Source organism: Tetrao urogallus, assembly GCF_951394365.1.
Source record: "Tetrao urogallus genome assembly, chromosome: 1".
Lineage (NCBI taxonomy): Eukaryota > Metazoa > Chordata > Aves > Galliformes > Phasianidae > Tetrao > Tetrao urogallus.
The window spans coordinates 192,697,664-192,799,883 of record NC_136813.1 but is presented as its reverse complement, the minus strand read 5'-3'; the positions used below and the strand labels follow the sequence as shown (position 1 = coordinate 192,799,883).

General features: G+C 48.5%; 5 protein-coding genes across 6 annotated transcripts; 1 reads left to right on the top strand and 4 right to left on the bottom strand.

Moving 5' to 3' along the window:
- Positions 1 to 7,006: 7,006 nt before the first annotated feature.
- Positions 7,007 to 47,396, bottom strand: UBE2H (ubiquitin conjugating enzyme E2 H; the record flags this gene model as incomplete). 2 transcript variants are annotated; one of them, XM_079549362.1, is made up of 7 exons in its annotated part: positions 7,007 to 7,131; positions 12,825 to 12,953; positions 15,534 to 15,586; positions 15,881 to 15,920; positions 23,433 to 23,507; positions 24,426 to 24,502; positions 47,344 to 47,396. In XM_079549362.1, 7 exons carry the CDS (start codon positions 47,394 to 47,396, stop codon positions 7,007 to 7,009), a joined length of 552 nt encoding a protein of 183 aa, XP_079405488.1. The 2 variants fall into 2 exon arrangements, with proteins under 2 accessions (XP_079405488.1, XP_079405489.1); XM_079549363.1 differs by lacking the exons at positions 15,534 to 15,586; positions 15,881 to 15,920.
- Positions 47,397 to 49,389: 1,993 nt separating this feature from the next.
- ZC3HC1 (zinc finger C3HC-type containing 1) lies at positions 49,390 to 58,385 on the bottom strand (the record flags this gene model as incomplete). Its single annotated transcript, XM_079549213.1, has 10 exons — positions 49,390 to 49,458; positions 50,223 to 50,420; positions 50,756 to 50,965; positions 51,824 to 52,046; positions 52,746 to 52,903; positions 54,014 to 54,141; positions 54,737 to 54,820; positions 56,091 to 56,241; positions 56,422 to 56,533; positions 58,264 to 58,385. The coding sequence occupies 10 exons, from the start codon at positions 58,383 to 58,385 to the stop codon at positions 49,390 to 49,392; spliced, it is 1,455 nt and encodes a 484-aa protein (XP_079405339.1).
- A 396-nt stretch (positions 58,386 to 58,781) lies between these two features.
- KLHDC10 (kelch domain containing 10) lies at positions 58,782 to 71,215 on the top strand (the record flags this gene model as incomplete). The annotated part of the gene is made up of 10 exons (XM_079544771.1): positions 58,782 to 58,887; positions 64,728 to 64,775; positions 65,930 to 66,151; positions 66,678 to 66,832; positions 66,962 to 67,110; positions 67,686 to 67,770; positions 68,394 to 68,460; positions 69,273 to 69,320; positions 69,896 to 70,035; positions 71,006 to 71,215. 10 exons carry the CDS (start codon positions 58,782 to 58,784, stop codon positions 71,213 to 71,215), a joined length of 1,230 nt encoding a protein of 409 aa, XP_079400897.1.
- A 2,171-nt stretch (positions 71,216 to 73,386) lies between these two features.
- On the bottom strand, positions 73,387 to 79,324 carry LOC306950397 (uncharacterized protein; the record flags this gene model as incomplete). The annotated part of the gene is made up of 20 exons (XM_079540652.1): positions 73,387 to 73,454; positions 73,727 to 73,841; positions 74,109 to 74,187; positions 74,448 to 74,542; positions 75,106 to 75,254; positions 75,337 to 75,449; positions 75,660 to 75,697; positions 75,797 to 75,915; positions 75,999 to 76,098; positions 76,202 to 76,385; positions 76,465 to 76,606; positions 76,705 to 76,807; positions 76,886 to 77,071; positions 77,198 to 77,317; positions 77,403 to 77,470; positions 77,656 to 77,772; positions 77,867 to 77,975; positions 78,067 to 78,188; positions 78,271 to 78,408; positions 79,267 to 79,324. The coding sequence occupies 20 exons, from the start codon at positions 79,322 to 79,324 to the stop codon at positions 73,387 to 73,389; spliced, it is 2,223 nt and encodes a 740-aa protein (XP_079396778.1).
- A 5,538-nt stretch (positions 79,325 to 84,862) lies between these two features.
- Positions 84,863 to 94,827, bottom strand: TMEM209 (transmembrane protein 209; the record flags this gene model as incomplete). Its single annotated transcript, XM_079544359.1, has 14 exons — positions 84,863 to 84,917; positions 85,470 to 85,543; positions 85,994 to 86,091; positions 86,185 to 86,299; positions 87,605 to 87,702; positions 88,133 to 88,258; positions 88,901 to 88,997; positions 90,623 to 90,694; positions 91,388 to 91,563; positions 92,216 to 92,420; positions 93,130 to 93,368; positions 94,158 to 94,289; positions 94,526 to 94,584; positions 94,691 to 94,827. 14 exons carry the CDS (start codon positions 94,825 to 94,827, stop codon positions 84,863 to 84,865), a joined length of 1,683 nt encoding a protein of 560 aa, XP_079400485.1.
- Positions 94,828 to 102,220: the final 7,393 nt, after the last annotated feature.

Below are 102,220 nucleotides of genomic sequence, written 5' to 3'. Positions count from 1 at the left end.
TGGCTGTGGTGAGGTTGGCTCTGGTAAAGCCGTAAGATTCCCTATGAAAAAATGGGGTGGGACTTTGGAGAGGGGTAGAAGGAGGTGGTGGGCGTCACAGTGAGATGGGTTACGTAGGGTCAGCCATTCAGAAGACCTCTAAAGCCCTATGGGGATGGCACCCAAAGCTCCATAGAGGACAGCCAAAACCCAATGGTCATGGCACCATAGGGAAGAAACCCCAGACTCCAGACGCTGGCACCCAAAGCTCCATGGAGAAAGCACCCAAAACCTCATGGAGGTGGAATCCAAAGTACCCAAAACACCATTGGGTATGGCACTCAAAGCTCCATGGGGAGGACAACCAGAATCCTATGGGTGTAGCTCCCAGAACTCTGTGGAGAATGCATCCCAAACACCACAGGGGAGGCAATAGGGTTGGGTTCCACACAGCTTTGGAAATTTGGGGTGGGTGAGGGGATTGGGGCAAAGCTGCTGAGCTCAGCTTCACCTGATGGTGAGCCCGGAGAAAATGAGGAAGAAAAATGCTCCCCAAAATGGGAAAAAGATCTGAAAACCAAGGAGCAAAGGAGAGAAAAATGGGTCAGAATCCCCAGTGATGGGGTCAGGCACAGCCGTTCCCCGCCAGAGCATCATGCATTAGTAATGGCCACCGATCCGCCGGCGCTGACGGCATTTCTTCCAGAGGGAGGAACAATTGGGGCCGTAACCAGAGCCAGCATGGGGCAGGTGGAGGGGCTCAAGTGTCCCCCGCAGCCCTTGGGGTCACCTGTCTCGATGCTCACGTGGAGATGCACATCCCTGGGTCGGCGGTGTGGGTATTGCTGCTGGGGAGTGGCATCTGGATGGGTGTGAGGTCCTTTGGGTGCTTTTGGGATGGGGAGAGTTTCTGGGTGCTCATGGAGGTGTGAGAGTCCAGAATCTGCTGTGACGTGGGGGACAAAGTGGGGAGGAGTGGTACCCAGAGCCCATGGCACACGTGTCAGATGGGGATGGTACCTAGAGACCCATTGGGATGGAACCAACATCGTATGGGGAAAGATCCCAAAGTCCTGTGAGATGGCACCCAGAGCCTCCATAAGAAAAGACACCTGAAACCCCATGGAGATGGCACCCAGAGTTCCGTAGAGAAGAAACCCCAGACTCCATGGTGCTGCCACCCAAAGCTCCATGGAGAATTGACCCCAAACCCCATGGGGATGGCATCCAGAGCCAAAAAGAAGACCCCAGTGGTCATGGCATACAAAGTTCTGTTGGTCATGGCACACAAAGCTCTATGGAGAAGACAACCAAAACCCCATGGAGATGACATCAAACAGAAGATAACCCAAACCCCACTGGTCACGGCACACAAAGCTCTATGGAGAAGACAACCAAAACCCCACAGGTGTAACACCTACAACTTCATGAAGACCTCTAAAGCCCCATGGGGATGGCAGCCAGAAACTCCATGGAAGAGGCACCCGAAACCCCATGGGGATGTCATTCAGAGCCCTATGGAAAAGACTCTTCAAAGCACCATGGGGATGGCACCCAGATCCCCGTGGAGGAAGCAGCGACACCCCATGGTGTTGGTACCCAAAACTCCAAAGGGACAGCACCCAAAGCCACGTGTGGATGACACACACAGCCCTATGGGAATCCACGCTCAATAGGTTTCGCCTTTTGATGCCCTTCAGCATGAACACGATTGGGACAGGATGCTCCTGACTCCCCGTAATACCCCAAATCCCATCTGCCCCGTACAGGACAGAGCGGGAAGCGACTGGTGTGGTTCGGGGGCCACCTGCTGGGCAGAGGGGACAGTGTCACCCCCAGCTGTCCCTAAAAGACCCACGATGGGAGGAGGACAGGCAGAGGAAATAAAAGTGCTCCCTGCCCTGCTCCCTCTCTAGGGCAAAAGGAACAAAAGCCTGCAGGGTTGGTGGCTCCAATTGGTGGCGGTGGGGGTTGGATGTCCTATTGCCACCTGTGGGGCCGAAGGTGGCAGAGGGGTGTCAGGCTGGGTGCTGGCAGCAGGTGGCACTGGTACGACACGGATTTGCCACCCTGACCTCAAAGACGAAAAAACACAAAGATTTTTGGGGAGTTCCAGCAGATTTGGGGCAGCAGCTGCACATCAAGCCAGGATGGGGGCAAGGGAAACAAGCCACACATGAGACCACGGCCCAATAATGGGCTTGCATCCCCTTCCCCTTGTCCTGCCCCACAAAACACCAATGGCTGGGGAACTCACATCCCTACACGCATCATCCTACATCCCAATTTCCATCCAACATCAAGCCAAACATCACACATGGGATTTAGGGACGTGGATTTGGGGTTGGTGATGGGTTGAAGATTGGGCCAGACGATTGATCCCAGAGGTTCTTGGTGGTGGGTTGGTGGTTGGACTCCATGATCTCAGCCATCTTTTCCTGCCTCAATGATGATGGGTGGTGATGGGTTGATGGCTGCACTGGGTGGCCACCACAGACGTCTGATGATTCCACAGAAATGCTCAGCATCCAACCCCTTGCAGCCCCATTTTCCGTCCTCAGCCACCGTGATTTATTTTCCATCGGCCAAGAGCTCATCCCCGACACAAAAAATGCCCCAAGGGTGCCATAAATCCCACGGAGCCAATGATGTGGGGTAGAGGACCCCTTCCTGCACGAAGCTCAAGCACCAGGCAGCCTCTGAGGTATATACATATTTTTTATTTTAAAAAAAGTTTACAGTTCTGTCATTATACACAACTACCGGCGAGGTTATACTCTTAGAGAAGAGGCATTTCGTCAGCGGGGGCAGATTTGCCCACTACATCACAACGCAAGAGAGAAAAAAAAAGAAAGGGGGGGGGGGGGGAATAAAAAGGAAACAAAGAGAGTTTAGACTCTGTTGGAGGGCGAAACGCCCCGATCTCTTCAAGTATCACACGATAGGTACCAAATACAGTCAGTAAAATAATGGCCATTTCTCACGCTGCGGACACCCCTGCGAAAGTGCTAGTAGAACTTGGGGTGAGCAAAAAGGAAGGAGAAAAGGGGTGAAACACCTCTGACTCTACGTAGGATGGGAAGAAGAGCCTTGGATGTGGGGCATATGCCCGTCCCAGTCGAGGTTGAGTGGTACTGAGGTGATGGCAAAGCTCTGCTCCATGCTGCCTGCAAAGCAAAGCCATGAGATAGAGGAACGAAGCCGTTGGGGAACATCCTGTTGACACTGAGGAGCTTCCAAGGATCTAAACTATAGGATGGAGGAACAAAGCCATTGGGGAAACACGTCCCACTGACTCCAAGGGAAGGTGTTGATGCCACCAAGGAGCTTCCAATGACCAATAGGATGGATGAAGAAAGCCATTGGGGAATGTGTCCCATTGACACTGAGGAGTTTCCAGGCATCGAATCTGTGGGATGGAGGAACAAAGCCTTTGGGGAAACACGTCCCACTGATTCCAAGGGAAGGTGTTGATGCCACCAAGGAGCTTCCAATGACCAATAGGATGGATGAAGAAAGCCATTGGGGAATGCGTGCTGTACACACCAAGGAGTTTCCAAAGACCACACCTATGGGATGGAGGAGCAAAGCCATCGGGGAACACGTCCCACTGATCCCATGGCACAGCGTTGATGACACCAAGGAGCTTCCAACGACCAGCAGGATGCAAGAAAAAAGACACTGGGGAACGCATCCCACTGATCCCATGGCAGTGCCAATGACACCAAAGAGCTTCCAATGACCAAAGCGATGGGATTGGAGAACAAAGCCATTGGGGAACGCATCTGTTGACATAGAGGAACCTCCAGTGACCAAAGCTATGGGATGGAGTAACAAAGCCATTGGGGAACGCATCTTGTTGACACTGAGGAACTTCCAGTGACCAAAGCGATGGGATTGGAGAACAAAGCCATTGGGCAGCACATCTGTTGACATGGAGGAACCTCCAATGACCAAAGCTATGGGATGGAGGAACAAAGCCATTGGGGTACAAGTTCCATTGATCCCATAGTGTAGCATCAATAGTATTAAAGAGCTCCTCATGACCAGAGCTACAAGAAAGCCATGGAGGAACATGTCCTACTGACCCCAAGGGACGGTGATGATGACACCAAGGAATTTCCAGTGATCAACGGGATGGAGGAAAAAAGCCCTTGGGGAACACATTCCATGGCGCAGCGTCAAGGACACCAAGAAGCTTCCAATGACCCTGCTGGCACCACAGAGAAGCAAAATCCTCGACAGCCAAAAGGGGAATCGATGGGAGCAGAAGGTAAAGCCTGTTTCCAATTCAGCACCAAGGTTTGGGATGGGGGAGCTCATCTGAGAGCAGGGAGATGGGGGTCGGGCCGGCTGATGCTCCCATCAGTGCAAGAGAGCACGAGGCGATGACAACGCTGTTTTATGAATGCTGATAATGAAAAAAAGAAAAAAAAAAAACCACCCTCAAGATGAAAAAAGAGCTACCGTGCTGCAATAAGGCTCCACCTTTTCCAGTCTACACACGTGGTTTTATTTACAAGCTATTGGGTGGGGTGGAGGGAGGTTTCTTTCAGGAGGAAGACTTGGAAAAAGAGGTGAAAAGCGACACAGGAGAAGATGGGGAGAAAAGAAGAGCGGTGCAGGGGGCCCAGGCAGGGTCAGGGCTGCACCAAGCACGGATCTTTTGGGGAACCTCTGTGAAACCAGTGCTCTGCAAAGCAAACTGAGGGGAGAGCGTGCGAGCGGGATGCATCGAAACAAAGGTGGGAGGGACGGAGCGATGGGGCTAACCTGCAAAAAGAAAGGGGGTGAGGTAATTAGAACACTAGTTTTTATACAATATTGAAAAAATACAAATTTTTATTGTGTTTTTCTTTTTTTTTTCTTTTTTTTTCTTTTTTTTCTTTTTTTTTTTTTTTTTGTTTTCTTCTTTTAAATCTGATATCACCACCCAGCACTGACTCTACTCCTAAGTAGCACCTACAGTAAAGGTTATAGCACAAGCAAACTGCTAGGTCAGCAGGTAAGCAAGGTAAACAGTGCCAGCAAATGTGGCCCCTCCCACCCCAAATAATGAGAAAACAGCGTGCTAGATAAGAGTTAAGTACACCATTACATGTTAAATAGTTAATATTACCCTTCCAACAAGCCACAAATGCTAGATAGAGAACTTCAGCACAGTCACTAGCCACAGCCCTACGTTACTGATTAAAAGAAAAGAAGAGGGTGGGGGGCAAGGGGAAAAAAAGGAAAAAAAACCAAACCCTTTGCTTCATGCCCGTAATCAGCATAAATGAAATTCTTTGTATATTTTTATTAAGGAAAATCATGCTAAAGCAAAATGATACTTTATGAGTTCTTTTTCTTCTTCTTCGAAACGAATCGATTGTGCTTTATATGAATTAGAAATAGGATTGTAACCCTTCCAACCCCGCTGACTCGGAACTCGGTGGCGTTCCTAAAGGAAAACACGGCTGGGAAAAGCCAAACGCGCCGACCCGACGTTCAGAACTCTGCTCAGAGCAGCATGGGCTGCATCAGTTCCCATGCACCGTCCCATAGGCTGCGCCACACATCAAAATATCTCACCCAAACCCCTCAGAAATCCCCCCCCAAAATACAGCAGGTCACGTTCAGGTTTAATATCCATCTCCACTCCGATCTCCAACACACAATTATCCAAATTCAAGTATACCAGCATCCCAGGTAGACATTTGCTCCGTTCCTTAGCATCAAAACAAACAAACGCAAATCTCAGCTTGCTGAAAAACACCCGAAGAAATCAAATATTTCATTTGTCAAAGAAAAAAAAAAGTATATATATATATCAGGAAAAAAAAAAAAGAGCAGATTCACTTGCTTCCTCAATTGGTGCTTTTAGGCTTTTTTTTTTATTATTATTCATCTCTTTTTTTTTTTTTTTTTTTTCCTAGATCACATTCTTTGTTAACTTTAAGAAATTTTAATCCTGTTGCACACACACAAGCAGATGGCTACCAAGCTGGTGCAGAAGGGGAGAAAAAGGAAAATAAAATGGGTGCCGATGGATTCGTGGACCGCAGCCAACGGGGCCGATCTCCGCGGATCCGAAGCTCTCAGCACGGCTCATCCATCTGCTCAGAGCCCTCCCAGGAGATGGAGGTGCTGGCGAGGTGTTCAAGCATCCTTCAAGCAAGAGAAAAAAGCGAAACTTGGAGCCACGAAGGGCAGCAGTTTCAAAAAGGATGACGAAGTAAGAGTTGGGCTACGCACGTGCTCCAGCTAAACCAAAGAGCATTGTTTGTGTTTCATTCCTCCCGGCGAGGGAACAGCTCGTAATCCAGACCGAAAGAATAACATCCAGATGAAGGCTCCCAAAAGTCCCAAAAGCGGATGGATGGACCAGTGGTTGTCAGTCCCTACGGTTCAGAAGGGCAGGCAGGAGTCCACATTATTAAAAACGGACTGAAAATCCCAGTCTAAACTCTTCAGCTTCAAGGCTCTGAGGAGCTCCATGCATTGGTGCTGGTTCTGTCGAACGTTTTAAATGTGACTCCGCATCCAAAACCATCGGCGAGGTTGACCTGAAGGAGCACCTTTCATCCCACTGTCTGATCTGTGCAGTTCATAGCACATCCCCTCAGATTGATCTGAAGAGAAAACGCTGTTCCATGTGAGCATCCAAGGTGGTGTTCTTTGGAAACATCGATCGGAAAGCAAACCTCTTTGCTAACTCCCTACCTACCAGGGCAGCTGTTTGAGCTGACAGTTCAGTAGCACACAAGTTTGACTTGGCCAAATGGAATCTGAATGCATGCATTTGGGCTGCATATTGCTACCAAAATGGAATGTGGGAATATGCTATGCACCTCGGGTTGAGAAATGACCAAGAAAAAAAAAAAATCAAGATCTAAAGGGTGATATATATATATATATATCGATGCTATTATTCATAAAAACCTTGTTTAGTAATAAAAAAAATTGCTTTGTTTAAATATGAATATTATAGTCTGCTTCTCATGGTTAGGAAATTAGAGTCTCTCTGAAAAGCAGGTTGCCTCTTCTACTACAACTCCATATCCTGAGCCTCGTCTTCCGAGAAGTCAGACATGGAGCTCTCAGACGAGCTGTCCCCGGTGCCTTCTTCCTGCTCTTTTAGTGCTTCTTCTGTTGCATATTTCTGAATGTATTCTGTGTGTGACAGAAAAGAGAAAACGGGTAAGCAGCACGTATTCAGCAGTTAGAGGACGGCTTCAGACTGATCGGGCAACACTGTGCTTGGTCAATCTCCAAGTATAGCAGTAATGGTAGGATAATCAACAGCAGTGCAGATAGAGCACTGATCCCAGGGTTACCACCTTCCTCTGGTTCACAGCAGCACTGCCCAGCAGTGAAGTGTCAAAATGCTCAGCAGTGAGTGTGCAAACACACGCCATCTCTGTGCTACTACATCACACTCATAGCTAGAAACAACCTAAATCCTCCCTCACGTTCCACTTCCTGCTAAAACGGGAGATTCTGTGTTGATCTGGAGAACAAGTTTGAATGCCATCCAGCCACCACCACTATTCTGTAAGTTGTGGATGCCTTTCCAATTGAACCATTCTATGACTGTGAGACTTAAGGTTCCCCCCAACCCAACCCATTCCGTGACCTTTAAGGACCCTTCCAATATAGTCCACCCTATGGCCTTTTGATCTTTAAGGACCCTTCCAACCCAACCTATCCTATGGCCTTACGATCTTTAAGGACCCTTCCAATGTAGTCCACCCTATGACCTTATGATCTTTAAGGACCCTTCCAACCCAACCTATCCTATGGCCTTTTGATCTTTAAGGACCATTCCAATATAGTCCATCTTATGGCCTTATGATCTTTAAGGACCCTTCCAATATAGTCCACCCTATGGCCTTATGATCTTTAAGGACCCTTCCAATATAGTCCACCCTATGGCCTTATGATCTTTAAGGACCCTTCCAATGTAGTCCACCCTATGACCTTATGATCTTTAAGGACCCATCCAACCCAACCTATCCTATGGCCTTTTGATCTTTAAGGACCATTCCAATATAGTCCACCCTATGGCCTTATGATCTTTAAGGACCCTTCCAATGTAGTCCACCCTATGGACTTTTGATCTTTAAGGACCCTTCCAATATAGTCCACCCTATGGCCTTTTGATCTTTAAGGATCCTTCCAACCCAACCTATCCTATGGCCTTTTGATCTTTAAGGACCCTTCCAACCCAACCTATCCTATGGCCTTATGATCTTTAAGGACCCTTCCAATATAGTCCACCCTATGGCCTTATGATCTTTAAGGACCCTTCCAATGTAGTCCACCCTATGACCTTATGATCTTTAAGGACCCTTCCAACCCAACCTATCCTATGGCCTTTTGATCTTTAAGGACCCTTCCAATGTAGTCCACCCTATGGACTTTTGATCTTTAAGGACCCTTCCAATATAGTCCACCCTATGGCCTTATGATCTTTAAGGATCCTTCCAACCCAACCTATCCTATAGCCTTTTGATCTTTAAGGACCCTTCCAACCTAACCTATCCTATAGCCTTTTGATCTTTAAGGACCCTTCCAATATAGTCCACCCTATGGACTTTTGATCTTTAAGGACCCTTCCAACCCAACCTATCCTACGGCCTTTTGATCTTTAAGGACCCTTCCAACCTAACCTACCCTATAGCCTTTTGATCTTTAAGGACCCTTCCAATATAGTCCACCCTATGGACTTTTGATCTTTAAGGACCCTTCCAACCTAACCTATCCTATGGCCTTTTGATCTTTAAGGACCCTTCCAACCTAACCTATCCTATGGCCTTTTGATCTTTAAGGACCCTTCCAACCAAACCCATTCAAACATTCTATGATCCTTCTGGTTCTTTTCAACCCAAGCCATTCTAGAATTCTGTGACCTCTACAGTTCCTTCCAACCCAAGCCATTCTGTGATTCTGTGATCTTACACAGCCTGAGCCTAAAAAAGTATTATTGAGAGTTTCAATTCAGTTTTTCTCCTGGCAGGAAAATAGTGGGCTCTCCATGGGACCGTTTGTATACGGGGCACATTGGAGCTATGGCCACACCAATGCTGCTGGAGCCCCTTCCAAGCCAAGTTTGGAGGAGACTGTGCCTAAGCAGAGCTGTCTCTGATCTCCAAGCTCATCTCCTGCAGCCAGTTTCACATCAGCTATAGGATTAGCCAAGGAGGAGCTGCAGGGAGCCCAGAACACTGCAGGTCAACAAAAGAAATCGTGTCTCACAGCAGGCTTCAAACCACACCAGCTCCAGGCACCCAGATCCATGAACTGCAGCCAGGAGCCAGCAGGAAAGCCTTGCAGAAAGCAGAGAAACTGGTTTAACAGGCAGGTAGAATCACCACTGCCAACTGTGGCTCGTGCTGCTTTTCCACAGAGAGAGATGGAGCAGAAAGGTAATAAATGGACTGGGACCAGGCAGATTGTGTCTGGGAACTGCTTCTGCAACATCTCCTCTGGGATTCAAGAAGAATCTGGAAACCTGTGTGCTGAGGACATCTCCAGCAGAGAAAATCTATTTGTTACGTGCATGCATGCTGAAAAAGCAGCTTCAGAGCATGGACAAGTGCTGAAACAGCAGTATCCCAACAGCACATCCTCCACACTGCTCTGCACGTAGGAGAGGAGCCGTTCTCATGCTGTTCTTGGGGAATTTCAGCTGTGAAGTTGCTTTCTTTAAGCTACTAATATGCAACAAGCCCTCCTTCAAATAGCAACGCTAGAAATGAAGGGGAATAACATCATCCCCTTGCACTCAGAGATGAGTGCCTGCAAGGAAAAAGTGCACGGCACACACCAAACCCTGCAGCCTTCCAAATTGGGCAATCATTCTTCCCAAGGAACAGAACTTGAAGACAAACACTTGGTGGAGCAGCTGTGACCCTGGCAGAGCTGCTCTGCCATGGGAAACCTGTGCAGGAGAGCAGGCTGAAAGGTGCTTCCGAGCATCTCCATCCAATGATGCACATGGTTTCAGTCTAAGTGTTAAATATATATGATGAACCTGCTTGCTCCAACAGCAGGAGGAGCTATCCCAATCTGCTTTACAAAAAGCTTGTAAGAACTGATAAAATATTAAAGGCAGCTATGCAAACAAGGAGCACTTGAGGGCTCTCCACGCAACGCAGAGAGAGACAGACCACCAGAAAGCTCTCAGTGCACACAGTGTGGATAGGAAAGCAGTCTTGTGCTCTGTCCTCAGGTCCTGAGCACTAAAATTCCCCTTCTGAAAAGGTGCTTGCGTGTGTTATCATGGTGCCTGATGTCTCGAACCTGCAGAGAGCAGAGAGCACAGGCTGGGGCAGAGATCCCTGCCAAAAGAGATGGATGCTGCAAAGTGGAAGCAAACAACGTGGCAGACCTCAAAGATCAGAAGAACCAGCTGAAGGGGGGGGGGGGGGTCAGAAAATCAGACACCTACATGGGAAGGTGGGTGGGCAACAGGCAATCACCAGAAATAAGGAGATGGGATGCTGCCAACAGGCCATATCCCCCTGCTGGCTACTCCCTGTGGCTTTCTAGAAACTGATTTTCCCTAGAGAAGAGTTATTTACCCAGATGAGATGCTATTTCTTGCACAAACCAGTAAAGGGAACCCAAGTTCCTTTGCTATTTGTATTAGTTCCTTCACTGTGACAAGGGTGACACCCTTACTGGGAATTGCAGGTGACCCCAAATCCAGTGGGGATGGGTATCCCCAGGCACAGCATTTGGCAAGCCATCCTGCTTAGGATCACCAAGAAAAGAGATCTTAAAGGAGAGCTTGGTTCTGTGTTGTTCCATCCCTTGATGGAGAAAGACCTAATGCTAAGCACCACATTTTCTGTCTCTGCATCAGTAATATTAACAGATATTTACAAATTCCATGATAAATTCTTACTTGTATGGGTCTCACAGCAGCTACAAACCTTGTGCAACGTTAACTCTAAGCCTGTCTCTTCACTGCTACATCAAGAAACTGCTCTATGTGCCTATAACTAAAAAATGAAGGAAAAAAAGCAATAAATTATGTATTTGCAGATCCTGAGCTTCCCAGAGCAGAGAAGCTGTTACAATCCACTGCCTCAGTTTTAACATGTCCAAGGCTATTTTTAAAAACACTGCAATATCAGGAATGACAATATTTAGCTCTATCCTATACTTGTCACGCAAGCCTGGAACAAGACAGGACACTTGGGTACAGGGAACATGAGACATTTTAAGCACTTAAACCTCCTCCCAGATCATCTTCACAGCATCTGACTGCCAAGATGGAAACAAGGGAGCAGACTCTCCCACTTAGCCTCCCTCAGGGATGCCCTGAGCTCTTCCCTGAAGCACCTGCTGTTGGTTAGCATCAGTCTCTTTGTCTCTTCCAGGGTGCATCTGTCATTTTTTCCCCCTGGTTCATTAAAGCACAGAGGACACCCAAAGTGTCCCTTCATGCTGGCCTTGGAGATTTCATCTGACAAACCATTCTGCCTGGAAGCTTGTTTCCTAAGAAGCAGCAGCAATGGGCTCCAGGATAGCAAACAGGGCAGATCTGCAGAATAGTTCTTACCATCCTGTCATGCAGCTGTCAGAGGAATCAAACAGTGTGCCAAATAACTCAGTATTTAAATCAAGCTTGGCTTGACCTCATTTGTAGTTCCACCCTTGGAGTCATGCGGCATCACAACACGACGAGCTGAGGTTCAACTGCTCTGCAGTGACGTGGCACAAGTGATGAAAGGACTCCAGCACCAAACCCCACCTCTTCCTGGGTTACCTGCACTCCCTGAACAGCAGGGATTTCACAATGCTGCTGCCCCATCTCACGTGGGAGGATGGTTACGAGGAGCTGCTCACGAGGAGCTGCTCATGGAGGCTCTCCTTGCTGAGCAGGACCTGCGAACCATCCCAGCAGGGCTCCCTGGATGAACAAGTCTGATGGTTATTCAGTAACCACAAACCACACAGGTGGTCACAGCCTCTATTCAAAAAAACCTGAAGATGCAATCTGGGCCAAAGAATGGATTAAATGCTGACTGTGTCCACTGGATCAAGTATATACGTGCGTGGCTTTTGCCATGGCTCTGTTGCCTCTGCTCCTGTCTGCATGCAGCTGATCCCAGCTTGCTGCTGGCTAATTATTTCTGACTTGTCTCATTTGTCCTTCCCACCCCTCTGTGAGCACCAGCACCCTCACAGGCTGTGCCAGGGCTTACCCACCCCCATCAGTTAATGTCCAGCCTAGGCTCCCCTAGCTGAGCTACAAGCCTGTGAGCACCTCCTGCTCACGGTGATTACAGGATAAGTCACTCCTTTGTTCTCTGAAGGCATCCCTGACACATCAGAGCTTACAGCCCCACTCAGTACTCTAAATCAAACTCTCCAATTCTCTTGTCTTCAGAGAGACCTTCAAGACCATCTCTACCCCATTACATCCTTCCAGACATCACTAATTGGTCTGCAGCTCTCTTTAATGGCACTCACTGAACAGCACAGAGCACTAAGCCTCAGCTGGAGTAGGAGGTGACAAGGAATTTGCTCGGCATTTACTGAAAATTCCTGCTCTGTCACGGTACAGAACTGCTTTCTGCAATGGTATTACTGATTCCTGCCCTCAGATAACTTCCCAAAGAACTGCTAACAAGCTATTTTCTGCCCAGTAATCATGAAATGGATATTTCCACTTAACCTGAGCACTTTTCCTTGCTCCTTTCTCAGTCACATATCTTTCCTTCCCAATTGTTCTCCCATCTCTAAAACAAATGAGGCTGCTGTAAGGGGAATGAATGGGGACTGACAAAAATCTGCAGCAAGGACAGTCCTCGTTCCCCTAGGCTGAGTCGCAATCATACTGATGCCCTTACCTTTAATTTTCTGTTTGTACTCTTCTGGTCGGTGGAGGTACATGGCTGCAGCATCACCATTTAGAGGATCTATAGGGTTAGGATAGGCCAGCAGCTGGGGCAGGAACGATTCAAATATATTGGTGAGATCTGCAAGGGAAAGACAAAGCTGCTCACATCCACTCACCCAGAGCTGGCCTGAATCTCTGCAAGCACCAGCACTGAGACAGCACCACAAAGTGAGGGTAAACGCACTGAAAATCTGAAGTTAAAAGGGACTGCATGGGGGAAAGCAAACAGCACCATGCTTCCCCACCTCACTGAGTTCTTCTCCTGCTTCTGCCTTCTTCTAAAATCACTGTTTCATGTTCCACGACCACAGCACCGTACCTTGAACCCAAAACACTGCCAGTGCTCCAGATGATGGTGCTCATAGCAAGAGGCGGACGGTTGGACTGGATGATCTTGGAGGTCTTTTCCAACCTTGGTGATTCTATGACATTCTATGGCCATTTGACAACTAAACCTGTGTGTGCTCAGCAAGCAGAGCCCTGGAAGGATTCTTCCACTGCAGGGATTTTTTAATTTGTCATTATTTTTGAAGTAAACCTCAGGGATGTCCCTCCTTAACAGCCAAAAGCAGCACTGGTTTAACAAGGACTGGTTGAATGCATGCAGGAAGCCTAACAATAGCACTAAGAACCTGATACTTCATTAGGGAACAGCAGGGAATCTGACCACGAGGCGCCATGACTTTGTTGGTAGCTATTCTGGGTCTCTTCCACCTTAGTTCCTCCTTGAATAATCTGGCCCATTTCCTCTGCCAGCGTAGGAGGGCTCTGGTTTCACTGCAAACAGCACAACTATGCTGAGAGGCACTGGGGAGTACAATTCCCCCCCCTTGGATGGTAAATTCAGGAATGTAAGGAGGCAAGGAGGCAAATCCTGGGACTGAAGAGATGGATGGGCTCTGGGGGTGTCCTGACTGAAGGAGCAGAGTGAATGCAGTCATCCCAGCATCCTCTCTGCAGCTTCAAGGCATCAAAGCAAGAGAAGTCTGCAAGAAGAGAACTGTCAGAAGATGAACTTTCCAAAGCCAAGCTTCACCACCTGCTGTGGAAGGTGTTTTGTACAAAATACAAACCTGACACTTTCAAGTTGCCTTGCTCTGGTATCACAAAGAGAAATGCAGAAGATTTTTTTTGATATTAATAATCAGAAGCAAAGGAAACTCCAAGTTATTTCTCTTTATGAGCCATAGCAACGATAAAAACGCAGCAGCACTTATTAGGAAGCCTCTTACAGAAAGCTTTCCTGTGAAATTGTTTGGAAATAGCACAGAAACCCCACTGTGACTGCATGAGCATGCTGCAGAAGAGGGCTGCTATCCAGATATGCTGTCCAAAGCAGAACTCAGGCTGTCAGAACACCAAACCTGAATTCAACCAGTGTGATTTCCTTCTGTCCAGCCATCCCCATGATCTGCAGGTGGCCTTAAGGTGGGAGAACAGCAGCACACGCTGCACTAAGGTGGGTTCTGCTGCTAAATGAACCATATAGGTTTGTTTCCCAGCAGAGGGCTTGATTTGTTCACATCTTTCCTTCCTCCATCACCCATCAAGCAGCATCTCTTCCTTCATTAACACCCCCACTGGGTCACGGAGCTGATCTCTTGTAACAGAAGTATGCAAACTGGATGCCATGCAACTACAACGCAAGGACTTCAGGTGTTCTGTTTAGGAGGAACAGAACTGTTTAGTTCAACAAGTTACTATAGCAATTTTGCATCCAGGATTGACCAGGCTCAGTATTTCCTTACAAACTATGCTTGTGAGGTAGGTGAAAAGGCTCTTCCCTCCAGCAATTGCTTGCAAGCTCCAAACTTACATAGGTAAAGTCGGGCTTTCAGAGGAGAAAAGATTTGAAGTACACATTTCCCTGAGTACAGTTCCACACAACAGAGTAATTGGAACATCTGAAGAAGTCCACACAGTCCTAAAGAGAAGTCAGGCACTGGAAGAGGCTGCCCAGGGAGATGGAAGAGTCACTGTCAGTGGGGATGGTGGGGATGGGTTGGACTCAGGGATTTTAGTGGTCTTTTCCAACCTTAATGATCCTACGATTGGCCATGGTGGTGATGGGGTAATGTCTGGACTAGAATCTTAGAACTCTTTTTCAACCATAACAATTCTGTGACATATTCTTTTCAACTATTTTAGCTTGCCCTAGATCCTGTTTAAGTGGATCTTCAACTAGCAGCTAAACTTTCTACAGCTCTAAAAACGAGGATCACAAGCAAACACAACCCACGTGGGATCACTGTCAGCAGAGGGGGGATCACAGGCTTGTGCCCAGAGCCCGAGTGACATACAAAACATGGCTGGAACTGGGCTTCACTTTAGATACAGCCACTCCCCTCTTTCCATGCTGAGTCATCCCTGGACGATATTGTGCAGCTGCCAGACACCACCAAGCAATAGACTGAGTGATCCTTTTTGCAGTTTATGAAACTGTATGAAATATTTTTGCCTCTCTGGCACAAAAACAGGTTCCAGGAGTGTTTTCACGGGGATATCTTACTTTTCATGGGGTCTTGGCTCAGTGAGGAGCCTAAGATTTAACTAAAAAAAGAGCTGGCCTAAAAGCATCTGTATCCAGCAAGCTGTGTTATGTTAAGACACCACAGAAGGGCACTCATGTGATCAGCTCCAGGGAAATGCCAAAACTCACCATAGAGAGCCGTCCAAGTTTGATTGATTACATCTAGACATACAGTTCCTGACCTGAAACACATGGAAAAGATGGAATTAAACACAAGCATGCTCAGAAACACACTGCAGATTTAACATAATCTATTTCCCTTCCCTTGCCCTGCCTTCACCCCACTCTTTCAGATAAGGAGTGATTTACTCTTACCCTGTGGCTAATGGTAAGGAAGTTAACTTGAGATGCACTGTGGGCTGTTAGATTAGATGAAAGCATGGCTGAACTCACTCTCAAACTACTGCCAAGCTACGGACACAGCTACAATTAGACAAAATTCTGAGCAAAACCACATGCATGAGGGATTTACTTACGCTTCATCGATGTTAGGATGGAAAATTTTATTCATGAATCCTGCAAGAGACACAGTGGTAAATAGCAGAAAACAGCCAAAGCTTCTTTTCTTTTAAAAGCCATGAGAAGTCTGGAATGTACTGAACAAGGACTCAGCCCAGCAGTTTCACAGAGAACCCCTACTTTGCTATATATAATTGTGTAACTCTCCACAATAAGCAGGCAGCATCCTGACCCCAGGGTCCTCAGCCATTCCCCTGAGCTTCACCCAAACCCCAAATTACAGCAGAACCACAGCACAGATCTTAAGCTCAACATTTTCTTTAAGATTATTATTTGATAGTGCTTTCTTCGTTCTGACTCACAAATTAAGTTGTCCAAAATAATTCCTCTGGCTTCCAGAAGTATGAAACCACGGCAGGAGATGCCTGACTCTTTAAGACACCCCTGGTTGCTGCTATCAGATGTGAACCCACGCCTTTCAGTCCTGTAATTCAACCTTGAACTAAAGACAGGACCCCAAAACGCACCTCCTTTTCCTAAAAACAGAGCTTAGAAAACAAACAAGGAGATCACAGGGATCGTAACACGCTTCACTTGGCAATAGAGCCTACATACAAGCAGAGTCCATCTATAAAAACAAACCCCATCTACCCCAAAAGCAAAGTTAAGAATTTCAGCCAATGACTGGGCTGGATGCAGAACTTTGCTCTTCCCTTCTGATAGGAAGAAGCCAAAAAACCCCAGTGAGGAACACATCCCCATGCAGAAGGGACAAGGAGCCCAGGACACAGAATTGGGTTCTCGAGTTGGTTCATTGGAAAACAGACAGTGTGTCCCTACATACTTCTGCTTTGCAAGCTCTTTTTGGGATACTGACTCAACCCAACCCCAAAGCTCCTCAAAACACATCAAAGTTCTCTCTCCACAGCAGCAATACCTTCTCCCAGGCTCTGTCTAGCCCTGATGCATCACTGATGTAGCGACTGCAGTGAGTGACAGCACGGCTCCCATCTGGCTAAGAGCTGACATATGGATTTAACTGCCTTCCCTTCCATGTATTATGACACAAATATAATTCCATGTTTACTCCTACTACTTGGATTTCACATAAATACAAGGCTGCCTGAAAGCAGAACCATCTCTACAAGAAGAACTGCATACACAGCCCCAGCTAACAAGTGGCTTTTAGGACCATTCTGTGATTTAGCTTGAAAAACTGAAGCAGAATTCAAAAGGGAAATTGCAGTTCCATGAAATATTTACACCCAGGTGGCTCCTGCAGATTTAAACTGGGTCTTGGATGCACTGTGCCATACAGAGGAGAGATGTAACCAGCAACAGATCCCAGTGCTAAATTCTGTCTGTTTTAGAGAGAAAAATAATAGCTTTGGAAAAAGCAAGAGAGAATGCAGCAAAAGGCACAAAGCAGGAAGGATAGGATGATAACACGTAGACCTGCTGAAATAAGTGCTGTCTGGTCTGGTTTCTGGGATGGGGACCAGACAGAGATGGGCAGGCATCCCTCTGCCTTTCCTCTTTGGGGATTTTCTGATCTCAGCTGTTTCCTTGCATCTTCCTCCACAGTCAGCTGCACAAAAACCTGCATGGGTTTGGTTGACTGCACCCATGCTCCAGTATTTAAGCCAGACTCGATATCCAGAGATGAGATGAAGCAGCTCCTGCACTAGAGATTCATAAATCTTTTCTGCCACCTTTGCATTTATCCAGGCAAAGAACAACCCCTTCCTTCAAGCTGTCCTTGGTCTCAAGCTGCTCACATTAAATAGCTGCTTATCAAGAAAGAGCACAAACATCCTCTCCCTGCTCTCCTCATTTCCTTGGCTGCTGCAACATCTCACAGCTCTTCAGTGTCCCATCCAGCCCTAAAATCCAATGTTTGGGTGGAATTCCAGCAGCAGAGTGGCTGCAGACCACGTTTTCTATATGGACACACGGAGCCAGGTTTGCATCTGAAGGTAAAGCAAGACTGGATGAAATCTGTATTGACAAAAAGCCTTTGGGTGATAACAGGAGAAAAGAAAAAAAAAAAAAGACTGAAAAAACATTTACAAAGGGGTCATACAACAGAAAGAGACGCATCTGTTCTACTACTGGGAGATGCTGGGACTAATATGCAGATGCTGACCTTCAGGAACAGCAGTATTTCAGCAACAGCCCTGGAGTAATCAGCCCTTGGGCTGACAAAATCATTGAAGAGAAGGGTATTTGTGCACACAAAGTCAGCTAGCTGGCAGGCTGTCCACCTTCCCCTGGTGCTGCCAAAGTATAACTTCCATACAGCCCTACAGCTGGATCTATTCCAGCAGAAACTGAAGTTCTTCCACTGAACTCCTGCACTGACCTTGGATGACCATTGCTCACCCCACGCGTTGGCTCTCCTTGCTCATGCAGTAGGGCAAGTTGGGCATTTCCCTGCTTGAACTGACTGCATGTTTATCTCTATGCAACATTTCTTCTCTGAGGATGGTCAGGCGTTAGAACAGACTGTCCAGAGAAGAGTCACCATCCCTAGAGGGGTTCAAGAAATGAGGAGTTGTGGCACTCGGGGACATAGAGGTGATGGAGTTGATGGTTAGACTTGACAACCACAGAGGTCTTCTCCAACTCATCACCAGAAGAGCTTGCGTAGGGAACAGAGAGCTCAGGAGCTGGGCTTTTCTTCTGCTTTTGGTTGAGGAACTGTGGTAGGAGATGGAGGAGGGGTCAGGAGAGTACTAGTGCCCCACTGCTCCCTGCATTCCACCTGAAGATTGGGATTGATGGTTTAGGAATCCCAGACCTGCCCACCATGGTCCAGCACTCTCAGGTTGATGATTTCTCACCAGCAAATGAAAGAATATATGTATTTTTTTTTTAAATGAAATGTGAAGGCTAAGGAGCTCATGCAGAGCACTGAGTCAAATATAATCTGCACCAACTGTGGAGGCATTCATCACGTGGTGGCAGGAGGGGCTGCGGAACATCAGCTCGCTAACAGAAGGACAGTTTATATTACAGCACTCAACTTTTAGGAGCTTCTCAAAACAATACTATAAATAATTCGGCAGCAGCTTCACGTTGGGAATATCAGGACAGAAAAATATGGCTAGAGGTGTTGGAAATGGTATCAGAGCTGTAAACTCCAGGCCCTCTGCTCAGTGCAAATCACTTTTTGGAAGGAGAAAAGCAGAAGCACCAGTTGCTAAGCTAAACAAGCACAAAACAATTGCCCCAAATCAATTCATCTCATTGCTTAGGTGCACAGTCACCCGATGCCCAGACTGGCACAGAAGGTGGTGAATCTGTGCCAAGTCTGGCTTGAAAACACCTACCCCCATTTTGTCAGCCTGTTCCCATTCTCTGACTGTAGCAGGAAACCTGCAGAGGGTGCACAGCGTGCGTCAGAGAGGAGTGGAGACGGGGATACAGATTCCCTTCAGGTGTCTCATCTTTCCCTGCACACAAAGATAAGTACATCTGGGAGAACAAACATCTTCCCATCGCTTGCAGGTCAGAATTGGGATCAACGTGCATTGCTCGGAGCAGTCACGGGTAAGAAGTGACTCATGAGATTCCGAGCAGCAAACTGCAAGGCAATCCAGAGAGGAGCTGGAAGGAAAAAAAATATAGCAGTTGCAGTTAAAAAGAAGAATTAAGCACAGGCCAGGAGAGATGCGACAGATCCTGGCTGGAGCTGAGCGCTGCCTCGTTGCTGTATGGGTGCCACCATCTCTTGGTGGAGATGCACGCATATAAAAAAGGAGTGGAAGAGTGTGTGAGTGCATTTTGTTTTGGAAAGTGCTTAGGAGAAAAGGAAAACACAAAGGAAAGACACCTGCACAGAGCAGAGATGGAAGGAAAATGAGAGCTGTGCACAAAGTTCTTGGAGAAACTGAGCTCTCTGAGCATACTGTGCACAAACTCTGATATTTGATTACCAAGAAATCAGATCTAATTTTTCTGTAGGCTTTAGCAACAAAGTAAACACTTAGGAAAGAACTCAGGTTCCCACATGCACACTATCACTGCTCTGAGCATCTAACAGGGCAGGACATACACCCTGCACTTCTTCCTTACGTGCCTGTGGTATCAAAGAGCTCTTGGCAGGGATACAGACAGATTAAAAACATGCAAAATGGACACAAAGTGCTCTTGTGAAGTACTGGAAGCACAGCTCTGAGCTTCCATGTCACAATTCCCCTTCGGAAAAGCTGAAAGAGAGTGGGCACAGAGTTCCCCTGAAGATAACAAATCCCAAAGGGAAGAAGAAAGCAGTGAAGCAGCGCCAGCTGAAATGAGAAACAACTCAAGATATACTGTCTAGCAGAATGCAAAAATGGAAGCAAACATTGAGCAAGGGAGCACTCTGTGCCCTTAGAAGCACGCAGGGATATTTACATCAATTGACAAAAGCATTACGAGCAATGTTCAGCAGTTCCAAAAACCAACTGGGCATTTTCCAGGGGGTTGGCTTTGCTTTAATAAACACATTGCTCAAGTTCAGGAGGTCTGCTGGAATTCTGAAGGTGGGGATTTGGTGACTGTAAGCAGAGCTGATCTCAACAGGAGCACTCAAGCCCAGAGTCAGTATGAGAGCACTGCTCTATGTAGGTGTGCACTCTTAATTCTCCTCTTTTCTTGCTAGGAAAAGACTCCAGCACCCAGGTAATACGGAATGGCACAGCAAAGCCTGAGCAAGAAACAGGTGATACCAGAAACACCAGAAAGCTGCTGCACCCTGGTAACCCTCACAGGAACTGCTCTTTTCACATAGGTCCCAAGGTGGTTTAGCTCTATAAATGCGTTGTCAGGAGAGCACTGTCCCTGAGGTGGCATCATTTAATTGGCAACAGTGATAATTACCAACCTGAGAAGGACAGGAAATAAATGCTATGAGAGGTGGGAGCTGTGGATGGGATGAGGGAGCAGAGATTTAACAGGTGGGCAAAGGCTCCTTCAAGAGACCGCAGCATCCTCAAAGGCAAAGAGGACCACTGCTCTTTTAGGTTTTAAGAAAAGCTCTGGGCCATCACAAGCCCTAAATCCAGAGCCTCTTCTTGTTCAGCTGTGCTAAGCACACGTTGGAAGAAAACACAAAGTTGAGCTGGGCTAAGGTTTCACCTACATCATACCCAGAGCCATGCTGGGATAAAAGCAATTGGAAGAGATTGGAGGGCAACGATTAGCAGTCATTTTTCCACAAGTGGCTTTCCAGAATGCGTGGATATGCTTCCAGCCATTGTGTTATTTGCTGCAAAAAGCCAATGCTATGCTGAAGATTGCATTTAGAATTTCTGAGGCTGAAAGAAAATGTTAGCCTACAGCTCTACAGAACAAGGAAAGCTGCTGCAAGAACAGTATTCCTACTTTAAGCTTCAGCATAAAAGAGTAACATATTAAAGGAATAGAAGCTGATTTCTTTCTTTATACATCCCAGTGACTTACACAGACTGTTTGAACTCTGTGTCATCGCTGCAGTGGGATCTCTGCAGTGCTGAGAACAGAAAAGCTGCAGACAAGCTATGCGTGTGCTTTAGGTGACCTTTCTGTCCACTCTGGGGCTCCAACATCTCTGAAATCCTTCAGATTTCTCCCCACTAACTCCTACCCTGCGTTACCCAGAGCTCAAAGCGCTCGAGGACATCTGGGTTGGGATTCTCATTCTCCCTGGAACTGCTCTCAGCTGATGGGGAGAGAAGAGGACCTTGTCTCACTCCTGAGCTTGTTTCCAATGATTCAGCAGGCTGGAGGCTTGTTTGGAGTTACTGGAGTTATCAGCACAGCCCAACTGCATGTCTGCCTACAGGAACAGTGCTGCAGAGATCGGAGTGGCCCAAAGGAAGGGGCTGAGACATTGCTTGGCTCTGGCTGCCCCGATAAGCTGGGCTGGAGCAGCTGAAACAGGAGTCAGACAATGAAAAACAAACCTTTTCCTGCAGCTGGTGGGGAGCTTCCCTGGGTCCCAGCGCCCCCGTTCCCCCAGTTTCTCTGCCCTGTAGCTGAGCTCTATGCCAGCCCTTGATCTAGCATCGACTGTTTATTCAACCTGAAACCTAAGCTACACACTGCTCTACCCAGGAGGGAGCCAGCAATGTTCTCCTGGGTGCCAGCAATGCAGCCCTGCAGCAGCATTCAGCCTTTTGGGCAGCTCAGCAAGAGGAGCAGTGCTTTCAGCTGTATAAACAGGGACTTGGAAGGCAATGCTGGAGGGGTCTGCTGAGCCCAGAATGGGGTAGGAAATGGATGGAAAGATGTTGTGCTAAAAAAAGAAGATGTTAGAAGGGACAAAGCAACTCAAAAGCAGGGATACAATGAACTTGAGCCAGCTCTCAGCCCAGACTGCCTTTAACTCCTCTGTACTCCAAAACCCTAAAGCTAAATCACCAGAAGTTCAACCCTACCTCCTCCTTCAGAACAATAACTGAAGTCTAAATCAAAAGCAATACAAACGCACGAGAGCCTCGTTTAGCTGTGTTGGCTTCCCAGGGTACTGGGAAGAGAGTTTGTTTTTGTGTTATGTCAACAAGCTTGATTCAAAATACACACAGGAAGAAAGAAAAATGATCCTCAGTAGACTTGTAGCAAAGCATTTAACAACAAAGAAACTGGAGTTTAGGGTTTTGTCTGCAGCCTGCTCACGTTTAGGACTGTCAGTGTGGGCACCTGTTTGTGAGAAGGAGAAATGGAGAGGGGACAGTGAGCAGCACTGAGTAACACAGTGTGCACCTCAAACAGTCTCCAATTTAGGAGGTTTATAGGAGATTTCAGAGCTGACTCAGGAAGGAGCAGAAAATGGTCAGTGTAGCTGCAGCAGCACCATTCATTGCTCAGCTGTGTGCATGCTGCTGTGCTTCAGTCCAGCTTGCAACAGAAAAAGAAAGGTAAAGGGTTGGGTAAAAAACAACACTGCTCTTTCCCAAAAGGCACAGTTTACTGTGGGAAGCAGACATTACTTCTCACACTCACATAGGATTTTAAATAGATGGCAGCCTTAAGCTGATGTCTATTTTAAGAAAACAGCCAATACTCATCAGCTCCAAGTCAGGATGTTGATATTGGATGGGACCCATCTGGTCCACCCCGTACAGTCATGTTCCCACATCACTTCTCTCAATTCTTCAGTCCCCTCTGATGCCTTCAGCCACAAGCACACCCTTCCAGGAAAGAAATGCCACAGCACTGAGTTACCAGCACTTATTCTGCAAGCTAGAATATTAAAATTGACCATTTGTCCATCTGCTCCAGTTTTTCAAGCAATAGTGGCTATTTACAGCCTAAATGATTGACGAAGTTTGCTACTACTAGAAGACATCTGAGTTAGATCACTGTTACTCAAGGGCAGAGATAGATGGATACAGTCTAAAGAACATTTCCTTATCAAACTTCCCATTTGCTCTCCAAAGTGAAACAGGTCCAACCAGTCTGGCCAGCTGCAATTCCTCTGCTGATAAGTCCCTGCTTCTATATTCTTCCACACAGGCATCACCCCGTCCAAGAGGACAACAGCTTCAGCCCCTGCCTTCATTCCCATGCACTTCAAGGTTGTGACAGAAAGTGATTATTGGTTACCTATAGATGGGGATTTGAAGGGGTATTTATCAGGAAGGTCGACTCTAACTTTCCATACTCCACCTTCATATGGTGCTGCAAGGAAAGAAACACAGGTATTAGACATGCATTAGACATGCTTCATAACTCAGGAGAGAATAAATAGAACAACAGCAATAAACAAAACACATATTTGGAGGAACACTCAAGTAAGATTTCACACTGAACCTTCTATGGTAAAAGCCTTCTGCCTGTACTGTCTCAGAAGAAATACTTGATTTTAACTTATACTGCATAAGATCTCTGCACAAAGGCCCAAGAGCCTTATTTTAAGCACAGAGTTTGAATAAGCTACTTAACTTTAGAGATGTTGCTAAATTAAGGCATGCTGGAGACCTGACTTGTAATCTAGTCAATGGAAAAGCAACCATCATTACCAACTCCACAAACATTCAGATGATGGCGATGCAAAACTTAAATCACTCTGGAAGAGTCAATGATTAATGAGTGCTGAAAGTCACAGCAGGGGGCTTGGTGGTCGATGCCCAAAGCTGTTCAGCACCAAGCAGTTGATCTACACTGCATTTCCCCCACCCTTGAGAGCACCACCTTCGAGAGCCACCACCCTTCACGTCTCACTCCCATTTGGATTTGTTCAACCATTCCTTTGCTCCAGACATCACAGCACTGAGAAATATGGGGATGGCCGTGATGAGCAGTTGGTTGGGACTCGGTGACCACAGTGGTCTTCTCCAACCTGAATGATTCTATTTAGGGATATGGTTTAGTGAGCATGGTGGGGATGGGCTGATGATTGGACTCGGTGACCTCAGAATCATTAAGGTTGGAGAAGATCTCTAGGATTCTATTTAGGGATGTGGTTCAGCGGTGGGGATGAGCTGATGGTTGGGACTTGGTGATCACAGAGGTCTTTTCCAAACTTAATGATTCTATATCCCCCCCCACCATGAACAGTTAGCTTCTTTTCACAGAAGAGATGTGCCATGTACTTACTTCCTTGTGGTCCATAAAACTTCACGACAAATTCATTGAGTCCTCCTAAGATCGTGACCTCGTGTTTGCTCTCAATCCTGATATATCAAGTAAAGGAAAACATTGAAGCAGAGAAACAAAACCATCAGCTCAGAGAGGAGCAACCTGCTGAAAGCCTGTGAAACCAAACAGTTTAAGCCCAAACATCCCAAGTACCTGACAGCATGCAATTTGAGCATCCTGACTGCTCACGCTGGATGTTTACCCCCCTGCCTGGATTGGAGAAGCTGAGTTCTCCTCGATTCCTACTCTGACAAATGCTGATGAATTCCATTCTACTTGGCTGCCTTCGGTGCTGTCAGATGGCCTCCCACAGCTACGATGCAAATGACAGCAATCTCATGTTAATTTGACTTGCAAGACCAAAAAACTCGGCGTCTTTGGAGAGATGGCAGAAGGGTGAGATTCTAAGGCTCCAGCTAAAAGAACAACAGTATTTTCCAACACCTAAAGGAAAGAATCGAAGCGCAGTGCTTTGGGTAGAAAGGAATACAAACTAAAAGGTGAGAGATTTCCATTCCACATAAGGCTCAGTTAAGACAATTAGCAGTGATGTTTTGGCACCCAAGCTTGCTGAAGAATTCTGCTACCACTCAGGGTTAATGGATTGTGAATAATATCCTACAGTGATTACCTTTCATCAAGAACCTTAATACAAATTATGAGGGAAGCACTGGAAACGAAGGGGGAAGAAGAAATCAAAGGTTTACCAAACTTCAGATTGCCTCAGCACCCCTGAGGCAACCCAGCTTTGAGATAAGGGGATGGCCATGAACCTTACATGCCCCTGACACACCAGGAACTGCTTGGGACCCAACAGAAGGAGCCAATAATTCCCATCACCAGCCACGATCCCACATTATGGTCTATGGGAAGAGGCTCATGGATCCCCAAGTGGCCCAGGAGCACGCACACATAGTCGTATATACAAGAAATCCAAGCTTCATCTGCAGCACCCATCAGGATTTACAGCAGTTCCTGACTCACGATGACTCTCAGACTGGAGAAGAGTTTTTCCCACACTTCTGACTCCAAAAGACTTTGGCTGCAACCACCTTCTTCCTCATTCTCATGGGGAGGGGAGAAAAGTTTACAGCAATTTGGGATAGGGAGATTTCTGCTAGCTGCTCTGCCCTGCAGCTCAGCAGCAAGGATCTCACTGCACCTGGCTGACACCTAGAGCAGCTCACAGTGGGCAGATCAATCCCTTTCTGCCTCAAGTTCCAAGTGATTTCTCTGCTACAAGTTGGATTTCTTTGCACATCCCTAAAGGATATCCTTCCACATCACCTTGTGGAAAGCACTGCGTTTTAAACACAGTCTGAATTCCTTTGAAAACACAAGCACTTGTCTAATGGATAACTATTCCACCTTCAGAAAGGGGCTCTCCCACAAACCCTTTGTGTGTGACGATGCCCAAGAGTGAAACGTTTACTACTGAAGTATGTTAACACTTACAGCAGCTTTGCAGATCAAGTTAAATACAAATGGTTTTAGTTAGGACTAAATCAAGTGCCACTTAATAAAAAACAGCTCTCCAAGCCTGATCTTCAGAACAAACTCTTGAGCAGCTGCAGCACGCATGCTATTCAGCTGCACAAGTTAATGCTGATCATAAATAAAAGAGTTTTCTGTGCTGAGACTCAAGTCCAAGTTAGAAAACCTACGAGCAAGTGATGCAGTGCCATATTTGATTGTTCTCCCTGTTGTGACAAGGCCCTTAAATCTCAATTAGTAAGAAGAAAACATGGAGATATGGCACTTGGGTACCTGGCTTAGTGGGTATGGTGGGGATGGGTCTCGATGCTTGGATTAGATGGTCTCAGAGGTCTGTTCCAACCTTACAACAGCTCTAATGCATTTTTCCCAGGATGGTTATTCTCTCAGCAGGACAGATGCAAGAAGTAGATGGGATGCAAACCTGTGCAAAGTCATCCTAGGATTTCAAAGACCATCAGCGTTTGTGGCAAAAACCACATAATCCTCACCTTATCTAATTCTACTCTGTTCAAACGAACTCCTCTGCGCCCAACATTGCTTATTGCTGCACTCACTATGTAGATTAGCAGAAAAAGAACAATCAGTTAATGGAAAAAAGCTTCACTATTCTTGATTCCAGTGGCAAATCCTGCTGGTGTGAACAGTCTGTCTTGTTTCCAGGACAGGACACACAATGTACGTACACTGGAGCAAGATTAGAGCTGTGTAGCCACCCTACAACTCATCCCATGTGCTCAAACATTGAATAAAAATACAGAAATCTCTTTCAAAATTCTCAGCTTGCTCCCACAAATCCAGGCAACTAATGGCCACCTTATCACCTACGTATACTGCTTTGACTTTGTGACAAATACAGTGCAGAAGTTGGGAGAGAAGAGCACAACCTGGACACAAGTGCCTGTTTCTGGTGGATAAGGGTTTCAACAGCACTACCTTAAGAGCAACTTAAACAGCAACCAGGAGGGAGTCCCGAGGACCTAAAGACAAATTATCTCAGCCCCACGTCTGTTAAGGGAGTCTTCAGTATGTGCTGCAAATATTTTATGTCATGACACGGAAAGCAAAGCCTATTTTCAAATATCAGTTCAGAAGAGGTTGCTAGGAGAGAGATAAAAGGGAATTTTTTTCTGCAGCTGATTGCAGGCTCCCTATATAATGCCTGAAACGTGCCAGAAACGCAAAGGCCAACTGTGCTACCTATTAGCATTATAGTAACATCCAGAGCCCCCTATCAAGATCAAGGCTCTATTGTTCAGGGGTTGAGCTAGTAGAAAATCATTGCTTCGGTCAGAATCAGAAGAGATTTAAAGCATTTTGTCCCAAAGCAGAATAGGCAAAAATACAACAAAACAACCCAACCACACAAATCTGGAGGGTTAGAAACTGACCGAGCACGCCAGAAATAGACCCACTGCTGTGGGTTTGCCTCTCACAGGGTCAAGTTCCCATTCCCTCATCCTCCCACGTGGCTTCGCGCAAGGCCACCCACTGCCATTGATCTGAAGCAATCCTGCAGGAATGAAAAGCTTTGTCAGGATACGGCCTTACCCCCAGTTCTCCCCAAAAAATCCCAGATGCACTTTGTGGCCAACAGATGGCCAGTCTGTTTGCAGGGCTGAGTGGTTTTTTTTCCTGGCAAACGTTGAGCCTAAATCAAAATAAAAAGCATCCCACTCTTAAGTTGCCTTGAAATTCACCTCGGTTTGAAGCCTGGGCAAATCAGTTTTCCAGCTACAAGTATTACACTGAAAATACTTGTGAGCAATCTGAGCATCCTGATTGTGCTGTAGATGTCTCTGTTCGTTGCTGGGGAGTTGGGCTAGATGGCCTTTAAAGGTCTCTTTAAACTCAAACAATCTGAAAACCCCAGGCTAACCACAATGAGATCATTAAAATCCATTGGTTTCCCCCCCCAAGTTAGTGATCCTCACTGCCACAGCTTTCAGTGCTTCTGGTGCAAGTACACTGCAAAGCCAGGTTGGATGGGGCCCTGGGCAGCCTGGTCTGGTATTAAACGTGGAGACTGGTGGCTCCACATGTGGTGGGGGAGTTGGAGCTTCATGATCCTTGGTGTCCCTTTCAACCCAAGCCATCCTATGATTCTATGACACAGCATATGAATCATGGTGGAGATATCCACAACGCTGTCAGGGAAACACTGGGGCAATTTGCAGTTTGTCCTCACGCACCTCAGGCAAATCCAGATTTTCCTTTGCTTGTATAGGGTTTGTCTGAGAATCCCTCTGCTCTGGAAGGCAAAACTCACCTAAATCCTACAGCAGAGAAAAGGGGAAGTGCACCACAGAGGCCCCACTTGCAGCAAAACGGCGACTGTTACTGCAACTGAAAGTGCTCTATAAGCTGAAAACCAAATGAATAATTGAAGAGGAACCTATGCTGGGTTGCTGTTATAGTTTGGATATGCACACTGCTGATATGTAATACGCTGAAGGTGGGACTGCGGATTTTGGGAGCAGAAGCTGCCACTTCTCCAGACTGGTTTGCACCCTTTGGAGCTCCTGATGAATTCTGTCTGGCTGTTCTGCACTAAACTTCACGCCAAGAAACTGAAGTAATGAGCATAAGGTAGAAAAGACAAGCCAGCCTTGTTTCCCAGAAGACATTTTGCAGGAGTAGTTTGCTATCAACTGATTCAGGATCAACTTTTTCCCTACAAAGAGGATACTCTGGGTTTCAAAGTGGTCTTCTTCCAGCAGAAGTGAAGGGAACGACCAACAGGCAATGCAAAGTGCATCCCACATCTTGCTGGGTGGAGCAATACCATCCTTATGCCCCAGGAGATGAAAGAACTCATTGTCCCCCACACACTGTTCCCTTGAAAAGTTTCAGTTTAAGAAACTTTTCTTTTAAGAAAAAGAGATAGGAGACAGATACGAATTCTTGCTGTCGAGAAAAAAAGGCTGGACTCAATTCATCCTTCACAATCAGATTAGATGAGAACACAATTAGTGTCGTTTTGACAGCAGACAACAGCACTGCAGCTCAACTCCAGCTATGCACTGCTGATTAGCGTGCAGCTCATTTGCATTTGGAGATGAGGAAGAACATGACACACACAAGCATCAGGCCCTCATTCTACCAGGTATCGTGAAGAAAAATGAGAAGATGCACAGAGCCAAAGAAACACCTTCTGATTTGCATCACAGCAGAGCTTTTCTGAGTTATATGGTCTGGTCAGTCCCAGGAGAACTATGATGAAATTATTTGAAACTGTCCTGTGCGAGCACTGCTGAAGAAAGGTTGCTATCAGTCAAGAAGAAGCTGATGGACAAGATTATTGAATGTGAAAGGAAAGAATCAGACCTGGTGGAAGGGATTAAGAATGAAGTGGAGCTGTTGGAGTAGGTCTGGAGGAGAGCCATGAAGATGCTCAGAAGGCTGGAGGACCTCTGCTAAGAAGGCAGGCTGAGGAACATGAGGGTTTTCAGACTGGAGAAGATTCTCTGATCTTTAAGGTCCCTTCCAACCCAATTTTATGATCTCTATGGTCCCCTCCAACCCAAACCATTCCAGCATTCTATAGTCCTTAAGGTCCCTTCCAACTCAAACCATTCTATCATTCTATGATCTTTAAGGTCCCTTCCAACTCAACCCATGACAGCAACACAACTGCAACATTCCCTCCACAAGCACCAGGAAATGAAATGTACTCAAATCTTAGTAAGAGAGGACACTGAACAAAGAGAATTTAAGTGCAGTTAGTTTATAACAAGTATCTGAGATAAGCAAATTTTTGAAATGGATCCTGGTTGGAGATAACACAGAGGGTGGTGATACACTGGAATAGGTAGCCCATGGAGGTTGTAGATGCCCCCCATCCCTGGGGGCATTCAAAACCAGGCTGGATGTGGCTCTGGGCAGCCTGATCTGGTGGTTGGTGGCCCTGCACATAGCAGGGGAGTTGAAACTGGATGATCATTGTTGGTCTTTTCAACCGAGGCCATTCTATGATTTTATAATGGTCAGTTTGAAGATGACATCCTATAGGATAGGAGTAGCAAGGCAGACATAATGCAGAGCAATGATACAGGAAAATAAGGCCTCCCAAAAGAGTTCCATAAGCTGCTCACCCGGTAGGAACAAAGGGAAATAAATGGGTATCTTGCACCCTCAGCCACCAAACCAGAGCCACTGCACGGCACAGAATTCAACGCGCTGACATTCACAGTCGCAGGAGAAACCAAAGTCACATCCAGAAGCCTTGAAGGCAGCAGTGTTCATTTACATGGGCACACACCTGCCTCTGAGCTGAGCCATGAGATACGTTTGCACTGCCACGGCTTCCATCAGGAGAAGTTTGTTACCATGGAGATTGTACATACTGGTGGAACGGAGTATTTAACGCACGAATAATAATCAAACTTCTCAAACAAGCGAGAAATTTCAAGTGCATTTGGAGTGAAACAGCAGAAGGAGAAAACACAATCGTTTCTTTTTCCAGTTGGGCTCAGTGCAGTTGATCACCTCTCTTTGAGAGAATTTAAGAAGCTGTAAAACCACAGAATGGAGAGCCTGGCTCCCAACACGTGCTGCACCTGACACCACGTCTAAGATTTAACCACAGGTCAGATGGGCATTTAACAAGAATATATCAGCTCTCCTGAGAGCAGGATGCTCCTCACACGTCCCTACCGTTGCAATACTTCACTTTTGGCTTCCCAAAGACATAATTGCTCTAAGAATATTCCTTCCCCACAAGTGAAGCTTTCTGTAGGCTTTACCAACATATTTTTTTCCACTCCAAGAAACCTACACAGTCATTTAGAAACTGCCACCTCGGTAACAGCAGCACAAAACCCAAAATATACAACATCTCCCCGAGCTGAAAAGCCCCTGGGATACGACATGTTTGTAGTCAACACAGACAGATGCAGAGGAGGTCAGCAGCTGAGCTCCTGCAAGAGCTTTCATTTGTGAGAAATCCAGAAATAGCTCAAGCTTTTGATTCTGAATAAGATGAAGAGCTTCGTAGGGGGAGGGAGAAAGTGTCAAAGCAAATCTTTTTTGTTCTGGTAAACTCAGAGCTATGCTGGGTTGAATTTGAAGATGCTTTGGCACTGGACTGTTACCAGTTCTGGAAATGGAATCTTCTTTTTTCCCCTCTACCAGAAATGAGAGTGATCACAGCATCACAGAACTGTAGGGGTTGGAAGGGACCTCCAGAGCTCATGGAGTCCAACCCCCCTGCCCAAGCAGGTTCCCTACAGCAGGTCGCACAGGTCGGCATCCAGGCAGGTCTTGAACATCTCCAGAGGAGACTCCACCACCTCCCTGGGCAGCCTGTGATGAGAATTGCTTTAACAGACACTTCACACTGGGATGTCTTGCACAAAAATCCCAAAGTCCTCTTCCAACACTACAGTAGCAGACGCCAAGAGCACATGGATATACCCCACAGTGTGCTTCTTGCTCACCAAGCTCACATCTGCATGGGTTGGGTTTTTCTGTTAATTGTTTTTGAAGAGTGTTGTAAATAATCAAGCCTTCATCTTCAGAATTGAGGCAGCATTCACACCCATTCACAGCAACAGGCAGAGCGAGCTGTGCTTGAACTGTAAACTGAAGCACTGAAGTGGATGGGGATCAGAACCAGAGGCAGGAACCAGATGGTCTTTGAGGTCCCTTCCAACTCAAGCCAACTTAATGATTCTATGACCTCACGTGGCACCATCGGGTGGCTTCAAGCTGAATTTCCTACCTCCTGTTAACAGCCCAATATGAAGTAACAAGCAATGCCCCTCCAGACCCACGTGCTTGTTTCGGGACACATCACACCGTGGCACCTGTGGATTTCTGTTCCTTCTTTACTAGAAATGCATGTTTTTCAAGAACGAGTTCAGTTTCGCTCTTCCTTTTCAGCAGGCAACGCACAGCGACTCACGAGCAAGTGGAAAAACCTATGGAACGAGCAACACCCATGGGGCTGCCCACCTAATATCAACACAACTCACTTTACATAGGTATGCCCATTAACTCAACACCATCGTTCACGGGCCTGCTGATTCAGCATCCACACCACGTAAGGGCACACCTGAAATCTCAAAGCTGAAGTTCATAGAATGGCCTTGGGTTGAAAAGGACCATCATGATCATCTAGCTTCATTCATTCATCTAGGCTTTGAATGCCTCCAGGGATGGCATTGGAACATTCTGAAGTCTTTACAACTCTAAAGAAAAAAGCTATCTCAGGAAAACACGCTCTTCAAGAGAAGCTCAGATGGGACTTTCCATACACACACAGTATTTGGGTTTTGATGCCCAACAAATGACCTGAGGGATAGAGCAGGAAGCTTTGTGCACCCACACCTGAGCTGGTACAGTTAAGACAACTGCAGTTTCCAACACAGAGCAAATGCTGTTTGGTCTCAGACCAAAGCAGGAGAAAGGGATTTAGGAACAAACACCTCTCAGTCCTTGACTACATAAAGCAACCAAAGCTTGCAGATGCTGTTTTCTTTCTTCCCAGGTCATCTATAATTAAAAAAGGTGAAAACAAAGTAAAATGCAACGTATCAGGAAATGAGTTCAGCTGTGCTTAAAGGAAAGGTGTAGGAGCTTCAGTTTAGTACACAAATACCTACAGCAACCCAATACACCACTGTCACCTCTATTAAACCATTTTTCTTGTTTTCTTAGCATACAATGGAGCACTGTAGTGCTTCCTCCACAGATTCATAGGTAGATCCAAGGTCCCAACGTATACAGATGAGATGCACAGTGGTTTTGCCCTACTTTTACTTTCTTCAGTCTACGCAGTCACTTGTGTTTAGGGCTTTGTTCATAAAGATGCATCCCTCTCTGCTTTCAGGTTGGATATGAGGAAAAACTGCTTCTCTGGAAGAGTGGTGAGGCAATGGAACAGGCTGCCCTGGGAGGTGGTGGAGCTGTCATCCCTGAAGATGAAGGCACAGATGGACACAGTCTGTGGGCATGGTGGGAGTGGGATGGCGTTAGACTCAGTTATCTTAGGTCTTTCCCCACCTTAACGATTCCATGATTCTTCATCTGGTCTCTAAGCTGAGGCTAAGTCAGGTCAACTTCCAACAAACACCAACAGAGATATGTTCCAAGGTTAAGCATGGGCTCCAGTCATGCCATTTCCCAACCATCGAGTCACTAAGCAGAACCATTGCACAGCTTCATTGGACATTGGCCAAACCACCTGCAAAGAGTACACACTTGTTTATCATCCTTGAAAATTTAGGGAATCAGCTTGGTGCTCCAGCCAGCCCTGCAGCAATCCTTCTTGCATCCAATTCTTGGTACAAAAACCGATGGTAGGAACTCAAATCCTCACCTCTTAACGAGCGTTTGTAAAAATCCAGAGCTCTTTGAAGGGTTTTTTGGCCTTTCCCAAAGGATTAACTGTACAGGATATTCCTGGCTTTAAGGTCTCAAGATGCATTGTGTTCAATAGGAAGACATGAAAAAGCCACGCTTGGAGCTTAACAATGATCCCCACACCAGCTTCCTTGTGCAGCAGCAAGGCAAGCTTTCGGGGACAGCAGAGAGGCTGCCAAGGAAGAATCCAACAAAGCATTTGGGCCTTTGTTCAGGGCTGTGAATGCAGCAGCTCATCAGCTACCAATAAAAACCTCATGGGTGCCCAGAACAGGGGGTGCCCTGGTGCTGGGACAGCCTCCACGCTGCACTGAGTTATGTGAAATACCATTTTTTTATGCCTTACAGAGTGGGTCTTGGGCTTGGCAGCTTCAGGAGCAAAAGCACAGCGTCCAGGCTGTTCCTCAGCGAGTAGAATTCCCATCTCAGCATCTCACAGGGCTACAGTAAAGCTGCTTTGGCACCACCACAATCTCAGAAAGGGAAAAAGGCGTTGCTGTTGTTTTTAATAAACAGAAGTGCAACCAGTAGAACAGCAGCGGGCGTTGCTAAAAGCACAGGAACACGCAGTCCTCAGTGCTTTGAGCAGGCAGTTTCCTCTGAAACAACCTCCCTGAGCCTGGGGGAAAGCGTGACCTTTCTCCAGAGGCATTTGGGAGGTGCTCTCCACTCTGATAATCTAAGAGCACTTGGGGGTAAGTAGTCCCCGTGTCTCTCATCCTAAAGCACAAAGTCCACTTTGGGATGGGCAAACACAAACTCACCCTGTCCTGGTTCCCCAGGTCAGGAGCACATCATCCAGCCCCCTTGTTTCCGAGCCAAGAGCCTGTCCTAGTCCATCTGCCCAGGCTTAATTATCTCCTTCTCTCCCAGTTCCCTAACGAGAGGCACATCAGTTAACCAGAGACAGAGCCTGGGGGGTTATACAAATGAACCATCCCAATTTATGTCTGTGGATTCCCGATTGCCAGGGGACAAACACTTGCCTCAAGCCATTCCCTGCAGGAGCAGCAATACCTGAAGTTTGTCACGTGGCTGATAAAAGCAGTTCCTTTCAAAATGAACTCTGTAATCGAGTTTTGCAAGCATCATCATAATACAAGCCATTCTATCAATACAAACACTATCGTTGGCCCACTGCAATTCTGAGCTCTTAGACCATTCCTGAGCTTCGGAGAGCAAAGGCAAAGCTTTCTTATAATTGGTTAAATTCAGCTGGAACAGAAGATTCCTTGACATCATCTGTTTGGGTCATCATTATAGGAGGGACAAAGGAACACCACTGCACTAAAAACTAATTAACACAGTTCAGTCGTTAGCGGCGCAGCTGCCTGAAAAGTGGGATTTTGTCACCGAGTTTGAAGTGTCTCCTCCTTCAATGAAGAGCTGAAAAAAACCCCAAAGCTGGCAATGCCACAGAACAAAAAGCCCAGCACTGACCTCTACCAGTTGCTCTGAATTACAGGTGACCTCCAGCAGACCCAGCGACACTTTCAAAGCCACACATTTATCGCTGCCTCCTTTCATAAATCAGAATTAAGAAAACCTGACACACCTGAAACCGGTTTTGATGACAATATTCCTCATTCACACACACAAAAAAACCTCAACCCTAACGACCCAACGTGCTGCTGCAAACAAACAGAACCCAGAAACAACCAATGAAGTTAAAATACAGAACAGCTTGGGACTGCAGAACCAGCACATCGCTCTCAGCAGGACTGAAACTTCCCACTGTGCTGTCAGCACAAGTATTATTCTTCCCCCCTCCTTTACTCCTCTCTTGACTATTTTAGCAGAGATGTGGGGCTTGAAAGAACAGCCGTGGGAATGCTTTCTGCTTGAGGCGCCCCAGGCGTGAGCTGCTCCCCTCCAAACTGGCACACACCTCCAGGAGCACTGCAATGTGGTCGTGGATGCAGGTGGACGATAAACCATCAGGTTTCTCCTCCCAGGGAAGCGTCACTGGCAACCCAGACAGGATTCAAGGCAGTAATCCGTGAGGTGAAAAGCTCCAGATCCTATTACTGTGCTCTTCCCTTCCTCTGCTTCATACGTTGTCACTGAGCAACTCTGCAAGCAAGTCTCGGCGGTGCTCTGCAGGATTCAGAACAGAAAAGGGGTGGAGAATCTCATCCTTCACCTTCAAGAGACGTACAAGGAGTCATAGGGCACAGCCCAAAAACAAATCCCAGAAACTGTAAGGCAGGAGCTGGATGCAAAGCCTCACACTTGTGGCTCATCTGCTAAATTTAGCCCCGTCTGGCAATGACCTAAAAACGGCTGATGTGGGTTTCTGTGACTCATGTGACAACCTGGTCAGCTCCATTCAGGTCTGGTGAGAAGGACGTGCGTGTTGCATAGCCTCTGTAGCTCCTGGGTGACTTCAGAAGGGAATGGTGAGAAGCAGTTATCGATTCCAACCCGAATGCAGTGGCATGGATTGAGCCCTGCAGCTTCAGCTTCTGATCTGCTGATCCATTTTGCTGGAGAATTAGGGATGTCTCCTGCTGGAAACCCTTTGGGAAGGAGTGTGAAAGCTGGCAATGGGCTCTCCTGGTGTGCAGCAGCAGATTCCCAGTTATTGGAAATAAAAGCCACGAGGGATTATGAAGCTTTCATATCTCACAATACTTCTTGTACCATCCAAGCCTGCAGAAAGCTGCTGAGAGTAAGCTGGCCTAACTAACATTAGGCTTCAGGTAGGAGCAAAGAAACTGTGGCTTTGAAAGCCACTAAAAGGCAGGAAGGACAATTTAAGGGCTCACTAACCTGGATGCATTCAGAGGCTCTGAAAGAAAAAAAAAACAGCAATAAAACCACAAAAAAGCCTTAATGCAGCCTACAGAATCCAGTTACACCCCAGCCAGACTGCACAGGAAGCTCTTGCAAACAGGCAAAATGAAGTCCAAAAAAGGAAACGCCATCAAATGCAATACTCTTTAAGTAGAGGAGTTAAAACTTTTGGCTGTAACAGGAAAAAGACATCAGGGCAGACCTAAAGCAGCTCCTTATTGATCCCCACTCGCACAGCCAACTCCACAGCTAAAAGCAAAAGGTAGAAAAAAGCATAGGAAGCACCAAGACCATACACACAGCATTCAAACAGAGGTGCAAGAAGTGCCTGGGCTCTCCCAAGGCACCTTTGCACAAGTCTGAAACTGCTCTCTGCACAACTAACCCCACAGAACACGTTTCTGGGTATGACTAAGCAGGCGTAACACACAGAGCTTTGCTAAGCCTGCAGTCTTTTCCCCCCCATGCATCATGGTGAAGCGATGAAAGATTCTTTTTACAACAAAAATCACCTCCTAAAGGTGAGCAAACTGCACAAATGGACGTGTGCCTGCAAGGAACATGGAGGGAGCTCCCAGGTTTGCACTGGATTGTTCCAAATCCCAGCACGACAATCTGATCCTCTAGCTTCAACACACACCACAATTCCAATGCTCCTCTCCCAAGTCATACTCTAAATTTGTAAAAGTGAGCCCAGCAACAGAAGAAGGGGAGATGATTTGATTGTCCAGTTGGTCATTAAGCCTTGCAGGACTCAACACTGCAGTGCATTAGCAAATTTTCTTAATTCTTTCAGAGCATATACATGTTTATGGCATGCCTTCACCAGCAAAACTGTGTCTTTCTAGTGGTGCAAAGGGCTCGGCATTCTGAGCACCTTACTGCAAATCATCTCAAGTTTACAACAGAATCATCACGGAATGGCTTGGGTTGGAAGGGACCTCGAGGATCATGAAGCTCCAACCCCCCTGCTGCACGCAGGGCCACCAACCTCCACACTCAACACCAGCCCAGGCTGCCCAGGGCCCCATCCAACCTGGCCCTGAACACCTCCAGGGATGGAGGGGGCATCCACAACCTTTCTGGCAGCCTGTACATAATACACATATATATTTTTTCCCCATTTGGCAAGATGCAAATCTCATGACCCTGGGGAAACTGAATTGCTAATTAAAATGGGGCTTACGTGCCCCAGTGTTCATTGACTTGCTGAAGCCATGGGGGTATATTCCTTCAGGTTTGCACAACTAGAGCTGTTGTTCTGCTTTCCCTTGGATTCCCTTGGATTTCCCTTGTTCTGCTCACTGGCACTGTGATTGCCCAAGGAGGCTGTGGATGTCCCATCCCTGAAAGCATTCAAAACCAGGCTGGATGTGGCTCTGAGCAGCCTGGTCCGGTGGTTGGTGACCCTGCACACAGCAGTGGGGTTGAAACGAGATGATCATTGTGGTCCTTTTCAACCCAGGCCATTGTATGATTCTATGATTGCATCTGTCTTTGGGTAAGTTGACAGAGAGTGGCTATTTGCTGGTGAACTTTCCCTTCTTGGCCCAAACAATGTGTGTATAAATTTACCCTTACCTTCTGCTCAGATCAAACAAAAGAACACACAGCAGAAACAATGAAATAAAAAAAATAAAATACAACCTAACATAACTTTATCACCAGCTACAAGCAAGCCAGAATCCGTTTTAATCCAACATGAGGCACACGAGCTCATTAGCGCCCACAATCCTAAAAAAAGCAAGCAGCAGCTCTTAGCAGGACACTTCCCTGCACGGTCTCCATGGGACAGAGGAGGGTGAGCTGCCACCTCGGTGCATACCTTCCCTTTCAAGGAACACAGGCTCTGGTGCTGCGTTACAAGGATCTGATTTCGGACATCTCAACTCCTGCACCGCGCGTCACCGTTGCCGTGTTCTCCTTTTGGGATCTGAGCTTACCCCAATAACCACACACAGATTCCTCTGCTTGCTGGGAGGATCGAGTTACCCACGATGGCAGGCTGCTGGGCAAAGTGCTGATCGTTCTGCTTCCTTATTCCCACTGCTCCCCTCCTGGCAGGTCTTAAAGGGAAAAAGGAGGAGGCGCGCTGGGCAGCGCCGAGGAGCAGCCAGCATCACCGTGCTGAGTCACATCTGTCAGATTGAACATTACCAAGAGAAGACTTTGGCTCCTGAAAGGGCTCTTTCTTTCTTCCAGTTTACATTCTTACAAATTAGAGGATTACAAAGCCATTCCCAAACTCAGCTCACATCTTCTCCCCCAGTCCGCAGCGGTGGAGATGCTTTGAGAAGCGCCGCGTTGCCACATTTCCCCGCACACAGGACCCCTCTGTCACACGGAACATGACCTCAGCAGGAAAGCAGCCTGGTTATTGTGAGGTTTAAAGCTTGTGCTACATGATACCAACCCTTGGCATTCGCATTCAGCTGGGTTGGCTTCAAAGATTGGGGAGGGCAGGTCAGCAAGTTCGAATTAATGGCACTAGATGGGAGAAAAACAGTTTTCATTTGGCTTCAAGCAGCCAGGACATTCTAAAAGGGCTTTGACTTCCACCTGCTTTGAAGTCTTCCATTAACAAAGAAGTTTTGACTGAAGGCATCAGCCAGAAGATTCCTCTCCCTCTAAAAAACAAGCATCCCTCAAAATAAAACAGTTTGGGATCAGCCAGGACACGAGGGCATGCTTTGCATGGCATCTACCATAACTCCTATCACAAACTCCACATCAATTCCATGGTTCCATTCCACCACTGTTTAAAAGCATCAGCTTGCTCTCAGTGCAGATCTCCCAAGGTTAACTCTGAGTTTAAAAAAAAACAACAACAAAAAACAAACCCAAACCCAACAAACTCTCCACAAACTGAAAGCCAAACCTGGTTCTTTCCAAAACAAAATGGCTTGGAGCCAGGTCATTCAGCTGAATGAGCACGACTCAAAGGAGCAGCTTTGTTTGTCCCTAAAACTGAGTCTGAACTCTTAGATCACATCCACAGCAGCCACTGAAAAATAAACTACACCTCAGTAGCAATTTTCTAATAGCATTTAGATCCAGAAGGTTGAACTCTTTACAGAAGGTAAAGAACCATGAAGGTTGGAAAGACCTCTAAGGTCATCAAGTCCAGCCATCAATCCATCACCACCATGCCCACTAAGCCATAATCCTAAACAGAATCATTGAGTCATGAATGCATTACGCTCCTGGAGGCATCCAAGGCCAGGCTGGATGGGATCCTGGGCAGCCTGATCTGGTGGTTGGCAACCCTGCCCATAACAGGGGGTTGGAACTAGATGATATTTTAAGGTCCTCTCCAATCCATGCCATTCTGTGATTTCAGTTGGAAAGATCACTGACATCATCCAGTCCATCAACTCATGCCTACTGCACCCACCAAACCACATCCCTCAGCACCACATCTACCCAGGGACACCTCAAAGAGCAACATTTGAGCTCCCATCAGCCCTGGTTTATGCTCTTATCAGTCTTCCTGGCACACACACACACACACACACACACACACACACACACACAAAAAAAAGTGGGTGTCTCACTGGACGTTGTCCTCAGCCCCAATGCTTCACTTCACAGCTCCAGAGCACGACCAGCCCTGCCACCCTCGAGACGAATCAACACAACATCAACATAACGCCAACAGCCAAGAGACACCACAGCACTGAAGTTAATAATTCATCAATTGTTTCAACATTGCATGCATTAGTTTACCATGCTAGAGGTCAGTCGAGGACATGGGTAACTGCTTTACCAGTACACTTCTTTTTTTTTTTTACTTCTTATATATATAAAGAACAACAGGCAGGTGAGAAAACCACACCTCCAAAGAAGTTTCTGCCCACACTCCAAGAGTCTCCCATCAAGATTTCTTCCTCCTTCTTCCAGTGACTTGGAGCCATCGAGGTTAGAAAAGACTTCTAGGATCTTCCAGTCCAACCACCAACCCATGCCCACTAAATTATGTCCTAAAAAGAGTAACAGCATCATTAAGTTTGGAAAAGACCACGAAGACCATCTTACCCAACCATCAGACCAACACCTATCCTTGATAACTGTGAAGTACCTAATCCTATCCTCAACCCCAATGGGTTTTAGCCCAAATCTGACTTCTCAGGCTGCAGAAGCCTCTCTTGAGTGCACCCAAACTTAAGGTCACCTTTCAGTGCCAAACCCTGCATGGGGGAGAACGGACACTATTCACCCTCTCTCAGTTCCATGCATTCATTATGGTTCCCACCACCTCCTCTCCAGCTCCACTCCAATATATCCTATCACAACATCATCATTAGAACAGGTCCACAGCTGTTACCTGAACAGTTCCCTGGCAGCCAGGAAAGCAGCAGTGATTTGCACATCCATAATTCACGTGCTGGTTCTCCCCCCCCTACAGCCTCCCCCATCACTGCTCAAGGCCAGGTGAAAAGCCCACTGGAATTTGGAAATAATGCAAGATTTATCTAACAATCAACTGTCAGCTTTTAACCTCCACCTTCCATTGGACGGATGACAAATGCCTCCAGGGTTGAGCCCCCTTAAGGAGCTCCAACTGTCATAAATGCAGACTTTGCCTAACAAAAACATTACAACATTCGTTTTTTTTAAGGGAGCATCACCAAAAAAAATTTGCAGCCAGCTGCAGCCAAATGGCACAAGATGTTGCAGAATATTCCACCCAGGTTTTCTATTTGTACAGTCTCAAGGAAAACGTTTCATGCTTTTCTCCTGGCCTTTAAGGAAAGAAGGGAACAATGAAACACAGTCATATCTGGAAAAGGAGCATCTGACTCTATGAGCCTGATCAAAAACGCTGTAGTAAAAACCCCTTCCTCACACTGACTCACCAATATCTGGAAGTCTACACCAGCTTCTGTGCTTTCCTGCATGGTCTGTGTGCAGGATGTACAGACATGTTCTGCCATTTGCCCTTTAAAAGGCATTAAAGACAACAGGACACCAACAATACTTCAGTTTGAGAACAATACAGATGTAGCCTCTACCTGATCTGAAACAGGCGACGCCAAGAACATGAGCTATGGGCGTTTGGGCTTTGCTTTGAAGGCTGAATCAATTTGCTCTGGAGATGCAGTTCAATGATTTAAGGCCACAGGACAGCTCTTGGAAGCCACAACGGTAACGAGAACAACAAAAAACCTCAGCCCTGAATCCAGGATCAGCCCCAATTTACAGAGAATCGTTAGCGAAGACCCAAGAGGCAATGAAATCACCTTTTTCCAAGGACTGTAAATCCACCCTCCATCTCTGCCAGATCGTTATGGGAGGGACTGGAAGATGACAGGGACTGGAGACGACGAGATCACGTTTCCCCTGTTGGTGGCCAAAAGGACTGAGCAGGAACAGGAGGGGAAAGAACCTGGCAGAACCTCAGCACAGATCTCCTTAGTGACAAATAAGTGGCTGCGTGCACTTCTCCAGAACAGCCAAACAGTCCTCAAACCACATCAGCATCAAGGAGCGATTTTAAGCATCCCAAGAAGACAAAGAGACAGGAATGACTGGTAAGAAAAAGAAAAAGCAGCGGTGAGAGGGTCATCATGGTTGTGGCAGCAGTAAAAGGGATTTGCTTGCATGGGATGCAGCAGGAGATCCAACACTGGGGGGAAGAATGAGATCCAGCATTTTCTGGTGGAGGGCAGCGTGCCCACAGCACCGGGCATGCAGGTTGGCTGACCTACAAGAAAGCAGAGGGGGCAAAGTCGTGTGATGCTGCGGTCATGAGAGCTTTGTTTGGGTGAGGAGAAACAAAAGAGCAGCGCTGTGCGTTCGTTATTCCAGAAATACATGGACAAAACCCACAGGGAAATGGAGGGAGTGAAAGGAGAAGAGCTGAGCGCACACAATAAGACACACAATGAAGGCTGAACTCCTATATGCACACCCACATCCATCAGTATTAGAACATGGCGTTCAGCAAACTTTGGCAAAATAAGGTCCAGGACTCTGGGACAGCCAAGAAGAAAACCCAGACGCCTCTCCCATCGTGTCACATCACCTCTGATTCAAGCAGACAGGAGAATGGACAGCTATGGGGATGGGAACCACCCCATAGAGAAGCCTGGCCCTTTAACCATGGGCACTGTCCTACCTTAACAACAACCTGTTATGTGTTTATCCTGGTTGTGACTCCGATTAAATCACGGTTTAAGAAGGGCACCGAGTACCAACAGGTGCTGAGAACACAATCAGCAATCACTGCACACTGGGCTGGTTTCAGATGTACCCTCCCCTCCCTAATAAGCTTGCCATTGCCCAATTCCTGCTGCTTTGAAAATTTACAACACAATTAAGGAGAAAAGTTTGTCAGGGCTCTTATTTTAAGCACTCTGGTTTTGCTTTTGCAGGAGCATTTGGGACAGAGGGATCCACAAAGGCGAGGAGAACCGTGTGTGTTTGGGGTGTTGGTTATGGGTCTGCTGCAGGCATAAGCTGTCATTACAGAGCTCCTGCCCCTACCAGAGCCTCCGTGGGCATAATTATACAGACCCTATGATCCACCCCACAAAGCAGGGGAGAAGGATTCCCATTGCCACAGCAAACCTGGAGCACTGAAGGGTGAGCTGCAAGCACTGTCGAGGCAGTGCAACCCTGCAGGCTTCTATGTGAGCACAGAACAGGTAGGCACAGGGCAGGACAGCAAGGTGAGGAAGAAACTGATCCATGTTCTCCTAAAAACAAGAGGTTACAAAGAGTCTGGAAAGCACATCTTCTACTTACACAGAGATCAGGTGTGATATTGGGGCTGGGAAATGAAATCACACTGATTCTCATCGGGGGGGCATCTTCTGGTTCATCCAAGGCACTGAGATTTGAACAGGGCTGTTGCATCATGCACAGCCGTGCTACAAGTTGCTGCTGGTGCTGAGAGAGCAGGAGGGCACTCAGAGCTTCCAAATCTTGCAGGGATCTAAGAGAAGTCGTGATGCCACTTAAAAACAATCACCTGCTACAGATCCAAGTCTGCCCAGAGCAGTGTCCCCCCCATAGAACAGACAGGGAAATATCAAGCGTGCCTCCTGAGGCACCATTTTGCAACACAAGGCATTAGTTTTGCTACAAAAAAAAAAAGAGTTGATGCAGGATTTTAAACTGTTACTACAAAGAAACAGCCTCCAAGATTTGTTTAATCAGCATTCAGTCATCTGATGTTTAAGAACTGGGTACTACAAGCATGATGAGGGCTGCTCTGCAATCCAGAGCACCAAAATCACCCCAGAAATAGTTAAAATTACCCAAAGAGATACAAAGAGGTGCAAAGAGATGCAACGACTTCATGGTGCTTTCTGGTTTTAAATAGGGCTCAAAAAGCACCGATCCCCTAAAAGTTGGCATTTGGGAACAAAGATTTTCGCCTCTCCTCTTATCAATACATTGATGTAGAGCTCCAGTAACGGAAGGCACAGTGCCTGCTCTGCTAACAGCAGCACGCTTTGTTTGTAAGGCGTAACCTGTACCTGCATTTCAGTGGGGCTTTGGGTTCTGAAACAGAATCATGGCATCATCTCTGATGTCCATCCGTGACTCCTGTGATCTTGGTGCATTCTGAAGCACCACCACCATTACCCCCCATCCCCAGAGATCTCATTAAAGCAAAACCCCAGAAGTAGAGCAAAAAAAGAAAAAAGAAAAGGAAAGCAAAGCAGCGTTGCCATTTACATTCCCGTTTGTAAAAGTTTCCAGAACTCTCCTTAAAGGGGAAGAAAAAAAAAAAAAAGGAAAAAAAAAAACAACAGAAAACCAAGCGCTGAACCCTACCAAAACAAGACATTCCAGTGCACATGCTCTTCCCTTGGGGACAGGCCAAGAGAACAACGACACGTGACGGCCCTATTGCTCAACACAACCTGGAAGGGGTTCAAGTCGGGCGATAAGTGCGGCGTAAGCCCATAATGAGCAGCAAAAAGAATTCAGCCCAATGTAAACTGCCTCCTACCCTTCGCCTCTGGTCGATCCCAGTGAGGGGCAAACACTGAGGTTTTGAGATTACAAAAGGCTGGGCAGGTAAATGAGGAGCTTTGTGCTTCCATTCCCCCTCGAGCAGAGTCCGTGTATCACCCTCCCCAACAGCGTGACGGCGCTCGGCCCCACAAACAGCACAGGGATGGGGAGATCTGAGCAAAGTTGGGCACCGTTTAGAATTCCTTCCACACACACAACAGGGCAGCAGCACCCCCCCTTTGCTAACATCACCTCCAAACGCTTAAAAACAGAGCTCAAATCCTATCGAGCAAAGGAGGAAAATAAATGGCTGCGAATAAACTCCCATCCGAGGGGAAGCTGCAGCGAGCCCACCTCAAGGAACAATAAACCACGGCTCAGAATGGGGACAGCAGCCCCCAATTGCCCCGTGGTGGGCTCAGGGACCCCCAGCTGTGCTCCCTGCTCCAGGTAAAGCTGTAGGGTCACTGCTCCCCATCAGCTGTCGGCTCGCTCCGCCCCGGCCCTGGTTTCCGGGTAGTAACAGAGCAGCCAATGAGTGGAGTTGTGAGCTCTGCCCGAGGCCTCCTGCCCGTGAAAAGGGATCTGAACGCAACGGCTCACCCTAAAACGGGGGGCACAGCAAGGCCTCAAAATCCTAAGGGGTATCTGGAGGGATGCAGAGCTTCAACGGGATACAGCGTGCGGGATCCCGAGGGTGACAAAGCCACAGTGCATGGGGGTGGAGGGGGGTGAGGGGGGGAAAATGCGCCCCCCGCTCTGCGTCATCCCCAAAAAGTCTGAGAGGCAACAGCGGGGTCTGCAGCCTCCCCCTCCAATGGGAGAACGCGGCACAGATGCCACATCCTCGATGTTTGCAAGACCAGGAGAGAAACAATGAGTGACTCAGAGTTTCAGCACATCAGCATCATCATCATCAGCCAGGCGGTTATTAAACACGGGCACATTAACGCACACACAGCTTTGCTCCAACCCACCTCCCCCCCCTCCGCCCCACGGAGCAACCTCTCCCCGTTCCCCGCTCACAAAGAGGCAGCCACAAAAGGACACGGACGTGTTGGGATTGAGAATGGGAGGCATAAAAGGAGCCCACTCGGCTCCTGAACCTGTCAGAGTGTGTGTGTGTGGGGGGGGAAGCAGCGGGGCTGTGCTGTAACACAGCCATCCTAAAGGTAAAGGCTGTAAATCCTAAATCTACGCCATCGTTCTATTAAAAATAAGAGGTTGAGAAGGGAAGCTGTAATTAAATGACAGCAAAAAGGGAGGGGGGGGGATGGGAGGGGGGAACCACCATGACAACAACACCCTGGAGCCTCAGGGAGGAGTGCATTCCTTCAGAGGAGTCCTCTCTCATTTGGTCACCACCAAAACCATCCGAAGAGCTCCGGGATCCCACACGACTCTGCTTCCACCCCAGCATAAACGAAGGGAAGGGATCTGGGGCCCAGAGAGCTGATCTCACCCTGCCAGGCAGGGCGAGTCAGACAGACAAACAAAAAGGGCCAGGGGGAGGGAGGGAGGAGCGGTGAGCAGTCATCTGACACATCCAACTTCCTAAGTTTGTTGTCCCTTCCAACCCCACAAGAAGAGATCTCTGTTGTTGGAAGAACCCTTTTGGGTTCTTTTGTCGAAGGGGGGGGAAGAAGGAGAGCAGAAAGCAGAAAGCGTTTTGTGGGGGGTGAGGGAAGTGTGGAGATCTGGGGGCTTTCTATCTCCCCCACTGACTTTAGGAATACACAGCATAGAAAAGCACTTTGGAAGAACCTCTTCTTTGTCTCTTAAAACGGCTACGATAGGAACAAAACAGGAATAATTAAAAGAAAGGAACAGGGGGAGCTGAAAGGAGAGCAGCATCGGGCTCAGGTTGGGCCTCGAAGGAAGACACTTCCCCCACCATCAAACAGCTGGAATCGCCCCCCAACCCCCTCCTTCCACAGCGATTAAGCACCGATGGCAATTTGCATCGGGCAGAGAATGACATGTGTGTAACTTTAAACTCCCCCCCAGCACAACCTCCCCCCCCCCCGGATAAAAATAGCTGCGATTCAACCATGATCGCGAGTCATTTCCTATCTGCTTTCAAAACAAGGCGAAAACACAGCGAGAGAGGCTTTGGGGAGAGCGAAGCACGCGCGGAACGTCAACAGAAGTTTCCCTTCGATAAGCCACAAACGGGAGCAGAGCTCCTCCCATCCCCTCCCCCCCCTTCCCCCCCTTCTAAAAAAACCACTAAAAATAATATAAAATCCAAGCAAGTTTGTTTATCTCGCTGGAAACTCAATCAGACCTCCGTGGTACAGAGGGAGCAGCCCCAGAGGGGCTGGAAAACAGCTGGGGCCAGTGTTGGTTTTTGTGCCCCCCTCTCCTCCCCCCCCCAACCCCTACGCTTTGAGGGATGAACTATGAAGAAAGGGATCCCATAGGCAAACTCCCAACGATATTTGTCAACGCGGGGAGAGAGAGGAAAGGATTCACCTTCTGAATAAAGGAGGAAAATAAAAAGAAAGGGGGGGGGGGGGGGGGGGGGCAATATAAACATGGAACGGTTGGAGGAGAAATATAAACAGTTCTATCACGAAAGGAGGAAGGGGGGGTGAAATAAAGCCTTAACCCAATGTGGGATGTTACATAAACAGCACCTAGAGGTGCCTCCCCCCCCCACACACACCCGAATACAGGCGTTTAAGGGGCTCCCCCAAAATATACAGAAATAAATCAAACGAAAGCCTTTCAGCTGAAGGCTCTGAGGGAGGTGTGGGGTGAATAAGGATGGGTTTGAGGGGTGTTTTCTGTTGGAGGGTTTTGGGGGGGGGTGTTAAGGTGGAAATGAGTCCCTATAGAAATATGGGAGGGGTCCAGGAGTGGGGGGGGGGGGGGGGGAAATAATGACAGATCTTGAAGGTGGGAAAACCCCCCTGCTAAAATAATGGCAAAGCTCGAAGCAGGGGGGGTTGAGAGGGGGTGAGGCCTTCTCTCTATAGGGGGGAAGCGGGGGGGGGGGTGAGCTCTGGCTCTATAATAAGGGGACGGAAGAGGTGGGGAAGGGAAGCCTAACCCTGCTTTAAGGGCAGGCCTCAGCCTGAGGCCTCACAAAGGGACGCTGCCACGGCTGAGGGGGGGACAACACAGGGGTTTCTTTCCCCTCCTCCCCCCAACCCGGTGCTAGGCCCCAAACCCACATCACGGGAGTAAAATAATAATAATAATAATAATAATAAAATAATTAAAAAAAAGAAGTTAAAGGGAAGGATACAGCTTGACCACGTCGGTGTCCATCCGCCTCTTGCCCGGGCTGGGGGAGGACATGGTGGTCTCGGCCGCCCCCGGTGCTCCGGGCTGGCTGTCAGCTCCGTCGCCTCTATACCGTCACAGCTGAGGAGTGAATGGAGCTGGTGGGGGAGCCGCTGGGACCCCCCCCTCGGTCGTCGACTGTCGTCGTTGTTGTCGCCTCCTCTTCCTCTCTGTCTCTCTCTCTTTCTTTTTCTCTCTTCCCCCCCCCCCCCACTCCGCCCTCTCCTGTGGTGACGGCGCGGCCGCCGCGCGCTCCCCCAGCGCCGCTCCGCTCCGCTCTGCCGGAGCCTCACTCTGGCCCTCTGACGTCACTGCGAGGTGACGTCACAGCCCCCGCCGCCGCGCTGCTATTGGTTGAGAGAGGCGGCGTTCGGCAAGCTCCGCCCTGCCGCGGGGGGTGATGGGAGTTGTAGTGTGTGCGCGTATGCGCGTATGCGCCTGTGCGCGTGTGAGGCTGGGCTCGTCGTGGGGTCTCGGGTTCGAGGCCCCGGTGGGGACGATGAAGGAGGGACCCAAAATCACAGCGAAACGCCTCAACAAAGAACCTCACGGGATTGTGAATGAGTCAAAGCGTCACCGTCGTCACGCCGGGGTTTCCGGTGTGACAGAGCTGAAGCATCACCCCGTGCCTCGGTTTGCCTCAGTTCACCTAACCGGATGGGGCAGGTGGCACGGAGGTGACAGCAGGGCATGTGACAGTGATGTTAAGGGATGTTGAATGTACCTCCACACCCCAGGGTGGACATCCTGCATTCCTGACCCTGACATCATCCCAAATTTACCCCAACTCTACCTCCTCTTGAGTAAATGCAGATGAGGAACCTCAACACGTTGCTTCAAAGAAGGAACCTCACCCCAAAGTCTGGGGTTTGAGTCTGTTTTCCTCCATCTGCTGCCCCCAAAGGGCATCTCCATCCCAGAGCCCACATCCTGAGTGAGCCACGCAGGGCAGAATTTGGGGTGGAATGGTGGGAAGGGGTTTCCATGTGAGGTGAGATGTGGGGTGACGAGATTTCCCCTTTCCCTTTAATGTTCCCTGGGCAGATGGGAGCACAGAGGAAAAAAAAAAAAAAAAGAGCATTTTTTCTTTATTTCTTCCAATTGATGCACGATTACGGCTGAAGGCAGCCGCTGCCTTCACAGCCAGAAAATAACCCCAAAAAACAAGCAACTCAGAGGCACCCCCTGCCCCCAAGAGGGGATAAGAGAGAGCCTTTGCTCTGCAAAACAGCAGTGACATTTCCCTATGCGTTCACCCACACTTTGACAGCAGCACAGCCACAGCAACAGAGCTGCTGGAAGGGGGTGGCTGTGGGGCCCGAGCCCTCCCCGAAGCCTCTTCCTTATCACCCTTAAAGGATGGAGATGACAGATTGAGGTTTCTTTCCTTGGCTTCTTCTCCCCTTTTCAGTGGGGAGATCAGCACCAAAACCCCAAGCAGGGTTTTGCAGGGTTTATGGCTGTGTCGCAGCCTCCCTTGGCTGACTTATCAGCCCAGAGCAGAGGACCAGGGATGCTATCTGCTTTCGACAGGTTGGAAACACACCCTGATGCTTCAATAGAATCCACTTTGGGCAGCTGCCTGCCGTGCCCCAGGAGAAAGGGCTGTAACAACCGTAAGAAATAAAAGTGAAATGTTTATTCCCACCTGGCATCACTTTTTTCCTATGCTGCTGGTGGAGGGTCACAGCCAGACAGATGTCACCCTCACCAGGTGACCACGTCTCACCCCACGCATCCCCCAGCTCCAAACAGGGCTGTTGAAAACCTGGGGGGAGAGAAAAGGGGGGGAGGATCCAAAACCTCCAGCAGCAATTTGTGAAAAGAAAGGGCCTCCAGGAAGGCAACTGGGGATGGGGGGGGGGTCCTAGCAGGCGCTGGGGGCTGTGTTTGGCACTGGGGTGGCCCACGGCTTTTGCAGCACACAGCTGTGAAGCAGAACCATGCTGGATCGACACGATGCCCCACTCTGCCTGCAAGGCTGCAGTTCCTGGAGGCAGCAGCCCATTCAGGAGGGATTGACGCTCTCCCACTGGCGGAAAATGCGGAACACTTTGCAGGATTTCACCGAGAGGCTCTGCGGGAGAGGGGAGCAAAGCGACAGAGGTCAAAGCAATGCAAAGAGACCCACAGAGAGCCAATCTAAGGACTCCCTTCCAGCTCCAGGTACCCACCACCAAAGCACACAAGGAGAAACCGCTGCCCCCAGAAAAAGCCATCTGGAAATATTCTTTTTGGATATCAACAAACCAGTTAGCTTCAGCTTTTCCCTGTTCTGGGCTACTCACGTGCATGAAAATGCTAAGAGATCAGCCCTTATGGGGTCACAATTCATACAAAATGCCTGAGAGAAATGATGAAGGAGGACTGCTCCAGCACTCCCTGCAGCTCAGCCCCAAGCAGAGTGGAGGGAAGAAGGCAGGAGCACTCAGAGCTGATAACAGGGCCCTAGAGAGGGTGCCTGCCACCCATTCAGAGTGGGCTGTAGCTTCAGTTTTGCTCCCCTGGCTCAGCAAAGCCACAGCTCCAGCAGCCCAGGGCTGTGGAAGGCAGGAGCCAGTGGTCACATCCCAGCTGGGATGCAAAATGAAACTGGATCTCGGGCAGCACTGAGCTACTCTGAAACACTATTATTTATAGCAGCCTTTGGACAGATCTGTGCTCAGATGAGACCTGGCTGAGAGGCTGTCAGCACAGCCGGAGGGGAAGCAGAGGCTCTGCAGACACACATTTCATCCTATCCACTCTCTGCTGGGTCTCATGTACCCCATAGGCATTCAGGTTTGGGAAAGGCTGGAGCAAGCAGTGATTGAATGCTTGGGTTCAGGACTGTAGGCTCACCACAGGCTCTGTCTCAGGCACTCGGTCACACTTTCTGCTGGCAAGGAGTGTGCTCAGGACCACTTGCCAGCCTGGCTCTCCCTTTGCAGGCTCCTTCTCAGGATCCTCTGGCGCTTCTCCTCCCTCCACTGCGTTGACCCAGGGACACCAGTCACGATGCTGTGAGCTGGGGTCAAAGAAACTCCTTGGAGAAGTGTCCTGAGCAGTAGGGGAAAGTGACAGTTAAAGAAATCATAGCATAGCTTGGGTTGGAAGGGACCTTAAAGATCATCTACTTCCAACTCCACTGCCACAGACAGGGTTGCCAACCACTAGAACACATTGCCCAGAGCCCCACCCAGGCTAGCCTCAGGCACCTCCAATGACAGCATGCTTTAAAACAGACTCCAGTAACACAACAAAACCCTCTCCATGCCCAAACCCCAGCCCAGATCCATGTTATGAGGACAACACCACCCCATGGATCAGGGACCTTGCCCAGATCTGCCCCCCAACCCAGCCAGGCTCTCCCTGTCCATCCCCATGGCACTCACTGAGCTGCTGGAAGAGCAGAGCCGTGGTCTCTTGGTTCTACGGAGGGGACTGGATGGCACCTCCACGTTGTCCCCTTGTCCCATGCTGCGGGTAATGGGGCGGTTCCTCTGCGTGGGGCTGGCAGCCTCCAGTTCACCCCCTCGTTCCATGGGGCTGCTGGGGGGATCTGAAGCCCTCGGGCGAGAGATTGATGGGGAGGGGCTCTTCTCCTGAACAGGAACAAGTAATTCATGAAGCTCCAAACCCAAGACATGCTGGGAAGCCTGACAGAAAGGACCAGTGGTTCTGGTAGACACCAAGATGAACATGAGTTGGCAACGTTGCCTTTGACACAAAGTGCTATGGGCTGCACTGGCTAAAGTATTGGCCAGGTGGATGATGGAGGGGATCCTACCCCTCTGCACTGCACTGGTGAGGTCACAGCTTAAGGATTGGGAGCAGTGCTGTGCTCCCAGTACAAGGGAGACCTGGGCATGCTGGAGAAGTGTTAAAAATGATGGAGAGGTTGGAGCATCTCTCCTGCGAGGAAGGGCTGAGGGAGCTGGGAGTGTTTAGCCTGGAGAACAGGAGGCTCAGGTGTATCTCTCCATACACTCAAAGAAAAGACTCCAAGAAGATGGAGCCAGGCTTCTTCAGTTGGTGCCCAGAGCAGTTTCAGAGGCACTGGGCATAAATTGGAGCCATGTGAACACCAGGTGGGTGCCAAATCCCTGACATAAGGACTGAGAGGCTGTGGGATCTTCTTAGGAGTCTCCAAACCCATGTGGACATGGGGCTGGGCACAGCTTTGGTGGACCTGCTGGGCAGGGTGGAAACCAAATGGACCAAGGTATCTCCAGCCCCAGTCAGGGTGGGATTCTGTGATTCTTCTGGCCACCATCCTGAAGGGGACAGGGAGATGCCACCCAGCTTCAACAAGGGATCAAAGCTCTCTCGGCTTTCCTGCCAGCAACTGCACCACCACAGACATGACCCCCATGGCTGGAGACACTGAGCTGAGTCCCTTTAGACATCCCAAACTACAGCAGTCTGCATGCTCTAGTAATCACACCAGGACCATGCCATACCTGCTCAGAGCCTGGTGAGATCGTGTCTTGGCTCCGTGTGAGCATCCTGCGTGGAGATGTGGGCAAGGGAGGGCCACGCTCTCCAGATGCTGTCAAAGCAGTGCTTGGGCTCCAGGAATCCAGCTCCAGCCCCGCAGATTCCAGCTGGTGGAACCCCCACAGTCCCACCTTCCTCATGCAGCGAGAGCAGGTGATGACTGAGAGCACAGAGCCGGACACAGCGCTATGGGGACAGAGCCAAAGAATGGGAAAAGGTTGGGATGAGGTTGGATTCCTCCCTGGAATCACAGCTTTCAGAGCAGATGCAGGTATTTGTCACTTTTTTTTTCTTTGTTTTCTGATGTGCTGAAGTACATTAAAACCCACCTACAGCCCTGATTTAAAAACCAGCTTCTTTTCATTTCGTGTGGTTTGCCACAGATCAGCAGCACGCTCAGCTATCAGCTGAAAGTGCCCCAAGACATCACTGTCCCATCTTCAGCCCTCCTCCTGTAAGAGCAGAACGCCTCAGGCTCAAATAATGCAGCTGTTCTGCTCACATCACACACTTTGGGAAGCACAAACCTTCGGGTCATGAAACTTCCCTCTTTTCCTGCAGGCCTGACAAGCCATGAGAGCATCCCCGGGTCTGACACCTCAGGGGCTTCAACATCCAAATCACCACTGAATGGGGTGACTGACAGCTCAGAGATCTCATTTCAGATCCTGACATCTCAGGGAAAGACATCTCCTTTAGATGAGGTAGGAGCTGGGGTTTCTATAAGCCCATCCATTTTAACAGCTGAAGATAATAAAAACTGTGAAATAGGGGACCGCAAACACATCACAAGAGATATATTCACATTCCTCCAGCCCCTAAGATGCATCATGGGCAAAAAGAGCAGACCCTTGGGATCACTCCAGGTATCACCCACGTGCTGACCTGCAGGTCCAGCCGCACAGAGCCAGGACACAGGCAGGAATGTGCACCTGCAGGGTTTCTGAAGCAAACTTCATCGGTGGTTTCTCTCCCTCGGTCCTGTGCTCGAGTTCCTCCTTGATCAGCTGGAGGAGCAGGCTGATCTTCTCCTCTGTAAGGGACTGTGGGGGACAGAAAAAGCAAGCAGAGATGGAGGTCAGAGGCAGCATTCAAATTCCTTTGATCGTTTTGGAGTTTGGGGCTGAATTCTGCCTCCTGCTTGGTGCCACTTTACTCCTTTCTTACTGCAGTGCTGCCCTCGAGACTTCTAATGCTGGCAGCAGGAAAATGAGCACGGGAAAACCCATAGAGATGGAAGACTGTTAGGGGGTTTCAGGTTAGAAAAGCGAGTAAGTGAAAAATAAATGCTTCTCATGCCTTCAGATAAGTCTTTCTCCCCACATCAGGCAAGTTTGTCTGACAAAACACACCATTTCTACCCACAGACCATGCTACATATATGGAGAGATCCCATTTCCACCCACCCCAAAGGCGAAATGCACGAGCCAATGCGTTCAGCCCTTCACTCCTTTGGCTTCCACCGCTCAGCAGTGGTGACCACAGAACATCTCTGTGCTTTCTGCTGAATGGATGGAGAGTCTCCTGGTTCCTCTGCAGCCTCTCACTGCTGAGAACCATCTGTTTTCCAGGGAGCGTGCCCAGAGAGCCAGACTTGGCTGCAGCAGAGTAAGGCCTGGCCAGGGCACTGCAAGGAGGCAATCCCACACTTGTTCCTGGCTGCAGCTACAACCTTAGCTCCTGCCTTTCCCCTCTTTCTCCCTGAACATGCAAGCTCTCATTTCCAGATTCATGTAGGATTGCATTTATTCATTAGAGAAGTGACTCACAGGCTGCTGCTGTACCTCAGAGCCCCTGAAGGTAAAGAATGGGAGTTCTGTGCCAGGAGCCTGCAGGACCCCAGATCACTGTTGCTGGGCAGCCTGTATGCTAACAAAGTTGCAGAGCAGGAGCCCAATGCTTCAGCCCTATTCCCACTGACAGCACTGTGATGGCACAAGTCAGATGTGCCAGCTCTGGGTGAGAGCTTACACAGCAGAAACCCTTCCAAACTCCTTTTAAGGTGCTTCCAGAAAGGCCAGGTGAAAGCCTGGAAACACAGGAAACATCCATGCAGAAAGCCAAGGAGATGACATTAACATATGCACGCACAGGGACGTCTGGCTTTGTCACCGGTGACTTGAATGTCCCCAGTCCCTCCCCAAAAAACTCACCATGTTCCTCATGTCCTCTGCTCTGAGGGAGGGCAGCTGCAGCTCCAGCTGGCACAGGTTCTGGAAGCGCTCCAGGAAGTCCTGGAGAAGTGCTCTGGGTTCATCCACCAGCAAAAGAGCAAAGCGATCTGGTGAAAGAAAACCTGGGCTGTGGCACCTGCTTTCCCCCCTCCTTGTTATCCCACAGAAAGAGAGGAAACGACCAGCAAGGGTCTTCCAATAATAGTCTCCTATGTTTTAAAGGAAAAGCTGAGAGTCTCTTGTTCCTTTGCAATCATCCTTTCCAGTGCAGCACAGCTTTGAATCATGGAACCACTCAGGTTGGAAAAGACCCCAAAGATCATCGTGAAGATGAAGTCTTTCACCCTTTGAGCGTCCCACGTCATTTATCCTCCCCTATCTCCTCTCAGTTATATCCTGAATAGCATTTTAGCTGCCCAGAAGGCACAGGAAAGTAGAGAGGCAGCACCGGGTTCAGCCTGGCCCAGAATTCAAGATCTGGGGCTCAGTTACCCTCTGAGACTGCTGAGAGCCTTTCCTATACCTCTGTTTCAACATCCTTGTGATGGGTAAAAGAGGACTGCTATGGCAATGCCTGCAGTGGCACTATGCATTGGAGAGAATGCACAGGCACAACAAGGAGGGAGAACAACAACAACAGAAAGGGTGAAAGCAAAGGGATAAACCCAGAGCTGTGCACTATGTGGGCTCTGTAGGACCAACCTGGACAGGGGCTGTCTGGCCAGAAGCAGAACTTCTCATGAGCGGTGCACAAGGACTTCTTCAGCTCCGCACAGCGCTCCTTATCTGCAAGGCAAAACTCACTTCTGCACCTCTGCAGAGCCACCTCCTCAGGGAAGGGCTGGGAAAAGCAAAGCAAGGGAGAGAGGAAGGCAGAAGCCTGTGCTCTTGGCAGCTGAGATCCTCCAGTTCCCGAGGCTGTAACGTGCAGGGCCTGAAGCTCTTAGCTCCCCTCCAAAAAGAACTGGCAGCATCCTGCCCCTCCAGCCTCCCTGCAGGAAATCACATGCCAAAGGGAACAGCTGCTCCAGTGAGTTTGGATCATCTGCACAACACCAAGCCTGACCACTGCAGTGCAGCCAAAACCCCCTCCTGCTTTTAGGAGCAGCAAGCATGGACCAGAAGAGCCTGCCACGCTGTATGCATGCAGCAGATACAGCTCAAGCTAGCCACCAGCACAGGGACTGCTTGGCTCTTCCCAATTTTCTGTTTGCCTGAGCTTCTGCCAGTCCCTGGCTAACTCAGCTGACCCCTCTGCTTGGGCTGCAGGAGCCACATCGTAGCTGGAAATCAAGCTCCCACCTCCCCCAAAAGAATGGGTGCTGCATTTAACTTATTCACACCAAATTATTATTATTTATTTTAAACGTTTGCTTTTCTTTCCCCTCTCTGATCTTTAGGTTTTCCCAAACCAGCAGCATGATTACTAACGGAATAATTAGGCCAAGGTTTATTTAACAAAGATAGCCTGGACAAACAGAGGGCATCAGTATTCAGAGGGAGCCCAAAGGAAAAGCATATGAAGCTCCCAGCTACGCATGATCTGCACTGCATTTGTCAGACACTGGGGCTGCACCCTCTACTGTCTTGCAGGTAACAAGAGCTGGGAGAGAAAAAATGGAAAGAAGAGAGGGCACCCAGTGGAAGCAGGTCAAAAAATGCACAGAGGGCAGACCCAGGTGAAGAAAAGTAAGGGTTTGAGCAGTGATAAAGCACAGATGAGCCCTACTTCTGTTCTGAAGCCATGGGGCTGAGAGGAAGGCTTTTCTGGAGCTGTTATTGCTTTGTGCCTGTGCAGCAAAGTATCAGAGCTGGCCAACATTCTGTAGCCAGCAGAGGTCAGCAGGAAGGGGAGTTTTACTGCTAGGAACCCAAAGTTGCTTAAGCAGGTCAGTAGAGGGATTTATGTATTAAATGACAAAAGATGAGCACCTGCATGTGTGGACTCAGTGCCCTGTGTCAAGATAAAACAGCAGAGGATCACAGCAGCAGACCAAGCAGCCTGCAAACCCTGACAAGGAGAGCAGGGGTTTTAATTAAGCTCTGCCATACGTACATTTGTTGAAGTCAAAGGTGAGCTGCAGGCTGACGCAGAGGAAGGCTTGGCAGCTGGAGCACTTCAGCATGTCACATTCCACGTTGGTCCAGCCATACTTGGCACAGACCAAGGGAGACAGCTCGTGGGGTTTGCCTGCCCACTTCAGAGGGTGCTGGTGTTAAGGACAAAACCCCACGAATTACAGGCTGACCTGTGAGGCGTTCCTCATAGGGTGATTTCTCCCAAGAAGAAAATCCTCAAAAAAGATGGAGCCTGTGGGGAAACTACAAGGATGCTGACAGCAAAGCAAGGGGAGGGATGGCTGGAAATTCAGCATCAGAAAGGATATAGTGAACGTTTCTACTCTGCTGAAATAAGCTTCTTTGCTTGTTGACTCCAAGGAGAGGGCATCAATTTGCAAAGATCCATTAGCTGATTCCGACCAGTCGGACGTGTCCTTCCTGAAAGGAATAGCAAATCAGCAAGGGAAACTTCTGTGCTGTCCTGGAAAGATTTCATCAGTGCATCAAAAATGCATAGAGCACTTCTGACCATCTCGTCCTTCAGGCTCATCCTTACTGTAATCCCTCATCTAGAAATCGGTGTCTTTGAGGGGAAACACAAGTGCTGATTTTTAGTGATACCCCCCAAAGCTGCCCAACAACCCAGTGCCCACCAGTACTTTCCAGTGCTCCTCCAGAAACCCCAGTACACACCACTGTCTGTTGGTGTCCCATAGAGCCCCCATGGTGGGACTGCATGCACTTGGGGTCAGAGAGCTGGTTCCTGGATAACTCAGCTCATTTAGGATCTTGGCAGATCATTTGCTTCCCCTTCCTGCTCTCCCACCATCTCCCATTGCTCATGACTGCCTCCCAGCACTTTCCCAGTGCCTTGCTACATTCCAGAGTTCCCACTCACCTCCTCCCAGTGTCTCCTGTGCTTCCCACAAGACCCAGTGCCCCCTCAGCACCCCCAATGTCTCCCATTTGTCCCCTCCCAGTGTCCCCCCATAATTCCCAGTCTCTCCCAGCCCGTCTCAGTGCCCTGTTTCTCCAGAACTCCTTCCCGCAACAAGACCCAAAAAGTCCTAATATGTCCTCAGCACCTCCAGTATCTCCTAGTGAGTCCCAGTATCCCCTCAGCACCACCGAGTGCTTCCCAGTTGCCCCCTTCCAGTTCCCCCATTTCCTTGCCAGTAGCCTCTCTATGCTTCCCAGTCCCTCCCAGTGTCTGTTTTCCCAGTAACCAACCCCGCAACAATACCCAACACCTCCCATTATTCTCTCAGTATCCTCAGTTTCTCTCAGTTGCCCCTCTCATTACCCCCCAGTCTCTCTGAATCCCTCCCAACGTCCCACTTCCCCAGCAACCTTTCCCATAACAAACCCCCCCCCAACTCCTCGGTGACCCCTCAGCATCCCCAGAACCCCCTCAGAGACATCCTTTGGCCCGGTGCTTTCTAATTGTCCCCTCCTAGTGTCCCTGCATGCATCCCAGTCCCTCCCAGAGCCCTGCTTTTCCACTACCTCTTACCATAACTAACCCCAACATCTCCTAATACACCCTCAGCATGCCCAGTGCCTCCTAGTGCTTCCCAGTTCCTCCCCATCACTGCCAGTCCCTCCCAGCACTCCATTTCACCAGTATTTCTCCCCACAAAAAGACTCAACACTTCTTAATACCCCTTCAACATCTCCAGCCTCCCATCATCACCCCCAGTGTTCTCACTTACCAACCCCCCCCCACCACCACCCTATGGTTCCCAGTGCCTCCAAGCCCCCCCCCAGTGTTCTGTGTCCCCAGAATCCCTTCCCATAACAAACCCCAACACCTCACAGTGCCTCCCTATGCTTCCCATCCCTCCCAGCCCATCTCAGCATCTCGTTTACCCATTACCCTTCCCTACAAGAGGAACAACGCCTCCTAATACCCCTCCAACGACCCCAGTACCCTGTCAGCACTCCCAGTTGCTCCCCTCTACTGCCCCTTCTATGCTTCCCAGCCTCTCCCACTACCCCTTCCCACAAAACCCAACACCTCCCACTGCCCCCCCAGGACTCCTAGCGTCCCTTCACAGCTCTCCCTCCAACCCCCAGCCCCCTCCCTCGGTACCGCACCACCCAGCCCCATCCCAGGCCCCACCGCTCTCCCCAAGCCCAGCCGCCGCCGCCCCCCCCCCCCTCCTCACCCTTCGGGCCCGCTGCCCTCAGAAGCGATGCCTCCATCAATGAGGTCCCGGATTTGCTGCGGGGTGACGGCGGGCGGCCTACCCCGACCCCCCCCGGCCGCCTCGGCGCTGGGCGCCGCCATCTTGGTCCCTCAGCGCAGCACTGCCCAGGGGCCGGGTGGGGGCACCGCGGCCGCGCACGTTCGTTCCGCCGGTTTCCGTTCCCCCTTCTGCGCGCTCTCTCCCAGCTCGGCGCTCCACTGGCTCAGCCTGCCCCATACACGCACCAATCGATCGCTCGGCTCTCTCAGCGCCTCACCACCTCCCAACAAGCCCGCGTCTGATTGGCAGCGTCTCGGAAAACCGCTCTCTGATTGGCTAGCAAAAGGTGCAGCTCCTCCTTTACTCTTTCCCCACTTTCCAACAAGCCCGCATCTGATTGGCAGAACTCTCAGAAGTCGATCGCTGATTGGTCGACGGGCATGGCGGCCCTTTGGGGAGGGGGGTGGGATTCTCTCTGAGGAGAAGCGGTCGAGGCCATGGCGGCGGCTGATGGTGGTCGGGAGCTGAACGGCCTGCGGGGCAGGGCGGAGGACGGGCTCCTCAACCGCTTCGTGCAGCTGCCGGGGAGGCCGCACACGGCGGGTGAGCGGTGGGAGGGGCCTCTTGGGATTAGTGGGACCCTCGGGCCGGAAGGAGCCGTGAGGGCTTCAGTGTCACTCAGCTTTTTGGGGTGGGGGCGTTGGGGGCACTGGGAGCACTGGGGGGTACGGAGGGGGCTGTCGATCTTCTCGGTCCCAATATCAGTGTATTGGGGGGGAATGTAGTGTCAATCTTCAATGCCGATTTAGGATTTTTTTCTGGGGGGGGGGGATAGGGGGAGGTGCCAGCTCTAATATGGGGATTTTGGGTGCTGTGCTGCCCCTCTGGGAGGATTTGGCCTTCTAGAAGTTTTGGGTGCTGTGTAAGCTTAGCCCTATTCCCTAAGAAGGAAAGCCCAGTTCCTTCTCCCCTGTTTCCCCTCAGCTCTCCCTGTGTTGGTGCACACAGATGGGGCCATGGATCCCCAAGCCCCCCCCAACCACCCAGGCTCTGGGTATGGGAGTTCTCTCCTCCCAGCAACCCCAAAGCATTAAGGGAGGTGGCTGAGATTACCCCACAGTTGGAGCAGTCACCCCCATCGCATTGCTCCTGCTGTATTGGGGCACCCCTTGGTTCCGTGATGGGCCATGGGAGATGTTCCCCACCCTTTTGAATCCCATCCTTGCAAGTACATGGTGTACATTTCCCATCCCTTCAAATCCCATCCCTTCAGATCCCATCCCTTGTTCCCACCTGTGCAAATGCCCAGGGCCCCGTCCAATCTGGCCTTGAACACCCCCAGGGACGGATGGGGCATCCACAGCCTCTCTGGGCAGCTGTTCCAGCACCTCTTCTCTCTCTCTGTCAAGAACTTCCCCCTGACATCCAACCTCAATCTTCCCTCCCTCAACTCCAAACCATTTCCCCTTGTCCTGCAGTTATCAACCCTTTCAAAGAGTTGACTCCCCTCCTGTTTGTAGGCTCCCTTTAGGTATTAAAAGGCTGCACTGAGGTCACCCCTCAGCCTTCTTTTCTCCAGGCTGAACAAGCCCAGCTCCTTCAGCCTTTCTTCGTAGGGGAGGTGCTCCAGTCCCCTGATCTGATCCCCTGTGGCTCTCCTCTGGACCCAGTCTGTCACTGTTGTGCCTGCATAACAGCAAAGAAAGACGCCCTCAGGCTTTGTGTGAATGTGCTGAGCAGCTCCACACCTATTTTTGGGCCAATGCTCAGACACATTTCCTTCCTTCCTTTCGTGATAAGGCGGTATCACAATGGCTGGTTATTTTCTCACTCTCAGTTTACAGTCACTTGGCTTGAGCAAATGTAACCATGCGTCCTCCTGAGATGGTTGCACTGATCCCATCTTTTGACTAAGGGTCATTCCCAAACCTGGAATTTTGCCATCTGACAACTGGGGACAAACAGATCCTGCTCAGCTCAGCGTATGCGCTTAAAGCCAACCTCAACAAGCTTGAAGATCACTTGGTGAAAAAGTGATGGAAGATCTTCCTGGATCCATCCTTGGAGTTTTCTCCTGATCTGACACCTGTTAATGTCCTGTTTACAGCACTCCAACGGCAGCTGTTGCATAAACATTGAGATTTAGAGACAGCTTTCTTCCCCTCCTTCCATTTCCTCCAACTGCGTTTGTTTTCTTTCTTCTGAATTCTCTCTTGGACTTTTCAAGTCACTCTTTCACCTTCCCCACCATTTAGTACCCTAGATTCTTTCTATAAAGCACGCTGTGTTTGTGTTGTTTTTCTTTTTTTTCTGTTAGTAATCATTGTGCCAGCATGCAAGGAGCAGGTAATGTGCTCTGGAAGTGGATGCGTGCCCTCGGTCCTTCTCTGCAGAGCTCTGCTGCTCCCAGTAGTGTCATTTCCAGTGGTTGTGGGCAATCTCCTGGCTAAAACACATCACCACTTAAACACCACGGTGTGAATTCAGGTGCTGCTTTCCTCACATTCACCCTCTGCCATTTATTGTACAACCACGGATAAGTTTTGAGGGCGTTTTCATGTCAGAATTGTGCAGAGCTACTTTCTCCAGAGGGTTGTTTCTGATGGTCATTTGTATATAAAGATTCTTCAAGACATCTGAAATCCTATGTTGGCTATGGGAAAGGAAGGAGCTATATTTAATTCTAAGCTTTAGAACGATGCAAAATGTCAAATGTAGGCATTGTGTGTTTTGTTCTCCCCACTGGAAATCTTCCTGTCCACCTTGAGAATGAATGATCACAATACCAATATGTATATACATTTTGTTCAGTGTTTTCATCACACTCCTGGGGTTAAGTAGGTAGAAAGAAGCTGGAGACCTAAATATCTTTATATCTTTGCTCCTTCCATGCTCAGCGTTTATATTTGTGCCTTGAGCTATAATTTTCCCAGTGATATTTGCATTTTTTGGGGAAACATTTCTTCTTTTGCTCTGGTTTCTCACTAAGGATGGTTATTTCCTCGGGGCTCCTTTGCTCTGAGTGTCGTTTGAAGCTCACCGTGTGAGCTGTGTCCATTCTGCTCTGCTTCTGATCAATCATCCTCAACGTTTTTCTTTATTTTTGGCCCTTTCCCTCGTGGGAAATACCAAAAATCAATTGCTTTCTTGTATGAATGCTTGAAATGCAAAGATGTGTGGAAGCACAGAGAGAAACAGCCCTGTTCTGCCCATCGATCCGAGTTCTCATCACGTGGGATGATGGATCCTTCTCCAAACTCCCCTTTGAAGGCTTCAGAAATGCAAGAGGCTGCTGGGAGGCAGCTGTGATTTTTATAATGGAATCTACCACCTGAATTACAAACGTATTTTGTTCAGGCCAGTGTGAAGAAGCTGAAGCTGAAAATGTGTTGGAGTCAATACTGACTTGTTCTCTTCTCTCTCCCAGGAGCTAGCAGTGCTTAGGCTTCAGCCCTCAGCCTGAATGTCCTTTAGAAGTCTTGCTGAAATCACATGTGGGAAGGGAGATACTGAAACCTATTCCATATGTTGAACAGAGTCCTGATAACGTGTTAATGAAGCCTTAAGAAGCAGCAAAAAGGATGTGTGCAGGAACCTTAATTATTCAGCAGCAGCATTTGAAAAGATGTTATCAAAAGACACGCTGTATTTGTTAGCTTTGTGTCCTCTACTTATTATTTTGTGTTTCCAAAACGCCCCTGATAGCTGTCAGATCTGCTCTAGGAGTAATGAAGGAAGCTTTGTTCCACGTGGTCTGCAGGAGGGGAGGATCACAGAATGGCTTGGGTTGGAAGGGACCTCAAGGATCATGAAGCTCCAACCCTCCTGCCTCATGCAGGGCCACCAACCTCCCCATTTCACAGCAGCCCAGGCTGCCCAGGGCCCCATCCAACCTGGCCTTGACCACCTGCAGGGATGGACGGGGCATCACAGCCTCTCTGGGCAGCTGTTCCAGCACCTCACCACTCCCATAGCAAAGAACTTCCCCCTCACATCCAACCTCAATCTTCCCTCCTTCAATTTCAAACCACTTCCCCTTGTCTTGCTATCTCTACACTTCAAAAGAGTTGACTCCCTTTTTATAGGCTCCTTTTAGGTCCTGGAAGGCTGCAATGAGGCCACCCTGCAGCCTTCTTTTCAAGTCGAGATGTGAGTCACACATCCAGTGAAGAGGATCCGTGGCTGTGTGTGCAAATGGTTCTCATCAGTAAATACGAAAAAGCAAATAGTCCCTAAGTTCTGAGAGGAACATCTCTCTGGATGCAATTCTTTTAACCAGAATGGAAATTAAAGTAAATTTTCAAATGCATCTTGGTTAGAAAATGCACAGAATGCTTGCTTGTCCTTCAGTTGTAGGCACTTTGGTAACTTTTCTTCTTTTCTGAAGGTTAGAAGCCAAACATTTCTCCTGAATTCACCCTGAGTTTTAACTGTGTGTTGTCAATCCTGAACATCAAGACCAGCTGTGCTTTTAATTCTTGTCATCCATGTGGGATGATGTGCAGTGTGTTCACCTCATTGATCAGCGATGAGCAGAGGTCGGTGCCAATACCTCCCACCAGTTCCCTGAGTGCATTTAAACCTCCTATTGCACTCCAGCTTCAGATGGGTCTCCAACTGTCCTTCAAGACCAAAAGAAGGAGGCCAAAGTTCCTCAAGGGCTCCTGGGGTGGATTCTGGTGCTCTGGCTGTGCCAAAGGGTAATTTTTGGTATCCCTGGCAAGCAGAGCTTAGAAACTTAGGAGCAAAGGCTTCTTTGCTCCTGTAGGATCTAGGAATTATTTTTCTTTGGCTTTGCTCAGCCTTGGCCACTGCTCAGCCTTGTGCTGTTCATGGTGAGATCGACCCGGGGCTCTTCTCATCCTCCTTTCTGTGTTTCTGAGGAGGTGATGGGGTCTGGATCCTTCCTGGGCTGCTGAGGACAAGGGAGGCAACAGCAGCTGTGAGTTTGCAACCTCTGGAGAACAGCATTGCATCGCTTTACTGGGAATTGATAATGAGGGATTGTAGTGAGGAAAGAAAACTCCCCTCAAAAGTAAAATCAAGTCCTACAGAAGCTGATAGAGGCAGATCTCAGTCTCTGCCAAGAGGTTTGACACTGATTAATACATTAATTTGTTTATCTGGCAGCACAGTCCTGATAAGAAAAGGGCAGCTTCAAGTAGGCTCCCAAAACAAATTTGTATTCAAGTCTGTTGTTGCTTATTTCTATTCCTAAGAAATGCTTTCACCTAATTAGACCTATTCCCCTTCTTTTAAATGCAAACAAACAAACAAAGCGAGCCAGCTGGTAGCTCACAAACTGGAATAGCAGGTATCCTGCTCTCCTTTAACCCAGCTGGTGAGATGATGCCAGCCTGTTTTTTTTTTCCTGCCCTCATGAAAGGGAGGATAATCAGATGGAAAGAAAATGCCTTTGTTCTCTGCAAGTCTTTGTGCTGCTCTGTGTGTCAGTGCCTCTCACCTTACCCTTCTTGCTGCTGCTGATGCAGTGGCTGAGCTGAATCTTCACTCACAGTTTGATTTTCCTCCTGTGTAACTCTGTGCAGGTGTTGGAATACAGCAGAGCAATCTCTGCAGGTTGGCTGTAGCTGTTGACACACACTGGGCATGCTGATAGCATTTAATCTGCTGCATAGCTCCAAGAAATCTGATTACTTGAAAGCAAGAAGGCTTTTTCATCTTTCCCAGGCTTTCTATGCAGTGGTGTGGAGGCTGCAGAGCTGGAATTTAATAAACTTCCCTCCTCTAAAATGAAGGGTGTCTTTAAGTTCATGACATCTCTCTTCTCCCCATTCTGCATTCAGAGCTTTTCTGAGAGGTGGGAAGCATCTCCTGCATGGATGCTGCACCGTGTCACCTCAGGAGCAGACATTCACACTGCCTTTTTTCCTTACTCTCCTTTTGTTCTATCAATTCCTTACGCTGCAGAGGTATTCAATTAGGAATCTGCTCTAATGAAGTCAACCTGGGACATCCCAGCAGCTCCCTCTGAAGTCACTTAATGAATCCCTTGGGGGAGGTGAATGTAACAGGGTGTTAACAGGTCAGTGTGCAGTGACAGCCAGCACGTTGCTGTCAGATAGCTCAGCCCAAAATTAGAACTTTCCTCCTTCTGGCCCTGCTCTGCTGTTTCAGCTTCATTCCATTGCTGTGGCTGCTCGTTCCCTGTAAATTTTACCATTCCCACTTTTGCCTTAAGGAATCATAGAATCATAGAATGGCCTGGGTTGCAAAGGACCACAAAGATCATCCAGTTTCAACCTCTCTGCTGTGTGCAAGGTCACCAACCAGCAGCCCAGGCTGCCCAGAGCCACATCCAGCCTGGCCTTGAATGCCTGCAGGGATCCAGGGGCATCCACAGCCTCCTTGGGCAACCTGTTCCAGTGCCTCAGTGCTCCCAGTCTTCTGGAATTAAGCTCTCCCATCTCTGTTCTTTGCAGCCCCCTTTGAAGACCATCAGGGAACACCCAGAAGAAGGTACGAATTGGGTGAGCTCCCATTGGTCAAGAGCAAAATTCCTTCATTTTCTTCCTTCGCTTTCAGTTTATTGCTTTTCTAAGTGGGGAATCACTGTGAGATGCAGTTATTACTGGAAGGATTTCAAATCCCTTCGAACTTTGCCTCAAGGGGTTTGCTTGAGTCCTGCAGAAGAGCTTAATTCTGCATAAGAGTTGGAGTTTCCAACAGCAGCAAAGTGGGAATGCGATGAAACACATCTGCCCATGCTAAGCTGAAATCCAGAATTCAGTCTGGATTAATCATTGATTTCGTCTCATTTGTTATTGCTCTGCACATCTGATTCACTGCTGATAATTGCAATGAGCTGTAAGAAGCATGATGGTTCCTCAGTAGGCACTTCTCTGGGTCCTGTTCCATCATAAAAGTCCATAATAGAGCAGGGAGAGCACACGGGTGGTGCGTGGATGAGGGAATCTTGGGGGATCCACTTCGGTTTTGAAACCTGCCAGGTCAGTTTGAAATGTTTCATAACTGGATCCCTTTGTTCTCAGACCTGATTGGTTTTCTTCATCTTTCTCATTCATTGCATGGTCTTCTGTCTCACTTCTGTCCCTGGCACTATGCTAGACTCTTACTCAGCTCTGAATTAGAACAAGCTTGGAATTACTTTTTCATCACTTACCATTTCAGACTTCAATTTATTGCTGTTTGGGTTTCCCTGGACTGGCTGCCATGTGTGTGTGTCGGTCTTTTGGCCTGTTCTGGTTGAGTTCTGAGCCTCAGTTCCCTGCACTCCACCTGTATCGTTGTGGGGAAGAGGCGGAGGGCTCCCTTTAAGGAAGGGCTCCTTGAGGCACAGCTGCAGAGATGGGCTCCCTGCAGCACTCCCTCCCTGTGCTAATGCCTTTGCTGTTGACTTCTTGCTGTATCATACTTGTGTTGCATGCCGTGGAAGAACCTAGCTGAGATGCAAGGCACTGGGAGCACTTGAGCTGTCTGTGTTCTTGCTCAGGTGTGGATCTGGCATCAGAGCTGTCACCTCCTGGATGCAGATGTGTTTCCTTGCTGTTCCACACCAGCTGCTCCTGCTGGAGGACCACCCCAGTGCGGTGTCCCGATCCTCACACAGAAGCTCGGCTCCTTTGCTGTTTGTTCACAGAGCTGTTCTGTCTTTTTGCTGCAGGCCAGAGATCTCCACCAGCGAGAAGCGGCCATCGCTGCGTGGCAGATAATGCCAATTTGTATGTGTTTGGAGGCTACAATCCTGACTACGATGAGTCTGGTGGGCCAGAGAACGAAGACTACCCACTGTTCAGGGAGCTCTGGCGGTACAACTTTGCTACAGACACGTGGCACCAAATGGGCACTGAGGGCTACATGCCCAGGGAGCTGGCCTCCATGTCACGTACGTATGGAAATCCAATTCCTATGCACCTAAGCCTGAAGCTATTTTAATCGGTGTCCCTGATGGAATGAAAAACCAGACAAGAACTGGGAAATCTGGATCCTGTTTCCAACTCTTGTGCAATTAGGCCTTGAGTTTGGAACGGGATTTTTGATTATTTCTTTTTCTCCTTTGCCCTTTTGCTAGGGTTGAGGAATTAAAAATGTAAAATGCAAGAGAGAGTCTTTGGAAATTTAGCTTAACAGTTGCAAGGCCTCTGCTCTCAGTGGATAGATGCTTGCTGCAGTCAGACAGAGCACCCAAAAATAGATCCCGTTGTTCACTAGCCATTTTTTAAAGTAAGTCTTTGGTTGCCATGGTTTTAGCTTGCATTCTTTCTCTTTTAGAGCATTTCAAGGCCATAAATGCACAGTGTGAGTTGTAGGGTATTTGAACAACAACCAACGCTTGCTGCCTTCTCCTTCCAGAGTTCTGTTTCACTGCATTTCGCTGCAACAAACATCTCTGCCCTGTCTGTCTCTCCTAGTTGTATTGCATGGCAACAACCTGCTCGTGTTTGGGGGCACTGGAATCCCATTTGGAGAAAGTAATGGCAACGATGTCCACGTCTGCAATGTCAAGTACAAAAGATGGGCCCTGCTCAGCTGCAGAGGAAAGAAACCCAATCGGATCTATGGCCAGGTAGGAGGGAAGGCCCTCTGTCAGACACACTGTGTGTGCTGTGTGTCCATCCTTTGGGAGGCTGGGACTCTTTCTGTTTCAGTGCTGATGCTCTGTGTCCTTTCTAACTGGTTTCTCTCTGCCTTCCAGGCCATGGCCATCATCAATGGGTCTCTGTATGTGTTTGGTGGAACAACTGGTTACATTTACAGCACCGACCTGCATAAACTAGACCTCAACACCAGAGAGTGGATCCAACTGAAACCAAACAACATGTCCTGCGACATGCCAGAGGAGAGGTGAGGAGAGCTTTTAAACTGGGAAATTACCACCTTTGCTGAGAAGCTGAGACAGTACTGTCAGAGCAGTGCTTTTGGCTGTGAGCCTTGCACAAGCAGTGCTCCAGCATTATGATATGCACAGGGGTGTAGGGAGGGGGTGTGAAGCCTCTGCCAGAACAATATGCAGTGCCAGAACAGAGTTGGGAACTTGAGGCAGCTGTTGAGTGCTGAAGAGGCTCCAGCTGATCCCTGTTCCTTGCCTCATTCTGTAGCAAGCTTTCAGTTGGTGACCTTCTCAGTGAGAAAAGGGAAAGAAGTATAAAGGACTGCCACGGTGCTCTATAAACTGTTGTACTTGAGATCTGTGAGACTCTGCTCTCAGAAGCTCTTCCCAGCTCTTGAGGTGCTGCTTAGGTTGCTCATGAAAACTTCCACATCTAAAAACTCCCAGCCTGGGGGTCTGATACAGCGTAGCCATGCTTGGGATGTCTGTTTCAACCACTCAGATTTGTTAATGTTTCCAGAAAGTTTTGTTGCTGCTCACTTGCATTGATTTCTTGTGCTGCTAAATATCCACCTCTGCACACCTTCAGGTACAGGCATGAAATTGCACACGATGGTCAAAGGATTTATATCCTGGGAGGTGGAACTTCCTGGACAGCTTATTCCCTAGATAAGGTAAGGTGGTGAGAAGCCTCCAGAGCTTGCCTGAACACAATTTTGCAGTGAAGTGTAACTAGCACAGTCACTTCATCTGTTTGGAGAGCTTTGATTTTCAAAGAGATAATGTTAATCAAAAATACATTACTGGGAGCAGATTTTTCTCCAGTTTCTGTAAAGGTTGGGGTTACCACAGACATGTCCTGTTAGAAATGGTGAATCTGTGGTAACCCATCACCACACACATCTGCAGAATAATCTGTTGTAGATCTGTTATCAAAGATCCTCATTTAAGAACACTTAGGATGGAAATGTTGTTAACTATGCCAAAACAGGAAAAGGCCAAAGAAAGGAGCTCCTTGACTTTTAAGTTTGCATGTTGATCATGGTGACTCTTTTCTTGTCTTCCTTTTGTGTGGTAAACATTTTTCCCCATTAAAACTGGGAGAGGGAAGAGTGAATTCTTTCTGGGGGCTGAGAGAATAAATGAAGAAACTTTAAATAGTGTCCCACTTCCAAAAGGTTGAAACTATGAAACAGTGAACTCCCTGTGTCTAATTTGTCTAATTTGGTTACCCTGTGGCTGCGTTGTAGTTCTGGCAGAGCCAAGAGGATTTAACAATTCTCTTTTTTCCATTCAGATCCATGCTTACAACCTTGAAACCAACACCTGGGAGGAAATTGCCACAAAACCTCATGAAAAAGTTGGTGAGTCTGCAATTTCACATCATCTCCTGTACGCCAGAGAGTGGCTGGGGTGTGCGAAGGTGCTGTTAGCTGGCTATCTGGAAGCCTTTCTTGTAACCTTGTGGAGACTTGCACTGGCTTCAGGACCCTGCTCCTTTATAGCTTCAGCAGTGAGAATTAACCCAGCTGAAGTATAGCTGGCACTCTGGCTTCTCTCCCTCCTGGATAAGGTGAGGTGATAGGGGCTGGCTCTCACTGCAGAAGGAGGTGCAAATCTCAGCTCCTTCTGAGGGAGCAGGCGCTGTTCTGCTTAGCAGAGAGACTTCCCCTGAGGTGGAAGTCAGAGGTGAGAGCTGGAGTTTGTGAGGTGTGAGATTTTAGCACATCTCATCCTTCCCTGGAGTGCAGAGAGGGGCCAAACGTCCCAAAGCAGCTGCGTGTCATAGCTGTGACAGTGGGAAAGCAAAAGCTCTTGTAAGTGAAGAAAAAAAGTGATTCTTGTCTGTGATTCTGTGTAGAGATACAGACACCACTTGTGCAAGCTCTTTAAAAGCAGCAATAGCTGACATCTCTTCTTTACTATGAGAGTGGTGAGGTGCTGGAACAGCTGCCCAGAGAGGCTGTGATGCCCCGTCCATCCCTGGAGGTGGTCACGGCCAGGTTGGATGGGGCCCTGGGCAGCCTGGGCTGCTGTGAAATGGGGAGGTTGGTGGCCCTGCCTGCAAGAAGAGGGTTGGAGCTTCGTGATCCTTGAGGTCCCTTCCTACCCGGGCCATTCTGTGATTCTGTGATCTCTTTTCTCATGTCTAATTTTTTTTGTTTTTCCTCCTCAGGCTTCCCAGCAGCTAGAAGATGCCATAGCTGTGTTCAGATCAAAAATGGTAAAGTCTTCCTCTTGAACATTGGTGTATCTTGCTACAGCCCAGCATTGGGAAGCCCATCTCTTCAGCCTGAGAGATGCTGGCCTCCAGAGCATTTGAGAGAACTGCAGGGCATGCGTGTCTTTTCTGAAGGAGGATTCCTTCTTTTAACCATCCCTAACCTGTCCAATTGGCACTGCTCTTCATATGAGGGAGCAAATTTATTCCTGCAATAGACAGTACTGTCATTCTGGAATTCTGTAGTATTTTACACAACCTACAGATTCATGGGGCATTCCCTCAGTGGGGTTTGCACTTCTCCCATAGCTTTGTTGTCCTCTGAGAATGCTTTTTTCCAATCTTGATGATTATGCTGCTCATAATGGACTGAAGAAGCAGAGTTGATCCTCCTCAAAATTCCTCCTGAATGCTGTATGCTTCAGCATGCTGAGCCATGGAAAAGAGTGATACAAGGAGTTATATTTCTCAGGAGGTGAAACAAGTGTTGATCCTGAAAGGGTTTTAGAAAGGTGATGCACAGCACCTTCTGCAGTTCCTGAAGGAAGGTAAGCATTGTGAGTTTCCTCTCTCTGCAGATGTGTTTGTTTGTGGAGGCTATAATGGAGAAGTGATTCTGGGAGATGTTTGGAAGCTGAATCTGCAGACTTTCCAGTGGGTCAAGCTCCCAGCTGCCATGCCTGAACCAGTGTATTTTCACTGTGCTGCTGTCACACCGGTGAGTGACTCATTTCTTTCCTCTGTAGCTGAAGTTGGAGCCATTTGTCCCAGTGTTTGTGTGGGCTGTAAATAGAGCTGAGCAGATGTTACCAAGGAGGTGACCTCAGCTGCACGCAGCATCCTGGGGGAGGCTGAGAGCTGCTCTAAGGTTACAGCATTGACTTTGTACGCCTGCAGCTGTTTGAAGAGCTGCAGCACACAGCGTGTTCTGCTTTCTGAAAGCAGCAGTGGGGGATTTTAGCTTTTAAAGTGCCTTAGCTCTGGCTCCAGGAAGTAACTCAGTATGTGAACATCCGTTCCTGTTTGCAAAAGGAGAAAAAAACCAAACACACGAGTACTCCCCCCAAAACTTCTCACCCTGAACTTGGCCTACAGAGCACAGGTAGGGCTGAAAAAATAGCAAACATTTTAAAAGTATAGGAACACGTGCAAACTGGTAAACACATTTATCAGGAAGGAGGTAGATGAGTGCAGGAATGCCCTTTATTTTCCACTCCCTTTGCACTTGTGTGGTTCCTGGAGCAGGGTTCTGTTGTGCTGCTGAGCCAGCAGAGGGAACGTAGCATGGCTTCTAGCTTTAAGAAAACATATTTGGCTAGAATCATAGAATAGCTTAGGTTGGAGGGGACCTTAAGGATCACTGAGTTCCAACCTCTCTGCTGTGGGCAAGGTTGCCAAGTACAGCTTTATAATAATCCACTCCCACTCTTAAAATTGATTCCTGGGGTTAGAATTCACCGAACAAAAGACACAGCAAAGCACTCTGAGCTCATGCAGAAATCCTTGGGAGGAGAGAAAAGTGCCCTTCAGCAGCATGACCTCGTCTTAGCTACAAGAGGGAGCCTGGCTCAGGCGGTGACACTTCTGTTCCAGGCACAGAGAGGTGGTCAAAGCCTGGTGTTGTCCTTCAGCACGTGCCCACTTTTCCTGCCCCCATCTAACTCCTTTTCCCCCCCTTTCCTGCCTAGGCTGGCTGTATGTACGTTCACGGAGGAGTGGTCAACATCCATGAAAACAAACGGACTGGCTCGCTGTTTAAAATGTGGTTGGTGGTACCCAGCCTGCTGGAACTGTCGTGGGAGAAGCTCCTGGAGTATTTCCCTCACCTAGCAACCCTCTCCAGATCTCAGCTTTTGCACCTCGGACTGACGCAGGGACTCGTCGAGCGGCTAAAATGAGAACCCCTGCTTGTGCCCCAGTCACACTACATCCAGCAGCCCCTCCTCCCTCCCCTATTTATGGATACTGTGGTTGGTCTTGCTAAGAACACAGAGGAACCTGCTCAACGCCTTACTCAGCAACTGCATCGATGCCTTTCTAGAAGTTTTTAATTTGTTGGAAATCCACTTTTTATTTATGGAGCTCTGAATACATTATGAATGGGACTAACCCATGCCATCTATCCATTATCAGCACATGCTTGCAACTTAACTGGGGGGAGGGAGGACAGTGCTTAATGAATGTCTGAGATCGTGCTTACATGTGGTGCATTTGACTTCGTACTTTCACAAGCTGCATCTAACAAAGGACAGCCAACATGGAAAAAGGCCTGCTGGGGGTGATGCTCACACCCCTGCTGCCCCTCCAAGCTCTCCCTCTCTAAAAACAGTGAACTCTTGCAGCTGGAGGGCTTTAGTGTGTTATGTGGGCTTTAAAGTATGGCCACAACACTAGAGGAAGCAGTGAGCAAAGCTCATGCTGCACAGCTGCTGTGGTGCAGTGATTTGAAGCAGCCACGGCTGTGCTCTTCGCCTTTTCACAGGGAAAGGTTTGCTTAAAGACTGCTTAAAAGCTGCCACTGAATGGACTACTGTGTAGTTTAGTGGAGGTGGTGAGAAAGGAGTCTGCTGAACTCACCAACAGCTTGTGCCCTTGCTGTAAGGAGGGTGAATTAGGCACTTTTCAGCACTGAAATCCATATGCTGATTTCTCCCTTCCCTGCCCTCGAGAACATTTCCTTACCCTATTAAAACCCCCCCTCTTTGACTCAGTGCTGCACAGTGAGCACAAGGTCACAAAGAATGTTCTGCTGCTTTTCCTAAAGATGCAACTTTTCCTAAAATTCAATTATACAACTGAAGCACTGCCCTCACAAAGCATATATCTCCCTTCTGGGGACTGATGGAACTTGTGGGGCAGTTAAGTCCCTCTCTGCAGCACCATACTTCCAAGCAAGATAACTAGAGTGTTACTGCCAGAGCACACCCACCTCCTTAAGGGAGAAGGAGAGGATCCAGTGTCTCCACCAGATATTATGGAGGGGAACTTAGAGCTTCCTGGTGTGTTTGAGGCCAGTGCACACAATGCATGCAGAGAGCATCACTCCCCATCCAGCTGCTCACACTGGAGGACGTCCCCATGGACCAACACCTGCGTGGGGCTGTGGGGAAGGAGCTGCATTGCCTGTATTTATGTGTCTGTCAGTGTTGAGCTTTTTTTTTTGTTTGTTTTTGTTTTTTTTCCCCTCCCCCCCCTTTCAAAACGATAATAAACCCATCCAGGTCACCCACTTAGTCCTTTCACTGCTGCTTTCTCCATTGGGAACAAACAGCTCCTCATTGGCATCATGGTGCTGCCACCCGTTACCCCTAGATGGAACCAGCTCAGAGCTGGACATAGCTCTGACCCTATTTAAAAGCAGGGATGAGCCAGGACAGTCACACCAACATCAGGATGGCCCCAGACCTCTCTGACAATCTCAGGTTGCCCTTCCAACTCTTTGCCCTGCACGGTGATGGTAGATCTAATCTGAGTAACAGGTGATGGATGAGCATTGCCCTGTTCCACTACCAGGGTTCCATCCATGCCCACTCACTGGCACCAGCCTTGATGGTCACCATCTCACCCCAAGACCATCACTAACCTTTGGAAGGGTCCAGGCAGATGACCAAATGGAGAAGGGAGCTTCTTTCTGATTTGTACAAAACTGCTTTAATGGCAAAACAGCTGGAAAAAAAAGACATTCAGTGGAGCTCCAGTGCCATCACAAAGCCCTGCGAGACGGCCCAGGCCATAACCCCTTCCAGACCCAGGAGAAACCAGGATCCCCAAGGCCTGGTAGGATGAGGGCTCTTCTCAAGCACCATCTCTCAGTGCGAGAATCCCAGGGAAGGTCCATCCTTGAGACTACACCAACATCCTTCAAGACTCTCCCACTGAGGATATTTTCCTTCCAGCCACAGACGTGAGCCAGAAATTCTTCTGTGAAGCGTCGGGGCACAAAGGCTCCATCTGAGTGCAAGAGTGCTTCTGTTGCTGCTTTCCAGCCCAGCCAAATCCCTGAGATGCTGGATCACGGCACACACCAAACCCAACGATGGGCTTGAAGGAACCCAACCAAGTCCCAAACTCAGCAGCCACTGGGTGACGGGGCAAAGAAGTACACAGCCAGGAGGATGAAGTAGACCATCACCAGCACTGTGCCTATAGGGCAGAGAGCAAGTAAGAGGGAGTTATGTCCTGCAGCAGGGAGGGTGGTCACATTTAGGATCCTTGGGTGGGACACTACTGTTTCTCAGGACCTCTGGGTTCATGTCATAGGGAAATTGTGTGCAGTCTTGGTCAAGTCAAAGCCTAGAGTTGCTCAAACCACCCTGAACATGGAGCAGCACCAAGTGGGGACTCCAAAGTCATCTCTAGGAGCTCCTCAGCCCTGTTACTGCAGGGACAACGGAAACACCAGGACCCACACTGACCTTGGAAATAGTCACATTTGCCATCCATGAAGATGTAGTTCATGAGCACCACGCTGAACATGCTGGCATAAACATGGAGGTCGCTGAAGACAAGTGTGAAGTTCGTTGGCTGCAAAATAGAGAGCGTTGTGCCTTTGTGGCCAGCCAAGACAGTCCTTTGCCAACCCCAAATGCAGACTTGTGTACACCCAAATCCACGCCATACATCCCTTGGGCAGAGAATGGCACAGGCCGGGGTAGGAGGCATCTGAATCCACTTCCCTTTGCACTGAGCAGATGGGAGAGGACATGGAGGACAGTGGTGCCCTTGGCACGTGGTGTTGTGTGACCTTCCCGGAGGGGTTGGAGTCACTGGGCCTGTCCTGGGACTACTCACATAGAAGATAGTGAAGAGCACCAGAATGGGAATCTGGAGCATGCAGACCTGGACAGCGATGCAGTTTCCGATCTCGATGCTAGGAGAACAGAGGGGTTTGTTAAGCACTGTATCTCCAACAGCCCACGGGAACTCTGTTGGGCTTAAGACAAACCCACCTCAGGGAGCCAAGTTACAGAGCATAACCTGGTTCTGACCCTTTTATGTGCCTTTAAACCTTCTCTTAAGAGAGAATATGCATAAGGCAGCCCATAACTGACACCTCCACAGAGCTACAGGGCTAAGATGGAGCACAGGGACCACACTGGAGGAGGACACCCCAAAAATCCACCCACTCACCTCAAACTCAGGTTATTCTGTAGGGCAAACTGGATGCCATTGACAATCTCCGGTAGCTCAGGCACCATTGCCAGCACAGTGACACCAATGAAATACTGCAGGGAAATGGAGGTGTCAAAGCATGTCTTGATCCTGACAGCTTCCCAGCGCTAGGAACATCTTCCCCATTCCAAGCTTTTGGGGTTCACTATGTAGTGAAAGCATGTCCCCATCCCCTAGCTGGGAGATACCCAACCCAGAGGCCCAACTGGAGGGCAGATGAGGAGGAGGCCCAACCACCAGGTCCCCATCCATCCCCCAGTCAAAGGAACACAATTCCCATCTATTCCCAGTGGAGGAATCCAACTAGATCTCCATCCCCACCTTGGATGGAAGGGGCTCAACCCTCAGATCCTACCAACCCCCGGTGGGGGAGGTCCCCCCTTAACCTGAAGGGGCCCAACCATTCCCAGAGTTACAACCTTAAGGTTTGTAACTCCCTGGTGAAAGGCCTCAACCTCCAATTCCTCCATTCATTCCCTGGTGAGGTGACCCAACCCAGAGGTCCTCCACCCATCCTCTGGTTGGAGGGACCCAATCTGGAGGGCTCTCATCCCTCATGAAGGGGGCCCAACCCAGAGGACTCCAAAAATCACCCAAAACGCATCTCCACACTCACCTGTGAGATGGTAGAGTTGGTGAGGATGGGGCTGATGTGCTCCGTTGCCAGGTCAGCACAGGCTGACATACAGAGAGTGGAGAGCAAGAGAATGACCAGTGCCCGCCAGCGGGACCAATGGACCACAGCACTGTGGTGGTGGCCAGGCACTGGGGAAGAGCAGACACATGGATTAGGCACATGGACAAACAGGCCCCAAAGATGGGTATCCTGTGGTCTGGGGACACTCACTGTGACAGTCACTGATGTGGATGTCGTAGATGTGCGAGTGAGTTTTCAGGGTGAAGAAGAGGCCAATGAGGTACGCAGCAGGGAGCAGGAGGGACACTGTGTACACCAGGGGTCTGCAGGACAAGATGCTTGGCGTCACCAGGGCCTCCAAACCAAGACCCTGATGGCACCTCTGTGCTGGCTGGGGATGGGATGTAGGATCAGAACCCTTTGGGGTGGCACAGAGGGACACCAGCCCTGGAGGGGACATAGGGCAAAATGCAAACCCCAAGAGCTCCAGAGACCCCACGCCAACCCCAGCAGCTATCCCCAGTCCTACTCACTGGACATGGCTGTAGTAAAGAGTGCCGTTGTTCTCCATCTGCAGAGAGAGAATATCAGTTATGACCCAGGGATGCAGGACAGTCCTACTGCCACCATGATGGCCAGGTAGGCTCAGGGTGTCCTCAGCTCTACTCACCAGATCAAAGTGACAGTTGTGGCAGAGGTAGTGGCCCAGTGGGTTCTGGGTGACATTGTGGCACTCGCCACACACCAGTTTCCCATATACCTTGGAGAAGAGCGTTGGGGCAAAGACACCTATGGAGACAGAGGGATAGGAGGTGGGTGCCATCAAGGTAGAACCCCACCGAGCCTTGGGAACACTTCTGTCCCCACCTCACCTCCAACAGAGAGGAAAAGCAGGGCCGAGCTGACACCTGCTGACCGGCTGTTGAAGCGCTGCTCCTGATGTCGGATGCCCCCTATTACCATGCACAAACCCTTTGGGAGAGCAAAAAAATACCCCAGAAAAAATGAAATCCATCAGCACTTTGCTCATCCAGCCATAGAGACCAGAGGCTCTTCACACACCAGCCCAGCTCACCGGGACAAAAAGGACACATCCCACCAGTGTCCCCGTCAGCGCTGACTTGACGATCTCAGCATAGCAGCTGTTGCCCTCACGCGATCCTTTGATGAGTGCCGTGATGTAGAAGGTGAGCTCCGTGATGGAGCCAAATGTGGCGTTCACCACTGCACCCACTGCAAAGTTGCTCTGGGCTGAGATACTGGGAGAGGAAAAGGAGGATGTCAGAGGGGTCAATGTGTGTCCCTACTGCCACCCCTCAGCCCCACATCCCCGCTGACCTGGCGATGGCCATCCCAATGTAGTAGGAGAGAGGCATGATGGAGAGCAGCGCCAACGTGAACTTGACCGGAGAGCTCGTCAACTGGTTGTGGCTGTCCACATAGCCCAGCACCAGTGTCACCAGCACCAGTGGCAGCAGGTCTGGGATAGATAGTCAAGGACATGGCCCTATTGGGGTGGGATTTGGGGTCAGGCCCCCCCAACATCCTCCCTCTACCCCCAAAATAGAGAAAGGATACTGACGGCAAAAACATTGATGCCATCCACCGCATATTTGTAGTAGTAGGGGTTGACAGCACGGTAGCAGCACAGGATGACCTCCCCATCCAGCGGCACCTCCGTCTGCAGAAGGACAGTTTGGTGACCCCCAAACCCCACCTTGGATAGGGCACCCCCAGCCCCACGTAGGGCAGCACTCACCATCCTCAGACGACGGATGCACACCCGCTCTGGGGGCAGCAGAAGGACACGGACAGCTGTGCGGGCGCTCAGCTTGGCCACAGGGATGAGGAAGACAAGGAGCCATGCAGTAACACACACCAACCCATGGGCTAGTGCCAACAGCGGGTAGCCCAGGCACAGCCACACCACAGTACCAGCACGCTGCTAAAATAACAGGATGGCATTTAGGGTTTTGCCACAAAATATCCAACCCCACTGCAATTGAGGCACCCATAAGTTCTATCCCCACAGCAATAGGGGTTCCAGCTGTCCCCAAGCTCAGAAACTCACCCAATATCCTTCGTCCACCCAACACCGTGGGTTCCAGCGATGGGGCGCAGGGCCACCAAGCAGCGCTGAGCTCTCTGTGTCAGCCTCACACACACCCCGTGCCTGTCGGGATTTGGGGGTCTGGAGGAGATTGGGATGATCAAGGTCCAGTTTGGGGCACATTTGTCACCCCCCACCCCCCATCAGATTTGGGAAGCACTGTTACCTCTGCTTTCTGAATCACTTTCCCAAAGGGCCAAAGGAAATAGCCAGCAAGATCCCAGCAGAGTCGCCCTGTAGAGACACAGGGTTCAGCTCCATTGGGGACACAAGTGCCCCATCCCTCCTCCCCTCCCCCCAGCCATGAGAGAGTCATACAGTACCCAAAGGTTGGGCCCTTTGATCCTCTTAAGTCCAGCCTGAAGACCCATGGCTCCCCCAGCCCTTCCTATGGAGGGCTTCCCCAATTTGGGGCTCACCATAGGGAACCCCCACAACGGTGACAAACATCCCCGCAGCCACCAGGACGTAGAGCAGCGAGAGCCACCAGCCAAAGAGCAGCAGGTAGAGGACATTTCCACACGTCACTGTAGACCCTGCAGGAGAGGAAACACCAAACAGGGCCATCACTACCTACAGCAGCACATCTTTTACCCCATGCTGCCATAGGACATTCCCAAAGCCACCCACCTCCAGGGCCACGGATGACGTTGAGGTCAGAGTAGAGCTCTTTGACGATCTCCGAGCGGTCTTCCCATGGCCGTGCCGTAATGTGGCTCTTCCATTTCTTGAAGCCAAACTGGAGAGAGATTTTGAGGTAAGAAGAATCCAGATGGAATCCAACTGATCCCCCCCCTCCCCCCCCCCCACCTTGCTCTATGGGCACCCACCTTGTAATTATTGGAGAGCTTGTTGGCCTCCACGGCATTTTCAGCTGTCAGTGTGGTTTTCACCACGCAGCTCTCACAGACCTCCTCCGAGTGCTGCTGGCAGCAGAGCGGTGAGGACACAGCTGGGGACAAGGGACAAAGTAGGAGTAACAAAGAACGTGGGACCTCCAGAGTCCCCCCCTGCCCCCATCCTGCACATCCTACCTGCGTGGCCACGAGGATGGTGCTGGTGGCAGCCCAGGTCACCCTGCACATTGTTGATGGCAGCGCAGTGACGGTCACAGAGGGAGCTCCGACGGGGGATGTCACCATCGCTGTGGGTCTCAGGGACCTTGGGGACATCTGGGGAGGGGATAGGAGTCACATTGGGCTCAACACTGGTGGTGCTGTGCTGGGATGTCTTAATCTCACTCAAAGAGATTACTATGGGATGGGGAAAAAGAGGCTCAGCCCACTGAGTGATCCTAGATGGGGTCCACTGCTCACATCCAACAGTCCCTTCCCCAGCACCCCACTCTCTTAAGTGATTTTTATCCTATTACTTATCCTCCAGGTGCAGCTTGAGTGGCTCTGGCCACACATATAAATAATCACGGAATGGCTTAAGTTGGAAGGATCCTTAAAGATCACTCGCTGGGTACAATGAGTGAAAATCTCCCCCTTCACTTATAAAGAGATAAACCAGAAAAATTCAGAGCACAAACTCAATGAGTGGTAACCCCACCTTAGAGGATTTGGGGATGGAGATGTACTTTGGGATTATAACAAGTGAAGTCCCTCCCAAAGCCACTATTTTGTCAAACAGTGACTAACTGATGTCTCAGAGTAACAAAGATACGGGTTATCAGCTCCACAGGACCACAAAGCACCCATCCCAACAGGGAGGAACACAGAGCACAGCCATGGGGTCTTCACATCCTTTTCTCCTAGCCCAAAGATGATGCCCACACTTCAGGTTGCCTACTATGAGATGGACACCTCCCACACCACCTGCGTTTTACTGCCATACCTTTCCTTAACACGTGACCAATGCTACACTTCCAGTTTAAGTTTAATGTCCTTAATTCCCAGCTCACCTCTAGCAATTACCTCATCACCCACCGGTGGACACCACCCACAGAGAGGGACAGCCATCCTCCCTCCTACCGGGGGATGGGGACAGCCATTCCCCCCCCAAAGAGATAAGCACACCCAACTCACCCAGCCCCTCCTGCGTGCAGCGGCGGTGGCACCGACCCGGTTCGCTCTCGGTAGCCATACGGACAAGCAGGTTCCAAAGGACAGCGGTACGGGAAGCTCCGACCCTACGGGATTTAACGGGAGGGGTCGGGCATGCGCGGGGCGCGCCCCCGGGAGCCGCCCCCGGGAGGGGCCGTGATTGCAGCACCTGCGATGGGAGAGGGGGTGAAGTGGGGTAGGGTGGAGTGTAGCGTATGGGGGGCACGGATGTAGGATCCATGAGATGAGGTGGTGTTGTATGGGGGTCGAGGTGCATGGGATTGGGGAGCACGGTGTGTTGGGGTGCATGGCAAGTATGCTCCCCATTGGTGCGTAGGGTTGGGGTGCATGGATTTGCGAAGCACAGTGTATTGGGGTGCTATGCGTGGGGTTGAGGTGCACGGGTTTGGGGAGCACGGTGTGTTGGGGTGCATGGGATGTAGGGTGCATGGGGTTGGGGTGTGCTGTGTATGTGTTGCACAGATGTGTGGTGTATGGGAATGGGGTACCCGGTATTGGGGTGCATTGGAAATAGGGTGCATGGGGTTGGGATGTGCTGTGTATGGGAATCGAGGCGTTTGGGTTTGGGGTGCATGGTGTATTGGGTAGCATGGGGATGGGCTGTGTGATGTATCAGAGAGCACTGGGTTGGAGTATGAGGTGTATTGGGGTGCACAGAGATGTGAGGTGTGTGGGTTTGGGGTCTGCTGTGTATTGGGTTGCACAGATGTAGGATCCATGAGATTGGGTGGTGCTGTATTTGGAGGTCGAGGTGCATGGGTTTGGGGAGCATGGTGTATCGGGGTGCATGGGGTTGGGGTGTGCTGCATATGGGGGTTGAGGTGCATGGGAAGTAGGGTGCATGGGGTTGGGGTGTGCTGTGTACTGGGGTGCACAGAAGATGTGTGGTGCATAGAAATGGGGTACCCGGTATTGGGGTGCATTTGAAGTAGGGTGCACGGGGTTCGGATGTGCTGTGTATAGGAATCGAGGCGCCTGGGTTTGGGGTGCACGGTGTATTGGGGTGCATGGGGATGGGCTGTGTGATGTATCAGGGAGCACTGGGTTGGACTATGAGGTGTATTGGGGTGCACAGAGATGTGAGGTGTGTGGGTTTGGGGTCTGCTGTGTATTGGGTTGCACAGATGTAGGATCCATGAGATTGGGTGGTGCTGTATTTGGAGGTCGAGGTGCATGGGCTTGGGGAGCATGATGTATTGGGGTGCGTGGGGTTGGGGTGTGCTGCATATGGGGGTTGAGGTGCATGGGGGTTTGGGGAACATGGTGTGTTGAGGTGCATGGGAAGTAGGGTGCATGGGGTTGGGGTGTGCTGTGTACTGGGGTGCACAGAAGATGTGTGGTGCATAGAAATGGGGTACCCGGTATTGGGGTGCATTGGAAGTAGTGTGCATGGGGTTGGGATGTGCTGTGTATGGGAATCGAGGCGTTTGGGTTTGGGGTGCATGGTGTATTGGGTTGCATGGGGATGGGCTGCGTGATGTATCAGGGAGCACTGGGTTGGGGTGTGAGGTGTATTGGGGTGCACAGGGATGTGAGGTGCATGGGTTTGGGGTCTGCTGTGTATTGGGGTGCACAGATGTAGGATCCATGAGATTGGGTGGTGCTGTGTTTGGAAGTCGAGTTGCATGGGTTTGGGGAGCATGGTGTACTGGAGTGCATGGAAAGTAGGGTTGGGGTGTGCTGTGTATGGGGGTCAAGGTGCATGGGCTTGGGGAGCGTGGTGTATTGGAGTGTATGGGGTTGGGGTGTGCTGCGTATGGGGGTTGAGGTGCATGGGGGTTTGGGGAGCGTGGTGTGTTGGGGTGCATGGGATGTAGGGTGCATTGGGTTGGGGAATCCTGTGTATTGGGGTGCACAGAAGATGTGTGGTGCATAGAAAAGGGGTACCCGGTATAGGGGTGCATTGGAAGTAGGGTGCATGGGGTTGGGATGTGCTGTGTATGGGGATCGAGGCGCCTGGGTTTGGGGTGCATGGTGTATTGGGGTGCATGGGGATGGGCTGCGTGATGTATCAAGGATCATTGGGTAGGGGTACGAGGTGTATTGGGGTGCACAGGGATGCGAGGTGCATGGGTTTGGGGTCTGCTGCATATTGGGGTGCACAGATGTAGGGTCCATGAGATTGGGTGGTGCTGTATTTGGAGGTCGAGGTGCATGGGTTTGGGGAGCATGGTGTATTGGAGTGCATGGAAAGTAGGGTTGGGGTGTGCTGTGTATGGGGGTCGAGGTGCATGGGCTTGGGGAGCATGATGTATCGGGGTGCATGGGGTTGGGGTGTGCTGCATATGGGGGTTGAGGTGCATGGGATGTAGGGTGCATGGGGTTGGGGAATCCTGTGTACTGGGGTGCACAGAAGATGTGTGGTGCATAGAAATGGGGTACCCGGTATTGGGATGCATTTGAAGTAGGGTGTATGGGGTTGGGATGTGCTGTGTATGGCAATCGAGGCACCTGGTTTTGGGGTGCACAGTGTATTGGGGTGCATGGGGATGGGCTGTGTGATGTATGAGGGAGCACTAGGTTGGGTTGTGAGGTGTATTGGGGTGCACAGGGATGTGAGGTGCATGGGTTTGGGGTCTGCTGTGTAGTGGGGTGCACTGGAATCAAGGTGCATGGTTTTGGGGTCTGCTGTGTATTGGGGTGCACTGGAAACAAGGTGCATGGCTTTGGGGTCTGCTGTGTATTGGGGTGCACAGATGTAGGATCCATGAGATTGGGTGGTGCTGTATTTGGAGGTCGAGGTGCATGGGTTTGGGGAGCATGATGTATTGGGGTGCATGGGGTTGGGGTGTGCTGCATATGGGGGTTGAGGTGCATGGGGGCTTGGGGAGCGTGGTGTGTTGGGGTGCATGGGATGTAGGGTGCATTGGGTTGGGGAATCCTGTGTATTGGGGTGCACAGAAGATGTGTGGTGCATAGAAAAGGGGTACCCGGTATTGGGGTGCATTGGAAGTAGGGTGCATGGGGTTGGGATGTGTATGGGGGGTCAAGGTGCCTGGTTTTGGGGTGCATGGTGTATTGGGTTGCATGGGGATGGGCTGCATAATGTATCAGGGAGCACTGGGTTGGAGTATGAGGTGTATTGGGGTGCACAGGGATGCAAGGTGCATGGCTTTGTGGTCTGCTGTGTAGTGGGGTGCACTGGAAAGAAGGTGTATGGGTTTGGGGTCTGCTGTGTAGTGGGGTGCACTGGAATCAAGGTGCATGGGTTTGGGGTCTGCTGTGTATTGGGGTGCACAGATGTAGAATCCATGAGATTGGGTGGTGCTGTATTTGGAGGTCGAGGTGCATAGGTTTGGGGTGCATGGGAATGGGCTTCATAAAATATGAGGGATCATTGGGTTGGGGTGTGAGGTGTATTGGGGTGCACAGGGATGCAAGGTGCATGGGTTTGGGGTCTGCTGTGTATTGGGTTGCAGAGATGTAGGCTCCATGAGATTGGGTGGTGCTGTATTTGGAGGTTGAGGTGCATGGGTTTGAGTGCATGTTGTGTTGGGGTGCATGGGGTTGGGGTACCCTGTGTATGAAAGTCAAGGTGCATGGGTTTGGGAGCGTGGTGTATTGGGGTGCATGGGGTTGGGGTGTACAGTGTACTGGGGGACCCTGGGATGGGTTGCACTGTGTCACTGTGCATGATATAGTGGGGTGTGTTGTGTTGGGGTGCACAGGGATATTGGGGTGTGTGGTGTTAGGGTGTGCTTTGGGCTGAAGTGCACAATAAGTCAGGGTTTGCAGGAAGCAGAGTGCAAAGGTTTTGGGGTGTGCTGTGTATTGGGTGTGGATTTGTGATGTTGGTGGGGTGCACTGATGTCCATGGAGCATGTGGTGTAATGGGGTGCAACAGAGTGCCTGGGGTGTTTGGTGCATGGGGAGCAGAGTCAGGGTCTGCTGTGTACTGGGGTGCATGGAAGATGTGACGTGTGTGGTTTTTGGGTGTGCAGGGAACGCACTGTACAGGGCCCAGAACAAAGGGACCCACACTGGGACTAGGGTGTGTGTAGAATGGGGTGCACAGCATGTCAGATGTGTGGAGAATGGGGTACAGAAGGCTCTGAGCTGCACAGAGAGCAGAGCACAGCGGATGCACACGGTGTTGAGGTGTACAGAGCATTAGGGTCCATAGAGACTGAGGTGCAGCCTTAGGGAGAGGGATTAGCAACAGGAATTGGGGTGTATGGTTTTTTGGGGTGCAGGGGGGGGCTGCACAGGGACTGAGTTGCACATGGATCCAGAGGTGCCCATCTGCACAGGAAGAGCTTTTAACACAAGAGCAGCAATGCTACTCCTCAACATCACTTGTGCAAAATGCCCTCGGATTAAATTAGTGATGCTGCACCACAGGAAAAACACCAACGTTGACTAAGAGGAACCCATTTAATGCAGGAACCAAATGAGCCATTTTGTTGTCAGCCATCAGAGGAAAAAATAATAACCTGTGCCTCCCTCAAAACAGAGTCACAAAACAATTGGTTCTTCCATTTACAGAGAGGTGACAGCACCTGCCCTGAGCAAATCATGAGACCTCAGTTCGTGTTGGTGCATGACTGGGGCTGGCAGGACAAAACTGAGTGAAGAAGATAGATGTATACAGTACAAAAATACATAACAGAACACAGGGAATGCTCAGTCCCAGTCCCAGCCCTACGTAGTTCTCCCACTTTAGATGCGCAAATGGTTTTTGGCACTTGACAGTAGCAAATAAAGGACCCCGTGGAAGCTGAGATGCAAAAGGAACAAAGCGACCTCCCTGCCTTAAGCACACAAAAAGCTTCAGCAACTCAGGGCAGTGAATTTTTATCCCTGCTTAACAAAATTAAGCTACGTACATTACTGACATCTCTCCTCCTACCCGTGTTAAAAAGGTGCTTTGGTTGTGGTTTTTTCTTTTTGGCAAATGCCAAATGTTATCTTTGAAGAACCAAATGTATCTCTGAAACAAACATGTCTCAAAATGGGGCCGGGTTCACAGAGTTTGGTATCATCCAGAGATGCTGAAGCCAGGCTGCACGGCCTCCAGAGTGAGGGGGTACCAGGAGAAAAGCTGATGGGAGAAGTAAAATGAGATAAAAAATAATAAAAAACAAAAAAGCAAAGGCAAAAGGAGATGTTGGGGTTGTACTCAAGGCGCCCACGGTGTTTCACAGCTTAGCAAGACACCCAAACTTGCTTATTTTAAAAGAAAAAAAAAAAAACTAAAAAGATCTTACATACTAAAATCAGTTTTCTCTTTCCATCTGGCACAGTTCATCTTCACAGTAGTGATGGCACTGGAGGGTACACAAAACACCAACAGGAAAGGGCTTTGTTAAGCAGGGTTTGCTGAGGTGAAGAGATGGAAAGAGAAAATCTGCCCAGAATTCAGATCCGGGAGTGTTTCAACAACAAAATGTTTTAAAGAATGTGATGGTGAAACCTGTCCAGGAATTATAAACACTTCTCTGCTCACAGAGCAGAGCTAAAGTATTGTGCTTCACAGTCTGTGTTCAAGTCAACAAGGCAATGACTGCTCACTTTGTCTTGCCAGAAGCCAGCTCATCATCTTTTTGAACATGAGGTGTTATTCTCCAAAAATCCACAGCACGTTGACTCCCGACAAGCCAAGGTTTACACGTCTGCAGAAACCAAGTTATCACAATCAGGTGCAAGGAAATCAAAGTGCTTGCTTAAAGCAAAGAGTCACGACAGTTCAGCGCTGTAACATGCAGGCAGGCACTGTGCTTTGCTCTGAGTTGTGCAGAGCACTTCCAGAGCAAAGGATTCTGGAGCAAGGGGAAGCCTTGACACTGCTTTTATTTCAAGGCAACTTGCAGTGTATACTCCAAACATGCCTCGTTGTGCCAAAAACATGAGGTTATGGCTTTTGTCCCTGGCTATAAACAGCAGAGCTCCTCAGGAAAGAAAGCAACACCGCTCCTCCCCAGCACAGTCTCCATCTGCACTAGACTTCTCCTCTGTATGTTCAAACAAATAAAACTCTATTTTTATGAAAAATCTGCTGTTGTTTCAAATGAGAAGGCAATTTGGAGATTTTTGGTGATCCTGCACATAGCAGAGGGGTTGAAACTACATGATTCCTTTTCTATTATCACCCCAACTGCATCGGTTTTGGTTCGAGGTGCTTTCAGACAACAGGACACAACACATCATGACGACACATTACTCACCCCAGCATCCCAGATTCCTTTGTCTTTATGATATACAGAAACATGAGCAAGGTGTGGAACATGTTGTTTCTGCCCTAAAGTCACAGAAGGAGAAAGGAGCTTAGAAATCACATCAATATTTCAGACAAGTAGTAAACACATCACAACAAGGCACTGCAGTGTTGTCAGGAGAGGGGGAAGAAAAATAAAAAAAGAGGTGAAATGTTGATAAGATGCATCACAGATTGTATGACTTGGTATTTTAGATACCAATTGTCAGATAAGGAAAAAGAACACAAGAAGATAACTGCCCAGGCTATTATTTAATGGCAGATTAAATACTACACAATGGTCAGTGATAGAGTTAAGGTTTGTTTTCTGCACTGAGCCAGCATCCCAAATCACACAAAGAACATCTAGTTACGATTTTCTGACAGCAGCTGGTCAGTGATAGAGTTAAGGTTTGCTTTTTGCACTGAGCCAGCATCCCAAATCACACAAAGAACATCTAGTGATGATTTTCTGACAGCAGAACACTGGTGTACCTTGGGCAGATTGTAGACGTGGCGCTGGTAGATCAGCTCGTAGTGGGGTGGGTTGATGCTGCTTTGGTAGATGCAAAACACATTTTCATTCGAAGTGTCTGTGGATGACAAGTTGAAAAGGTAACGTGGATTCTGAAGGTGCTGTTGTGACACAAGCAGCAGCTCAGGGAGCACGCTGTGAACACCAGTACCTGGTTTGTCAGGTGTTTGAATGAAGTGCTGGGAAGTAAAGGTTTTGCCATCAGGATACTTGGGGTGAGGTGGGAGTCTGGAGTCCAGGTAAGTGCAGAACACGTGCATGATGATCTGGGTTAACAAAAACAAACTGAGGTTTAGCAGCCTTAAAGAGACCAAAGGACAACATGCAACAATACAGCAAGTTTCTTCTCATAACATTAGGCACCACTTACAGCATTTGGTTGCAGCCCTGACATAACTCTACTCTGTTCAGCAGATCAGGGCTTAAAGCGTGGATTTCAATGGGCTGCCGTGTGGGTGGAGACAAATTTATTTCTTCCAGTAAATGAAAACAGTGCCAGCCACAGCGTGACAAACTGATGCTGTGTGTCAGGAGCTCAGTTCACACACGAGTAACTTTATCCTGGCGTCCTGCAGAACGTGGCAGAGCCACGGATCTTGCGAGCAGATCTGGGCCATAAAACTGCAAGCCTTCTGTTTCAGGGATGGCCGAGAAGGGCAGATGCCACCCAACTCAAGTTTTATAACACGACACCTATTTAGCAAGTTTCTCCTTTCTCCTCATTTTGGAATGAAGTCCTAGGAAGAGTACCTTACTGTCCTGCAGACAAAAGAGTTTCCGTGGGCTAAAGGCCAGAGAACATCAAGTCTGAGGACTAACCTCAGGAAGCACTGCTTTGTGACATCAGATGAGGCTAACAAAAATGCACATCAGTATCATTTCTTCTAGTAATTGCCTTTGAGCAATAATACCAACATTTTACAGCCCGTGTTCATATTAATGATACATCAAAACTTCTTTCCCAGAGTTCTTAGAAGCTTAATATACGTAGGAGTTTAACACCCAACACGACCTATGCTATCTGGTTTTGATAAAAGACTGAATGTAGGGGTTGTGATTTTCTGCCTTGGGATCTTTAAGCACTTCTGAGCTGCTCAGCTTGCTTTCTGCCAATACAGTGAGAGCTCCTCTGCAGCCACTCACAATTAAACACTTAATCTTCACAACTAGAAAAGTAAATCCTGTTTCAAGACTCAAACAGCAGCCACACCACTCCATCTCCATTCTCCCTTTGTCCGTTACAGCAAAGGAAAAGGAGAACAAGGTGAAAGGTTTTCCCTGCATTAGAAATTAATAGGCTTGGTTTGCCCCAGCAAGATCCCTACTAGTAATGCTGCTCCCCAGAGCTATCTGAGAAACACTTCATGTGAGCTCAAGAACCAAAGACTAAGGTATGCAATTGCCTTTTTGTAATCTATGCAATGTCCAATCCCATTTGCATCATTCCCTACGTAATCTCACTGACTACAATGGGATTATCTTCACAGCAATGCAAACAGGTTTGTTTTTGTGTTCCTCCAAAGGCCTACAGGCCACCACCTCCAAAACCAATGCTGAGAGGCAGCACTTACAGAAGAGTCTGTGGGCAGGTCGGTGTCCCACTTACGGCCCTTGAAATCTCCTCCTCGGTTCCATCGGAAGGAACTCATGCAGCCTCCCTGAGAAAGCTCTGAAAGCAACAACATTTATTCTGTTACTGAGAGAGTATGGGAGAGCAGTGTTTTATGCAAGCTTCAAGGACTTCAGGCATATTTACAGTGCACTAAATAGGAAAAAATTACCGGGGGAGTCAATTTACAGAGTGGTGTTTATTTTTGATGAATGAAAGGGTTAAACTCAGCACTCTGCACTCCAAGTACGTCGGTGGAAAGCAAGAAATAAAGCTTTTAAAAACATTTTAAGACAAAGTTATATCCAAGTCCTGCATCATTACATTGCTACAGAACTAGAAAATGGCAGAGAAATGCATCTCCTGCTTAAACACAGCTCTTGTCCCTACTGTGACTGTGGGAACACCTCAAATAAAGCAGTGCCTACTGCCACCGTGCTTGGTTGTGGTCACTGAAGTCTCTCCAATTCAGCAAAGCATCACCACACACCTTTGATCCTTTCGACCAAGTATTCCTGGTTTGGTGTAAGATCCAAATATTGCACGATAGCATTCAGGGTTGGAATGAGAGGAGCTTTCACGAGCGCTGCCTGCTTCAGGCTGCTGATGCTGGCTTCTGCAATACAAGAAGAGCCAGTGCATGTCAACAGATTCCTTTACCAAGCATCGTTACAAAGAACTCTCCTTTCTGGCAGATTAAACCCCAGAAATATTTAACACATGACACAGCACCTCACTGTTAACTTCCAGGCAAAGAAAGAGCAGACAACTGCTTTATGTCACAGAATATAAAAGCCACAAGGAACCAATACCCACTTTGAAGAGCATAGAGAGTAAGCAGATGGAGATGGGGTGAGCAGTGATCAATTTTCCAGTGGCATCACAGCAGCTGTAGCTCTTGAGTGGACACTATGACCAGTCCACAGAACAAATGGACTTCATTTAAAGGCAGCAGATCAAATCCTCTCATTGGTTAAGGGGATATCATAGTGACACGAGCTGCAGTTCCCTCAGAATTTTATCATTAAATAAAAAAGATTTCAGTTCATCAGAATTTTATGAAGTCCTTTCAGAAAGCAGCTAATTTTAAGGGTTTGGAAAAGCACTGTTCAGGGAACAGAGGCCACACCAACATGCAATAGAAACAAGTGTAAATTAAGTCTGATGAAGATTAATATGACACCTATTCTATGCTCCAGCCACAGAGCAGTGCTCTGTCAACCAATGTCAGGAATCTCAAAGTGATGGGGCATCCTACCTCCAATCTGCAGTTCTGGACACCCCATTCTTCTCAGCTGAGTGCTCACAGACTCAATCTCTTGGACAAGTGGCACCAGAATAGTTTCATTAATCCACTGGGAAAGAAAAAGGTGAACATTCAAAAGGTCAGAAGTAACAAGAATACCTAAAAATATTCCTAAGTTTATGCCCAGAGTATCTAAAAAATACCCCTTAATTTATGCTCCAGTCATCACTGCTGTTACAATCACAAAAATGCTGACCAACACTAAGCCACATGCAGAGCATAGCAAGTGAATCACCATGAGTTTAAATGACTCAACTACCTTCTGAAAGGCCAGAAAATGTAAAAAAGAAAACAAATTTCTAGCAGGAATCAGATAAAGTCTTTCTAAACAATGAGGGAAGCGTTATCATGAGGGAGAGCTCCTCATCCATAAAGATACGTTCTACTTTGATGGGTCAACTCCCTTCTCAGATCTGCTTCAGGAAAACAAGGAGCTGATAACCACCTCAGGAGTATTTGTATGTGACAGGATTTGGGGAGTGAAGCAAACTGGCCCTAATAATGAGCAGATGCTTATGAGTTTGGTATGGATCTCACACAAGTCTTCACTTTTCCCCTAGGTCAAAACTATTTTTTCTTAAGCAAGTAAAACTTAATACTTGATAGGTGGTACGACTGGAGGGGCAATCGAAGTTAGTTTTACTAGTGATGCTCCCATTGTGTGCAATTAGATTCAGTCCTACTGGTAAGATTAAGATCTTTTTAATTTTTAATCACATAGCTGAGGATTGTAAGAAAAAGTCAACTTGTGGGATGGAATTTTCTTAGAATCAGAGAATAGGTTGAAAAGGACCACAAAGATCATTTTGTTTCAACCCCCCTGCTGTGTGCAGGGTTGCCAACCACCAGACCAGGCTGCCCAGAAACACATCCAGCCTGGCCTTGAATGACTCTAGGGATCCAGGGCATCCACAGCCTCCTTGGGCAGCCTGTTCCAGTGAAATTATTTTTGTAATTTTTGGTGCTTCAGTCTCAGGAAAACAAGTCTGAAATCACAGAATCACAGAATCACCCGGGTTGGAAGGGACCTCAAGGATCATGTAGTTCCAACCCCCCTGCCTAGCAGGGCCACCAAACATACACATTTAGATCAGGTTGCCCAGGACCCCGTCCAACCTGGCCTTGAACACGTCCAAGGACGGGGCATCCACAACCTCCCTGGGCAGCCCGTTCCAGGGCCTAACTACTCTCCTTGTAAAGAACTTCCCCCTGACATCCAACCTAAATCTTCCCTCCTTCAACTTCAAACCATTTCCCCTAGTCCTGCTATTGTCAGCCCTTGTGAAGAGTTTACTCCCCTCCTGGATGTAGGTTCCCTTCAGGTATTGATAGGCTGCAATGAGGTCGCCCCGCAGCCTTCTCTTCTCCAGGCTGAACAAGCCCAATTCCCTCAGCCTGTCCTCATAGATATATCTATTTAACCACCAAACCACAAAGAGGAAAAACAAATCTTGTTGCACCTAAGATGCTTTCATGTATTACTGAGTAATTACATCACTAAATACATCTCAGTATCTCTCTTACAAGCTGTGTTCTCCTTGCACAAGCACATCCCAACCCTTACACGCAGTGCAATCCTTTCCACCTCCCCAGGCATGCAGGGGACACACAAAACTTTTCCACTCTGCTCTGCTTGTTTCCAAAAGCCACGCAGCCCTTAGAGACAGGACTTACATTTCTGAACTTTGCAGTCCAGGAGTCCATGTGATCAAGCAGCTGTCGATTCATCGTCACTCGTGCCCAAACCTGTGGAAAGGACATTTTACACAGCAATGCCAAGAGAGTTTTTAAGCTCTAAAACATTTTCTGATGCTAACTTCAGCACATCATTCAGATCACGTTCCTTACAGAATCCTTGTGTCTGTAGGCTTCTACTACACTGCCATGCTTTATTTGTTACAAGACCCCTGCAGGAGTCCAAATTGAGTTTTAAGCTCTCAGATCTCTTGAGATAGATTTGAAAGGTATCTGAAGAGGGAAGCTGCATTGGGTTTATGTGTGAAATGCTAAAAAAAGGTAAATTTAATTGAAGGCACACTAATGGTGTTTCTTCAAATCAGACCTTGAGAAGCAGGAGTGAAGGAGAATATCCTTCAGATATACAGAACACACACAGTTGAACAGATGTGTTTCAAGGCATTTTTTATGTTACAAATATATTTTATCCAAAATATTCCTTGCTCTCCAGGGCAACCTGCATACGGTCAGAGCCTGGAGCTGTTTATTTTCTCCCTATCCCTGGTCAGAAATCATTTTACAACTATAATTCTCATCCCTTTACAGTGACATGGAATCTTAAAAGCTGCAGGATGTAAATGCTACGGGATTTCTAGGATTTCTCTCCCTCAAACACTTCTAGAGCTCAAATTCAAACCTTTGGATGAGGCTGTATATTTTAGGGGCCTGCTTCTCTCTTGGCTACCTTGGTGCTGAATTTACCTCCTCTGCAGCCTGCTTTGAACTCAGATCAGCTTCATTTTTGTGTGCTGATGGAGCCTGGGACCTGCAAGCCAGCTGATACTGGAACTTCCTCAGAATCTGTGCGTAGTCTCCCATGGAACGGCTGTAGTTCCAAAAGGTTGGGCTGCTGGAAGGAGAGCTGGAATCTGAACTTCCTGAAAGAATAATTCATTAAGAGGTCACGTGAAATTATAGCCAAGCAACTCTGGAAGCAACAGTACAGGCAGCAAGTCAGCGCAGTATTGACAAGACATGAACACCAATTACCCTAAGTACAGACCCTGAAATCAATCTGATTTCAACACTGATTGCACTCTCTATCTTAACAAGCATTGTATCTGTGCAGGACAAAAGCAACCTGCAGGTAATTCACACCCCTCCTTATCTGCAACATCTTCTCCACAAGATACACCTCTCATCAAGGCGATTAAAGCCCCTCATCTTATCATGGTCCACAACAACCAGCTAACACCATGCACACGATCCATCAGCACATGCCTCAGTAAGGTTGATTCTGTGGGTAAGAAGTGCTTATCCTACCCAAAGAAATACTTTAGAGGAAAACTTCCCAAGCTCCTAAGCCATGGGTAGACATAATGGCATCCTACATCATGTCTTAAATACTCAGTAGAAGGCTGAACTGTTCAGCAACCAAGTTCACAGGTGATTAACACTAATGAGCGACGCCTACCAGTGCTTTCTGCTGGAGTCATTTGCAACTTTCCTCATCCACAAAATCAACTCTAGCATCAAACCAGCACCACGCCTTTGCCAAGCTTTTCAGATCAAACTGTTTTCTCTCCTTACCCAACTGAACTCGATGCTGCTTCTCTTCTTCACTTCGAAGGAAGGTGTCCAACGACTTCAGGTCTGTCATGTAATCCTCTTTGCCAGTAGGAGAATTATAGAGAATGGGCGAAGAGCGGTAACGAGACCTCAGCCCACCACTTTCCACTGGTCCAATGCTGGTGGGGTACGGAGATCCACCAGGAGAGGGGCTGAAGTTGGAAATCTTGGGCAAATAAAAGCAAACCGTTGTGTCACACACAAAGGACAGAACTCCATTCTGATTTGTAAACGACGTGAATATGAGACTGCTGTGTCAGCTCTCTCTTTGACAGAGAGCTGTTGGAGAGGGTCCAGAGGAGGCCACAAAGATGATCAGAGGGCTGGAGCACCTCTTCTACAAAAACAGGCTGAGGGAGCTGGGCTTGTTCAGCATGGAGAAAAGAAGGCTGAGGGGTGACCTCATTGCAGCCTTTCTGTACCTAAAGGGAGCCTACAAACAGGAGGGGAATCAACTCTTTGAAAGGGTTGATAACTGCAGGACAAGGGCAAATGGTTTGAAGTTGAGGGAGGGGAGATTTAGGTTGGATGTCAGGGGGAAGTTTTTTACTCTGAGAGTGGTGAGGTGCTGGAACAGGCTGCCCAGAGAGGTTGTGGATGCCCCATTCATCCCTGGAGGTGTTCAAGGCCAGGTTGGATGGGGCCTTGGGCAGCCTGGGCTGCTGTGAAATGGGGAGGTTGGTGGCCCTGCATGCAGCAGAGGGGTTGGAGCTTCATGATCCTTGAGGTCCCTTCCAAGCCTTGCCATTCTGTGTGATTCTGTGTGTGGGACACACGTGAACACAACTCTCAGCTACCTGGTGCTCACCTTCAGCAGCACAACACGAGGACACGACGACTTAACGCAAAGCTTTTGGAGATGGCTTGGTCCTTACCTTATTGTAGGTGCTGCCTGGTGAATAAGTGATGGTAGTGCTGTAAGAAGCACTGCTGTTGGACAGAGCCTGCAGCTGGGGGCTGTAACCTGGGATACAACTGGTGGTAAACTTTGGACTGGCACTAGGAGAGCGAGATGGGCTGTAACTCAGCACACTTTGACCCTGGATCGGAGGAGAAGGTGTTGAAGAAGGGACTTTCTTTGCTGTCAGCTCACGTGGCGGAGTTGTTTGTACTGCTGAAATACGTAAAAACAATCATCATTAGGCACTTTCATGAAGATGATAGAAAGAACACCAAGATTTGTAAGTCTCTCTGACTTCTGATCTTTTTACTCCATGTGACATCAGTGTAATATTAAACATAAACATTTGGAGAAGAGAAGGCTCCAGGGAGACCTCATTGTGGCCTTCCAATATTTGAAGGGAGTGTATAATCAGGAGGGGGAAAGGTGTTTATGAGGGTAGACAGTGATAGGAAAAGAGGGAATGGTTTTAAACTGAGATAGGAGAGGTTTAGATTAGATATTAGGAGGAAGTTTTTCACACAGACAGTGGTGAGGCACTGGAACAGGTTGCCCAAGGAGGTTGTGGATGCCCCATCCCTGGAGGCATTCAAGGCCAGGCTGGATGTGGCTCAGGGCAGCCTGGTCTGGTGGTTGGTGACTCTGCACACAGCAGGAGGGTTGAAACAAGATGGTCATTGTGGTCCTTTTCAACTCAGGCCATTCTATGATTCTGTGATAAACCTGCACTACCTTGCTTCCATAGGTTACAAACTCCTTGTCCAGCCCCACAGCATTTGAGCCTCTCACTATGAAATCCTTTTTTTTTACTACATGCTTCCTCTCCAGTTCTACAAAAACTTGATTCTCTTAATTCTAATGTGCTGCAGGTAATTTAAGCTTACTGTTCATACAATTCTGAACTCAGTTCCTCAAAGAATCTTGCACTGAAGAAAGATAACACCAGCAAACAAAACCAAAAGAACCCAAAGAAGGGCTGTCAGAGGTATTTATAACACCCACCTGTATTCTGCAGCCCCAGCAGGGTCTGCTGTCCAGGACTCATAACCAAACTTGTTGGTGCCACCGTGTATTTGAAGTACCTCCAGAAATCAAACAAAGCATTCAGGCTGAACAGAGATGCGAATGCAAGTTCTAGAATAAACACAGAAGTTTCTATCACACCATGTGGGTCGAGCAGGAAGAATAAATAACAACTCATGACTTTTCTCTCCCTCTTGCTTTTCCCTCTCTCCCTTTCACCATTTAGTTGTATTTGATACTGTAGTTTAGAGTCGACTCATCTGAAACAAACTCAAATAACTGTGATGCACCACGCACACCCACAATTTAGAAAAGAACTCAGAAAATTAAATGCTGCAACAACTCACCGATATACCAGAGTGGCCAGTATGTTATGTTGTAATATGTGCTTATGAGTTTTCCAGTCCTGAAAAGAAAAAAGAAAAAAAAAATAAGTTGCCATTTTGCTGCTGTAACCAATGAAACACTGGAGAGCTTTGTTTGTTTGGATCAGATGTAGCAGCAAAACATACATTTCAGTATATATCATGCCTGCAAATGAGACGTTAAGGAGGCCCCAGGCCAAGACCACCTTCCGGGCTTCTGTCTCTTTTCTCATCTTGATGGTCCTGTCGATGAGGGAAGTGGTTGGACTCTGTTCTGGTGTCATGATCTGTAGCAAGGACAAAGTAAAGAGCAAAAAAAAAAAAAATCTCAATTTTTAGATGGTAAGATTATTAGTCAGCATAAGGTTAAAGAAAAAAACAGGAATCTGAAAGTCAGGGCTTTACCTTTGGGCACCGAGTCGCGCTTACCAAATAAAAAGCAAACAAACCCTGCAGATTATTTTTACTGTGTATATAAGGAATATTTTTCCATTATTTCTCCAGCTCATTACTGAAAAGCAGAGTCCTTTTTCTCCAGTGAGGTGCAGACAAGAGGAGAAAGACAGAACCCAACCTCATTTTTGAAAGATAACATCCTGCTGAAGCAAGAAGCAAAGCTCCTGTCTTCTCCAAGCAACTGCAGCTCAGAAGGAAAGAATCTGCAGAATTCTGCAGTTTCTCTATGGAAAATTCCCATTCACACCTGCACACAACAGTGTTTTAAGACCAGAAAGTGGCCTCCCGTGATTTCAGTACATCTGAACACTCTCTGTCCATGTATCACTGATCTCTCTGACAACTACATGACACCTCTTTGTAAGTACAGCCCAGTGAAGCTGTCTCATGAGCTCAGTGAGCCACTCTCAGTTCTTTTAGTAAATTACTTCAGCTTTGGCTATGCTGCAAGAAAACGAGTAAGAGAAGCATTAATTGAGTTATTTATTACGATTTAAAATAGGAGACACTCACCCAAAGGACTGGGTGCCTCAACACTGTGTTCATGGCAGGTTGGCTGGGCCCTGATCTGGTATCTGATTGAGTGGCAACCAGCCCATGGAAGGGAGTTGGAACTGGATGAGCTTTAAGATCCCTTCCAACCCAAGCCATTCTATGTAAATGCACTGATACAAGTTTTCCATAGTCACTGGGGGACCCTGCTGTACGTACCGCTGTTCATTGCAGGGGAGTTGGGTAGATGACCTTTAAAGATCCCTTCCAAAACGAATGATTCTATGAACTGAACATTGCATCCACAAAAATCACATTATTTGCTGTTTCATAGAATGGCCTGGGTTGAAAAGGACCACAAAGATCATCTCGTTTCAACCCCCCTGCTGTGTGCAGGGTCACCAACCACCACACCAGGCTGCACAGAGCCACATCCAGCCTGGCCTTGAATGCCTCCAGGGATGGGGCTTCCACAACCTCCTTGGGCAGCCTGTTCCAGTGTGTCACCACCCTCTGTGCAAAAAACTTCCTCCTAATATCTAACCTAAACCTCTCCTATCTCAGTTTAAAACCATTCCCCCTTATCCTATCACTATCTACCCTCATAAACAGCTGTTCCCATTCCTGTTTATACACTTCCTTCAAGTAATGAAGATATCTGACGTCTTCCCTGAAGCTAATGAGAAGGGCCTCTGTCAGTACACTGGAGATTTCCTGGGCTCTGATGTTGCAAAACAAAGATGAAAGCTGGGGAAAGCACAGATGTGTTCAGCTTAGGAACCATTTCTGTGACTGTGGGCGGCATCAAGCACAGTGAGATTCCAATTGGTGCTGCAGCCTATTCCTGCATGTAACACAGCTGCACAGCACGAAGTGAGAACTCCATCTCTTGGAGAACTGGAGCTGAGAAGGGCAGAGAAAGGAACGAGCAAACCCACACAGAACAGAGCATGCATGTCTGGCAGAGGAGCTGCACCACGATCCTACCACGGACTTGTTTACTCCTATGACTCAAAGGTGACACAGGACCATGCTCACTAGCAGAATTATATGAGAATAAGCTTTATGGTACATTTCCTACAATTTGAGCTCTGCGACTTCTCATACTCATAAACACAGCCCTAAGCAGACACCTTTACTTTCCTTCCCGTACCTTCAGCACCTCTGAGGGCAGCAGTTCCCCACACTCACACAGACGAGGCTCCACATCTCCCTCTCGGCCCTCACCCATCACACAGACCCGGCCCCACAGCTCCTTCCGTCCTAAATCCTGTCAGACACGGACGACCCCCATCCCAACAGGCCTCACACCCCCAACCCCTCACAGGCCCAAACAGAAGAACCCCTCCAACCTAGAAGACCCTGAGAACACTCCCAAATACCTGCTGCGGAGCGGGAAAACCGCAAAGACGAACAACTTCCCTCAAAGACAACGGAAACACCACCGACCCCACCGCGCTCCCTTCACGCAGCCACAACAGCCGCACCGTCTACGCCTGCGCGAGTGGGCGACGTAAAGTGACGTCACTACCTGCGACGCGTCGGGAAGAGGGGCGGAGTTTGTTGCTATGGGGACGGCTGCTGGCGGACGGTTTGGGCGGGAAGGGGCGAGTGAGGGCGCCGCCATCTTGGCGCTGAGGTGCTCGCTAACAAGACCCTCTAATGAGCTCTGTCAGCAACCAGCACTAAGAGTCACGCACAGATTCTGTTGAATTTTCATTTTCAGGTGCAGGGAGCTGACAGTGACTCTAATGGAATGCTTCCAATAAATGGTGATTCTCCCTGAAATAGGTACCTAAGGGTGAAGAGGAGGATTTGCCCTCGGTCTCTATAGTGTGGTACATTTGGGGGCACATCCAGCAGAGTCCTCGGGAGGTGAAGCTGTGCTCATATCAGCCAGGAGCTTTGAGCCCATCCCATTAAGTACCTTCTGGGAAAATGGCTAAATTCTGCCCTTAGAGGATGCCCAGGGTCAGGTGGGTTCTGAAGCTATGCAGATCGCTACAAAGGCAGGTGGTGTTTCCTGCTGTAATGGAAGAATGGAAACCCCAGCACCTCCCCACTGAGCATCCTTGGCATCTGCAGCTGCCATTTAAGCTGCTCTGGTAGGTAGCACATAGGCTTATTTGCAAATTTGTTCACTACTAAACTTGCAAGCAGTTGTTGCTCGCCTTTTTCCTTCCTCATTGACATTCCACCTTCTGGATATGTACCCAATGGAAGAACACTGGAGATTTACAAAATATCTTTGTGATATTTTGTCAGAGCTCCTGCAGGACTCCAGGAATGGGACTCATCCCACATAATCTCAGTATAAAGGACAGCAGTTCATCCTAGGACCCTAATGTAGATAATGGAAAGAAACAGGTGATAAGATGTGGTAAAAAGCGATAATAAGGTGCAGTACTTCTCACCTGGCCAGGTGTTTCATTGTTCTCACTGACAATAAGGAAGAATGTGTATCCCAGCTGTCTATGTATGCCAGAAAAGAATCACAGAATCATTAAAGTTGGAAAAGACCTTTCAGATCATCTACTCCACCTTCCACCACTGTTGCCCACTAAATCATGTTCCTTAGCACCACATCTACACGTTTATTGAACACCTCCAGGGATGGTGACTCAACCACCTCCCTGGGCAGCCTGTTCAGATGAGTAGGCTCTAAACTAGCCGTGTCAAATAGAACTAAATGGTGAAAAGTGACGAGAGGGGGAGAAAAATCATGAGTTGCTATTCCCTGTGCTCAGTCCACCTGGCGTTATAGAAATTTCTATGTTTTCTCTAGGACTTTGCATCTCTGTTCAGCCTTTTTGCTTTGTTTGATTTCTGGATGTTCTTCAAAATACACTGCAATTGTTCAGTCTGGAGAAGAGGAGGCCCAGGGGAGACATGCAAGTACACATTAATTGCCTACGAAGTAAAAGATTATTCTTTGTGTAACTGCTTGTATATCTACTCTCCGTGCTAAGTACTACAGGCAGAAATACCAGGGTCTGTTCACATGGTAGCCTGAGCTCCAAAAGTTCTTTCACAGGCATCTTAAAAGCTAAACTCTCTCTTTAATTCCATAATATCAAAGACCTTTATTAATTACAGAATGTTTTAGGAATCCTATCATATATTCGAGACTTACACATAAGTGATTTAGAACACATATCATTGTACTTATGAACATACATTTTAAGATCATAGAATCATAGTATCACTAAGGTTGGAAAAGACCTCCAAGATCATCCGGTCCAACCACCCACCCCAGTGGGTGTCCCAGTGGTGTCCCCAGTGAGTTTTCCAGTGGTGTCCCCCAATGATCTGTCTTGGGACTGGTTCAGTGGCAAAAACAGTGGGATTGAGCGCACCTTCAGCAAATTTGCTGATGACACCAAGCTGAGTGGTGCAGATGACACAAGAGAAGGAAGGAACACCATCCAAAGGGGCCTGGACAGGCCTGAGGAGTGAGCCCACGTGAACCTAATGAGGTTCAACAAGGCCAACTGCAGGTGTTGCACTTGGGTCAGGGCAAACATAGATATATAAATACAGATTGGTAGAAGAACTCCTTGAGAGCAGCCCTGCTGTGACTGGACCTAGGTGATCTCTAAGGTTCTTTCCAGCCTAAGCCATTCTGTGACTCGATGACTTTGTGACTTGAGAGCACAGCCCGGATCAGAGCCGAAGGATTTAATGGGCACTAAAAAGACAAACTCTTGTGATGTCATCATCTCTGGGCTTCCTCTCCGGGTGTTCCAGAGTCTGTCTGTTGGACAAAGGGTTGCTGAGGAGCTGCTCTGAATGCAGCAATGCTGTCCTTCTGGAGCAGGGATAACGCAAAGCTCTGTGTCCAGCAACGCAGCTCCATGGGACACCCTTCTTTCTATCTTTGGTGGTATGATCTGCAAAATGAGCTCTCGGCCTCTGACACCAGTCAGAAACCAGATGAGAGGAAATTCCATGAAGATGAGGAAGGCTTTGGGAGGATTGAAGGGGAAATCCTGTTTTGGTGCTGCACTGGCATTTTGATTATCTGCCTTCTCTGCTGTGCTTACGCTCGAGTAAGATATCATTTAATGTTGTGTTTTGTGCTGACACCTGCTGGACTCCAGCAGAAGCCCATTATGAGCCTTGTGAAGAACTTCTAAGGAAGTTATTATTATTTGTAATTATCTCAAGGGATGATGTTGCTGTTAGACTACCTTTAATCTCCAGGTATAAGTAAGCGATCGTATCTCCCTCGGTACCATTTCCATCCTCTTCTGATTATTACTAGTTAGTAATTAGCTGAAAAGTGGAAGGCATGGATTTCCTCATTTAAAGAAACATAAGTTGGATGTAAATAGCTTCACTGCAACCAGTCTTATTTCATTGGCACAGAGCTACATGGGGAGATCAATATGAGGGTTTTGATCCTAAAATGATGCCAGTGCTGTCTAGTAATGGCGAGCCAAGTACTTAAATCCTTACTCATTCTTTTTCTGGGGCATTGCTAAGGTGCCTTGTGGATTAGGAACGAAGAAGTAATCCATTACTTACAGAAATAATAGTTCTCCCAGCAGTAATCCACAATGAATTGCATTATAGACAATTGCACTGGATTAATTTAGACCAGACAGGGCAGAGTTACAGATGGAGTCTCTTTGCTGTGTTGCTGTTGCAGGTTGACAAACATTTCTATGTATCGTAGCATGTGTTTCCCCCCTGGATATGAAGGAAGCAGTGTTGATACACTGTTCTAAAGTAACAAATGTTATTTTCCTGAAACAGATCTTCCGGAAAGCTCGAGATAAAAGGTTATGTTCTGACAAAAGGGAGAACACTTCCAAAGGTAAAGATGAGTTTTGTAAATTTGTGCATAGGATTCACCAAAGTTTGACACAAAATGCCCCAGGACCCCTTGAGAGAGCAGGAGGTGATGTATGGGGAGAGGGCAGAGGGGAAATGAGGGGCACCAGGAGAGCAGCACTGCTCGTCCTCCCGTCCCACTCCCTCTCCTCCACTTTCCTACAAATTGCCGAACACTTGTTTTTAGCCACAGGATGGGAGATAAGTGGGGCCACAGGTCGTAGACTCCATCTCAGATGTGCTCTGAGAGCACAGTGAGAACAGATGCTTCCTCTTCCTACCCAGCCTTTACCCTTCCCTCATGACAGGAGACACTGCCATGCTGTATCTTGGTTGCATTTTTCAGACACGGGCAATGACAGAAGGTCCAAACTTTACCAAAACGAGTGACTCCCTCTAAGCTTGATGGCTTAACTCTTCATTTAACCCTTCACTTGTTAACGTGCCACCGCAGGATTCGTGATTCACTGCGTGGGACAGCATTTTGGGACTGCGCAGAGCATCCCACTCTGCCCACACAAATGTGTCAGGGCCTCACATGGGGCAGCCTCCCACACATCCTCCGCCCATTGGGAGCTGCATTTAAGCTGAGGGCATTCATTTGGTCGTTTGAGCTGTTGTGGATTCTGAGAGTTCTCGTAGCTCTAGACGTCCTGCCCTTGGACCTGCATTGCAACTGTGGACTTATCTGGGGATCTGGACTGGCTGTCGTTGGTTGGTGTCACCAGACTTGTTTTGCTCCTCGTGTTTGGGTCCTGTGGGGCCGTGCTGCTTGCGGTGAGCTTTCTACCTTACCTGCCTTTGCTGTCACCTTTGGCTTCTGGCTCTCTGTAGTGGTACACCCCTTCTCCTGCTGCTCCATCATTTGCTCTGGTGTTCTGAACCCTGAGTGGAGCACTATGAGGTTGACTTTCAGCCCGCATAGGGCTTTTCCCGTACGATTTTCCCTGGGGTTCAGCCCTGCAGGACCTCATGGCTACACAGGGAGGTCACAGCCTTCTGTAATCACCACAGAAGATTGGGAGTGGGTGCAAAGACTTGGACTTAAATACAGTGGGTGGAGGCATTAAATGGGGCTGGTCAGGGTACTTGTTGGTATGCTCTGGGCCCTGACATAATATGTCAGAATCTCTTGGCAGCCTTTAGCTCCATGCAGGATATAGCGTGACTAATGAAGCAAGCTGTAATTTCACCCTAATTTAAGCTTCTCCATCCTGTTTCGAAAGAGTGAATCCACAGGAGGTGCCGTGGACGCACTGTCAGTTCTCTACAGAATTTTGAAGGCTGCAGTTTGAATTTGTGTTTCACCAGAATTACTGCAGTGCTAAAAGCAGGAAATCCTCCTGGTGGATCGTGTCTTTAAGGAGAAACTCACCTTACCTGATTTACTTTGAGGGGAGAGGAGATCTGCTCATTTCCCATGGACACCGGAGACCTGTGGACTCACAGGAGCCCATTTTTAGCTCCTTGCAGAGTGTGTGGTCTCCATAACATGCCCCCAAGATACAGCCATTGCAGGGTGACTAACTCCTTTTTGCCAAAACAGGAATAATCCCTGCCTGAGGCTCCCTTGGAAGAGACTGGGATGAGCTGTGCACGCACATGATGGGTAGAAGCAGCAGGGCAGGAGTGGAAATTGGGGGAGGTGGTGATAAACTGTAGAATCACTTGAGTTGGAAGGGACCCTTCAAGGTCATCTGGCCCAACTCCCCTGCAAGGAACAGGAACACCTACAGCTTGATCAGGTTGCTCAGAGCCCCATCCTACCCGACCTTGAATGTCTCCAAGGATGGGGCATCCACCACCTCTCTGGGCAATCTGTTTAGAGCAGCGTGGGTGAGGTCTCTTTAATAAGAACTTCCTTTGAGGATCTATTCAGAGATTTATTTTCCT